At 39.8% G+C, this 144,179-nt stretch overlaps 3 protein-coding genes across 5 annotated transcripts; all 3 read right to left on the bottom strand.

Annotated features, from left to right (window-relative positions):
* Positions 1-934: 934 nt before the first annotated feature.
* TAGLN3 (transgelin 3) lies at positions 935-13,595 on the bottom strand (the record flags this gene model as incomplete). Its single annotated transcript, XM_084232206.1, has 4 exons — positions 935-1,321; positions 2,754-2,856; positions 12,058-12,232; positions 13,416-13,595. The coding sequence occupies 4 exons, from the start codon at positions 13,593-13,595 to the stop codon at positions 1,180-1,182; spliced, it is 600 nt and encodes a 199-aa protein (XP_084088332.1). The 3' UTR covers positions 935-1,179.
* A 9,178-nt stretch (positions 13,596-22,773) lies between these two features.
* ABHD10 (abhydrolase domain containing 10, depalmitoylase) lies at positions 22,774-34,111 on the bottom strand (the record flags this gene model as incomplete). Its single annotated transcript, XM_084232657.1, has 5 exons — positions 33,922-34,111; positions 32,389-32,572; positions 27,918-28,029; positions 27,434-27,571; positions 22,774-23,106 (listed from the first exon to the last, which is right to left on the bottom strand). The coding sequence occupies exons 1-5, from the start codon at positions 34,061-34,063 to the stop codon at positions 22,774-22,776; spliced, it is 909 nt and encodes a 302-aa protein (XP_084088783.1). The 5' UTR covers positions 34,064-34,111.
* A 4,125-nt stretch (positions 34,112-38,236) lies between these two features.
* Positions 38,237-114,200, bottom strand: PHLDB2 (pleckstrin homology like domain family B member 2; the record flags this gene model as incomplete). Of its 3 annotated transcripts, XM_084231906.1 has the most annotated exons (18): positions 38,237-38,377; positions 39,012-39,097; positions 42,473-42,692; positions 44,322-44,468; positions 45,389-45,479; positions 51,715-51,922; positions 58,817-58,916; positions 60,075-60,215; positions 62,330-62,515; positions 63,107-63,250; positions 64,837-64,926; positions 68,155-68,265; positions 69,172-69,315; positions 75,345-75,473; positions 84,602-84,739; positions 85,753-85,896; positions 91,617-92,000; positions 112,852-114,192. In XM_084231906.1, 18 exons carry the CDS (start codon positions 114,184-114,186, stop codon positions 38,237-38,239), a joined length of 3,939 nt encoding a protein of 1,312 aa, XP_084088032.1. The 3 variants fall into 3 exon arrangements, with proteins under 3 accessions (XP_084088032.1, XP_084088033.1, XP_084088031.1); XM_084231907.1 differs by lacking the exon at positions 62,330-62,515 and having other exon boundaries at positions 112,852-114,200; XM_084231905.1 differs by lacking the exons at positions 62,330-62,515; positions 75,345-75,473 and having other exon boundaries at positions 112,852-114,186.
* Positions 114,201-144,179: the final 29,979 nt, after the last annotated feature.

Below are 144,179 nucleotides of genomic sequence, written 5' to 3'. Positions count from 1 at the left end.
TGGCCACGAGCTCACTTTCGTTGACATATCTGCTACCTTGACTGCAAATGCAAAGTGGAAAAAGCATCTCAGGCCCTAGCTTGGACAGCTCCCGATGAGTTTGGGGAACTGGACTATATTGAGGCAGATAGGAATTCCAAATTAGACTCTCATTCTCTGCTTGTCCAGGTAAACCTCTGCCCTATGAATTTTTCAACAGTCTCATCTCCAGATTGTTATGATGATGGGAATGAAGAAATGAGAGTCTAAGTGGGTGGGTGGGAGGGGGAGATGTCCAGGTGCTGGCAAATTACCAGCTTTTTTTTACCTGCCCCCCACTCCGGCTGGCTCCAGTGTTGCCTGAGATTTGGCAGGTTATTTCTTTCTGACTCTGAGACAATTGTAATGTTTTCTGTTCATTCCTTGAACCATTTATCATCCCTACCCCATTCAATAAGATCATCAATCCATTAGATACTAGCTGCACATCTATAGAGAGCATCTTAAAAATGGAGGTTCTGACCTGCTCATTTCTTTGCTCCCCTCAGGGTTCAGAATAATAAGCACAAATTAGCTACTCAAAAATTAAGGTGGGTCAAAGACCTTGTTCTTGAGCTCACAGCTTTGGGCTCTGAGTAGACAAACTCTTCCAAACCTTTCTACTACTAATCCAATTGTATTAGTACAACACATTAGTAAATAACCCAATTGCCAATGTGAACAACACAGCCTTGTAAGACCTACCTCAAAGCCAACCTATGTCTACAATACAGCTTAGGCTTAATCCCATTTACTGGCCTTATGAACAGAGTAGAAAGCAGCCCTGCCTGCCAAGTCTCTACCACAACAAAGGAACTTGACACTTGAAGACACAAGACTAATCTGTTTATTCGGTGCGATCTATACGTTGAGGAGGGAAATTTTTGGCAAATAAATAAATAAATAATCAGACAAACGGAGACTTTTAGGCCAAAGAAGGAGCTCAGGAAGAGGAAGGAAGCGGAGTCTTTGCATAGTTCTAAGGAACCGAAGGTGGCAGCAGTAGGCAACGCGGATTCTCAGCAGAAATGCAGCACTTGCAAAAACCAGGGACAGGAGGCGTTGAGAAAGAGAAGGTCAGAAGGTGACTAACTATTTCTTTATCATAGAGACTGTGGTGTGGAACATTCATCCTCTCTACTGGGGTTGGGAGGTGGCGTCTCACATGATCTGCCTGGGCATCCCATACCCGGTCATGCCCGCCTGGGAGGCACCCTTGTTGCTGCCCATCTGCAGACCTATAACGTTCTGTCCCTGGCGAAGCTGCTCCTCTGAAAATCCTCTCCGATTCTGCTGTGCTTTCCTGGGAAGAGGGAGTAAGTTAAAATATGTCATTCTGATCAGCATACTGTTAACCTTTCCCAAGAGCTGCAGATAGACAGGCTCTACTGGGGTCACCTAGTAGAAGATCAGGTCCTATCATGGACTAGGCTCCTACCCTGAGCTACAATCCTACTATGAGCTGGGCCCTACTATGATCTGTGGCTCTTCTACGAACTATTTTCTTACCCTGAGCTATGGGCCTACCATGAGATTGGTTCTATTATGGCTTAATGCCCCACTCTAAGCTGTGACCCTACTATGAGCTATGTCCCTACCCTGAGCTGTGGTCCTACCATGAGCTCTCACCCAATTCTGAGCTGTGGTCCCACCCTGAGCTGTGACTCTAACCGGAGAGATGACTCTGCCATGATACATGAACTCTTTACGCCATAGAACCCCCGAGTTTTCTAGAATTTCAACAAAGAATCAGTGGCAACTTCTCTGGGGATTTCACTCCCAGAGTTTCCTTCTCACTCTCTCCCACAGTTACCTGAAGCCCTTGTGAAAATTAAAATCAGCTCTTACAAAGCATGTCATTAATACCAATCTATCCTTCCCAGCATAGAGCCAAGGATTATGTTTCATTTTGGAGCTGAAGGGCCTGTGAGTTAAGGAAGGGAAATGTGTTATTCTAGCCCAGAAATCAGCAAACTTCAGTAAGGAACCACATAGTAAATAATCTTATGGGTCAGAGAGATCACAATAAGTCATTAATAAAACTAAAACCAGGGTTTCAAGTATCTAGGATATTTTTAGACCAGGTTCACCTAAAACGAGACAAGCTGGTACCTTTTTATAACTGTCAAGAAGAGAAGGGAATTAGGGAACTTAATCATTAATTATCTACCACAATGTTACTCTTTTCATCTCCTGCTTGAACTATTGGGTGGAATTGAAATTCCCTGGCTATTCCGGCCCTTTCCCCAAGATAAACAACAAAAGCAAATCACTTTAGGAAGAGACCCGTTACTGACATGACCATTTAATTTAATACTGAGGTCAGGCCACTTCTGAGAGGGAAAGAGAGAGCTTAATAAACACATCAGAACATTTTTCATTCATTAAGTATAAAAGTAAGCAAATTAGTAAAAAAAAGTTGGTTGATTCAGGGCTAGTTGGATCATAATAAAACCAAATTCAGACATCATGCCAGCTCTGAGAAAAGCCGCTGGGTCAGTTGAGTCCCAAGAGAAACAATGTGAGCAAAGGCAAAGCAGGCAGGATCTGTAGGTCTGGTGGGTCTGACTAGCAGTGTAAGTCTTTCCTTGTTCCCGGACTCGAGCTGTGGGGGCTAGGCATGCTTGCTCTGAGAGGTATTGTGTGTAAAATACCCTGAGGAGCTAGAAGGCTTTTCACCCTCCCTCTTGTTAAAATCACCCTCTGCTCCTGGGGGTGGGAAAGAAAATCTTTACCTGTGAAACCAGGATGGCTCTCCCCGGTAGCAGCCGTCATCCTTGGTGACAGCCACACTCCCTAGAGCCATCAGGGTCCTTTGCACTGCCGCCATGTCCTTCCCTGGAAGCCAAAGAAGAGATTAAAGCCAAGCTTGAGGCAGAGCCAAGTTGTCTGGAAGACTGGACCTCCAAGAGGAAGCTCTGATAGGAAACTGCAGAGAGCACCTTCAAGGCAGGGGGACAGCAAACACTTCTCAAAGTTGCCAAACTTCTTGGAAAGACAAAAAATCACCTGGCTAAACACTGTCTGCTGTTAGATAACACAGACACTCAGTTTCCAATCTGCTCGTCATTGCTGTATGAACAAAACTTTCTAAATACACAGCAGCTCAGATATAGGTAGTTTCCTGCCCTGAGCAGAAGACCTTGTCTAGAGGGTTCTATAAGCTGTGGTGAGGGGGCTCCTGTGGGCTGGCTGATGTGGCAGTCTTCAGAGGAATTTCCTCAATTCCTTGGAATTGAATGGAAACTGGAGAAAATCTGGTTGGATGGATTAGCTACGTCAAATTGTTAGGGGGAAAGGGATGTCCCAAAGCAAATTCCATATAGGCTTTGTGGACTCCACCCCCACCCCAGGTCAAAGCCAAAGACACTGGGAACTCCAAATCCCATCAGCACCAAAGGGAAGGTGGCTGGGACCTCGGGGTGGGTTAAGCAGCCAGGTGGATACAAAAGGCAGACACGTGGGCTTTGGGGAGCCCCCATTTTGGCTCTCCACCAGCTCGCAGCGTCCGGCCAGCTCTGAGAGTGACTTTGGGTTTCCAGGTCGTCAGATCGGGTAGGACGCATTAAAGACTTTATTTCCCTATTTTCTCCCTGAGTTGTACATTTTCCTTATTTCTTTTTCTCTTGTAAATAAACCTTTTATTAACCCTTTTGTGTGTGTCTGTAGTAGAGTATTCATAAGTCCCTTTAAAGCGCGCGGGTGAGGACCCACAGCCAGGAACCCGTTTAATATCGGGGTTGCTCTATAACAAAACCAGTAGCTTCTTTCTTATACCTGATCTGGGGTAAAAGGGTCTACAATCAACCATGTACATAAACTGAATACTCAGCTATTTGGGTTAAAGGCCTGTCAAATAAAGAAAAGCAAACCAACACAGAAAACACTCAAAATGAAACATGATAGGCCCTTTATGTAGTGCTGCTTGGAAGGAGAGAAATGGTGGCAATAAGTAAACGGCATGTATGTGAGTAGGGGATGGGTAGGGAGAGGATTTGCCCTGAGATTTAGTCCACACAAAGCACTAGTGTGGAGGGCAAAAGCTAAAGGCACAAGGTCACAAAGAAAGGCAGGACTCAGCCTAGAGGAGACTGTGAAAGTCAAGGGCAAACATTAAAAGGCCTCTTTAGACCAAGGGAATCATCTGTGGTTTCTCCAGCCTGGCTGCTGTAGCTCAGTCCCTGGGGACTACCGAATTACAGGGGAAAGCGGGTGGAAAGTGAGAATGGAGTCTAACTCTAATAACCCATTTAGGCCCACAGAGGATGTCCATTTATTCAAAGAGGAGAGACAGCAGACTCTCTTCCCTCATCGCTCTTCTGCACCACCTCCCATATTAACCACAGAGCCATTTCATGTATCCTGCGGGAATGTGGGGTTGGTGGATGGATTGCAGGATGAAATGTTCTCAATGCAGAGGTGCCCCCCAGATTTGATTCAAGGAACAGCTGAGGTGCTGAAGAATGGAGATGGGACAGTGGAGGGCACAAGGAATACTGAGAATTAAGAGAAAGGAAACACAGAGGTGGTTGTTAGAATGTTTTTTCTGATGAAAAATATTTCTGTAATTGTCAATGAATAATATGATCCATTTTTTCCCCAATAGAACTGAAGTGATGATATTCTGAAGGATCACTCTGGAAAGAGATTTGGGAGAGTTTATACTTAAGCAGGGAGCCATTAAAAAGAACCTAGAGACACAATGAAGTAGGAAGGCTGAGGAAGGTGAGGGTCTATCACTCTTCTCTGTACAAAGAGCAGACAGGAAATCTGTTTCTCTTATCTAGTGGTATCTGGTTGAAAGAGTGGGTCTGGTATTTTCAGGATCTGGTGAACTGTGGAGCCTGACACCCAGCAACTCAGCTATAGATACTACCCTGAGCCATGAGTACTGAAGCAAGCACACCCTCCTTTCACAATGACTTTGCCACATGAACCCAGAAAGAGGGGACTACGTTGGGTAACATAACTGTCAATTCCACCCCACCCTCATCCCAGGAGAGTAGACTAGGAAGCAAATGCATAATGGGGGCAGAGGAAGCTGGGGAAGGGGGCATTATTTGGAGAAGTTTTCCTTACTAAAGGTCCCAAGGCCAGAGATAAGTTATATTGCCTACATACTTTTATTATTCATGACATCAACCCCATGGAATTGATGTTATTCCTCTCAATGTGTGAATAAGGAAACTTATTCTGGGAGGATAACTAATGTATCCAGAGTCACCCAAAATGTAAACCAAGGCCCAAATTTAGCTCAGGTGCCTCAAGCAAAGCCTACCAGCAAAGACCATGAGGCACACTGCCATGTTCTACGTCTCCCTCCTCCCACATTGTAGGCTGGCTGGGCAGGCACGTTCCTCAGTGATCAGGGATGATACAAAGATGTGGCCGTGATGCATCAGTATCAGGCCAGATAGATATTCAGGGAATCAAAGTGGGGCACAGTTCTTGGGCCCCACTGGGTCAAGGGCACCAATCCCAAATGGCCAAGTGCCACTGGGTAGAAGGGGGCCATTTATAGAGGCTGATTCCTGTCCATTGAATTTAATATTGAGGTCCTGAAACTGAGGGTAAAAAATATTTATTAAATGTCTAAAGGCACAGTACAGGAAGAACTGTGAGGTATGCTAGGTATAAAAGCAACAAAAGCTAAACTGCGTGAGTTACCACCAAATGTAACATTGGCCTGCCTGAGAGCAGAGCTTCTTGGACTAGTTATGGGATTAAATTAAGAAGAAATATTTTAAAATATGAATTTTGAGGTCATTCCCTTGATAAATTGATTCAGCAGGCCTGAGATGGGGCTGGGAATTTGTTTTTCATAAGGATTCCAGGTGATTCATACCACCAGGAAAGTTTTCACCCAGTAATCCCACACTTGAGTGATCATGAGAATTACCTAAGAATCTAAAAAGTCAGATTCTGGGACCATCTGCCGAGATGATTCTAATGCAGCCAGTTGGATAGGCAAGCACTGCTTTGATACTTTGATTTTTTAAGAATCACACTATCTGACATGTGTTAAGTCCTAAATACATCTTCGTAAGTAATGCCACCTTCTTCAGAGATAGCTTCCACAATGTCAAACAGTAAAGGGCTTGGACCCAAGGTGGGGGCCAGGTGAGAGCCTGGGGGCTGGGAATCACTTGGCTCCCTGAAAGCTAGCCCTCAGCACCTAGGCAAAACAGCTTGAAAACTGCTGCTCAAGGCTATTCCAAAGAAGAAAAAAATGTCTTAAAAGAATCACCAGCAATGCCTAGAGAGCAGAAATCAGACTAAGTCGAGGTAATGATGCAAGGAGACCACCAGGCCAACGTGTAGATGAATGAAGAGGAGCCAAATTTACACCAACAACCATCCAGAATTTCATTCGGGAGATCTGGTCTCTTCTAACCCCCGTCAGGGGAGGAGGTAATACTACCCTTGTGGTTATAGAAAGAGGTGGTAAGGTAGTAGCTTTCCTTGCTTTCCTGGAAAAACGTTTCAGAGGGTCTCAGAGATCAATTGCCATTTCTACTTGTGATTAAGGCTTCCCTCTTTGCTGCATTATCACAACATAAGGTGTCTGCAAATGCAGTCTCACACCCACACTACTTGGCAATCATGTCTGCGGAGTGAAGCCTGCGCTCCTGCATGTGGGGACCCACCACACCAACCAGGGGGTTCTTCTGTGGGCTAACACCATAAAGATACTCAAGCAGGATTTTGTTCTCCTAAAATTTTCATTACTCTTATGATACCTTTTACAGATCTTTGGAAATAGAAAAATAATGAGAAAGGTAAAGAGAAAGAAAAGGGTCAGAGAGAAGTCACTGGGTGTGTGAAGTTAGACTGGACACTCTCATTCCAATACTAAAGCTATGACTACAGTCAAACTCTGCTTCAGTGCTGCTTCCATTTTATATCAGTTTTACCTCATCCTTGTGACTCTTGGAATACTGGCTCTTTTCATCTTTCTGAGACTTACAGAAAGACAACCAGTGAATGAAGAAACCATTTCCTGTTTTCCTGTGTAATAACTTAGGCATCCCCCTGCTCCCCTCCCCATAAGCCCAGCTCTCCAAAGTAGAAAAAATACTGGCAGAGTCAAGGGAGAAATATCAGCAGAAAAGGTGGGAATCTCTCTGTGGGATTTATGAGTATTTTGTGGCTTGTTTCTCTGGAGCAACTCTGTAGCTGTGGTTCTCAAAGTGGGGTTCCCAGTCCAGTAGAATCAGCATCACCTGTGCAGCTGGAGGAATGCAAATTCCTAGGCCCTACCCCAGACTTTCTACTTCAGAAACTTGGGGGCTGATGTCCAGCAACGTGTGTTTTAACAAGACTTCTGGGTGATTCTCAGGTATACTGGAGTCTGAGAACCACTGCTGACAGAAACAGTTGCCAGCAGCATGTGGTATAAATGTGGTAAAGGCTGTTCTGACAGAAACGCAGGCTTCAAACAGCAGGCATTTGTGATGACTCACATCACCGCAGGTACCTCACAATATCCCAAAATATCCTTCAAACTGGGTGAACTATCTCTTTTGCTCCTGCTGTTGAGGAACGACACATACAGTGATACCTCCCCAGAGAATATATTTGGTACTTCTAGGCACTCCACACCTCCCTGACTCCCACTCATCAAGCAGAGGGAGTGGGGGGCACAACAAACCAATTGTCCTGGATCCTCATCAGTAGGATTACTGAGAAGAATAATCAGAGTTGGTAGATCCAGAATGTCCTGCCTGACATTCTAGAATTTTACACTGGCTGTTTGGTTATGGAAAGGAACCAGAAATGTCAGTTGCTGGTGGACTTATAATTGGGGAAAGCAGCTCACACTTGTTCAGTGTCTATTAGCCAGGCACTGTGCTAGACATTTACACACTGGGTTGTTGTAAGAACTCTCCAAGGGAGATGCTGGACCTATTTATCTTGAAGGGAATTGGGGCTCTGAGTTGCTAAGCAGCCGCACTGAGGTCACACAACTAGGATACAGTGACCTTACTCCAAAACTTCTTGCTCTTTTGACTCCACCAAATTCTTTTGGGTCTGGAATTAACAGAGCAATATATTATGGGGAAAGGTATCAAGAGGGTAACGACCCAGAGATGGAAGAAGACAATAAAGTGCCTGGAAAAGCTGGTTCTTCTCTACCGGTCGATCACCGATGAGGTGAAGGCACCGCTGATGACAGAGAGGGCAAAGGTCAACCTTACCAGCACCTGTGTCAAGCCATTAATGAAGTGAAGTCCCTTTGTTCCAAAGCAAAAAATATACCTTCCCAGACTTGCCTCTTCCCCCACCCTCATTTTCTATTAGTCTCAAAAAGCACAGAGTGACGACAGTGGTAATTTCTACACTGCCAGCATTTACTCTACTCTGCCATGACCGGCAATATGCTGAGTACGTCTAATGCACCATCTCACTTATTCCTTGTGTCAAACCTGTGGAATAGACACTATTTTCCCCATTTTACAGCTGTGAAAAACCAAAGCTGAGAAAAGCTAACTTGTAAGTGGTGGAAAAGGGATTTGAACTGGGTAGTCTAACTTCTAACTCAGAAATCTGAACTCTTATCACTTTCCAGGAATAGCTTTCTGGTCCTTCTGACCAGCACTCTTGTTGGCTCTCAAACATTCTCTCTCTTACACACACACACACACACACACACACACACACACACACACACACACACTCACCCCTTCCTTTCTCTCCTCCCTCCAGTACACTCTGCTCTGAGTCACAGCTGAGATACCCCACCCCTGTCCTTTCCAGAAATCCACAGAAAATCCCAAAGGAAGCTGCCAAACATTCACCTTCTCTTCTCTCAACTCCCCAGTCCCCTTCCACTGCTCCAAGCTGCCCTCTCCTCTTCCCCATCAGTGAAAAGAACAGGTCACCCTCAGCTTCCTCCCAGTTCCATGGCTGCGTTTTCTGGGCTATATAATCCTGGGTGATGCAACCTAACTCGCAAACTCCAAAACTCTTGCTCTTTTGACTCCACCAAATTCTTTTGGGTCTGTAATTAACAGAGCAATGTATTATGCACAAGAGGTTCCATTTTAAAACGCTGACTCTTTTATTCTTGTTGCCTCTGAGTCCATTCCACATAAACCACCTCACATCTAAAAGGGGTTTCAGGATAGTGGGAACATCTGGGGCCACTGCCTTTCTAAATTACAAAGTCTTAATGAGAAGGCACTTGACAAGTGTGACTCCTGCAGCTTTACCTGTCTATGACATAAACACAACATGGAGTCGCCAGGTCAGCTGTACCAGGCAAAGCTCTCCGTGGAAGATGTCAAGGAGGGGAGATGACAGATGGAGAGCTACTGAGACTAAAATCCTGCACAAGAGGAAGAGAAGCACCCAGGCTGGGAGGGCTGGACAGCAGCCACAGCCACAAGCATCGGGAATGAATGTGAATACACAGAAATGTGAGGAAAGCACCACCACCACGGTCAGGTATAGAATAGTTGGGAGAAAACGGGACTAAGCTAAACAAAAGGCTAGCCCAATAGCTGTGTACACAAACATGACACCTTCACATGCACACAGATATGCCCGACCCTGCCTTGTGGCATGGCTTTGATTAGAACGCATACATCCCCAGAGCTCATGAATGACAACCAGCTCTTGCAACACGGCCTTGGGCTGGGCATGGTCGATCTGTCCACACTGTCATACTGTGGGTCTCACCACTGGCCTCACACAAGACCAGCTCTGCCCCTGGCCCTTTCTCTGCTCATAGCAACTCACTTTCCCACCTCTTGCTCCATGGCATGGTAACAAGTATTGGCCTGAGCATCAGACAGTATTTCTGGGGGATATCAAGAATCCCCTCCAATGTTTACGTGAATCTCCCTAAACCTCAGTTTTGACCAATTTCTCCACCAAGGCAGCTACCAGGCCCTGGGGCTTCTAGAGGCATTTTGCAAACTCCCAAGCCTCTGCTTTCCTATTGCCAGCTACATTCCCTATTGCAAGCCTGCACTGTTCCCATGAAGTGGGTCTCCTTCGTCATTTCCTGTGAAGCTCCATCCTTCTGCCCTAGGGATAACGTCCCTCAGTGCCTGTGTTGTTCTATTTCTCTAGGAGCATTATCCTACCCTGGAGCCCAGCTGTCGTCTACCTCTCTCAGGTTATTGCAGTCATTCTTCTCTTCTCTTCCCTAAGAAGCATCTAACACACAGGGCTGGGGAAGGTGTTTATCAGAGAGCATCGCTCACTCCCTGCTCTCCCGCTACTGTCCTTACCTCCTCAGTGTAAGGTTCATCTGCGTGGTTTTTGGGAAAAAAATGAAAAGCAAGTGAAAGCATCATCAGCAAAGTAGAACCAGGAAAGCACAACTGGGACACCCTCTTCTCACAGATCTTTCAGTTTCTTCCTTCTACACATTTTCTGTCCCTGGGGAGCCTCACTAGAGCCCATTGTATAGACAAGGCCCTTAGTACAGGAGCTTTAGGTTTCTCTCCTCAGTCACTGTTATGACTCAACAGCACACTCCTGGTGTCACTAAGAGAAACTAAGCTTCTTGGTCAAAGTCTGACAAGGCAGACTCGTGAAGGGCCTATTCTCTGGCATCAGAGAGACTAGGTTTAGTTACAAGTCTGTTTATTAGTAGGCGTGTGATGTGCACAAGCTATCAGGGGCAAGCTTCGGCTTCAGCTTCATCATTCATGAAATGGAGAAACTAATAACACCTACCTCATAGAATTGTTAAGAGAAATAACTGGCATTAGGCTGTAAAACACTTGTACTGTGCCCAGCATATAGGATATTATTAATAAGGTACAGCTGTCTTTATTAGTTTTATTAGCCACCTTTATTAGGATATCACCCTTGTTTTGATGCTCTACACCTCAACTGAGATATTACATGGAGATCTGAAGACTAGGATCCATGAAGGCCAAAGGCCTGGACTCTAACTTTGAATATGTGAATTTCCAAGTCATGGCAAAACACAAGAAAAACGTCTGCATTTTAAGATTTTAACAAATCATCTATGGAAGAGAAAAGAAATGCCAGCTCTCTGCCTGACATAGGAGGAGTATGAAGAATAAAGAGGTAATTGTTTCTAAGTTTTATAGAAGGTCCTCTGCTAGGAGTCTGTTTTAGCCATCATCTGAAAAGCGCTTAAAATATCACTATCTCAGATCATAGGAAAGTTACCCCATGGTCACTGTCGGCAGAGCCATCTGGGTCACGCCCTTGCTGTCCTATCAGTTGGCTGCTGACGACAGCCAGAGGCTGTGAGCATGAGCAGAGCCAGCCCGGCAGCCGCTTGGCTGGTCTCTCTCTACCTCCTGTGCCTCCGGCAGGCCTGGTGTGGAGCAGCTGCATGAGCAGGCCTGCACCTGCAGGCATAGGGGGACACTACGCACAGGGACTCTAGGTCCCACGTTCTCTGGAAGTGTCTCCATTCATGTCATTTCCCCCTAAAGTGGTCTTAAATATGTCCAAGAATGTGATTTGATTTTATGCCTCTAAGATATCTTAACCAAGTCAATTCACAAACATGAAAGCCAGCAATCCTATGCACGCTCTGAACAGAACACATCATCTGGAAGGTATAGTCAACAAGCTCTCAGATAATCATTTAATAAAAGGTTGGAGAGCTATTTATTTCTCAGGGTGAATGACAACATCGAACCAGGCGGCTTTGTCTATAAGCTTGCAGCTGATGAGTCAGCGCAGCGCCCACTGCTCCCAGTAGCTGTCATTTGTTTGGAGAGAGAGTAGTAGGAGGGGGAGCAGGAATGGAAGGCATCCATATAACCATCAGCTTCCTCTCCAGGAGAAGCTTCTGTTTACTGGTTAGTTTGCTTAAGACCCTGCTGTGCCCTGGGATGTGTGTTCCCTTGAAAGAGGGTAACCCTTTTAATAGAACATCACAAAGGGGAAGGTTAACTATGTCTTCCCTATGACAGCTGATACCCTCCCCCCTGATACCCACCCCTCACGCACACACACCCAGACCCAGGGAAGAAGACTAAGCAGGTTTCACAAAGAGATGGGCAAAGGAGAGGGGGAGGGGAGGCGTGTGGGGCTGTTTACCTTCCCACAGATCCACTGTCTGAAAAATGTCAGTTGTCCTGACACCGTAAATCTCTGCTGCTTTTAGGAACTGGGAGATTTGCTCCATCTGCTTAAAAGCCATCTTTGACTCTGAGATCTTGGGAATGGGCTCTTGTCCTGGTGGGTATAGACTGTTTATCAGCTTACAAAGGACCTGAAGGGGGCAAAGGCAAAAAAGAAGTCAACGTTTCCCTTTGTATATACCAGTCACTTAATGCAAAGTAAATCCTTCCTCTCTCACCCCCAGATACTCCCTCTGGTGCACCTGAGGGGCACAGCTCACAGGTTTGGACACAGGTAAACACTGCCCCATGATGGCATGGGCTCAGGGCCCAGGTTTCCACACCAAACCCCAAAGACCCAAAAGACCCCATTCCTCTTTGCAGAGTTGCTAGCGACTGCAGTAAATCCAGTGTCTGGGATTCCCTTCCTTTCTGTCCCTCTCTGCTCTTCTTGTCTTTTTTCTGGGTGAGGGAAAGAATGTTGACAGAAAGGGAATGATGGGTGGTGATGAGGCCATGATTCCAGACTTTCCATGGAGGAGCGAATTAGTAGCTTCAGGAGAGGTCAAATGTTAAGACTCTAATATTCTCTCAAAAGGCAGATCAGAATCAGGTTTCAACAACTGGTCCCCTATGTGCTAATGATGTATCAAAGAACTGACTGGGTAGCTTCCTCCCAGATACATATAACCCAAATCCTGGGGGAGCCCAACAGAAGGGTGGAATAGCAGTTACATAACAGTAAATCACAGCCTGCAGGGAAAAGATGGGCTTGTTAGAATCAGCAGAGCCCTCACCCTCCAAAGCCAGGGAGCATCCCTGTTTTTAACTGTTACCAGGTAAGGATTCCCTTCAGCTTCCTAAAAACCCACCCATTCAGCACAGACATTGAGCACCCCCAAGGAGCATGGCTGCCAAGAAGGTTGGGCAGGTGGTTAAACCCCCCCCCCCAATTCCTTTGTTTTACTATGTTACCACCCCATTCTCCAGAGGAAGGAATGGCGCCAGAAGATCTGAAACACCTAAAGGCTGGACACATCTCAATGAAATACTTATCTCTATTCTCAGTGGGAAAAGCAAAAGAGATTAGAATTTGCCAACTCAGAGGGAAGCTGCCAGGTCCAGGATGGTGGGGAATCCCCTAAGCTAGCTAGGGTATTGTTCAGGGAGCCCTGAGCTTCCCACCCTGAAGATATCGGGCATTCCCTCTCCCTTCCCATGAGATTAAGGGCTTGGCGGCGGCAGCTCCTCCTGCAGCCTCACTTTAAAAGAGAAGACTCTAGAGGGTTCCCTGCCTGACGCCCCAACACCAGGATCGCTGCCAGCCGGCCTTACCGTCCCGTCCATTAACCATTTCTGAAAATGGGCCCTGCCGGGGGGCGGGTGCTCTATGTCCTCTGCGCACTGCAGGATGATCCAGTCCACCAGCTTGTTCTCCAGGTCCGCGTCGTACTTCTGCTCGATCTTCTCCTGCACCTCTCGGCTTAAGCCGTAGCTCGGGCCCCGGTTAGCCATCTCTGCAAGAGAAGAGCGGACACGCGCCGCGCGGCATCCACACAATAGCAGCAGCAGCCCCCGCGCCCCGCGACCGCGGCTGGGATGAGGCTGGGCGGCCTGGCCCAGCAGCGGCAAAGCGGGCAGAAAGCCGGGCGTGGTTTAAATCAAGGAGCCAATGAAGCCCATGGGTTTCACCTACAAACGGCAAAGGAAAGCGTAGCCACGCGCCAGTGACTCCAGAATAAAGTCCCTGCCCGCGGGGGGGTGGGGTGGGGCGCCGGAACGCCCCTCTCGGTCCCGCCTATCGATGAAACGAGGTGATGCCCAGGGACTCACAGCCACGGCCGAACTCCCAGGCAGCGAGGGGGGGCTGGGTGGTGGTCGCTTCTTGAGCACTTGGCCACGGCTGGTACCCCGAGATGGGAGCGAGCAGGTAATTAACAGGCTGGGAGGAAGACCGCCTCAACGTCCAGCAGCTGCTGCTGCATCGCGGCCGGGAGACTGGTACACTGATTTGATTTTCTCCTCGCTGAGGAGGGTCAAACCAGGGCCGTTGCTAAGGGCCGTCCAAAAAGGCTGCCTTCTCCTGTGTCACTCAAGCCTGCCCCCCTCCCTCCCTGTCTCCCTCCTTCTGGCCGAAAGCTTCTTTCTAGGCTGCACAATTCTTTCTCCTCTGGGGAGACAGCTGATTGTCTACGGAGCTCGGAGCCCGCATCCAGCTGCCAGGAGAGGGGTGGGGGTGGGGCCTGTGGGAGGGTCCGCTCTGTCAGCTGTCCATCTGTCAGGGGCTGCCAAACAGTTTCCCCATGCCCCGAGGTAACAGTTGTCAGGCAGCACTGGAGGGGAGGGACTGAGCGCTATAACCACTAATTTATTCAGTTGCCAGCCAGAAACATCCAGAAACATCCATTCTGGTGGATAATTGTGGTGCCTCAGTTTGACTAATTCAAGGAATTTAGCTTTTTAATGCTATTTTTCATCGAAAGAACTAAAGAGCAAGTTTTATAAATTAAACAGAGACCAATGTACTAAGAACTCTTAGAGTGAACGATTTTGATGTAAATGTTTCATCTGCTTATATTAATTAAGGACCATGAAGGCATAGCTGACATATTATCAGTGGTAACTGAGTATTTGGTAGTAAGCAAACAAGACCTCAGGAGAAGTCGCTAGATCTAAGTTGTACTGACATTTTTACAACTGCTAAAGAGCTTGGCATTTTGTTTTCTAGACTATGAGACACTTGGGGGTAAAGAGTGAATCTTGGCATTATGTAAATCGCTGGATACTTTTCATGAGACAGGCACCCCCCAAATTTTCTCGTTGGTTCACTCAACAAATATTTTTGGAGTGCTTACCTTTGACAAGTACTGTACGGGGAAAGAATAAAGTATAATTCTTACCTTTAGAACAGATTGACTAATTAGCTTAGGCACATTAGAGAAAGCAATTCTAGTACATGTGATGGTGATCTTTGTCCCTGTGGGAAATTGATTAGGAGCTTTGCAGGAAGTGACTCCCTCAAATAATACTTGTGTGGAGAAAAATCTCTTGCCAGCTGGAGCCTGAGCTAGTGTAAATGCAATTACTTCATAGATATGTGGGTGGTTTGCTTGAGAAAAGACTTAGTGGTCAGTAGCTGAAGGCCTGGGGAGAGAATTCTGAAAAACAAAGGAGTATGAGAAAGTCAGGAGCTGTTATGAGAGCAGCAGGTTTAGAAAAAGGAGCAAAATGGGCCAACAAACGCAGGTCTTGATACTCACGGGATCTTCAGTGTTCTAAAGAAGAAGTTCTAAATACAAAACAGAACTGTCCTCAGAGAATTGGAACTTAGGAGACTAGTTCGGAGCAAAGAAACTGTTCAGCGGAAATTTGGAAGGCACTGAGTTGCATCTTGGGTGGCAGCAATATAGTCAATTCCAACCTGGGATTAAGGGAACAGAGGCCCAAACAGCAAGCATGTTATTTTCTTCATGGTTGGATTTGCTCTGAGGAAGATGGTGGTTTGTTATATAAAACTGGAAGCAATTCTTAAAAATGTACATTTGCCTTTCCCTCCTGCCCTTCCCTCCTATCTCTTCCTTTTTTCCCCAGAGTGTGTTGTAAATCTTTGTACTCAAAGATTGATTTCCTCTCATTGTAACAAGTATCTGGGGTGCCTTAAGTGAATAACTGAACTCACAGTTTTGGAGAGGATTCAGTGTCAAAAAGGGGGAGGTCACAGCAAGACACAGATCAGAAGTGTCCAGAAATCCATAAGAAGTTTTAGAGACAAAATACTTTATCTCCTGGGGACCAACAATGGAAATCAGCTTAACCCTACATTTACTGAGTACCTATAAGATTATAGTGAATTTTTCAATACCTCTTTTATAAAGGTCTGTGTATCTGAAATTCAAAAATGAATGAGATATAGCAATATGGTCTAGTAGCAAAGTTAAACTTGTAAACAATAAATGTCAGCCAGTGGTGGTGATAAAAATATGTGATAAGAACAAGGGCCTCAGATACAATTATATCTAGAAGAAGGAGGTGAGGGGGTTAGGAGAAAGTTTATAAAAGAAATAAATTTAAGTCTTGAGAGATGAGTATATGTTTGTCAGGTGAAAGGGGTGAGGTGTTTGCCAGGTAGATGGGGAGAGGCAGGAGGGCTTCTGGAATATTGCTGGCAAAAGCAGCTTATTTAAGAAGGCTATAAATTCAGGCAGCCTTCGTGTTATAAAGCAATATGCTTGCAAGTAACATAGTTAAATTTTCCATAATTTTGAGAGCCAGTTGTTAAACTCAGCCATTATAAGCAATTGCTGAAGTAAGTTTACACTTAAATTATATTACAAAGCTTAAATACTCAAAATGGATTGCTTCCTGATTTATTCTGCTACATTTTACCATTCCCAATGTTTTTGAGGATATTTGTGTTTATTGTGTCTATTTTGTGTAAATACCACATAGCAGGATGCTACCAGTCATTTCTCCCCAGCTTACATTCAGTGAGGTCACAGCCATAACTTGAAACCATCTATAATGGGAAAAATTATGCCGGGAGCGATAGCATACACTACTGAGGTGTTTTCTTTTTTTTTTTTTAATCTTTCAAAAGGTAGGTGTTATATATTTACCAGCTTTGCCACTGGACTTATATGCAAGAGTTTGAGAGTTTTCTTTTTTCTTTTCTTTTCTTTTCTTTTTTTTTTTTGTGGGACCCGCTCCGGGGAACTAACTGGCGCTGCAGAGGTTGCCGGCAGCCGCACAGCCCAGCGCTCAACTGCTGCGCCACCAGGGGAGGCCCAAGTTTGAGAGTTTTCACAGTGAAAGAGAACCATCAGACTGATTTGGGTGAAGGCAAAGGGGGTGGGCCAAATGACTCAAATTTGGCTTGTATCACAGGGGTGGTAGTGGCCATTTATTGCAAGAGGGCTTGTAGATGAGAGGGATACATAAAGTGGGAAAGGTAATAAAGTTTGGATTTTCTGCACTTGGGAGGCTTATGGTCTGTCCTATTTCATTCGGAAGTTTGTTTTACGGGTTTGGAGCTCATCTGGGATGGAGAAATACACTTGAATCATCTGTATGCATGTGGTAGTTAAAACCAGGAACTTGGGACGCTTCCTTGGCACTGCCTGTGGAGGTGAGTGCCATCTTTTACTAGGCATCTTGGCCAGACCCTCATAATGCCCAGGACATCAGAAAGGGCCAAGAAGTTCGTCCAGCATCAGTCAGACCAATAAGTCAAAATTCATTGTAACTGGTAGAAATCCAGAGCATTGACAACAGGGTGTGCGGAAATTCAAGGGCTAGATCTCCATGCCCAACTTTGCATCTGAAAGAAACAAGGAAACAAAACATGTGCTGCCCAGTGACTTCTGGAAGTTCCTGGTCCATTGTGTCAAGGACCAGGAAGTGCTGCCGATGTGCCACACATCTCACTGTGCTGAGACTATTGCTGGGTCTGCGCAAAGCCTCCATAGAATGAGCAGCACAGGCAATCATCAGAATCACCCATCTCAACATCAGGGTGCACAGCAAAGAAAAGGACTAGATGGTTCACATTGTATTGTATTCATAAAGCCAAAAAAAGAACAAAAACAAAAACAGGCACACAGGTGAGGTTGCTCAGTGTGAGTGAGTAAGCAGTGTGAGAAGAAAGCCAGGGTCAGAACAAGAGGAAATTAACATCCTAAGGTGAGTGAGAGGGGAGGAGCTGATGGGTGTGGTCAGAGATTCAAGGAGGGCAGCATTAACAATGTGCAAACAAAACTCCTGACCTCAGGGGTCTTTTGAGAGAGGGTTCTCAAAGTAAACTTGTATTTCAAAATATTAAGTTTTATCAAAAAAGGAGAGAACATAATACTGTTCACGAAAAAGCACTGAGTACCCAGCAACAAACTTCTTGGAAACAGAGATGAAGATAACTAAGGAAGGCTTCACTGAGAAGCTGATGTTTGAATATTTTTTTTTTAAAGATTTATTTATTTTTGCATACAAGAACTGGGGTACAGGCCAGAGGTGAGGGGTGCAAGGATTCACCAGAGACAGAGTGGGGAACAGAACAGGCAGACAGACTGAAATACACTGCTGAGGGGAGCAGCGGGCGGCAGGAGAGGTTTGCACACCATGTAGGACCCTGCCTGCAAGACAAGAGAGGCCTGCTGTGCCATGTGGGTATCTCCCTGGCCAGGGATCTAATGTGTGCTGCAGTGGCTACGCATAGCTTTATAGTGCTGTGCTTATTAACCCCTTGCAACACCAGGGAGGACCTGCTTGAGCTTTTTTAATAGAAGTTTATGTCAGCAAAAATCTGGAAGTCAACAAAAGGGAGAGCCCACATGAGAAAGGATCATTTCCTCAAAAGATAGATTTGGTTTAAAAAAAGTTAGCTACATGTTTCCAGGTATGTTCTCTAAATATACCAAAGCATCCCCTTGTTTCAAGTAATGCATACCACATGTCTGTTTCAAGCTGAAAAACTTGCTTTAGATCTGTATTTAAAGGGAATCTTGAAAGAGTTCTTGGTAGGTTGTTTTTGTCTTTGTGCAGTTACAAATTTAATGAAAACTTGACATACTCCCTTTGGGCACTGCCCTGGGAATGGTTATGTGGCATGTCATTTTCTCCTTGCTCTATCTCCCTCCCTGCTTTATAGAACTCAGCATCCCCCCAAGCTCTTTTCCTCCTCTCCACACAGACCTCTCTATTGGCTACTCAGAGAACAGCATACTGTTTAGATTTGTCTGGAAATGCCTTCAAGCTTAATAGATGCAGCAAAAGCAAATATATTGTGTGGCCTCTCTCAGCCTCTCTCACTGGTATTTGCCTTCTCCTTTTCCACTGCATGTGCTGAGCTTGTTTAGAGAGGTCATGCAGCCTTTAAAATAATGCAGGGCTTTCAGGGGCTGCTGGCTCTCCAAATATTTCCCATGTCACTGAATACATGGCATGGAGTGACTTTAGGGGGAAAAAAAGATCTTTGGGGCAAAATAGGAAAAAAAAACAACAATGTACTAGAATACACTAAACATTTTAAAAAATATTTTGGAATTTGTAATGTTAATTACTTCAAAGCTAAATTAAATTTTAAAACACCGTGTTCTACCTTTAGATAGTGAAGTTTTCTCCCCCTCACCTTTTTCTAACTATTGAACATTTAAAGGATACCATACAACTAACATTTCACTATGGTTTGCTGAGCTCTAGAAGGTCCAATCCAGTTCAGCTTGCAAAGCCCTACTCATCCCTTGCCTCCGCTTACCTTTCTTGGCCCCCACAGATCATGTCCACCAGTGTCTCCCTGGACTATGCTCTGTACACAATACAAATAAAAAGTGAAAAGCTAGTGGCTTCTAAGTGTCATAGTTCTGGGTGTGTTTTGCTTATTTAATCCTTACCCCTTGTCTAAGTTTATATCATTTAAGAGTTTAACTGTTCAAACTCACAATAAATAGTGATACAGGGTTTAAACCCAAGCTCTGGTCTCTATCCTTAATCACTATGCTATACTGCCTCTACATAGATATTATGAATATCTAAGCATGTTATTTTTATTATATTTAATCCTAGAAAACTCTGATGGGCAGGGGACCCTTTCCTTTTCATCTTTCTTTTCTTTTCTTTTTTTAAAGATTTATTTATTTATACAAGCACTGGGTACAGTCAGAAGCGCGGGAGGGTGAGAGAATTCACCAGAGCCAGAGCGGGGAGCAGAACAGGCAGAAGGACCGAAGTAAACTGCTGAGGGGAGCAGCGGGCGGCAGGAGAGGTTTGCACACCATGTAGGACCCTCCTCCGGTGGCCGGGGAGCAGCCGGGGATGGAACCGGCGCTGAGAGGCTGCGGGCAGCTTCGCAACCCAGCGCTCAACTGCTGAGCCACCGGGGAGGCCCTCCTTTTCAGCTTTCTGATCCTCATGCCCAACATTGTCTGGACAGAGTGGGGTCTACTGCCTCATACCAACCAACACTAGCACTGGGCACCATATGCACACAAAATGATTTGTATATTTTTAATCTGTAAATGACTTCTGTCCAGTATAGATGATAACTCAGATTGTAGTTTAATTGCCCTGTAGGACATTAACCTGTTTTGTGTCAAGGGTCCTCAAGACTACCCCAGATTCAATGATTTGTTAGGACTCACAGGACCCATCGTTGCACTGCTACTCAGCTATAATTTACTACAATGAAGGGCTATAGAGCAAATCAGCAAAGAAAAAGCAGCATGTGTGGTGAACATCAGAAAAGTGCAAACTTCCAAGAATTCTCCCTGAGTAGAGTCACACAGGATGAGCTTAACTCCCCCAGCAACAAGTTGTAACAGCACATGGGAGAGACTGCCCACCAGAGAAACTTGAGACTCAGGACTGAGATTTACTGGGAACTGGTAAGTTAGGATGTCTCTGCTTAACACCCATGAAAATTCCAGACTCCCAGAAGGAGAGCAGGTGCTCAGCACAAACCACACTGTTTGTTCAGAGCAAGTCACTCTGATCAGTTGTGGGAGCGATGGAACTCTCCTAAGATCCAAGTTTCTGGCTACCATCCAAGGCTAACCTTGTAAGCAGGTCTCTGTGAGGATAAACAATCATTCCTGCTATGCGAGCTCTTTCAGGCTCTAGAATTTTATCCTAACATTCTCTCTTCAATACCTATAATGTTTCTTGAATTGTCATTTGAACCAGGCTTACGATCTGCTGCTTCCTTCATTAGTTAAATAAATCTTTGACATAAGCTCCTTATACATACATACACACATGCACACACACATATATACATACATATAGTCATGTTGTCAAATTAATACAAATTTTACTTTGACACACATAATCTAAGCAGGCCATATAAAGTCTAGTCAAAACTTAAAAGCCAATAAAACACCAACTCAGTAATATCAAGGCTGACTACTGCATAAGTGCACTTAAGTTGTAATTTTTCTAAATTTGCATTTCATTTTTCTTACTAACACTACATTTCAGATACTCATTTAATTTAGAGGGCAATCAGCTTTTGTACTTAAGATACATATTAAAAAAGTAATGTTTCTCAACCCAAATGCCCAAAAATAGATGACTGGATCAAGATGTGGTACATATACACCATGGAATATTACTCAGCATTCAAAAGAGATAAACACATGCAATTTGCAGCAACATGGATAGCACTGGAAGGGATCACGCTCAGCGAAATAAGCCAGAAAGAAAAAGAAAAATACCGGATGGTCTCACTCATAGCAGGAATCTAGAAAACTTAAATAAGGGACCAGGAAAATGAATAACTATAAGAAAGTGAAAATCAAAATCAACAAAAAACTATGAACCAGAGACACTCTATGGGGGATGGGGGACGGGGAGGGGAGGGATTGGGGTCAAAATAAGGGTGTTGCAATTGTATGGGGAATATAAAAATAAAATTTATTTTAAAAAAAGATAGTTTCTGTAGGTAGGCAATAATATATAAAAATAAATTTCCTCTGGAGGCCTCCCCTGGTGGCACAGGGGGTTGAGTGCAGCGCTGTGGAGCTGTCTGCAGCCTCTGCAGCACTGGTTTGATCCCAGCCTGACAGCGAGGGTCCCACATGGCACGGCGGACCTCTCCTGTCTGGCCCGCTGCTTCCCTCAGCAGTGTATTTCGTCAGTCAACTTGTTCTGTTCACCACTCTGTCTCTGGTAAATCCTCTCACCCTCCCGCAGATCGGGCCTGTACCCCAGTTCTTGTATAAAAAAATAAATCTTTAAAAAAAAATTTTCCTCTTTAGAATATCAAAGTGCTACATTATCAAACGCCCCATTGAAATATATGACTATAAGACAAAATTTAGAAATGCCCTAAATCCTTTATATCACTGTAAAGTTTTTTTTTTTTAAAGATTTTTTTTTTTTTAATTTATTTATACAAGCACTGGGTACAGTCAGAAGCGGGGAGGGTGAGAGAATTCACCAGAGCCAGAGCGGGGAGCAGAGCAGGCAGAAGGACCGAAGTACACTGCTGAGGGGAGCAGCGAGTGGCAGGAGAGGTCTGCACGCCATGTGGGACCCTCCTCTGGGGAGTAGCTGGGGATAGAACCCTCACTGCAGAGGCTGCGGGCAGCTTCGCAACCCAGCAATCAACCGCTGCGCCACCAGGGAGGCCCTATCACTGTAAAGTTTTAAGCCTTTAAAAGATAACCTTAATTTCAAGCTCAAATAGAACATGAAGAATATAATATATAAAGAAATAGCCTTATTTTTAACTCTATTATGTTTCAGACTTTTCACTAATTACTTTAGATTTCAATAAGCATTTTTCTTTACTTTGTGAACTGCATTTTAATAAGAAGTTATTTTACAAATCTCCATATACACTGATACCAAACAAAGCTTTATTAGCAATTCTAAGTAGAAGAGAATACTGTTATGAACTGGAACAGTTAACATAAGCATTCTAACGTAAACATCTCTTAAATAAAAAGTAGGAAACATTTAGATTAAAAAAAAAAAAAATCAAGGATTGAAGGGAGGAGGAAATTCTCCAAACAGCAGCTGGCATTTTCTTTACCATTTGTATCACTGTGAAAATACATCATTAAATAAATACTCATGTGATATTTACAAATCAGAGCTAAGAGGAAAAAGCTTTCTAAGTATTAGGGTCTTTCATCTGTTATCCCTCTTCCAATTACCTGCCTCTATTAGTCTTCATACCAACTAAGCATGTAATTCTACTTTACTACAGTTTAAAGCTATCAATTAAGTCATCAATTGTGCAAAGAAGAAGATGAATGTCGCCTTTTTCCTTCATTCGATGATCACCGTGTTTTCTAAGGATGACATCTACATCTCTGCTCATTACTTGGTTAGCAACTTGCATGGATGTATGCCAAGGTATGATGTCATCCTTCATGCCATGGAGCAATCTTATAGGGCAGTTCACAGGAATAGGGCTATGCAACAAGCAGTGGTGTTCAGCCTCTTTAATGAAACTGTATGGAATCTGGTAATCTTCTTCACTGTATTTTGTTGGAACGGTCCACGTACCTTTCATTTCTATGTCCTTTTTCATCTATTGGGGAAAAAGTGGGAAAATAAAAGGATGCAACATTAAACATGCACCATTCTTAATCTATCAAAAGTAGTACTTGAGGAAGAGGAAAGGAAATAACAAATATGTAACAATAACGGACAATTAAATATTATGTGCAAAGTGATGACTGGTATTTTAAACACAGTATTTCATTAAGACCCTGGCAAAAATTCTGTTGTTTTATTTTCACAAAAGAGGATATTAGAGTTTAGAGAAGTTAAACAGATTGTTCAAAAGTAGTAACTGTTGTGGTTAGGAGTCCAATTTTCTCAACTTTTCTAATTCTATCGTATAACATCTTAAAAATCGGGTGTCATTCACCCCAATCAAAAGGAAAAATGAAAGGGGGGGTGCAATAATTCTTTCAAACATCCAGGTATTTGCCACATTATATAAAATCAAATTTTATGAATAAAAATTATTTAGAATTTAGTATAATAAAACTAAAAACACCTACATAAGAAATAAGTAAAATGGGGATGGGGTAGAGAAAGAAAAATCAAACAGAGACCTGAAAATGAAAAACAAGACATTGGTTATTCTGGAACAATCATCTATGTGCAATTTTAGGCTAAATGTACAAAAACGCATAGTTTTTGCATTCTGGAGTCCTATGGAATGAGAAAAAATATTGTTCGCCGTTTTGGATGACAAGTCTTCCAAATACTTCCTGAACATTGAGGAAGGATATAATTTCTAATTTATTCTTTTAAAATGCAGCACTGGATGTCCTCTGTATACTTAAAGAGTTTCTATTTTCTATTACAGATGGTATTAAACAATTTTTCTAATAAAGTAACATATACTCAACATAGAAAACATGGAAAATATAAAAAGTACAAAAAGAAATAAATCACCTATAATCCTACCTTATGGCCATAACAACCATCAGTATTCTGGTGTATCTCCTTCCAGTATTTTTCTGTACGTGTTTGGTTTACATATACAATCACACACATATGTATATAAAAATAATATACATACACAGTTTTCTAAGCTATTTATTTAATACATATATTTCATATATTCTGGGTTTAAAAAAATCCCATAAAAAGTTTTAAAGGCTGAATAATAGTCCAATAAAAGCAATATAAGATAACTGACTATTCCTATTCTTCTGGCTACTTTCATAGAGCTCTTTAAACTTAAATATTTAGTTGCATATAATACATTCTTTGGAAAAAATATCAGAATTTGAACTAAATAAATCAACATGCTAGTAAGGGGAAGAACATGTTTGAAAAAGGTGATAATTTGGAGTAAAAAAAGAATGCAAACTAAACTAAGCCAGTAAGTATACAATTTTAGGGCTCTTGCAACCATATACCACGAACGGCATTTCTTGACTAGAAAAAATTTGTGGATATCCTATCAAAATTAAAGAAAAATATAAGGAAAGAAAGGCAATGTAAACATATTTGAAAATTTTTGTATTTAAATTTTCAATAAATATACTGATTTTTCCATGTTTAAAGTGCTGTTATTGCAAATATAAAATATGAAAAGAAAAAAATTTAAATTATACAGATGTGTGATATAATCTATGTTTTTAGGCACTTTAAAATATTTAAAAAATTTTCAATTCCAGAAAGATTTATTGATTTAACAAATAGACCGTATATTTGAAAGCTATACCTGTAAATATGTCTTCAAATGATTTGAAATTAGTAAGATTCTAAAATAACTATAAAATATGACCATATTATTATAGCGGTCTCTGCATTAAAACATGTGAACCAAATATTTAAAGCAAAAATGATATTCAGTTATCCTCAAATTATAAGGATTATTACCAAATATATTATTTAAGTAATTACATCTTAGTTTCATGGTTATAAGATGAAGCTAGGCTACTTACTGAGATAGAGAGAATAATTGAGTTTTTAAGCCTTGCCCCCAAATTAGCTGTTATTTGCCATTGCATATAAGTGTCCATTTGAAAAACAAACTTGACTTTACTATTTTATGTCCCAAACCCTCAAAAACAAAAAGTTCAGAAATAATAAAAACAGCATTAACCAAAGAAAATACACAATATATGTAAGTTCTATATGAAGAGAAAAATTGTATTAAGACAATGTGGTTGAGAAACTTGGATTCTAGCAGCTGTGCATCCTGCCTGATGCCCTCTGGTGTCCAAAACATGCAATGATTAGAGTCAGATAAGAGGTGGGTCAAGTGCCTAGACAATGAGAAATGCTGGGTCTTAATATTCCCTCGGGTAAAGAAGAGAAAGACCACTTCTGCTCCCCTGACATTTTTAGAGCTAGATGTTTGTGTGGGAAAGACAGTGGTCTGAGAGTCGCTGCTCTTTCCTTACACATGCTTTTAATTTGACAAGGGCTCAAGGAACTTCTGTTAACAATCATTTCTAGACCAATTTAGGATTAGCAAAGATATGCGATGATTTTAGGCTACACATCTTCTTTGTTAGTTAAGAGGTATCTACCAGTCTTACACACTTAAAAAAAAAAAAAAAAGGAGAGAGATCTTGTCCTTTACCAACAACTAAGAAAAACTGTTTTGACTCCTTTCCAATCTGTCATGTTCCTGAAAACATTTCCTACCAAAAGAGTTGACAATTATTATGGAGCTAGATGATGGAGTAATGAGTCCAAAGTTTAGATGCAGAAATATGCAACTAACGGTAGGAAAATTTAGCAGATGAGGACACCGAGAAACCATGTATGAGAAATAACCAAGGAAAAGAAAATGAAACAAATAAAAAACAAATAGCTGATAACTGCAACTGAGACCAGCTATGTAATTTTAGCTCTGAGAAAATCTTAAGAGGAATGACTATGCAGACAATGTCATTACTTACAGTGTTGGGAAGAACAATGTGAACTAAGAATAAACTTAGATGATATACTGCACTGGTATCAACGCAGAACTTAAGGTAAAACTCAGTAATATTGTACTACTCAACACATATGCTTTTTTCCCTTCATTTTATTTATTTTCCTCCTCTTTATTCTGCTCTTCCACATTTTGAAATGGGGGGCAGGTAAGAATTGGTGTATGTTGAAACAGTTAGCTGGGCCATAACTCCCAGTTTCCAATTCAGATGCTCTTGGGTGAAGCTCAACAACATGCATTTTTAACAAGTTCTCAGGCAATGCTAACGCTGAGGCTTTGCGAATACTTGTTCTGAACCACTCCTCTAGACTTCTTTTCTTTCTTTAATATTCTGTGCCTAAGGTATGTCAGGATTTTTGTCCCATGAGTGATACCTAGATTCCTAGGAAAAAAGACAGTCAAGTAGAACTCAACTGATTGGTGGTGGTGGTGGGGGGGAACCCACGCAAAAATAGCTACTATCCATTATTTTTTTTCAGAGAACTGAAGTGCTTAAACACACGTCCAATAATGAAGTATAATGAACTAATTACATTCCAATTTATTTCAGAAACCTCTTGTGTAAACATCATTTGCTAAAGAACACGCCAGTGACTAAAAGAAATTTTTTTTTAAAGGTGTAATTAGGAGTAAAAAAGAATGCCAACTAAATCTTCAAGCAAGGAATGGTAACTCATCTCCTGTGTGCTAATTCTGATTCACTGGAGTGTGTGCTTGCAGAGCTCTGCAGAGAGAGAATTTGAAGCTGCTTTCAGGCTAAAAAAAGTTTCATAATTGATCAACCAAGTCTAACATAGTCATAAGAATAGGTACTATTTCTCATACGCTACAAAATAAGAAGCATAAAAGATGATGATGCTGCTTCAAATAAATAAATGTGATTAACAATGAAAATTCTGCTTAAAAAAAGAAAAATAAGGGCCTCCCCGGTGGCGCAGCGGTTGAGCGCTGGGTTGCGAAGCTGCCCGCAGTCCACAGCGCCGGTTCGATCCCCGGCTGCTCCCCGGCCACAGGAGGAGGGTCCCACATGGTGCACAGACCTCTCTTGCTGCCCGCTGCTCCCCTCAGCAGTGTGCTTCGGTCCTGCCTGCTCTGCTCCCCGCTCTGGCTCTGGTGGATTCTCTCACCCTCCCGCGCTTCTGACTGTACTCAGTGCTTGTATAAATAAATAAAAATAAATCTTTAAAAAAAAAAAAAAAAGAAAATGTGATTTCATAATGTGGCTCAAATATTTGACAAAGTGATTTAGTACAGGGACTGTGAAGAAAAGGAACCTTGAATGAGAGACCAGATAGTTAAAGAAGGCAGAGATTGTATATCAAAAGGCAAGTAAGACAAAAGAAGGAACAGCATCATGAATCAAAGGTTAAATGACACATGAACAGGGAAAGAAAGAGGGAGGAAGGAGGGAGGGAGGATATATACACTGAGACTGCCTAAGACTTACCTCCACAGGAAGCTGTTGGAACTGTGTCACCAGGCCATCTGCAGCTGTAGCTACACCAATAAGAGCAACCACCTTTTCTGGTCTTGCAATTGCAGCATGAAGCATAAGCCATCCACCAAGGCTAGACCCAACTAGTATCTAAAAATAAAAATCATATAGTTTAAAGATGATTTTTCTTGTCTCTAAGGAGAGTAATTTAATAGACTACATGTACTTTTTCCCCTTTTATATCCACTGGCTACCAGACTTTTAATATTAATGATATTAAAGTGATTTTTATCATTTCAATGATAAAAATAAAATTTGTAAAATAAAAAGTAAAGTGCTACTTACATTTTGAGAATGTGAAATGAGAACAAGTTAAAATCAAACATCAAAATTGATTGTTAAACATTTAAAATCCTCAATAAATTTTCATATCTAAAGAAACAGCTCAAATATCGTGTGGTTAATTAGTATCGCCATATTTAACAAAAATGGTCACCTGTGGTCCTACAGCTATGTCATCAATTACAGAAAGAACATCTTTTCTCCATTTTCCCACTGTGCTTTCTTGTAGGTTACCATCTGAACTTCCAACTCCAGAGTAATCAAACCTGGAAAAAGGGAAATGTCTATATTTATATTTGTTTCTGTGATTTTAAAGGAAGACAGCACTTTCATCATCATTTTAATGCCCAAAATACACTAAAATAAAACACTTAAGTTAGTATTTATTTCAGCAAAGCATACTGAACTAGCCTTAAAATAGCCCCAGGATGTGTGCTCACTTATCACCTCTCCATTGCTCCCAGAGTGGAGCAAGTGACTATCCACTCTCACCTGGATGAACACAGTCTCCTAGTAAGTCTCCCTGTTCCACTTTTCACCATGGTAGTCTATTCTTTATGCAGTGTTCAGTTCAGCGATTCTTTTAAAACAAAAACCATGTCCTGCACAAACCCACCAAAGGGTTTCTATTTTTAAATAGACATTTTTAAAATAAAAATCCACATTTTAAAATAAATCATACTCTGACTTCTAGGTCTCTGATTTTGTTTCTTACTTTACTTCCTTCCTTCCCTATATCCTCACTTTCCTTCTTGAAGTTCATGAAATACACCACCCATATTCCCATCTCAGGAGTTTCACATCAACTTTTCCCTATATAGGAAATATTTTACCTCCATGTACCCACTTAGCTTGTTCCCCTCACTTTATTCAGGCCTTTGGCTCAAATGTACATCCCCCTGAGATGGCTTCCCTGATTAAAATTACACTTCATCTTTATTTCCTTATCCTGGTTTATTGTCTTCCTAGCAAATATTGCTACTTGATATTATATATTTGATTACTTGTCTGTGGTCTGGTCATCTCGGATCTTTTATCATTTCACCAGAGGAAACTGCGGCTTTAGCCAACGAATGAAAGTGCTGTTTCTGAAATAGGGTTTATGTTTTTTGCCTGTTTTAAGCCTCAGACTATTTCCTTTACCTGGAATACCTGGTCTCATCTTCTTTACTATTAACCTCTCTTAGAGCTTAGTTGAAACATGTGGGCGTGCTAGACTTAAGTGGCCTGTTTGGCCACCATTTTTGTTACCTGCAGTTCTGCATTCTTACACAAGGTCAGAACTGCCCAGTCAATCAGTTACAGGAGCCCAACCCTACAAGGTACCTTTCAAATCAATGAAGAGCAGAAAGCTTGATCACCCTGGGAAGGGTCTGCATCATGAAGTATGACCCGGAACACCTGGGTGGGGGTGGGGGTGGGGGGTTGTTGACTGATGTATAACAAGGGGCCCAGAAGCTGATTAGCGGAATGCCTCATTGATAAGATTGGAACCAAGGCCAGGGGTCTGGGGTATGGTTTTGATTACAACACTTGGTCATCAAGCAGATAAGAATTATCTGGTCAGCAGACTCATGTTTCTCTGAAGCCCTAGATGACATAAACATTTTCAGTTTTACCCAACTTTTTTCTCTTTGTCCTCCTACCCCATGTAACTGATGCTGTATGATTATTCTATCAATAAAAAGGCCAGGATCTTGCTCATTCGGCAGCATCCTGCATTGGGTAGCCTGCTCCATGGCTTCCGTTTATCAGTGTGGTGTTGCTGAGACAACAGACATGAAGTTTTTTTTTTTTTTTTTTTTTTTGGTGGATAGGTAAATAAAAAAATTCTCTCAAGTGAATTCATTTTTATCAGTCACAAGCAATTTATTATACCCTGTGCTATAAGATAGTTTATCTGTGTGTATATGATTCCTGTGAGAGTGTAAGATCCTGGAAGGGAAATGCTGTTATCTTCTCTGTCTCTGCATTCTTCATGGTGGCTAACAAGCGAACCTCACACACTATTATAATACATACCAAATTAAGAGAAGTAGAAAGCAAAAATCAAAGCATTCATGTTTTTCTGATTCTTAAAATCTGATGAAAATAAACCCTAGTGTTTTCAGTGTATATGAAAGAATACATGTGACATATAGCATGCAACTATTTTCTTAGAGATAAGAGACTGATATGTGAGGGAAGAAAAGTGAAATTTCAATTTTCTTTTTTAAGTATTAAGTGCACTGAGTTTGAATCCTTAGAAAACAGGGTAATAAGACAAATGCTGTAGTCTAAATCACAGAGGAAACAGATGACAGACCAGGGAAAGAGAAGGAAAGAGACCAGCTAATACTTCCTCCCTGCTCTCCCCTGAGTGGGCAGACACCTCTACTTGCTGCCTTTTTTATAGTTGCCGTCCAGATATATGGTAGTCATGCAAAATCCATGGAGAACCCTTTCATTTAGGAAAATACAAACATTTAATAATATGAATAGGTTACAAGTGAAAAATATGTCATTCTTGTTGAACACTAACCACGCAAGACACAAAGATAATTCAGATACAACCACCAGTTGAGAACTTTTAGACACAGAGTCACTATCCTAGAATTCTCAATACACTCAACAGTCCCAACTCGAGAATTTAAAATTCTATTGGAAATGGGAGAATACCAGCCCTAAAAACACAAATCATATTCCTAAATTCTAACTTTACCTTATTTTAGGCATGGTCACAGGACTTTAGAAACCATTTTCACACAGCTGTTTGGACCTTTTCTTATATAATGGACAAAACTGATCATTTCCTCACTCAAGATCTAAACTTTATAACCAAAATCGTAATGAAAGTAAAGAAACAGAATATAAACAGATGATAAAATCTCTTATAACGAAGTAAAGGCAATCAATAGTGACTAGATTGCAATGACAAGAGCAAATAAAAAGGAACCTTATTAAATTTAAAATTTGTAGTAAAGGCCTAGACATTTTACATATTAACATAGTACCACTAAATAGTCCAAGCACATTATGATTTAATGAGTATTTAACATACCTTTAAAAAGAAAATGTATTTCATATGCATCCAAAATGCAAAAAACGCACATCTTCTAGGGAGTTAGGAACTGATTTTAGCTTTCATAGCCTCCATTTAAATTCAGGAACTGGTAAAATGGTGATTTCTCTATTCAAATTCTTTTGGGGGACAAAAAGGAAGAATGATGACTATATTTCTATTATATTTTACTTAGGGCAGTCCCTCTAGCTGGATTGTTCTTCCTTTTTACCCAGACTTTTTCACTGTCCCTTTATAAAGTCTTCTTCGTATTTTTTTTTTTTTTAATTGTGGTAACATTAGCTCACAACATTGTATGGTTTAAAGGTATAGATTTACTTTCTCTCCTCACACAATTAAGTATACTACCACTCTTTTGACACAGTCACATTCTGCTGAGTCCTTCTGCTTAACATATCATGTTTTTTGTCTTGTGTTTCCCCACCCGTATTAAAAGATCCTTAGTAGAGTGACTACAAAGCCTAATTGCAAAAATTACTTTAGTCTTCACAATTAATTAAGTCAAAACAGTTTTTAAGAATTCTAACATGAAAGTGAATTCAGTTAACTTGGTAAAAGGGAAATAACCTTCAATCCATATAACTGACATAATTTCAGCTAAGTTAACAAACGTATGGTACATATATGCCTGAATGAAAATGGTTTTTTAATATCCCTTTTAATGCCGAAAATAAGACAGAATTAGAGTCAGGAATGTAAAACATAAGTTTTAGGGCTGGTATTCTCTCAATTATTCCTAACAGAATTTCAAATTTGGGATTTGGGACTTTGCGGGTATTGAGACTGCTAGGACAGTGTTGTTGTGTCTAAAAGTCCTCAAATACAGGGCTGTATCAAAATTATCTTTAAAGTCTAAAAGTTTTATGATAGTTATATTTTTTAGAAATTTTAAGTGAAATTACTCTTCTAGAAATCTAGATAGATTTTTAGGCGTTAGTGTTAGAAAAGAATTCACAAACCGTCTTTGGTTTAACCTCCTTTTTATTGATGAAAAAGAATAGGTCCAGTGTTTAATAAATGACCTATCTTATCGCAGTCACTGCTATGATTGATTCCACGTTTCTCGAATTCTGGGTCAGGGTTCTTCTACTAAACTATACTATCTCTTCTGGCAAATTAGGTATAAAATAAATAATGTTAAATGTACAAATATAAAAATGTCATTTTACCAAAATAAGTTTAAGAAATATTGTGAAATGAAGTTTCAGTTAACACATATTCTTATTTATACTTATACATATTCAGATTTCAGAAATGAGCGGAAAGAGAAAATTCAGTGGAAAGGTGAACTGCACAATATTAATTTTACAATGTTTAAAAAATACATATTATTTTAAAGTACATATTTTGAAAATAAGATATAAACAGTGGTCAAATAATTGCCTAAGTCCCCAAAGGGTGCATTACAAGAATCCTAAATTAATTTAAGACAAAAGTTACAGACCATTAAAATAAATTAATGAATAAAGGTGCTGGCATTTGCTTCAACTGATTAGAGCATAAGTAATTTGCCATTGCCTTGCTAAATGGCAGCAATATTTTCTTGGAAATGTATTGTTCCTACCTTATATAGGCGTGACCTAGAGATCTACAGAAGTCCTCAATAGCCAATGCTTTTGTACCATTCATATTAGAAAGATAGCCAGGGATGAAGATAATTCCTGGACTTTTGCCTTTTAGCCTCTTATAAGCCAGGCTTGGAAGGTCTGGTCGACTAAGGAAAGAGAGTGATGTCTTTTGTCTGCAAGCTAAACAAAACATACAAAACATAAACTATATTTTGCAAGTACAGTTTTTTGAAAACCACATATATTTTCAATAGTAACTTCTTTAACTCACTAAATTGAAGTCAAATACTATTTCTATCTAATAGGAAAAACAAAAACAGGTAAGTATAAAGCCACAAGCCTTTATATTTTAAAATCATGTCAAATTCAGCAGGGTCTAATCTTGATTCTTCCAAATTAGACATGAGGAGTAAATTTCAAGGAAAGGGAAGATGGGGAGTTATCAAAAATGTTTTCTTGTTGCTATATCTATCCTAACGGTCGTCTAGTCAACACGACCGATACCATGGGTCAACACTCAGACTTACCTACTCTAACTTCAGTGCTCTCTAGTGAGACTTTGTCTTTTAATTTTTTTAATATTTGAGGAGTTTTCACATCCTCTACTTTTGGGTCTGGGAGACAGAAACAAGTTTGTTCTGCCAGAGCTGCTCATATATGGCATGTCTTTTGGTTGTGCATAATTACATTCGAATTAAACTGATTACATGCTTAAAATTCAAAACTCAACATAAAGCGTATTTGTACGACATTCATCACCATCCCAACAGCATGGCAAGGGTGTGAACACAACAAAACTAAAAGATCTGAATTCAGAAAAACAGACCATACATATATTTGGCATTTGCGTCAACTGATTAGTGCAGAAGTAATTTTCCATTGCCTTGCTAAATGGCAGTAATCTTTTCTCTGAAATGTGTGTATATATATGTGTGTGTTTATATACAAATGTACACACACACACTAAATAAACTATCCAGGTGCTCTGATTTCTGGTCCAAACGCTAGTTTCCTTTGCAGAGTAGTGATTATGGTTTCACTGTAATAGAAAATCGAGAAGACAAAACTAGAAATTATGCTTGATGACTTTCAATACTTTTACAAAGAAAGTGTTCATACTGTAAATGCTCTCAAGAGAAAGCAAATCTAAGTACCTTAACAGAGTCACGGTCTGCAAAGCGTTTTAGAGTCGCATGGAAAGAAAAAACAACTAGTAATCAAACTCTTTAAATGCACATCTTAAATTTTCCTAGTGTTTGTCCTTCATGTAGGGGAGACAAGCAGAGGACAGGATCCTTCAACTGCAGAGGTACAACGCCAGCAAGGGCTCGGGGTGCCCAGGGTACCCGGAGGCCGCGGCAGAGTTCTCCCAGCCTTCACCAAAAGAGCCGAGGGCGCCTGCAACTGCGGGACTGAAAATGGGTGAAGGGAAGTTTTGAATGGGGCGCCAAAAAACGTACTGGACAGGGAAAGACGGAACGCAGAAAGTTCGAAAGAGCGCGTCCTTCTCCCGCCTTTCGGACACTGACCTGGGAGCCACCGTGGCGCCCGATCTGGTTTCAATTCAAGTAATGCGCTGAGGCCGCGCTGGAAGCCGAAGGACACGGCCGCCCGGCCCCACCCTCGACAAGGCATCCAAGTTGCCGCAGACGCCAGGCCCACACCCGCCATCTTCCCAGCTGCCCTAGCGCCGCGCTGGGACCTACGGAGACGCCCAGCATCCGAGACTGCGCATGCGCTGCCAGCAGGCCGGTGGGACTTGCTAACAGCTTCTTAAACCGTTTGGACACCAGAGGGCGCGCGTGCGCGGAGCTTCCGGCTCTTGATTTATCGCTTATTGGGCAGTTGATTTTTGTCATGTTTTGGAATGTTTTGTGTGGCCTTCTTCAAGATACTTACTCAGTGGGCTCATGGCTCTCCCAGTGCTGGAAGCCAGAGGGGAGTTGTATCCAACGCTCCTACATAGGAAACCATCTTCATCATCCCGAGGATATTAAGAAGCGAAAGCATAAAATTCTAGGCTTCTTGTTTTTCACGTGGTTCTTACCCCCTGACAATTTTATTTTTATTTATTTTCTAAGATTGATTTTATTTTTTTATGCATAAAAAGCTGGGGTGTAGGCCGGAGGTGGAGATGTTGGGGGAGGTGAGAGGATTCAACACCTGGGGAGCAGAACAGGCAGATCTACTAAAATACACTGCTGAGGGGAGCAGAAGGCAGACAGGAGAGGTCTGCTGTGCCATGTGGGGCAGTTCCTTGGCCCAGGGGTCAAACTGTGCTGCAGTGGCTGTGGATAGCTTCATAGTGCTGAGACTTAACCCCTTGCACCACCAGGGAGGCCCCCCTGACAATTTTAATTTGTGCTGTAAATACTTTTAAGATCTGACCTTAATCTGGTTTGCATAAATACTTGGAGTGGAACCCAGCATTTGCAGCTCCCACTCCCTTTTTTAATGCGTTTTGTTCTAGCTCTTTGTATGCACGACTCTTGAATTCTTCCAACCACTATGTCATGCTATATGCAAAAATATTTAATTTCAATAGATAAAAATCTCAAGGGAAGAATAAATCTGAGTTTAAATACATTTTAGGGGAATATTTTATAGTCTGAGAATAGAACAGACATTCTTAAGCAAGATGTGAAGCCCCCAAATCATGAAAAGCAAAATGACTACAAATTATAACTTTTTGAAATGGCAAAAGCCACCCTGAGTGAAATGAGTCTAGAAAAAAAATGATTTTACACAATAGATAAAGCATCAATGCTTCTATTTAGCCTGCTCCTAGAAATAAGAAAAATAAGTAATTCTGTAAGATTGGCCAATGGCTGTAAAAAGGTGGTTCACAATGTAAATGATATTCGACCTCACTAGTTGAAAAACATGAATTAAAATAACATGCTATTTCTTCTCACCCATCAAATTGGCAAAAATGATAAAAAGCAACTATTGGCAAAGATGCTGGGAAACTGGTACTCGTGTGATTGGTGAAATGCTGAAATATATTGTTAAGTAATCTGGCCAAATCTATTAGAATTACATTCCCTGCAACATTTTCAATGGCCTTTGATTAACTGGCCCCATTTTATCACTCATCTATAGAAAATATTAAATAATAGTTCAAAAGGATTAATATTGTCTACTGCACCGATTTTAGAGACAAACAAGAAAAAAAGGATTTCTGGATTCTAGCACTGACTCTTAAAAGTAACACTGGGGTCTCAAACAGCAAGTAAACTCTTATCTAGTATTTTTTTTCTACTTAACAGTTAACTCTTGCTAGTATAACCAAGTAAAACCACTTCACTAACTTGATGATAAATTTTGGAAGTGATTGGTTCTAGAGTAAAGATGAAGTTTGAATACGTGAATCCAGCCATCTTTGGAGTCTTGAGAGCCAGTGTTATTGGAACATGCTGAAAAATTAAATGGGAGCAGATAGCCAAGGATAACTGCTTGACTTCAGGGCACATTCCAAAAGATGCTGAATCTGGCCACTTCTCTACTAGGCCTGTTGTAGACTCCAAAGGGACAAAATTGCCGATATTGCCACCTGCCTGTTCCTTCTCCATGCTTTATAATAGCAATAAACATTTTTTTCCTCTGCGTTGGGTAATTGCACATAGTCTCAAACACTTCTGTCCCTGTTCTCTCCCTTTATTTCTGCAGGCATTGCATTTTAACTGCAGCAAAATGAAAACGTATGATGACCTCGCAGTAGGAAAAGCACTTGACAAAAATCAGGGAGTTTCAGGGACCATTTTCTATCCACCCTTATCAGTCTAACAAACCAGGAAAAATTGTGTCCAGTATAAAGTGAAGATGTTTACCAACAATGATGGGCTTGTAGCAAATTTGTTTCCACTCCACTCAACTAATCATCAGTCAGTGTCCCTTTTATTTACAGGGGTGAAAAGACATATTGTTGAGAACAGTTTTTTTCTTTGAAATATACTGCCTTAGTTCAGGAAGCACCAAGAAAAGTCCTGGGTGTGTGCAAAATACAGTAAGATGTATCAAGTTTCTCTCATTTTGTAAACAAACTAAAAATTATAATTTTAGCACATGAGAACGTTTATGTAGATTCTACAATTGACCTTTGCTCTTTAATTCATTTCTCTACCAATAGGTAACTTCCTAATGAAGAGACGAGTTTATTTTCAAAAGTGAATTCTAGTCAATATTTTAATCCAAACTCGACATATTTTAATACATATATTTAAAAGTTTACTACATCATGCAAGATATAAAGCTGATTAGAATACCTTTACAATTCTATGAAAAAAGTACAGTAGAGAAAATTATATCTTTACATTAATCAACAAAATTTTAACAATGGCATCTCATTCTCTTAGATCACTATAGGGTTTAGTGGTGATCTCCACAAAAACATATTATAAAATGTCTTCTGTTGTGATTTTGTCCTTCATTATTCAAGTAAAATTGTGTGTCATCCAGTAGCAAAATCTTATTATTGGCAACATGAATGCATGTATACAAACCACACTGCAAAAATTTGTTTTTTAAAAAAAATTGTACCCAGTCAGGCCTGACAAAGATTTTATAGATACTTCTAATCTAATCATTTCACCTTGTACTAGTAAGTAACATCATTATTTTCTACTCCTGTTCATTTGCCAAGTTTTAGGAAAGAACATACTTACAAACACACACATGACAAGGCAGAATAAATGAAAGCCATAATAATAGAGACTTGCCTGAAGTCATTTCATTTTCATTCAACAAAAATTAATTTAACTCTAAAAACAGAGGCTAATGGTAAAGAACTACATAATAAAGTAGTACATTAGAGAGAAGATTAAGTTGAACTTCATTTTCCTTATAATAGAACTACACCACTTCTGTAAATAAGCATTTTATTTGGTCTGTTCTTTGGTGAAAACAGAGCTCTTATTTCATAGTTATACCAGATGAGTCTGTGCTCCACAAAAAAAGAGAAATCAGACAATCTAAAAAAAAAATAATCAGCTACAGGTTGTCTTCATTCTTAGCACCGGGAATGGAGAACTCTGCTATAAGCAATCTTCAGCAACTAACACTAGCCTCTGTATTTTAAATTGCCCAGTTTGACAGATTGCTGTCTTAAGACTGCTTCTTTCTAAAACATAGCTTTTTATTTTTCCTACTTTTGCAAAAAGTGGTTTTCTGTATACTCAGAGTAGCTTATACTATTGGTGACTCTTCAAAATCAACTTCCTGGGCACTTGATGGCATCAAAATACCATTGTAAAAAATGTAGAGTAATACTAACTGAAGTTCACCTCTTAAAATTACTACTATTAAACAGAAGTCATGTCAAGTCTTTGGTTTTGGTGTAGTACTTAAAAATCACGGCAAACTAAATTATGTTCCCCTCCAAACCCTTATTTACTTATATTTATATAATAACCATCAGCAAAATGTTCCTTTTTTTAAAAGTTAGTTGATTACCAATAATGTCAATGCCAATGATTTGTGTGCTAAAATAACTTCATATTTCCAAGTACATACAGACATTTGATAAACTGTTTATTTCACCAAAATCAGTAATTGATAAAAAAGTTTACAAGAAATAGTCCTATAAGTGATGCTATATATCAAAATAGTGTTTTCTCATAGGTGTTTCAATTAGTCTGCTATTTATGATCAAACTTTGAATTAAAACACCATCTTTGTCTTTTACAAATGACTTCACATGGATATAACCTTCATCTGAAAGGAGTTCTAAGTACATAGTTAAAGGGATGGGTCTGTTGGGTCTATTCATCTGGGATTGAATATGGCTTTATTCTTGGAAAGGATTTTATTGCAGTCTGCCCTGAAGTTGACTATCGCACCAGTTCACTACAACAAGAAGTGAGTGTAACCTTCTGCCCCCGTAACTATAACATCCATCCAGATCCGCATGGCTTCTGGCGATGGTGCCACCATGTAGTAGATTCTATCATGTGTCTTGACGCTGAAGGTAAGTGATGGATTAGGACTCTAAAAATCAAAAGAGGAAACGAGCATAAAACAAACTTCTTGGAACTGTAACATTAATAACATATATATGAAGACTACTTCTTCTTTAAAAGTTCCAATTTATGAAAATCTGTGTAGGCATTGCTTTTGCTCTATTATAACATGGGCCCCCACCCCCAACAGCTTTCTCAGGATTGACCATCTTTCTAGCTTCTCTGCACAAAAAAGCACCTCACATAGGACTCAACAATCATCTTATTAGTGCTACTTTATAAAGCTCTAGTAGGGAATCGAACTAATAGTGGGTGCTCCATAAATAGCAGCTGTTAACCTTAGCCTTGCTAAGTTCCATCTAGACCCTTCTCATAGATGGGTAGAAGTTCACTCATAGAAGCCTAGCACAGCTGCTTGGCAGGATCTCCTGAGTCAGTATGTCCAGAGTATTTCCTCACCTCACCTCACCTCATCTTCACTGTGACACTTTTTTTTTTGCAAAAAGATGACTGTCCCAATCACTTTTATGTGTACTTTTCCAGCACTATTCTGATCACATGTATCCATTAAGTCAGAACAACAAATCACAATTGCTGAGGATTTTAAAAACATCTTTTCCTCCAACTCAACAAATTGTAGAACTCTGAAAACCAATGTTTACCTTATTAGCATTCTTGAGGTGATCATAATATACTTCTTCAATGGCTTGAAAGTATATTACTCCTTTTAATTTAGCTTCATGCTTGTCTGCAATAATAGGTAAGTGTTAAGTATTTTATCACTTGACAGACAGACAAATTATAATTTTACTGTAGTTATTAAAATATTTATATATTATCTAAGATTAATTTAGATAATCTAGGTTGTGCATCAGCCAGGTTCTGTATTAATTAAAGGGGAAAAAAGAATGGAATTATCAGCCCAAACTTTAGAGCAACTTTGCCCAAGGCTCTTCAGCAAATCCACAGTCAAAAGATAACCCAGAACTACCATCGAGTTAGCCTACAAAGTATAAACACTGTTGACAGTGACGCAAATTACTTCCCTATATTCTCTAAGGCTGTCATTACGATAGAAACATTAACATGTAGATGTGTTGTAATGAAATTTGTATTGTATCTGCATTTGTATTTTATTTGTATTTTATCTGATTTATATAATTTAAAATAATAGTCCACTAATATTTCTTTCTTATCAAATTCCTTGCCTAGCACGTTCTTCTCCCTGTTCCCAGTGGCTATATGTCAGTGATATCCCTCCAATGCAGCATTTTCCAAACTGTTTTCAAACCACCAAACAAGACATAAGACAAAACAACCCACCTAACAAACAGCACTGCTCAGTGATGTAATAAAGTACCTGAGCTATCCCATAATTTAAACTCTGTATAGATCATGGTGCATGTGAGCATATAAAAGAATTTTAAAAGCAGGAATGAGGATGCAAAGACACTCTATCATATCCTGTTGGTGGAAGAGCAAATAAGAAAGCACCTCTTAGTAGGCAATTTTAAAACAAACACAGAAGTGCAAAAATCCTCTCAGCAATTACACTTCTAAAACTTCATTACATAAGTTCCACTTGTGCAAGAACAAAAGGATTTATGTTTGTTATAGCACAAGGGGCAAAAGAGCTGTTAAACTTTAAGAAGGATGCAATCACAGATCACAATGGACTCTACACAGCTTCTGCAGGCAGAGCTGCCTGTGCTATTTAGAGAAAAATCTTGAAACGCCATTATATATGAAAAATTCATGAATATAGTGAATAATTTGGTTCTAACTATATTAAAGAAAAATACACACACACACACAAACACAGAAACAAAAATGAATAGAGAAAATCTTAGAGGGCATTTCAGGCTTAACAGTAGGAGAAGGTCAGACCTTCTGTTTTGGGAAAGAGACTTGCTTTCAACATGAAGACCTTTGTTGCAGTTTCAATTTCTTTTTTAAAACAATGCATGTGCCTTTTTCCAATAACAACAATAAAAAACTAGTTTGAAAAATAACAGCCCTGAGAAGCTAGGCAGAACATAAATCTGTTTAATTGCATTTAACCTAGTGTTTCCCTAACTTATTTCACTTATTTCTTCTTTGGCAAGAAATATTTTAACTAATACCATGTCCAGCAGGTTTCCACCAGTTTCTGTAAAACAGGTCAGTGTATCTCTCAAACACTTACTGCAAAGATTGGATCCTATAATAATTCATGGGGATAAAGTAATACTTTGTTTTCTGAAAAGTAGATATAAAAATAAAATCTGGAGACAAAAGTAAAATCTTGGGCCTCCCTGGTGGTGCAAGGGGTTAAGACACAACCTACGAAGATGTTCACAGCCTCTGCAGCATGAGTTCAATCCCTGGCCAGGGAGCAACCCACATGGCATGGCAGACCTCTCCTGATTCACCCACTGCTCCTCTCAGCAGTGTACTTTGGTCAATCTGCCTGTTTTGTTCCCCACTCTGTCTCTGGTGAATCCTCTCACCCCCCACACCTCTGGCCTGTGCCCCAGCTCTTGTATGCATAACTAAATAAATCCTTTAAAAAAAAAGTAAAATCTTGTCAATGTTTCAAGCCAACAGTAAACTGGGGAATGAAAGTATTGGTCAGGCACTGCATACATGAGGATGGCGCCTGAAGAAGGAGGCCTCACAGCACGTTGTGAGCTAGTTAAGAGAATCAATAATGCTATTGTATAGTGAAAAGATGCTATTCATTTGGTCAGCGGCATTACCCCATTAATTTACAGACACATTTTTCTGTCTCATGTTACTTCAGAGACTCTCGTAAGACTGACTATGTAGTTAATATGCAGAAGGCCAAGCACAGAGGCTAGGGTCCTGAACAAAACCAAGAGCTAAGCCTGCAGTTTCCAGCACCCCACTCACAGTCCCTGCACACAGACAAGGCCATTTGCCTCACTGACAAGCTGAAGCGTCGTGATCCTGGTTTATTTTTGGAAAATTCTCTATGAGGCTGTGTGTGGAGACTAGCACACAGCAAAATTTTGTTTATGCCTTCTTAAGACACTAAACCGGCACCTCTTATTAAATAGGTACCTTTTCTACTGTACTAACTGAAGAGAGAACATCTCTGGCTGCTTATAAAACCCAAGGCCAGAAGGCCCTAGAGAGACAAATAGGAAACTGGCTCCAGGACACAAGCTCCTGAGGCTACTAACAAACCATACCCAAAGAGATCCTAACTGAAAGCTATGTACCCCCTCATCCTCATGCCATCTTTGGGACTCCATAGCTAGTGCTTCTTATGCAACCTCACCTCCCTTCATAAACATATTCTGACCTCACACAATAGGTCAAAGGACTGAACTGTTATTTTTTAATTTATTATGCTGCTATACTTTACTATGGCTGAAAATGCTCCAAATGTGACAGTCACCCCAAAACAGAGACCCTCTAGAGCCTCTGGTGTGACACTAGTCATCTACTACAGCTGAAAAGAGAGCAGAGTTTAGCTGTGCTGATAATGGACGTGTTCATTGTGATCGGAGAGTAGGTGGAGGTTTTAAATTCTACACCAGTGGATGCCTTCATTTTTGGAATATTTGGTAACATAGATTTCTCCTAATCCATCATTTAAAGGATCCAAAAATATTTGTCACTTGATAAATACTCATTTATTCCCTAGTTCACTGATGGGTTTTACTCTGTGCTTAACAGACTGTTCTAGTTTATAAAGTGTGTAGTTAGTGTCTGCCATCCAAGGCTGCCTGATTGTGTGTGACTTAAACAGGGCATAAGCCCCAAAATAAATAAATCCAAGCCATTTTTTTTTTTTGGCTTTGTGCCTTAGGATTTATAAGACAATATTTTGACCCTCCTCCCACATTTCATTTAATACTTATTTGATTTCAGTTTATTTCAGAACTAGAACATACTAATTCACATTTTTAAAGTAACCTATCAATTTCATTATGTTTAGAGAGGAAATTCCTATCATGCAGACTATATACTTTGAATATAAAACAATGTATATCTACAAAGTTCGTTTGCAGTTAGTTCTATAATGACCAGTCTACTCATTTACGTCATTGCCTTTGCTCTCTAGGGAAGGTTCCTGATTTGAATATACCACTTGGATTTTTTTTTAATCACCCACCTGCATAGTAAGAGAATGTTCGCTTATTCCGATCAAAAACAAACCAACGTTTCTTCCAAGTTTTAATTTTTCCACCCATTTTGATGAGGAATCCGCGGCAGGTCTTCTCTGTGATTGATACGTGGTAACAGGTATCAATATTGTGGCCGGCGGTCTCCACGTGGCCCCGCAAATCAAAGTCTTCCTTCCGGACCGGCAGGTAGCGCGTAAGGGGGCGGGCCTGGAAGGGGAAACATCTCACCCAGAGTCCACAGCTTTCCCTCATATCACACATGTTTAGAAGCGGAGATGAACTGATAAGCCTAAACTCTAAAATGCCCATGTGGTTGTGAGAACTTAAGATAAACGTTAGCATCGGGAGCCTTTGAGGTGGCTAGTGTTTTAAGAAGGCTGCCACAATATGGGGAGAAAAAAATGAATAAACTCAGCGGATAGATTGCATTGCTTGAAATGAGCAGATGCAAAAAATGGAGAGGATTCCTCCACTATCAATTTTCTGATAACGCTTCCTGTCACAACTTAACAGCCTTTCCCCTTCAGTCATCCGAGCATGACAAGATGGACTGATTAGTAAACACAGCTTCCACATACAGACCCCTCTCCCCAAGTTGTGCCTGTCAGCTTACACACACTCTCTGATGGAAGTGGAAGGTGGAGATGCATATTTTGAAGAGCGGAACTAAAATAAGTCAAGAAGTGGAATCAAAGCTGGAACTAATGAGCTGTCCAGCACTCAGAGCAGAGGGAGGCAGTGGAGACCTGTCCTCTACTTCACCTTGGTGGGAGTGGCCGTTCATCTAATCTGGGAGCACATGCCACCATGGGTACCATTCTAAAATGGGGTTTTATTTTAGTCTATTAAATAGTCCCACTCCTTTGCTCTGGGGAAAATGATGTAAACATATTGAGGGAAAATGTACAACTGACATTAAAATAGAATTGTGCTTTGAGGTTGGGGACCAGATACCAAATAGACACACTTTTGCTGTGGATCAGAATTTGACAGGTGTTTGGTACAGTGAATTAGATGAACGAGTTCCACTTTCCTTTTTGCTTTCAGTAGTTCGCCATCAATCCTATGGTACTTTGTGGACATATCACAGACTTACTGATATCTCAATGCACACTAAGTCTTAAAGACAGTGTTTGTTATGTTATTAAGATGCCAGCAAATAGAACGAATAAGGGAAAAAGTACCTTTTACCATTCTGTCGAGTCAATCATGGCAAAATGTATTTGAACTTTTATAATTATATGGTACTTAAAATTTTATTTTAATTCCTCAGAAAATGTTACACAAGAAGCACTGGTGACAAGAACAGAGATTCAAATTCTACAATGACCAAGATAGGAAGCTAAACAAAATGGGTAGTTTTTCTTGAGTTCACTAATTTTGTGCACATGTTTGATATAGCAAAGGTCAACAGGGGATAATACTACAGCTGGAGGAAATAAGCCCCCAACACTAACCGCACCACCAAGGCAGTGGGAGGATAAAAAATAGAACCTGTTCCCTTCTCCAACCAAAGGTTTTAGTTTGGGTTCTATTTGTTTTTATTATCAAGCAGCTGCACTTTTCAAAGCCGCTCAAAAATTATTCTCCTTTTAAATATACTCCAAAACTGGAGAAAAGAAAAAGTGCGCTTCCACTAAATTTTTCCATACAACATGAGAAAAATGTTATTTGCTTACTCGGTTCCACAGAATTTTAAATATACACACATATTTGCCCATTAGCACACATCTCTCTTAGGCATTACTGTCAGGTTCAAGGTGCGGTGGAAGGCAGCCTCTCCAGACTGACCACCAGGGGGCACCCTACTCACATCCATGCAAATTGACCACCAACCTGTGCCCTTTGTTTCTCCCTTATTTTTACTTCTTTTTCAATTAATTTCTGCCTCTGGCTAGTTTCTTCCTGCAATTGTTTTTCCAGGAGTTCTCGGCGTCGTTTTTCTTCTTCGAGAGCTCGTTTTTTGGCTTCCATTTCCCGTTCCTAAATATCGTCATGGGGAACAAATTGCATTTTAAAACATATTGGATATACTTGAATAATTTCAACAATATCAAAATTCTTATTAAACAATTCTTGGTTTTATAATCTAGCTCTTTACAATGTATAACATAAACTAAAACAACCCATAAATGCCTTTCTCATTGCTTTCAAAATCATCCTATACAGAAATGCAACCATTAAATTTAATTAACAATTGAATATGGGCCTTAAGTGAAAATCCAGCTTGTGACTATAGTCATTTTATAATGATGGTCTCAACCTCCTATTTTTAATAAAAAGCCTCCTAAACTGTCTGTAGTCATGTGATTTCCTCCTCCCTTTGACTGTTGCCTGCTAACTGAAGGCCATCCGGGCTTCCGATCCGTGCTGTTGCTGTGCAGCTTCCCAGCTGAAGGTCGCAGAGGAAGCACGTGGGGAAGTCAGAAGAGGAAAGGAGGTGCCCTTAGGGCAGGATGCAAAGGCATTTTGGGGGATTCCTAAGGAAGTTCATATTCTGGCTTGGAATACAGTCACAACATGCGATTTTCAATATCACAATGGTGCAATTAATGCAAGGAGGGAGGCAAGGGAGGGAGAAGGCTGCAGACATGACATTTCTCTTGTTCCTGCCAGGAACACAAAGTGGCCATGGGGGGGCAGGGGGAGGGATATAGTACAAAGCATTTATTTCAGTTTATGGTAACATTGCACATTTTAAATTAGAGGAAATTGTAGTGAAGCAAAGAGCCTTAGAAATCATCTAACAACCTTACTGTTCAGATAAGAAAACCAGGCTGAGAAAGTTTGAGTGACTGCTTTAAGATCACACTGCTTAATGAGGTCTGTGGATCATTTCCTGAAGCCAAGTGCAGAGCATCTTCAACCATCACTGACCACTGGGGTAAAGATATCAAGCCTACCCTGGATTCAAGCAGCCGTGTCTTCTCTGCATGAGCCTGCTTCAAAAGTCTCTCCATTTCTTCTATTCTTGAAATATTTGAAGTGCTGGCACTGAATGAAATACAAAAGTCTCTCAAGAATATTGCTACAGGTCTCTCTCTCTCTCTCTCTCTCTCTCTCTCACACACACACACACACACACATGTTCAAAGGAAATACACAAGTGAAAGGATGTTACTTAGGAAATTCATTGGCCTGAAGAAGCAGGTCAATTCAACTCTGAAATTTTTGGAGTATTCTGCTTGACTGTATTTTGCTTCTTAAACTGAGGTTAAGCTGGTTGGTGTCCACTGCCAAAATAAAGTGTTTGACTCATAAACAAGTATACCAAAATGAACCTTAGAAAATATCCTCTCAAACTGCTTTCTCTGCAGTCTAAATGTTAGACCCATGGCTAGCTTAATAATTCAGAGGTGCCAGACCAACAAGACTATAACCACAGGTTATACAAAGAACACTTAAACTTTGCAGCCATCTTATTTGGTATGGGAATTATGTGTCACAAGTTGTTTATTGCTTGTACTTTTATACATGTGGTCATTTTATATCTTAAATAATGACACCACTGAGAAATGTCTTTTCTTATAGGTGTAAAGAATGGCAGTGTTGAGTTATGTTAGTGATATCCATTGAGCATAACCAATGCAAACAATAAAAAATTCAGTGGCTATATGGATGGAGCAGGAAGGCATTAAGCAAAAAAGGATGGAGCTGGAAGCTAAGCAAAATATGTCAGAAGAAAAAAGATAAATTGTTTTATATGGAATATAGAAAAACTGAACAAGGATCAGGAAAAAGACAAAACTTGCTAGCTGACCATAGATCTGAGACATCCAGCAGGTGAGAGGGAGGGAGAGAGGTCAAAACAGACGTGGGAAGAACCATGATGATGGTTCTCGGGTGCTTTGGTGGTAGGAAAACTACGGGGACAACACCTGAGGAAAGAAATCAAATACTGTTGAAAAATCAACAATGATATAAGAAAATTAATAAATAAATTTGAAAAAAATCAGTGGTGCCAGTGGCTTGGAGTGATAACAAAGAGAGTTGAATAGACAGACCACTGAGGCTTTTTAGGGCAGTGACAATATTCTCTGTGATAAATCATGATGGGTACACTTCACTGTACATTTGTCCAAATGCACAGAATGTACAACATCAAGAGTGGCCATCATAGACTTTGGATGACAATAATGTGTCAATGGAGCGTCACTAATCCTAACGATGTAATCCTCTGGTGGTAGGTGTTGACAATATGGAAGGTTGTGTATCTGTGGTGTCAAGGGCTACGCGGAAAGCTCTACTCCCCTCAATTTTGTTGTGAACTTCAAACTACTGCTAAAAAATTGTCTCTAAAAAATCAGTACTACCAGCCCCACTGCAAAATATATCCATGGAGGAGGAACATCTGTAGGAGTGGGGGATCTGTACAAGTTTACCAATTAGATATTACTTTGAAGGGTCCCCTTCGGCCAAATTTTAGTCAGGTTTTTCTTCATGACAAAAGCAAGAAAACAGCAATTTCTTCTCATTATTTTCATGAGTTGTTAGGGAAGATAAAAAAAATAAATTTTGTTTTCTTCAGACAGCAGGAATTAAAGTAAAACATCTTTAGTTTTTGTGTAGAAGCTATTTCTTCCCATTTATCTGACCTCAATGATAGAAAGAAGACAAACTTCATGAGCTCAACTGAGAAAGCCTAAGACAAACAAGCTGTCTATAGAACAGCACACAATTTGTGTTTATACGTCATGGTGCCCTGTAGACAGCGGATGTGTATATGTCTCCATTTAATTTGGAAATAATTTGAGTTTCACTGAGTCTCGGATCTTAAAAACGCACAAATTAAAAAAAGAAAACTCATCAGTAATCTATGTGTCTCCATGTGTCCCTTAGTCCTTTCTGTGATAGCTACGACAGCCCCATTTTTCATTACATTTTGTCTGAACATTGTTAGTTACAGGACCATCACAGTTTGGACAGGATGGTCAGAATCTTGATGTTTATATTAAGATCGAAATTTCTCTTTCTACAGTTTCCATCCATAGGCCTAATTAGGTCCCTGAAAAACACACACAACTTATTCAGATGAACTGGTTGGAAATAACCTGGTTAGAAACAAATATTTTCAGTTCAGCTTTCAAATATTTGTAATTTTGGCATAACTTAGGGACAAGCTTTCAAACATTTACCTACCTTTAAATATTGCTAAACACACTTTAGAACTTTTCAAGGTGGTTTTTGGTTATTTAAGAATATTTCTATTTAGGGCCTCCCCTGGTGGTGAAGCAGTTGAGCGCTGGGTTGCGAAGCTGCCCACAGCCTCTGCAGCGCCGGTTCGATCCCTGGCCCCCGGTGAGGGTCCCACATGTCGCACAGACCTCTCCTGCCGCCTGCTGCTTCCCTCAGCAGTGTACTTCATCAATCTGCCTGCTCTGCTCTCCCCTCTGGCTCTGGTGAATTGTCTCACCCTCCCGCATCTGACTGTACCCAGTGCTTGCATAAATAAATAAATCTTTAAAAAAAAAAGAATATTTCTACTTAATATTCTGCCCATTATATTCAATCTGCTTATTTGTAATATTTCCACAAACGCTACCTTCTCTGGGTCATTCTGTAATTTTAGCAAAATAGGTATTTTATGCAGATATTATCAATTGCTGTTTTCTAAGACCAAGACCTGTTTCTTAAGTTGTATGTTTGCTTACAGTGTATGATGATGCTGAAAAAGCAAAAGCATCATCTGATGCAAGTAACATTCTGGTAGACACAAAAATGGTGTCTAAACAAAAGTGAAAGGAAAACGTACCCACAACTCTGAGTAATTCTATAAATCTACGAATGTTTTTTTGTGACATAATAAACCACAAGACTAAATTTTTATGACTAGATTTTCAGCATAAGCTTATCACTTTAATATATATACAATTTCAGGTTATTTTATATACATCCTTTTTGAAAATCTTAGGAAAAGAAAAATTTTTAGTCCTTTATTTCTCACCTATCTTCAAAAAGTTTCCAATTAAAGATGTGTTGTCAAAACACAAATTCCAAACTTAGTTCCTTACTACCCATTTCCCTGATGTTTATCAGATTATTTTCCAGCACAGCAATGGGTGCAAACTTATCACCACTGGCATGAATTCTTTCAAGGTAGATGGTAGCACAGCAGAGAAACACCTGTTTTTTTCTCTCTCCCTTTTTAGTGCTCCTCTTAGGGGCATCTTCTACTTGGCTTCAAATTTTTGACATTCAGAGGATCTGATAGCACAATGAAATAAGTACTATCAGTAACTCTGGCCTTGGAGGTTGGCTCTCCATGATCTATAGCAGCGCTGTGTGCAGGCAATTTGAAAAATGATGGTGGTCATGCCTAACTCCTTCCAGGAATGACCACCCTGTAACAACGCTGTGTTCTTAATGCTTTCTCTTTTTCTACTTTAGGAAAACATTCTAGGAGTAAGTGAGTGGGTGAGAAAATAAAAACAAATGAAGGTTTTGCCATCCACTGTGCTGAAGTCCCCAGACTGAACTTGTACCATCTGTAAACAGAATAGAAGCAGTTCTGTTTAGGTACTTTCCTATCCTCACTGCAGCACTGCTCTCTCTGAAGGTTAATTATGAAAGATGGATATATGGAATGCTAATTTGAAGGGGAAGTTGGGGGCTGGGGAGTGGAAAATGGAGAAAGAAAAACACCAAGATAGGAAAATACACAAAGTATATTTATTTTTAAAAGCTGGCTTAAGTAGGAAGGAAAATAAAAGCTCAAGCTAACAGGAGTTCTCTGAGGAATAGAAGTATAAAATTCTCATACTTGAGAAGAGGGGAGAGAAGCCTATTGATATTTCAAAATATCAATACAAGGAGCCAAAGAAACCTAGGACGTTTCTGAGACTACTACAATGGGAAAATTAATTGCATTTTATAGTCTTTTATAATTTTATCATAATTGATGACTATATGTTCCCCTTTCTCAATTTGGTCCACATCTAACTGGCCCATTTACTGCGCCAGGTGTTTTGTCTTGGAGGGGAGGGTACCCTCTGGCTTGTCTGACACCCTCTCAGGGCAGCTGGCGCTACCAGACCCCCCACCACACACACACACACACACACACACACACACACACACACACACAGCGCGAGATGCTTTGATGATGAACTGCTGTACACACTCCCTCAATGGAGTCATATAAAATTAAAGAGGAAAACTGATAGTGAGATACAACCTCTTCTACTACTGAATAAATGACATACTAAGCTCTAACATGAAATAATAATTATCTTTATTCTTTAATCTTAAGTAATTTTCTCCTTGCCTCGGGTCATTCCCATGTGACAAGCAGCAGTACAGTGCACACGGCTGCTCTAGTGGTTTTCCCCAGGAACTGCTTTCCTTCTCTGATCTCTGATAACATCTCAACCATTAAAGGCAGAATTAAAACACACTGTAGTCTACTTACCACATATCCTTTTCTCCTTCCTTTGTATATCTTGCCTATAATGTCTGGTTATATTTTGGTCTCTCATATTTATTTATTTATGAAACACAAAACCAAAGCTAAGGATATCTTTCTGACATGACTTTCCTTCTCTGTATCACTCATTGGGGAGGTGGGATGAGAGGAGGAGCAAATTATTCAAATCTTTGTGAGGAAAGAAATTATATTTCCATGATGGTTATTTTCCACCAAAATATTTTAAAATCCATCATCCCCTTGGATTCAAAAGCCAATCCTTCTATTTTGGAGATTAGGAAAGCAGGACAAGAGAAGTCTGTGATCTGCTTCAAGCAGCACAATCAGCTGTCAGGTTGAGCCAAAGAGTAGAGTCTTCCTCTTCCCAGACTGTGGCTTCACTGCCATAGAGGGAAGACTGTGGTGGAAAGTACCCAAGTGGACATTTCATTTGAGACACATGAGTGTTCAATTTATATTTATTGAATACTGGATATTTCTTGGGTGGAAATCATAATGGTTCTCTGCTAATTGAAACAGATAGGCCAAACAGAAAAATAGTGAAGGTGAAAATATGTCCATTTTGATATCCATAGGTATTTAGTCAGCCAACACTTACTGAATCTCTACCATATCTGAATCTCTATCAATATCCCTGCTAGGTGTAGGAACTAAATGATAGTTAGACAGTCTCCTTGATATGGAGAAATGTACCTATTAATTATTCAAGAAAAATTTTTTACCCTTCAATGTTATCAGTGATAGAAAAAAGTATCAAATACCATTAGAACACAGAAGGAGAAACCCTAAATTTCATGATTTTCCAACTTAAGTTTAAGCTTGAAGGATGAGGAACATTTCTCCAGGCTGGGATAGGAGTGGAGGGTTGAGGGAAGGTAAAAATATTTTGTAATTACAGGCGTTATTAGTAGTTCAATGAGTATAGGTTCAATGAATAATAAAATGAAAGGGAGAAATGACTGCAGATCGTGGTGTGCTGGTAAACCAGCTCTGGGGGGGGGTGGGGGGGTGGGGGGAGGGGGGACAAAAACCGTATTTATTTACATTTTATTCAATATATGCAGATTTATGTTGAGTAAATACTCTCAACTCACCATGGTTAATTTCAAACTAGCAACACGATATCACTGATCAAAGTTAGGAGATAAGTACAGTTGGCTCTTGGCAGCCAGTATGGGCCAAATCCAGCCAACTGCTGACTGCAGAACATGCTAAGAAAAGGTGGCTTCAAGGAGCCTAGACACAAATGAACAAACCACATGATTCCAAGGCTAGGACTAATGGAGTCAAAGACACAGAGATCTGAGAATTCATTTCCCTCACAATTAGAACCTCTGTGAAGTATAACAGAAGAGAATCATGGGGAGTTGGGTTAGATCTAGAAAGCTGGGCTGAGTATAACTTTATTTAAAAGGTCTCACACATCCGGGTAAAAAAAAATCCTTCAAAGTACTTACTCTATTATTGGAAATTATTTTTTAGTTAATCAAAAGCAATCCTAATGATGCCTGGAGTCAACCAACAGAGGCAAATCAATTTTGAAGCACAGTATACATGAGAACTTAAATGTAATAAAGTAAAGGAGAAGGGTGGGTTATATGACATGTGACTGGGTAAGCTGCATGGGATACAAAGGAACTACTTTCAGGGGCCACTGCAACACTCAGTTTTCTTCTGCAGTGTAGACTCTATGTCTCAGAAATTTGGGCATAAACATATACAGACTGCCTCAAATTGACACCTTTACTTTTTGAGATCAGGAGGTGCTATTCCAAACCAGAAAACTTACCGATGAATAACTCTTACCTAGAGATATTGTCAGGTGAGCAAGCAGAAATGCTGGTCTCCATGCTATCTGAGCTGTCAAGGCTCAAAGTATCAAAGGCCTGATCTTTATAGCTATGATCGGGGTAGTGGAAACTATTCAGGTAGACATTTGATTCAGATGCAGTGCGGTTGTAAAACTCAGAAGATTTCTGCCTTTGTCTTTCACTCATCTGTTGGTGATTATACCCTGAGGAAAGAGCCATAAATATGTTAGTATGCCTTGTTTTTCAGTCTTAGATCTTCCTAGACTCAAGCCAGCAGCCCAAAACATCTGCCTATGAGATGAGGGGCTGGTTATAATTTGTTTTGAAGCCACAAAGATCAAAGCAACAGCATCATGCTCAGTGCAAGCAAAAGTTTCAAAGAAGTGGTCATGTGAGTGATCTTTGTTGTCAACGGATCACTTGACACTTTCCTATTCCATTCCTACATCTCAGCACAGCTGAGAACAATACATCAGCACACGCAGAGACAGACACACACAAACACACAACCAAAACTGGCCTTGTTCCTCTAAAAATAGCCTGGTTCAAAAGAAGGCAAGTGACAAACACTAGGGTCTTAGCATAGTCACTTCTTCATTGGGAAATAAACCCAAGTACTACTCTGTTTGGTTGTAAAACAGCAGGTGGACCATTCAATTATAGGATTTGAGAAGATTATATCTCACTTGTAATATCACTAACACATTTAATATGGTTAAATCTCAAACTGTACATTGTTTTCATGCTATTTTTTTTCAGTTTCCCTTGTCAGCTAATTACTTATTTAAAACACTCACTGTCAACAATTCTTCTAATGGTTATATACCTCTTAATTACTTTATATAATATAGTTCTCTTTTTCCACCTTAGCCATCAGTTTTCAGCTAGCTGGTGATATCAACCACATGAAAATGTAGGGATTATATCAATAGGAGCAACATCTCATCAATGCGGTGTTTCCCTTGCCCTGGCACTTGGTCAGCTGGCTCATTAGGTCGCTGGCTCTACTTGGTGTTATTGCTATAGCCTGCTCTCTGGTAGCAGATTTTGGATGTCACAAATCCAAATACTCTTCCTTCCAACTCTCTGCTAAGCACATTCTTAGGAAACAGGGATCATACTTATAAACATTCCCTAATGCATTAAAGATACTTCTTCAGCTTCAGCCTGCAATCTCTCCCATTCTACCAGACCAATTACGAGTTGACAATGGAACCATTTGAATTTCACATCTTTTCTTGTGCTCTATCTGCTTCCCAGTGAGGCTTAGTTGTCAATGAAATAACCAAAAAGCTTCAGAGGGCAAAAGAAGGCAAGTCATTCCAAAGAGCTTCCTCAGCTACATATAAAACATTTCAATTTAAAAACAGAAGCTCCATCTATGGTGCTAGAACAAAGTGCTAGACACCCAGAAATTTCTACAAAATGATTCTAGTTCCAGGAGGAGTTTTCATGCCATTAGTATTTGTTTGAAGAAGTTTTAGTTCAGAGTAAGGCATTTCTGGGAAAATAGGTTTCTTAATATATCAGTTAGTTGTGATTATAAATGACAAATGCCCCTCCCCCGACATACATGTGTAAACAATACACATCACTTAGCTTAAGGAAGATGCAACAAAAGCACACAAACTATGAGACTCAAGATAGACTATCATTAATCATCATGATGAATGCATGAAGCACTTAATGAAGCCAAGGCAGTCATGACCACGGAGCTGGTGCCTTTTTTAAAGAAGAAAGGCCAAAGAACTTGTTCCCCGAATATTTACCTTTGATGCTTGAACTTTTGGAATTACTAATTGCTCCTTTTAGATTGTTTCCAATTATTCATTATGAAAAGGAAGGGGACAAAAAAACCAGAAATTATTTGAAAGGGTCATATGAATCTTTCCTTTTCCTTCAAAAGGGGCCGGTGGCCAAGAAAACTTCCACATTGGCACCAAATTACATAGAAGACATTTTTTTGTTTTATTAGGACCAACATAGCTCTACAAGGCAGTCATGTAATTGAAACCAAACAAGAACAATCTCCTTAGCAATGACTGTGCCACAATCTCCCCTAATCCTTGGTTTTTTCGTAATGAGGAAAAACTAGCCTGCAATGCTACTGACACTTATAACAAAAGCAGAAAAGAGGATGACTGTATTTTTTCTTACAGCAACAGTATACCCTGCTCCTTGGATCTTTCAGGATTTTTTTTTCCAAAAGTACCACAGAATAAGAACATGAACTTCACCTTCAGGTGAGGTAAACTAAAATGACTCCAATAGTTCTGCTGCAGGTACAATTGGAGCTGAGTTCCAAGTGCGCTGTGCTAAGGACGTGAACACACAGTCTCAGGTCACTCACTACTTGTTGAGGTTTGATCTGATGTCCGAGAGAATCTCCTGTCATTCTGGAGGTAGGAAAGGAGCTTTCATTTTTGAGGCACCTTGCAGTAAACAGCCTGCTGCTCAGGTGCATCTCTCTCCAGGTCAGGACTGTAGTTTCCCCCAGAGTCCGAGCAAGAGGGTGTCTGCCTTACAGAGTGGAGCTGCCTAATCCCCATGCACTCAGCCCCCAGCTGGCATAGCCTGCTCCTAGCAAACAAGTCCCCAAACCAAGTTAGCCTTGCTATTACAAAAGGGTCCTCTCCACGGGCACCCTGGAATTGCACCAGAGCTGGTTTGGGGATTCAGGATCTGCCCTGACCATCCAAAGGCAAAGGTGTTATTGATAGAGAAAACATGATGGGAGAGCAAGGAGCTCTTGGTATGAGGTTCAAGAAGAAGTGCTGTGTAGAGGAGAAGCCCAGAACAGGAATGAGCCTGCTCAGGGAGGGCATGTGTGTGTCCTGTTCACCACAGGATCTGTATTTATTTAGCATAAGGGTGTCACTGAATAGTCAAGGAATGAATTCATTCTCTCGAATGAATTTGATCAATTCCAACTGTGTTAATGGCCAAATAAGGAACTGGAATGCATCTGTTCTTTGGGGTGGGGAAAGTAACTGAATTGGGAAAAGGAGACATTCCCAACCCAAGACTCCTTTTTTTTTTCTCTTAAATTATGTAGAGAATAATAAGAGTAATAGTTGTGGGAACAGCAACTAAAAAGTAACAAGGGCCTTATAAATGTTTTAACTCTATTCTTTCCAGACAAAAGCAGCTATTAGGAGAGGGAGTTTCTAAGGTTTATGAAGTAACACCTGGTAATATCTGAGGCTCATCAGTCAGCATAGCACATACAAGAAGCCGGACCCACTCACCTCTCTTCACTGTCTGAGGAGTCAATATAGCGGATCTGCAAAGTCTATTTTTTTTTTTTTAATTTTTTAATGCCGCTCTTTATGAGCGCTGGGTAACTGGACCTTAACTATCCTTTGTGAGTTAACAACTATGGGATTTGTAATCTTGCCAATATTTTCCAACTGGGTGTTATATACTTTAAATAGTTATCTGTATCTTAATATAGAAAATGAGATGACTTAAAATTATAACTTGTGTTAAAGAGTATAAAATTAATCAGTATTTCTGATAATGCAGTGTCTTATAGCTCACCTGTGGAGAAATTCATTCTTCCTAACCAGAATCCACAGTCAGAAGATGAAGTGCAGGATAAGTCAGGAATGAAGGAGAGTGATAGAAAAAGGGAAAAAGATACAAGATCAAAAAGGATGACAAGGGGACAGGAAAACTATACAACATGCAATCAATGATCATGTTAGCAACAAAGCCAGATAACCAGGAAAGATGGTCACATTTTTATATTAAATCTTAGTTCACAGAGAATGCAAGATGTTATATAAAAAAAGCCAAAAACAATAAGCTGGTGATACATGCATATTGTTAGTTAAAAAAGATTTGTTACAAAAGGAAAAAGACTTTAACACATTCTTTAACCAGAAAATGGGGAAACTAAAAATAAGACTGTATCTGTAGGACAATTCTTTTTTTTTAAGCCAGACTGTAACAAATAGCTTTCAAGAGCTCTGGTTTGTACAATGTCAATTACTTGAAGCACACTACATCAAACTTTCCAATAAGTCCATGCACTAACCTACTTCTGGACCACCTAACCACAGTAATAAGCATCTTATTTATTCAAGACAATTATTGAAACTGTTCTTCACTCTCCACTAAGCCTTATAAAAGAGGCTTAAAGGGAATGAATAAGTAGGAGCCTCCTAAAGTTTTTCTATCGTCACAGAGTGTGCTTATGCAGACCCAGCCTTCATGGAGGAGAAAAATCATGTTTGCACTTAGCTGATATGCATCACAATGCTCACACTTTTATCTATATCCCAAGTCTTAACAAAACACTGCTTCCATAGCACTCATGTTTCCTGTTAGGTCTGACCTTGTAATAAAAAACTGAAACAAAGGCCATGCAGCTGCCTGTGAATGAACAGCAGCTGTACCCACATTGTGTCTCTAGCAAATGTGCAACATTCTTCCCTAATGATCATTAGACTAAAAGTCCACCATTGTACAGTTTTAAAACTAATCATTTCTTAAATATGACTTGACAATGACTTTTCACTGTTTGTTGGAAACAAAAACACCACACGGGGAGGTTGTCATACCTTTCCTGGACTTTCCTGCATTTAACAGAAGACACAAGACAAAGATTTCATTCATTCTAAAGCTTACAAAGGAATAGTTCACAAGTTGTACAAAAGTCAATAACCATTAAACTTTAAGATTTGAGTTCCTAGACTCTCTGTTTTAAATGCTGCTCCCAAAGATCCTTGTTTATGTGATTCACATTGTCAGTTCCATTAAAATAGTGCTGATCGAAGAAGGCCTCTACTTACACTGTCATCCTTGACGTATCCATTATGAATGAGCAGCAAAAAAATAGTTCATTTAAAGTTAATTATGTAAGTCAAGAAAAATGGTAAGACCTATTAAGCTTGAGTTAATGAAAATGTGCCAGGTCTAATTTTTTCTAAATGATGGAATTTCACTTGCATTTGCTAGTTTATAATGAAACCAACAAGTGCTAGAATTCTAAATGAAATCATGATTCATACTTCCTGGTCTGTGGGCCACCCGGATGGGTCCAGTAGGAAATCCTGCTAATTGTAAATCTGCTGTGTCTGTAAGAACCTAGGTCTCCAGCCCTCCTCTTCTGGGGTGGGGGGAAACCAAGGAAGCAGGTTGGCCTCCTAAGAAACATCATATCCCTTTGGGTCAACACACACACAATGATTCTGTTTCTTCAGAAGCTGTCTCAACAGCACCACATGAAACTTTTATTTAAAAGGAATGAACCCCACTTTAAAGCTGTGGCAGGGAGAGACAAAAGCTGCAGGCTTCCAGGGTGTACAAAGGATCTACTAAAAACAAGGAACTTGAAGAACAAAGGCACAAAGAGAGGCCAAAGAAAATGGAGTCTGCAGAGGGCATGTCCCTGGCAGAATTGGTTCAATTTTATTCTATGGATCTAGCACAGGGATTCCCATTATTTGAGGGGAAAGCAGAGGTCAGAAAACTAGAAAGCATCTCCTAAGTTTGAGCACATTCTCACATGAACTCTTAACAGAGTACAAAAACTATAGTGTTGTGGTCAATATAAATTTTGATGTCTTCAGCCAGTGGGGTAAATACATTTAAAAGATAGCTATAAATATTGCAGAAAAATATTTCAACAGAAGATTGACTCATAACTGAACAGTGATAAGGGACAAAATATAATCTCATTTATATTTATTATTATAAGTGATATTTTTAGTTTACTAAGAAATTAGGGTAAGGAAAATAGTCAGTGAAATGTATTTGACTTGAATGTTAATACTGTACATCTCTCATACATTAAAAACCACTCATGAATACTATAGCCTCTATTAATTTAGTCAATTCTAGAAATGTGTTGAAAACTTCCTTCAAATTAAATACGTATGTATAATTGTGTATGCATATTATATGTAGACACCATAATTTACACACATACACACACACACATATACACATGCACGCTTTCTTTTCTTTTCTTTTCTTTTCTTTTCTTTTTGCTAGGAAATGATTGCCAGAGAGGTCAGCAGTCAGAATTGAATCCAATCAGCCTAGAGGGAAGGGTTTCAATGCCACTAGTGCATGAATGCTTCAGAGGCCACCCCATTATATCCCCATTTACATCTGGGTGCACCTCCATCACTGCATTTGGCACCTTTTATTGCTATCATCTGTTATGCTATGCATCCTTCTTCTTCACTAGACCAGAAGCATTTCAAGTGCAAGGGTCATGCTGTATACGTACATTCTTAATACCCAGTACCACCTGCCCTCAAAAGTTAGGGCCAGTGTAAGCTGTTGACCTGAACTCTTGTGTTAACACAATAAATCTAATCCTCTTGATGAGCCATCCACCTCTGGAACTGTATCTCACAAAGACTATTTATTTGAGAGCCCCATTATAAATGCAGTAAATCAATACAAATAATTAAAACAAGCTAAGGGTTAAAGTTCACTTGAAACCCAACAATTCAACACAATAAAACCTCAAAGGTATCAGGTAGTCAAAGGTACCTCAAAAGGTATCAGGGAATTCTATCCGGGGTCACTAGTGCTTTATTTATTTATTTAGTTTTTATTAATTTTTTTTCTTACTCACTAGTATCTCATTTATTGTGTCAGCTCAGTGACTTTAATACATGACTTTAGTGGTTCAGCCACAAATTAGGTGCCTTAGTACTTAGTAAGGACTAGTGAAGTAGGACTTAGCAAGTAAGTCCAAGGACTTACTTAGTAGGACTTAGTAAAGTGCCCTGGCAATCTCGCTGGATCTGAGAAATCTTTTCTTTTTAGCAATCAAATGGAAGGTTAGGAATGTTCTAGGAGTTTTTCTGACTTGAGCGTTCTATTGAATTGACGAAGCACATGGATTATGTATGTTTAAAATATACCAGCCATATGTATAGATAGGGAAAATGACCCTAGTACGACACACACACACACACACACACACACACAGAGCTCCGCAGAGGAGACACATTAAGAGTAAAATTGAGGACTCTGGTTGATTCCATCTAACAATCCCCATCCCTGCTCTCACTCCCTCTCCCTGAGAAATCTAATGCTTAATAGAAACAACATTTGATTCAAAAGGTACATACCTCTGAGCATTCGCCGAGATTCTGAGTCTTTGGTCATGGTTGCCAGCGAGGGAGGGAGCACGCTGCCACAGCTGTTGCTCTGTCCCAGGGGCAGGTGAGCCTGTGGGAACCAGGAAGAAATACATGGGGCAAACTGCAGGCCAAGTGGCCTGCCAAATCTCAGGACATGGCTGCACCCATTTCCAGAGTTCCTATCTAAGAGCAGAGGGTAGGGAAGGGAGGTTGTTGCATCCCATTTGGTGAAGCTAAAGGATAAAAGTCAGTCACCCCAACTTACTCCATGGCAACCTCAACATCCCAGAAACTCTTCCAGTTGCGGTAATCCAAACTTAAATACAGATGAAAACACCTTCAAGAACAAGTGAAAGCTCTTCATGCATAAGGAATTGGCAGATTTGGGGACAAGAGCACAGGCGCATCATGCACAAGAACACACAAGATCTACACTTGTCATAGTGCATCACCCTCCATCTACCCCATCAACCTACCCATCTACTCCATCAATCTAGTAGCCTGAAAAGTGAAGAAACCTATTAACTACCCCAGTGGTTTTAAGACTTTTTGTTTAAATAGCAAGATCCTTTCTGTAAAATCTGCTAGAAATACCAGTTTATGAAATAGACTAAAAACAAAATTACTCTGATTGAGGGTAAGAGAAAGGCCCCAAAGTATGGCTCATTCAAAACCTCCTTGCCTACCCCCTCTTCTCATTGTGACCCCTTGGGAAGGTCTGCAGAGCATGAGTGATGCATCTGAGCATGTGGATTCACATTCCAGCTTCACTCTGACCAGCTGTGTGCACTTGGTCAGTCATGTAGTTTCTACATACCTCACTTTATCCATCCATACAGTGGAGATAATAATTAAAATCTCCATTGTATAGTGCTGTGGGGTTTTAAAATAAGACAATCCACAAATAAGATTTAGCCTCATGTGAAGCTCAGAGAAATTACTCAAGAAACATGTGTTGTTATTATGTCTGGAATTCTGACCTTATTTTCTCCAATTTCCTGGTCTGGGATACAGCCAGGGGAGTCCATCACATAAGTAGATGCCACTTATGTGTGGCGGCAGGAAATACCACAGGTCAGGTTCCTCAGTCCCAAAGTGTACATTCAAAATATTCTTGAATTGGCTAGCATGTGCCCGCCAATCTAATGGCTCATTGCTTAGACTTTTCTTTAAGGAATTTGCATCAGTCAAACAAGGACAAGCAGACTCACTGAATGTGAAGCCCGTGGGTCTCCACATGGCCTACCTTTGGGGTGGCGCTTCTCCCCATGGTAGCACTGCTGAAATGTGGGGATATGGAAGATGTGGTTTTCTTTCGAGGCAAAGTGTCACTCAGATAGAGGCCTTCTTTATGCTGTTTTTTCCTTTCTTCCAGACTTCTAAAGTGCTTTAAATGCAAATGTAAAGCAAAACAGCAAAACTTGACTAGCTGAAACAGGTCACTGAAGAAATTCAGAAGTACGCATTTACCGAGAAGTTTGTCATTTTAACACAGGATATATATCTTTAAATGATTTAACTTATACTTTTGCTCGCTGATAGTCTTGGGCTAGCATTTGACAAGATTTGTAGTCACTGGAAGAATTTATTGCTGAACCTAGAAAAATTGATTTAATTCCACCTTTCACTCTCATAGTTAGTGCCTGCTGCCTTGGGGGTCTAAGGAGAACTTACAAAGTATTATGATGGTCGCCATGTGGATGGCAAGGCAGTCAGTGGACAGAGCAAGCAGGCAGTGTCTCCCCTGTCTGTCTGCACAGTTCTGTGTGGTGGCACAGATCCCAGTGTGAGGAGAACAAGAAAAGGGAGAAGGAAAAAGATGAAGAGAAAAAGCGAGTAAGGAAGGGAAGTTGATTTAAAGTTGGAATATATTTTAATCACATAAACACATTTCGAATCCACAGAAAGTTCATACAAGGCATCCTTCCATGGTGCTCTTCTATTACAAAGAAAGAGCTTAACCAAGGAGCCACTATAGTAATCCCTTACAGTCAAAAATCCTGTTGACCTTTTTTTTCCAGATTCCTAAGGCAGAATTTTTGCCACTGTGAAATTTATCCAAATTTCACTTGGGTTCCCTCAAAAATGTCTTAATAAAATTATTCCCTAATTAAAGGGATTTTATTTGATGACTTTTAATGTAAACTCAGGCTTTTGATATGCAAAAAATTAATGCAAAATTGAATTTGTGTTTATTATCAATCTTCAAATATGCCCATCCTGAAAAATATCTGCATTTTAGCTTTATGGTTATCTTTTTATATTAGCTAGTATTGACTAACCTAGAAGTAGCGAGGAGATATAGTCTTTTAACAGGGGACCTTCCAGAAATGCAAGGGCTGCACATAGCAGACCAGAGTTTTCCTAACTTGGCAACCTCATGGCTATGACTCCTTAGGGTTTTCTGGGGCCAAATTCACACAGGAATTGATTACAGTTAAAAGGTGTCTCAAAATAGACTTTTAAAAAATACCTAAGCTAAATATGCACTGAGTGTACTAAAAGGAGGACATTAGTTATTTAAAAATCTAGTCCAACAAAACTGTTGTTCAATGAACCAAATGCACTTCTTGTGGATGAGCTATTTACCCACACCGAGCCTCAGTTCTCTAAATATCACCATGGAGAGAATTCTCATCTCAAAGGATTATTAGAAGGATAAAATGAGATATTTGTTAAATGTTTGGCAACTTTTGACACAGAGCAAGGGAACACTATCTATTATGGTTTCAGTGATGTGTAAAACTTACTTTGCATTTACAAAGCAACTTTTTTTTTTTTTTTTTTTTTTTTTTAAAATTTGATTTCTTTTTTTTTTTTTTTTTATAGAGGCATGCTTTATTTATTTGTTTGTTTGCTGGTTTGTTTGTTTGTTTTGTTTATACATGCACTGGGTACAGTCAGAAGCGCGGGAGGGTGAGAGAATTCACCAGAGCCAGAGCGGGAAGCAGAGCAGGCAGAAGGACCGAAGTACACTGCTGAGGGGAGCAGCGGGCGGCAGGAGAGGTCTGCGCGCCATGTGGGACCCTCCTCCAGTGGCCGGGGAGCAGCCGGGGATCGAACCGGTGCCGCAGAGGCCGCGGGCAGCTTCGCAACCCAGCGCTCAACCGCTGCGCCACCGGGGAGGCCCTACAAAGCAACTTTTATACCATGTATTTTATGGGAGTTATTGTTATTTTGAAAAAAGAGCAGATAATTCACAGTATTTTGGCTGGCTGGGAACTGTGGCGTGAGGATGTGAAATAAACTCAAACATATCAAAAGCCCAGGGAGAACTATCAAGATCTTAAAAACTTTATAATAAACCCAACACCCTTAAGGACATATAAAATGTCCTTTAAAAGCAAACCCCCCTTCTTCCCTCCCCGCTGCCCATGTTCAAATAAACCCTCAAAGGAGTATGTATGCACTTTGTATTTAAAAAAAAAACACCTTTGGAAAAGTTGAAGACAATACTCCACATAAATAACTGCCCTTGGCTCTAAACCAGTTCCTAATTACCTGTTGCTCTTGCTGCTGCTGCCTTCTGTGTTTCTTAGCTGGTAGAGGAGGAGGCGTGTCATTTAAAAGGAAGGGATGGACAGATGGAGTCAGGACTTCAGGCCAAGGGGCTGATGGAGTTTGAGTGACAGGATGAGGAGAAAAGGTAGAAGGAAGAATAAATCCAGAACAGAGAGGTGATCTCTGCTTTAGAGGAGAAAGAAAGTATATATGTGGCCACATGAAAAGAGAGCATAAGACAAAGAAATGAAATAAATAATCTGATTATTTTGTTTTCTTCTATTTTAAGAAGTCACAAATGATGGCAGTATCTTTCAATTGGACTCAAAAAATCTCAACAGCATGCAACTTGGACGAGCGAAGGTATTTTAATTTACTGTTATGAGCCCCTACCTAAATGTTTTTAAAAGGCATAATACAATTTTTAAAAAATCCGTAAGGCAAAAAATAATAGAAAACACAATCAAATTGGAAAGGTGACTCCAACTAATAATTTTAGAAAGGTTTCGGCCTCTATGAAAATGAGATGGGGTTAAAGCTAAGGTAAGAGGTTATTTTTTGGAACAAACTACCCCGAGTACTCTCTCTGGACCATGTACTTCATGGGTAATATAATTAGTAGACAGTACCTCCAAATTGCTTTGATTTTCAAACTCAGCATCACTCTGGTCAACCACCAACCCTCTGTCACAACACGTGCCTTCATTTTCAGTTAACCATGGGTTAATCTCCAACATGAGGAAAGCAGTGAATGAATGAAATGTCATGCCAACACACCTCTTTATTTTGTGGCTGGCTCATCAGCACAGCTGTGGCAGGCCCAGTGGCAACAGCGTCAGCATCAGCAGGGAACTGAGTGGAAGGGGATAGATTCGTGGAATTGCCACATGGCTCATTAATTTCATTTACACTGATATAGCCCTAAAAGGAGGAATTCAGAAATTAAACATGAAGAAAGCAAAAGCAGAGGCATGCGAGAGTATTAATGCTCCCAGTACAATGGAGTTAGCTTAGAGTGGTTCAGCCAGATATGTGTGGTATTATCGAATGTCTCAGTAAGGAAATCATCAGCAATCAAAATGGATTTATGGTGCTTAATCTTGAAAAAGGACATTCTAAACATGAAACATTAAAAATAATTTTTCTCTGGTGAAATCAAGATGATTATATCATAAGTAACCCAACACTTTCCATTTCAAACTATCCAGAGGCATCAGCATTCCTCTGTTGACTGGAAGAGGTTGTCACTCCATAACATTTAAAATAAACACACACATACAAATCCAAGCTGTAAAATTGACAATGCAATCATTCCTCCCTAACTCAGAGCCTTTCCACAAATCTTTATTTTTACATTTTCCACTCTTCTGTTTCCTGACAAATTAGAGTGAGTAACAGTGGCTGAGGTTATTGGTTTTTGCACTGACATTTATAAAGCTGCAATTTACTTGTAATGGAATCTGGCTCTTAAGCATCTCAACTGAATGAAAAGAAAAAGAACATGGGTCCTTAAGAGCTTAATGGGTACACACACACACACACTCACACTCACACAGCCTTCAAAATATATCCCATTCCAGCTACTTCCCTCTGTCTCAGCCACTATTCTTATCCAAGCCACCAGCACCTTAAGATGACTCAGAAACCTGGCCCCTGCCCACCTGGCTGACATTATCTTATTCTAGTACATTCCATTCATAACCATCCTCTGTTCACTTAACCTGCCTGTTAGGCGTTCTAAACAATGGAGAAAAACCATGAAATTGAACGATCTAATAAAGCTCTTATAGAACTATTTCACAAAGTGCTTCCAAGGTACATATTAGTTACACCTATTATCATGATGAGCATTTTATTTGACATACATACACACATGAAATGCTTTCTGCTGTCTTTTTAAAAGGAGTTTATAGAGAGTTTTTTGTTATTATATAATTTTAAAGCTTTTTCTTTAGCTTTTTTTAGAAAAAATATAACTATTTTCTTTCCTAGTTAGGGTGATGGGATCTGGGAAAAGATGGTTATTTATGATAAATATGTGCATAGTTCAGTGTAACCATGAGTTTCCAATTTAGGAAGAAAAATAGCAGAATCAAATAATACTGGGGAAAAAGCAACAAGAAAGAAAATGCATGATTCTCTCAAATATTCAGAGACATTTTCATATTTTATAAGATTAAGGAGAAAAAAAGGTAGAAGTGAGAAATGAGATTATAGAAAGAAGAGAATTTAAGATTAATCTTTCTGAATCTTAAAGTTTTTGAAGCTCTAAATGCCACTGACAAGTGTACACACACACACACACACACACACTGCAGTAGCTACAAAAATAATCCCTGAAATCCTAAATCCTCCAAACATAAATGAAAGGCAGGAAACCATCAAAGCTTTGAGTGCTTGCATAAGTCATCTGAGTTAATTTTTTTCCTATTCAGCTAATCACATAAAACTGAGGTACAGCTCCTGATTCTTAAGGTGGTATATGGATAAATAAAATCATAGCTTACCTCTTTTAGAGTATTGGGGTTGACAGGAAACCCTTTCCCTCCAGAGAGACTGGAGTATTTCTTTTCCAAATTACAAAGATTCTCCTTTTCCTGAAGGAACACAAAGTCTATTAAGCTTAGTTAACCTTGGATTTCCATGCTGACCATTGATATTGAGTATTTTTTAAGTGACTTATTGAATCTTCCTATATGCTTGTTATTTATATAGAGATCATTTGCCTGTTTTTTAAAAAATACATTTATTAGGTGTTTATTATTATTGAGTTATAGGAGCTTCTTATACACTAGAATCAAGTCCTTTGTCATTTATTTTTTAAGAATTTTTGGTTTACCCCAAAGCCATGAAGGTGCACTGGTATTACTATGTTTTCTTCTAGAAAACATAGCATTTGATTTTTACATCCATGTCTAAGATCTGTTTTGTATTAACCTGTATGTATGGTGTGAGGACAGATAATGATGAGGTTCTCAGTTTTCTGCATTGCCAGTTTATATAGCACATTTATTAAGAAAGACATTCCTTTCTCTACTGATTAGTCTTGGAAAGTTTCTTAAAAATCAACAGATGGGGGCCTCCCCGGTGACACAGCGGTTGAGCGCTGGGTTGCGAAGCTGCCCACAGCCTCTGCAGCGCTGGTTTGATCCCCGGCTGCCGGGCGAGGGTCCCACATGGCGCGCAGACCTCTCCTGCCTCCCGCTGCTCCCCTCAGCAGTGTATTTCGTCAGTCTGCCTGTTCTGCTCCCCACTCTGGTGCTGGTGAATTCTCTCATCCTCCCGCGCTTCTGACTATACTCAGTGCTTGTATAAATAAATAAACAAACAAACAAACAAACAAATAAATAAATAAATCTAAAAAAAATGTTAAAAAAAAATCAACAGATGGTACGTGTGGACCTATTTCTGGACTCTGTTCAGTTCCATTGATCTATATGTCTTTTATATGCTAGGATCACCCCCATTTTAAGTGTCCTAGCTTTCTAGTAAACTTTGAAACCATACAACACAAACCCTCCAACTTTGTTCTTACTGTTCAAACTTGTTTTAGCTCTTCTGTTCTCTTCATATTTTCATATACAGTCAATTTTCATTATTTGCAGTAGTTATGTTACCATGAATACTGAAGTAATGAATACTGTTCCTAAAGGAAATATACAGCTGGGTTCCTGTGAGATTCTGGTCACAACAGTTTCATCAACTGACTAATACATAATTTTGCTTTATATGTGTTTCTGTTTAAAGCTATCTTTGGTAACATCTTATTATATTTTATATCTGATTCATTAACACTGAACTCACAGCCAACAGCATTACAATTCACATCTGAATGAAGCTTATATAATGCTTGGCTTTCTCCAAAAAGCACACCACAGCCTTCCTGCCCTTAGCAATAGTGGACAATACATTAGCACTATGCTTGGAGACCATTTTAAACAACAGAATCATTAACGAAAAGCACAAAATATGAAAATATGGGACTGAATGGTCCACAAAATATGGGACTGAATGGTCCACTTGTTTATAGCATGAGAGCTGAAACAAGAAGGCAGAGCATTGCCTTGTCCAGCCTGAGCTGGAAAGGAGCATGTCAAGCAAATGAACAATGAACATTTTGACAGCTCTGGGCACATTCATGAATGACTGCATGACTATTGATCTGGGGGTTACCAATAAAGTATAGTGAGTAGGCAAATTCACAAATAAATAATGAAGATCAACTGTAAATTTTACTATCAATTTGTCAATTCTTGAAAAAAGTCTTGTAATTTTTTTTTAAAGGAAGTCTTTTTTTTTTTAAAGATTTATTTTTATTTATTTATACAAGCACTGGGTACAGTCAGAAGCGCGGGAGGGTGAGAGAGTTCACCAGAGCCAGAGCGGGGAGCAGAACAGGCAGAAGGACTGAAGTACACTGCTGAGGGGAGCAGCGGGCGGCAGGAGAGGTCTGCACGCCATGTGGGACCCTCGCCCGGTGGCTGGGGAGCAGTCGGGGATTGAACCAGCGCTGCAGAAGCTGCGGGCAGCTTCGCAACCCAGAGCTCAACCGCTGTGCCACCGGGGAGGCCCAGTCTTGTAATTTTTATTGGTAATGCAATGTATCTATAGACAAAACTGGGGAAATTAATATCTTCATGCTTTTTGACCAAAATTTTTACAGTGGGATATTTTATTTATTTGTAATGAGGAAATGGTATTTCTGTGATTATGCTTACCCATGTACAAAAATCTAATAGAGTTTTTTCCTTTTGGGGCTACAATTTCAGAAGTTTCTACATATTACACTATCTAATTAAAGCTGTGCCTTTGAATATTGTGGGCAAAGTGTAACATAGTGGTGGCAAGGCTAATGACACCAGAGTTCATCTGCAGAGTGGTGGATAGAGATGGAAAATACAACCATCTGGAGATTTCTAGGTGCTGAAGAAGGAGGAGGAAGAGAGCTATCAGATCTGTGTGGGCTCCAGAGGCACCATGAGTTGACTCTTAATACTACATAAAAAACTAATTTCTTCTCTCCTCAACCTAAAAATGTTCATATAGGAATACTGCAGATATATTTCCTCTCAATTAGGGGGGGGATCATGGTATAGTCTCAAGCTTGAATGCATCATTTTAGATTTGAACCCCTTTTTTGGGTCCACTTCGTATTTTCATGATCCCAAGTGAATATTCCTAGATAGTAAATTGCATGCAAGCTTCCGTCCTGAGACTACTCCTATCAACTTCAACTTTTGATGCTTTATTGCTGAAATTAGAACCAGAACTATATCAAAAAATTAGGTTACAGGTTGAGTAAAGGAATGCCCCATATATACAGCCAACTTAGGTGCTGGGCAGATGAGGACATAGTTCCCTTTGGTGAGGATAACCTTTTCTCTCATGTGACCTGTCTACCTAGACAATTAAGCCAAACTAAATCCAATGTGGCATTTGTCAGGAAAACCAACATACAGAAAACTGGAGCCCAAAACACCAGAGCAGCTGAGCCAAAATATTTGACAGCAGTAAAAAGAGCCAAATGTATTTTACTTATTTGATGAAAAACATAATTTTTAAAAAAATAAAGTCAGAAAGCCCTCAGAGTTGTCATAGTTTGGATTTTTACACGATGGAAGAAACATCCTTGTTTATTTTCTGAATTACAGTAATTATTCACAGAGTATCAAGAGTTTATTTATATGCAGGATTAAATAAAAATGTATATAAAGTGTGTTTTAAAATTATAATTCACTATTAAAAGACACTTGCACTGAAAAAGCAACTTTTTCCAAGTTGGAACCTGTGTTTTATGTTACCAGTGCTGAAAAGAAAATACTTACTCTTTGCAACATCATTATTAAATTATTCTTTTCTTTCACAAAATGATCTTGTTCTCTTTGTGCCTGCTGGACAATGTGATTGGCTTGTTTTTTCAAAGCAGAAATTTTTTCCTGGAGGGAAAGAAAGGTGGTCATAGAAAGATGTACTTAGATATTCAAAGTTTGACAATCTGCTCTGGAAAAGGGAAGAAAGATGTTTACAAATAGAAGGCAGTTTCTTTGACCTGCTACCCTTTGGGCTTTTCTTAATCTAAGGCCAATACAGTTCAAGTGATTTTAAATCTATTTGAAGAACCCAGAAGTCAACAGGAAATCTTGTTTTAGACAATAACTGAATTCTTGACTTCATCTTGGGAGACGCCTCATGGAAAAAACAATGGAATTTCTTATTTTAATGGAGAGCTTAAGAGTTCACCATCTCCATTTCCCTTCCCTCAACTTTGTTGGTTTAGTACAGAGCACGGGGTATGATTCTAAATTCTGGAATAAGCACCGAGTTCTGGGCTGCACATTTGGATGCTAGGGGTTGGGTGGAGTCAATAACTTACATGGCACTTCATGGGACTGCTTCTAATGCTAATAAGCTGCCAGGCATCAATAGTTTTGACAAGTATTGAGAAAGAGAAACAATATTCTGTTTCCAGAGAAAATTCCAAATTATAATTTGTTCATAGAATTATTCCGAATCTAGTTATGATTGCAAAAGTAAGTAATTTAAAACAAGCACTTAAATTTCTGATTTTCTGTCTTGTTTTTCATATAAAAGAAAAAAATGAATATTATAAATAAATTCATCTGCAGTATTGTCTCAGTTTATCTAGTTCAGATCTCCATTTAGTAATATAGATGGCAGCTTTCATAATCTGCTAAATGTGATTTTGTGATTAAATGTCATCATTGTATATTTATCTCATTCAGATATAAGGACAGGCACTCACAGAGCTATATTAATGATATTACTGTCACATAGTAAGAGGTATATTTTGATGTTACATTGAATGACACCTAGCAAAGCACCTTTCTAGTGTCGATGTTCTGTTGATATTCAGCCACTTCACGCAGGAGGTTCTCCTTTTCCTCTTCTAGCCGGCTCTCATGCTCAAGTTGCTGGAATTCCAGATCTTCAAAGTGTTTTTTCTCAACATCCAGCAAGTCCGCATCCTTGAGAAAAGGGAATGAAAACAAGACATGCCAGAAGGGTTGCTGAAGAACAATACTGAAAGCCTAGAATCTAAAATATGTTTCCCATTGAAAACATAACCAGGGATATTAACTGATAATCCATTCTTTTGGAGCTAACCCCCAGACTAATGACTGTTAATAACAGAATCGAAAGGGATGGGGGACCAGGGCAGACAGGATGTTGAGTGTTTACTTCACCATCAGTTCTAGACTGTTCTGTGGCTATAGCAATTCTTGCTTTAAATCTACTATGTGGCTTTAAAAGGGATTGTGAAACATAAAAAGAATTCAGCAAACAACCTAAACATTACCTATAGACCATGGGTGTGTCAGTATCTTGAGAAAATATTTCTATTTTCCATAAATTTCCAAATGAAATGAGAATTTAGTATACAGATTAAAGATTCAAAAATTGCTGACTATTAAAAAGAAGATTCAAAAATTGACACACATAACAAATCAGAAGTCTTCTCTAAGACAAATACAGGCTCCCTAGGTGGCACACACCACAATTCACTGGATGTGAAGAGAAAAATACTAGAACTTTTAAAATGTTTTTTCTTTTCTTTTTCTCAATGTTCTCTAATGCACAGAGTTAGCATATGCTCAATGTACATAATTTAAAATGAATACATATTTGAAGCATGTGTACTGTGTGTATATTATAATCTGAAATTGAGCTTCTGTGCATCCCTTGAAATTGTTGACAAACCCCTTATTCCTAGAATAAGTGAAAGCACAGTGTTCATCAGGCACAAAGAGTTACTCAAAAGGTTAAACACCACTGCTCTGGGAACAATCTTGAAGACATTAAGAACGGTTGGCAATCATAAAAATCCCATTGTCTAGCATAGGCATTTGCAACATCTGCGGTGCCTGACAACAGGACTGACTGTATAAGTGCAGACATGGGTATGTGATATATAAATTATTCTTCTATCAACTTTAAACTACTCTTCCCTTATTTTTTGGAGTCTTTCACTGAACTATAAGTGTGGTATGTATAATGATTTTAAATACATAAATAATTTATAAATCATCTATGGCCCAAAGGAAAAGACAGCTGGGTTCTAAGGCTTGCAGCTCTACATAGGTAAGAGTCAGGCATGTTTTATTTAATCCAAACATCAAAAGGAGTTTTTAATAAAAAATAGATGGTAAAAGATCTATATCAGTATTTAATACCATAACCCCAACTCTTGTTTTTATGTAAGTGATGAATCTTTTTGCCTTTTAATTATTTCTACCTTGTGGAATAAATTTTATTCTAGGGATGACTCAGAAGGCTATTAACTACCATGCAATTACAACCAACACTATAGCAACGAGACTATTATGTCAACACAGTGATTCTCAGAACTCAAGAGCGAGCAAAACAATTTCAAAAACATATTCAGCATTACTTAACACTTCTTATTTTTTTTAAGGTTTATTTTTTATTTATACAATAGCTGGGGTACAGGCCAGAGGCGTGGGAGGGTGAGAGGCTTCACCAGAGACAGAGTAGGGAGCAGAACAGGCAGATGGACTGACGGCACTGTTGAGGGGAGCAGCAGGCCCGACAGGAGAGGTCTGGGGCGCCATGTAGGAATCTCCCTGGCGGGCTGGGAATCGAACCTGTGCTGCAGAAGCTGTGGACAGCTTCCCAGCACTGTGCTCAACTCGCTGCACCACCGGGGAGGCCCACTTCTTACATTTTAATTGGTCAAATGGAAAGTGGTCTTGGTCTTGGGTTCAATTCATTGATGACCATTTCAACTTAATCATGCTCTTAACTTCTAAATAAATTAATGAATTCAGAGCATATCTATTTACTATTGAAGGATTTAAGAAACAACAGTGTTGGGCCTTCCCTGGTGGCACAGGCGGTTGAACACAGCGCTGTGAAGCTGTCTGCATCCTTGGCAGCGCCGGTTCGATCCCAGCCGCCCAGCAAGGGTCCCACATGGCATGACAGACCTCTCCTGTCATGCCCGCTGCTCTGCTCAGCAGTGTATTTCAGTCAGTCTGCCTGTTCTGTTCCCCGCTCTGTCTCTGCTGAATCCTCTCCCCTCCTGTGAATCTGGCCTGTACCCTGGTTCTTGTATAGATAAATAAATCTTAAAAAAAAAAAAAGAAATAGCACAGTGTTATGTCTTCAACAAAATATTCACAACAAAATATCAACTGGTGTATTTACTCAGAAGCATATATACTAAAATTTTTGAGGTATTTCAACAAAGTTTGATTTGTGACTGAAGATTACTAAAATAAAAAATTTAATAAGCCTTTTAAAAATAATTTTATAAATTATAAATAATCTTCATTCAAAGTGTATATAGGCTTATAATACATAGACTATGGTAGTCAGTCACTTTAATCCACATCTGGTTAATGTGCAACATGTGTTATTTTAACTACATGAAAGTCACAGAGTCACTAATTTATTTGTAGCAAATATTTAAGCCACTGCATTAAAATAACAACAGACTAGGTAGAAAAGTTGAAAATTAAAACTAAGATCAACATTCAGATTCCTCTGGTTAATCATTTCATCAACTTATCTAAATCACTACAATCAGCATACATAAACTTAACACTGTGGGAAAAATAACAACTTGGAGGGGGCAAAACTGTCAAAAGATTTTGGATGAGAGTAAAAATTCAGGTGATGGAATTTGGGGTCAAGAATAGTTTAGTTAGTCACAGAGTAATATATCCAAGGATCTCGAAATCAAGGCATAACTTGGTTGAAATTTTTAACTAAACTTCACTCCATAAAAGAACTTTACACATCTGACTGGCAAGCTCAAATGTTAGGTGTAAAGGAAATGAAAATAAAATAGCTGCACTAAAGAAAACTCGATACAAGTACATTTTCCTTTTCAATAATTTGTTTTGAGAAAGTATATAGCAGAAGTTTAGATGGAGATCTTTATGTTTTCTTTCCTTAGTAGAGGAACAGAAAGAAAAAAAAAACAGAAGTGGATGGTCAGGAGAGTTTAGAATAATAATCTCATGACAGTTCAAAGTCAACACTAAAAGCGAATTTTACTGGAATTCTGAGATTGTTAACATTTCTCCATCAGTCAAACCTTTAACAGTTTATTTTTGGAATCTGGAAAAAGACAATGGAAATCATCTTATACAGGCCCCTTGTTTTATATGTGAGGACACTTAAGTCCATAGAGGTTGGATGGCTTGTTCAAGATTAAATGATTAAATTGATTGCAGCACCAGTGAGAAAAAAAGGGTCTCTATTCAGAGCGCAATGAATAGAATTTTTAAAAAAGAAACCAAAATCAACCATTCAGCTGAATAAATATCAAAAGCATAAGATAACAGCCCTGGCCAGGTGTCTGTTCCATTTAATAGTGAAACCAATCCAGGCAAATTAAAGACTCCTTTAACTTCAGCTTCTTTGCCACACTACTCATATCCCAGGAAACAATCTGCTTGGTGAACCCATGATCACGAGATGCAGCCACAGGCCATGAAATCAATATCTAAAGAAAACTGCATTCTGACTCTAAGGCAATGACTGTGCCGTGGGAAGCCCAGGCAGAATCCACAGTGTTGTATGTCCAAAACTATGCTGCCATTTCAGTTTAAGTATTTGAGAAAAGGTATAGTGTAAGAAAATGATTTTCTTCCTGTTTTTTATTTTGTATTTGTACAACTTGCCACCCGATGAAGTCACTGGTAATAAAATCAACATCAATGAATCTAGTTTAAATGCCTTGGGGAAAGTTTGGTAATGAAGTGTATTCTGAACTGTTTGAAGTCTGAAGGGAAATGAGTTGTGATAACACAGGAAATTCCTACTATGAATGGACTTCTCATGAAATGAGTGAGCGTTTTTACTTATTAAGCCAAGGGATTGGCCAGAATTACTCTGGTTGTCATCCCTGGAAAATGGAATTAGTAGGCCTTTTACTATCAGGTGAACAGAAGCTACCACAAGTCAGTTAAATCTCCTAAGGAAAAGGGTTTTATGATAAGAATTCTACACTCCCCTTTGGAGGGGAAAAGAAAGGAGTCTTTGTCTTCAGTTAGTGCAATATGCTGTCTGCATCCTTTCCTTTTATCTTTTGTAGTCAAAATCCTTAGAACACATACAAATTTATGAGTTATCCTACAGAACCTAGATTAAGAAAACTATATCCACCTGAGTTCTGATAATTAATAGAATCTACCAATTTCCATTTGAAACCATGCTCAAAAAGAATTCAAACAATAACTGCATAACATGATGAAAGAAAAAACAAAGTTCATAACTCGATTGCTGGCTCTAAATAAAGTAGCACCATGACCACAACAACTATGTAAAACCTTTACCAATAAGGAGAGTTGGAAACAATAAATGAATAAAAAAATTGTTTCCCAATCTCTTTGAGAGCTGGCATAAACACATAAAAATCACAAACTAAAATAATTTTATAATAAATAACCACTCTTTCCATTATCATTTTTATCACATTATTTTCAGAGATATATGACCCTCAGGGACAGAAAGTTTTATCTTTTTACAGTAAATTCAGCTACACACACTAAAATAACTAAAGGGGGTGAACAACACTGAATCATTTTTTTAATCCAACATTGTGAATAATAACACATATTAGGATTATTAGACTGCAGTTTACTTGTCTATATTGGATATTCTTTTTTTTTTAATATTTATTTATTTATTTTATACAAGAACTGGGGTACAGGCCAAATGTGCGGGAGGGTGAGAGGATTCACCAGAGACAGAGAGGGGAACAGAACAGGCAGACTGATGAAATACACTGCTGAGCGGAGCAGCGGGCGAGACAGGAAAGGTCTGCAGTGCCATGTGGGACCCTTGCCGGCTGGCGGGGATCGAACAGGCGCTGCAGAGGCTGCGGACAGCTTCACAGTGCAGTGCTCAACCGCCTGAGCCACCAAGGGAGGCCCTACATTGGATATTCTTAAGACGCTCTCCACCTCTGCAATATGTTCAAGTTATAACTGATTTTTTTCATTATCTAGTACTTAGAAGTATCAAGTATGGTTTTTAGTAAGGACATCTTAAATATTTTCCAAAGTGTGATATCTTAAAGTTGTTTTTTTCCCAACTCATTCATTCCCAAGAAGGTTTGGGGGTTGTAACATGAATGAAACTAGTCTTCTTTTTCACTTGATTCTATGGAATCATAAATCACCAGTCACGTAGAATAAACCACTATGAAGTGAAGCCCATCATGTCCAGGACTGCTAATGACACTCTCCCTACGGTCACAGTTTCTTCAGGCTACTGTTTATTTAGAAGAAAAAAAATCCAGTTATTAAGAAGCTATGAAATATTATGTCAGCTTGCCAGTGTTTATGAAATTATCCACCCAGGAAGCTTTGTTGTCAGAAAATGACTCAGGTGGTGGTGCTCAGCACTGCCAACATTAAGGATTGGAGAATAACCGGATCAAGTTCATCAAGAAGGTCAACACTGCACTAGGTTGTTAAAAATGAAGAAACTTGTAGGAAAGGATGTTACAGGCATTAATAATACCCTCATCTTAGCTCTTGGTATTTGATGAATATGATCAAGTTAATAAGTTTAATGTCACTCAGAAACAAAATTAAAAAGAAAAGTATAACAAAGAATATGAAAATTTGGGGACAATACAAAAAAAAGAGTATAAAATTAAGCTAAAAAATATTCAAGGACTAATCACAATGGGACAGAGATTGCAGGGAAAGATGTTGGCTAACTTAAATGCTACAGCTAGTGCTGGTTATGTGTCAGCTCTCTTTTGTTACAAAGAATGACTTCAGAAAAATTTTTGCATTGTAAGTTAGGTGAAGAATTCCAAGGATTAAAAACAAACAAACTGGTTAGCCTAGAATAAGATACACTGTCACATTCATACTTCTATTTTAAAAGTATCTAATGACCAGAACATATGCAAATGTATGCTTTGTGAAGTGGGAAGTCATAAGTAAGTAAATTATATTCAAAAAGCAGAAAAAAACAAAAAACAACTGGCGCGTTCCTGGTTGCTACTGACCCTCTTCAGTTGTTCTTGTAACTGTTCCCTCATGGACTCAGGACAATTGTCCAGCTGGGTCTTCTGCTCGGAGTAAAGCTCCTGAAGCCTCTCTAGTTTTTCCCTTTCAGCATCAAGCTTTACCTTCTCCTGAAGTTCAGAAATCAGAAAATAGAATAGAAATTACCTTCACAGCCCAGCAGGCGTTAGCGAACATTTCCCAAGGATAACACAAACAAGCAAACATACAAACTCTACATATCCCAAGACTGTAGAAACATATCTTGTTAGTGGCTAAGATAAAGGGCATAAGGGGGACGAAAAGGGAACCCCATTAATGCATTCTCAACACACAGTCTACTTCATTGGACATTGGCAATGACCCCCATCCTTCCTTCCTTCCCTCCTTGCTGCCACCATGTTATAAAAGCAGGGGGAGCAACTGTAATACTGGTAATTGGTCAACAAAGAAGAAAAGAAATCCAACACAACTCATAGGACAGTTTTGCAAAGAGTCACTTGGCAGAGAAACAGACAAAAGAAAGGGAAGGTTGACCTCGAGTGCTGGCATAGAACCAATTCTCTCAAGGCAATTGTTAAGCAAGCTTTGGGAAATTATTCAAGTTTGGTTTTCAGGTCAGAGGCACATTAGGTGCAATAGCTCATACTATTAATTATTTGCAACAATTCTATTTGTCAAACATCAGCACTTAAGCAATTAGAAAATCTGACTCCAAGGGGAAAAAAATCTAATGCAGGGAGTAAGAGAGCAAGTCACAACATAAGATAGACAAAGCAGCAAGCAGAAGATAGATTAGGCAGCTCAGATCCACCAAAATGTGACATTTTCTGTGGAGATAAAGACTTCCCTACAGTGACAGACATGCAAAAAATTGAAAAACAGATTGTGAAAAAAGGAGAGAATATCCAAGTGTCAGCGATAGGACCATCAGAGAATAGGAAAAAGGGGAGAAGATAATACTAAGTACTTCTCAAATCACACACCCCGAAGTGATCCTGGATATTCTCCAGGGTACAATAGAAAAATACTGTCCTACAGTAATGGCACAGCCTCACAGTGCTACCTCTTCAATCGAGAAACAAAACCTTAATTTGCTTTAAGCCAACCTTGCCAACTAGTGTTTCCTTTATGATGTTCTGAATCCCTGAAGTGGAAGTTAGCCCTATTTCTTTCCTCGTATGATAACATCCATCTAAACAAAAGCAGTTTGTGAAGCACTGTCGTGATTTGACCCTCAGTAAGCAAATGACCACATTTTTCCCTATGCGAATTGGCACGAAATAACACTGGTCACTAAGCATATCATAGAAGGATTTTTATTGTAAGGATAAAGTTCTGAAATAGTTCTATGAATGTATACTTATAATTTCTTCATCCGGTTGACCATGATTTCCTATACAAACATATATTTAAATCTTTATGAAAGATGCTATGATTTAAATCTAAAACTATAGAACATCTGTTTAAAAATTAAAAAAAAATAAAATTATGATTTTGAAATGATATATGTTAAAATGATATATATTAAAAATGATGTTAAAATGATATGTTAGAAAAACTATAGAATATCAATACTGCTATCAGCTCACTTGAGACTCCATTTTTAACATAAATTTAAAAATGTTAAGGACATTTTAGAAATGTTTATTTAGATTTAAAATGCATTTTTTCTCAAAATGATTAAATCTGGAAGCCATAAAACTGAAAAGCCTACCTCATATGTCAATCTACAGTGATTCTACAATTAAAACTTGAGCAAATCTTCAGTCTTCAGTGGCAACCTGCCTGTACACAAACACCTATGATGCTGGGCTAGAGAAAGCAATGGCATCATTTGCAGAAAAAAAGGATCCTCAAGTGTTAATCCATAGTAAAACTAAATACATGAACCAGTTAGTGAGTCTTTAGTACAGTACTAAAACTTATCTTTTACAAGAAAATGTGTTGTTTCTCTGTGTGCAGATCAAAGACTGCCCTATTTACACAGCAAAAGAATCTTATCCAGTAAGAGTTCTATTCCTAGAGACTAAATCACCAGTAGAGCAGCAATCCTTGCTCCAAACAGAAAGCTAAACAATAAATCTCTTCACTCCAATTAAGTATCATTGTGCAAAGTTCCAGAATTTAAATTTATATTGATGAAAAATACATTCAATATTTGATTATATAGAAAGACACAGACCTAAAATGCCACTTTTAAATAAAAATAAATTAGTCCTCTCATAATTCTCAATTTTTGTCATTGTTAATAATAAGCCCAAACAAGCAGTAAAAAATACCTTATGTTTACATAATGCCTTCCTTCTGAGGTGTTCAAAACATTTTGCAATTCCATATAGGCGGGCGACTACAAGAATTATGCAAGCAGGCACCATCAGAACTTTCTGCAGCTTCTCTGGCTTATCAGTAAGGCTGTGACCACTACCTGAGTCTCAGAGCAGAAAGTCGGGTGGGGGGGGTGAGGGGGCAAAGCTAGAGCAAAGGAAGTAAAGGGGAAGGATGGAAGATGTACTAGTAGCAGGTGGGGCCGGCCATAAATCACAGGGGACACAAGAGGTGACAGCTCTCCTGCAAAAGCTAGAGTAGAATGACCTTGGGCCAGAATGAAATATTCTTCTACTTATTGCCCAGGAAGTTTTCAAAGGAAAGTTAGCTCTAGGCAAGGAGTTAATTAGAACTAATGCATCACCTTCCACAATGAAGGTAAAATAGACAAATTAAATGGCATTTCAGGAAATCCTACATTTTTACAAGTAAAATGTTAAAACTGGATGCTGAAACAACCTAAGAGCCCAAAAACAGATGAGTGGATCAAGAAGATGTGGTATATATACACAATGGAACACTACTCAGTGATTAAAAAAGATAAACTTGTGCCATTTGTGGCAACATGGATGGAGCTGGAAGAGATTATGCTAAGCAAAGTAAGTCACAAGGATAAAGATAAATTCTAGATGGTGACACTTACGTATGGAATATAGAGAAACCAAACAAAGTTCAAGACAAACTTTGAAACCAACACTTGAAAGCTGACCACAGTACTAAGACAACCAGAGGTGGTGGGGAGTGGTTATAAATTTATCTGAAATTACTTGAGTTTTTGTATACAAGAGTTGTTAATAACCTGAATGATTTTACTCATCCAAAGCTTGTCACTGGACCACTTATTTTGTTAGATCTATGCTTAGATGACAATAACATATGTTTTCTCTCAATTGGTATTCTTAAGTGACTGGAATCTATCTTGCTGGCTCTATTTGAATTCCAATACTACAGAGAAAACTCTTGAATATTAATGAAAAAATATTTTATCATATTTAAGTATGAGATACTTGGTAAACAGATGGCTCAAAGTTACTCTGAAAAGATGCTTACTTTATTAGCTTGTATGTCTGCCAAATAAAACAGGAGAACCTGTTAAATTTGAATTTCAAATGAGCAATAAATGATCTTTTAATACAAGTGCATCATAAACAGTACAAGGGGCATAAGCATACCAAAAAAAGTATTCTGTTTATCTCAAATTCAAATTTATCTGAGCATTCTATATCTATCTATATACATATATACATATACATAGATTTTTTATATATATGCATATATATAGCAACCTATTAGCTTTATCAGATTTTTTAAAAAATTAGGATCCATTTTTGTAACTTCTGAACTCTTTTTTTAAAGATTTATTTTTATTTTACTTATACATACAAGAATTGGGGTGTAGGCCAGAGGTGCGGTGGATGAGAAGATTCACCAGAGACAGAGTGGGGAACAGAACAGGCAGATCTACTGAAACACACCGCTGAGGGGAGCAGTGACAGGAAAGGTATGCTATGCCATGTGGGTTAACTCCTTGGTAGGGGATCGAACTCAAGCCACAGTGGCTGGTGATAGCTTGTTACCACTGAGACTTGAACCTCTGCACCACCAGGGAGGCCCACTTCTGAACTCTTTAGCATAGAACCCAATAAATATGTGGTACTTGTGTGTTTTATGGAACACTGGGTCAAGTTCAGCATTTATGCAATAAAGTGTTAAATTCATAGACCCTAAGCCATCATTTTGAAGGGTTCTTCCACCAAAGTCTTCTCTACACCTCGTGAGAATCCCTTTCCTTCCAGGTTCCTAAAACTTGGGGAGTAGTTTGAGAGGCAGACACGCTCAGAGGTCCATAGACTAAGCAAATGTTTTAGGCCCCAAATTGCTTACCAGAAATTCTGAAGGCCATATGTTCCAGATTTCAAAAAATTTTGAATTTGATAGAGGCAGAACAGCTCATATAATACATATTACATGGTATTTCTAGTGAGGCAGGAGCAGGACCCTGTAATCAGCCACATTGCTATTTCTGCAGCTACTTGTGAATTTCATACCAATTGTGTCTACTAGTCAAAGTTAGTTTTTGCAACTAAGTTTTGGTGCCAATCCTCCAAAAGACATTTTTCCCTCCACAAAAGTTTTCAGACTTGGAACTTCGGAGGAAAGGTTATAAACCGGGGTCAACAAATGGTAATTTCTGAGAACCATTCTCTAAAGAGGCAGCCTTATATTTTTTAATTAGGATTTTTCCCCCTTTGGCTTTGGCATTTTAATTATAAAACTGATAAGTGTTTAGTGTTGAAAAAATTGGAAAACCAGAATATAAAGGATTCATATCATCAAACAATCATCAAAAAACTCTAATCTGAAATCCTGTTGATTTAATCCTCAAATTCCATTTTGTATCTCTACTTCCTCTAACCAGAGAACTAACTTTGAAATGTAAGAAAGAGGCAGGGGAAGGGCTGGGTCCCTTCAGAACAGAGACTGTGACTTGGCAAACACTTGGGCCTCCAGTGGCATTAACACTTTGCTGAAGAATTCTGAGCCAGGCTTGCTATCTGTCCTGGCTCTGAAGGAAGGATGGGGAGGAAGTAACAGGTACTTTGGCAAGATAGTAGCGGGGGATAAAACAGAACCACTTAAGATATAATGGCATATGCTTAATGTAGAAAAACAGCCAAATAGTTTAAGTTTTTAATCAGAATCATGTCATGGCATAGAGTAATGTAAGCTTCTATTCAAAGCTTTTAGCCTACTTGGTTATAAAAGTGTGTCAAGTCAGGATGGCAACAGACAAATTATTTGTGTGAGCACGGATCCTTAAATAAAATAATAGTTTGAGCTGTATGATCACCATCTCAACAATGAAAGCATCTTCAACAAGATGAGCAAGAGGAACCTTTTCTTAGCCGTTTTTCACTTAATTTCAGTACAACTACTTTTGACTTTTGCTTGGTAAGAAGCAGAGATGACACACAGATACTTCAAAAGTAAAGGAAATTATTTAAAGTTTTGAATACTTGATGTAGTCAGAAATACACAAAGACTGAAAGTAGACCTACATAAACACAAGCATACAACCATACCTTCTTAGCAGTTCTGCCTTGGACAGCGGGAGTAGCAGGAAAGCAAGCCAGCTCCAACCAGACTTTGGCCCAAATGTCCCAGATCTCACCCAACACATCCATAAAAATAATGCAGAAGTTATAAACAATCTTTTCTCATGTCCCTCACCCCAAGAAGACCTGTTGGGCCCCTGTGGGTTAATGTTTGAACTAGACACTCAGATTTATTTAGGGCTTGTCCATGTTCATAGTGACTATGTGCGATGTAGCCACTGTCTGACAGCACGAAAGATAGGTGGCATTTACTCAGGACGCATGGAAACAGGTTTATGATGCTCTTGACAGTGGTACCTATGGGGGCAGGGAAAGGTCAGTCCAGGAAGCCACTGCAAAATGTTCACCAAACACATAACTAAGTATATTGCATATATTTTAGGTTGTTGTACAATTAGGTCTATGGAGTATATTTTATATGATAATATATAATGAATAGCAAGCAATCATCTGCAATATATATTAATTTACACAAAATTCATAATAGTTCCCAAATCAGGTGAAAGAAATAGCACTAAAGAGCCAGACCAAGGAAATGATGTCAGTAATTTCATGCCACAATTTGAGCCTCAGGTCTTATTAAAAGTTCTTCCTATGACTCCAGGCCTTGTCTCCCAAAATCTAGGCTTACAGGATGTGTATTCACATCTGAATTGGGTTTGCCCAACAAGGATATCTTTTTAGGTTTTGGCTTTCTCATTCCATAGTTAATATCTGACAGCAGCAACAGGTGTGTGGAAAAGGAAACGAGATCCAAAGGGGCAAAGGTCACTTCCTCCTTCTGTCTTACACTCTGGCTCGACTGGCAGCGTGATTACAAGCCCACTAGCAGGTTGTCCCAGCTGTCCTGAAACTTGGCAGCACGGAGTTCTTGGGCAGGTGTCTGGCTCAGCATGTCTGTGAAAGCCCAGCCTGGACCTGCCTAGTAGTAGGAGGTCCAAGGACAACATTCCCAAAGCATACTGGGCAGTGTTCTGGCAGCTACTCTAAGATGGATAAAGAGTGGACAACAGTGCCTTCCTCTATTTCACAGGCTAGAGAGGGAAGTAAATATCTAATAAGTCCAAAACAAATGCAGATTTAAAAACATGATAGTGAAAAGAACAACAGGGAAAACATAATCTGAATTAGAAGGCCTGGAAGAGTTTTTCTGAAAAACTAGCACTGGACATAAGCCCTGATAGATATAACCAACAAGGCTCAGCTATGGGGAAGGGGTTTCCAGGAAGGGGAGATATCTGCAGGGGAGCCCTCAGAGAGGGATGGATCTTTAAAGGTCATATACCTAGGATCATAAAGGTCACGGATAAAGGTCACCATGCGAGTGGAGTAGAATGATGAGGGTGACACACAGGCAGGTGACAGACCACAGAGAGGAATTTAGATTTATTAAAAGTCCATGGAACTCCAACCAGAGCAATATGATCTAATATATTTATTTAAAAATATCACTCTGGCTGTTGTGAAGAGAATAGACTGAAGGGAAGTAAATGGAAACGATGCTAAAGAAGAGATTTTGATGATTTAGAAGAGAATGCTGTTAGTGGAGATACAGAAACGTGAAGTGAGAAATATTTTCGTAATTAATTGGACCTGGGAATGATGCAGAAAGAAGTGTCAAGACAACTTCCAAGTTTCTATTTGGACAGACAGGTAGAGAAAGTGCCATTTTCTGGACTGGGAAAGCTGAAGATCAATAGGGTGGAAGAGGAGAAATGTATGCCAGGCAAGAGAAAGGATAAAATCGACAGTTCGGCTACAGAATACTCAGTTAGAAATATCTGTGATGTATCTGAGTGGAAATGTCAGACAGGTTTCAGAATATGAGCCAGAAGTTCAGAAAAAGGCTTTAGGCTAATGAATGACACATTTGATAAGTTACTGGAAACCATGGCTGTAAAAGTATGTGAGGATACAAGAGAAAAGAGTTCAGTGCAAAAGCAAACACTCCGGCAAGTGGTTAGACAGAGGCAGAAGGACAAGCAATAAGAACTGGGATGGAACAGTGAGAGAGAGAAGTATAAGAGAAGAGAAACTGGAAGACTGGCACACAGAGGCAAGGTGGGCAGTGCCTAGAAGGGCCGGCCCCGCCTCGAGAGCGGCTGAGGAGTCTCATCACAAGAGGACTGAAAAGCCCCCGGCAGGCTGGGCAGCACCTAGATTTTCAGGAGCAAGTCTGAGGGAGCACTGGGGGGTTGAGCCAACTAGAGGCAAGGAATAGTAAATTGGGAGCTGGAGCTAAGGAGATGGCTAAAAAATGCAAAAGTTTGGTTATTATAATTTAAAAATAATAATATTGGCATGTTGACAGGTTCAGTAAAGAGGGAGAAATTGGGGGATGGATTACAGGAGAACCAAAGAAATTGAGACAGTGGGATGGAATGACACCCAGAGCACATCCAAAGGGACTGTCTTTGAGGGGAAGAGAATCTTCCTCAATTGTGAAAAGATAGGACGCTTCTGATTTCTCAATGAACCAGGGTGCTAAGACCATCTCAGACACAGCAGGGAGAGAGTGGACCAGAGAACTGAACAGTGAAGATATGAAATAGCCAAGTCAAAATATGGCAGAATTTTACTGGAGAAACATGGTAAGGTTGCCAAGCAGTACCGAGTCTATTTGAGTTTGGCTGTCAGCAGTATGTAGTAACATCATCTAGTAGTCTACTTCTACTTCCCTCATCCTCCTCTGGAATCCCTCACCTAAAGCCTGATTCTGCCATTTTTCACACTCTGCTGACAGACAATAATCCCACCTTCCAAAGCAGCTAATCCCCTAACAGCTGCATGAGCTGGGTCTACGCTTCAAGCCCCCACTGCCCATTCTCCAATGCATAGCCCCTGTCAAGCCAGCAAAACAATAATAGGAAGGATGAAAATGGCCTCTTCTCTACATATTACCATTAACTTACTCAAACTGAAATTTTTTTTTCACTGCTTAAGGGAGAGAAATGGTAAGTAAAGAAGAATGTATTACAAGTTTATTTGCTTTTTCTTCCCCATGCTGGAATTTCATTTTTTTTTTATTCGAGGCCTAGTTCAGCTGTAACTAAGAATATGAGAGAATAAGCACAATATCTCCCCAAGAAAATAAACAAACAAACAAAAAGCCAATTACCATCCTGAATTCTAAAAGCTGCAAACAAGTTTTCATATTTTCCCTAGAAGCTATGCACTAGCATAAAGGTTGGGGACTGAATTGCATATGCATTTTTTCCAAGAAAATTGTCAACTATATTTTACAGACTATTTCATTGGGCAGTGTGTGAAGATCCCTGAAAAAGTGGATGTATTTTTCAAAGAGCAGTGCACTTGCATTGAACACAATTGCAAGGCAAGACAGCGAAGATGAATGGTCCCCATTCATCTTATTAATAAACAGAAAAATGAAAGGAAATAAGGCAGCCTCTGCAAGGCACCACTGGTAAAGGCATTCAGTATTCTAAAATAATTCTTAAAAAACAAAACAAAACGGTAGAATCAGAAAAAGAGACTAATGGAAAAAAGCAATTCACTCATCTCAAGTGGATTAACTACCATGAATATCAGCTGGAGAAATTATACAGGCTTTTCTCTGTCAGCTACAGCCACTGGGCCTGACAGTTCTTTAGTCTGTGACAACTTACCTCATCTAAACACTCTTCTTTAGTACCAATGTATCCAGGAACATGGCACACATATCCAAAACTATGGTTAAGACATTTTTCTAAAAAAAAATTCCACTCCTTTATTTTCAATTTCATACATTTAAATTCCCTCAAATGGGACCACTCTGTTGCCCATAAAAACCGCATTCAAGTGAAATTTTCTTTTACCTTGGTCTTTTCACCAACGATGGTCTTTTCCAGTTTTGTTATTTTCCATTTTAGCTGATCCAAACTCTCCTTCTCTCTCATAAGTTCAGTTGTTTCAGATTTCTGTTCTCCATCCAAAAGAGCATATTCCATATCCGACTAAGGAAACAAAGCAAAGCTCAGAGATACTTCACTTTCAGGGAAATTCTCAACTGCCCACTTTTACGGTGTGTTTTTAATGGCTATAAATTTCAAAAAGAACATTCCATAGAATCCATATGTGACTCCTATATGAGAACTGGAAAGCTTAGAAGAGTCTTTAAGAATTTGGTCATCTTATTATTTGAATGTTATATTATAACCCCTTTCTGCTCACTTCTCAAGGTGAGGTGCCTATTAGCATAGAGTTGGGCTCAACTCTATGAACCATCCTGGGAGCAGCTAGGTCTTTCTTTGTTTATACTGAGAGCATGAAAGGTGAAAATTATACTCAGCCCAGCCTGCAAGCACCGAATTCCCAGCAATGCCAGGAGGAAGGGCTTCTAGGATCTGCATGGAAGATGACAGGTGAGTAGTCCCTTTCCACTTATTGGGCTGTCTGCACTATCTGTGAGTATAAACACCAGATCCATCCAATGCAGAATTATTTGCTCCTTCTCACTCAATGGAGAGAAAGTAAAATAAAAATTGCTACTTTCATGAAAAATTTAGTTGTTACATAATTTGTGCGGTGTCCTTCCTGCTTGCAAATCTCTAGAAAGCTAGGTCTATGTTTGATTCATATGTAAATCCCCCAATAGTCCCAATGTATTACTCAACTCATAGTAAACGTGCTCAGAAAATGTTGTATTTGAATTCAAATTCCCAAATACATGGTACCTTAGCTAACATGAATTATATAGCACGTCAAAAAGTAGAGACTAACTAAAAGGAAATCAGTTTTATATCAAGTACATTAAAAATGGCTTCATTTTTACCTCATCTGATGTCTAAAAACAAATTCAGAAGAAAAAAAATGTAAGAAAAGTGGCTTTGGCTTTACCCTACACACAGTACCCACTGAGCAAATATTTGCTCAGGTTCATGTCTAGGGACTCTGTTTCCAAGGCCTGTGCCCTAAGAATACGTTCAGCAAAAAAGGAGAATGTAGAGAGAGCACTCGTGGTTTATACCTCTCTGGAAGATTCATCCATCTGGTCATTTATGTCTTTGATTTTTTGTTCAAGTTCCTTGAGGTTGTTCAGAATTGCTATCCGGGTCTCTTCCATTGCAGCCAACTCCCGAGTCCTTTGTTCTTCACTTACACTCTCTGGGGTCTGCAATGAATCAACACAGGAAAGAGCTAGTCACACTTCCACAGCACAATTTCACAATCCATAAACAAGCCAAAGCTCCAATGTCTTACAGTGTCCATGTCTATTTGGTTTCTAAAAGCACTCTTGTGATTGTTCAGTTGGAACTTTTCATTTTCCCAAAGATCCCCGGCAGTTAGGTTTCTAGTTAGCTCATCAAATCAAGTTAGCTTTATAAATTTATAAATTCATTACTTTTTAAAGTTGAAATTACTAAGGGGTTATACAGCTGAATAAGTTGTGCTCTGTAGACACTGTAGAGGCATCTCTAAGTTACAGAGAACGTTTGGCTAGGCAGCGAACCACTGACAGAACCTACATGAGACCGTTGACATCTTGCTCAGGGGTCTCTGGGGTATACTGCTCCCTTCAATACAAGTGCCAAATTCTCTCCCATCTCCAAGTAAGTACATCTTCTACAACAACCTTTTGAACCTCTAACCATACTCTTGGGTTATCTGCAAATGGGCATTCATGGTTATTTATTTCCTTTCCAACATAAGGTGGAAAAACAAGGACACATGGCACCTGACCACATCTCATCAAATTGTTTCACAAATTGAACACCAGGACAGTATAGGCTTTATTAATTGTTAAGACTACACACTTACTATTAAGTTAATTCAAGTGTTATTCTTTATGTTAGTGCCTACTTACTGTTATTGTCCTGCAGTACCTTTTTCTCAACATAATGTTCAAGACACTGACTGGGCCAATAGGCTTTTAGGATATGAAATAGGACACTGCCATAATTCATAAAATTATTACTTGAAAACACAGTTCTTTAGCAAGAAATGAGAAATTAAGAAACAAAATGAGTGAGAAAGAGCATATTTTAGTAAACTTCTGAACATATTTCCGAAAAAAGCCCAGAGAAGGAGTATTTTAGATCATACACACAATCAAAATGTGACCATCTATTATTTTAAGAAGACAATCTAGTGAACTGAAAATAAGCTTTTCTTATAAGAATTTCAGATTATTGTGTGGACTGGTAGAGACCAGTCTTTTTCTAAGTCAAAGGGTGCTCGTATGGGTATGTTACTTAATTTTTATTTCTTGTTGAAAAAGAAGCAACGTCTTAGGATCAGTAAGTCAATAATTATATAATTTCACAATTGGAAATTGAAAATAGCAGCCCAACTAAGTAAATTATTGATGATTACTGTGCAATCCTGAAAAGATTATTCAAATTAACCAAAGAAACCATTAAAGTTTCATGAATCCCACCAAGTTCATTAAATTTTTTAACAATCCTGAAAATAAGTTTAACAAGATAGGCATAGTGTCAGATACTTTTTTTGTATTCTTTATTCTTTACACTACTTTGCTGCTACTTAAGGAAATAAAAGATTCAGAATTTACCTACTCAGTTTAATTAGACAAAGGAGTGCAGGCTTTCCAAGCTTTGACATTTAAATTTTTAATGGTCAACTTAAATTCAGCATCTGATTAACTAGTAAAACAACTTCTAATAGTTAAGTGACTGATTGAGGCATGAGGAGCACCTGTGACAGGGAATGGCATTCCAAAATCACTGACCAGTAATCCCAGCAGGAAAGCCTCCAGCATCCTGTTGGGTCAACACTTCATATTAGGTTTCAACTTCCAACATGGTTTAAAAAATCTCACTGGTGGAAGCAAAGCATTAAGAGAAAATATAAACCGAACAATCTGCAAAACTATAAACTCTGTAAGCAAATAGGAAAGACAGGTAATAGTGGCATAAGTATCTCTATAAATCCAAGTTTCTAGAAATCTTACCACAATAGGCATATTTAATAACAGACAACTTGAAAAGCTGTTTATAGCAATAAATGCTATCTAGGAATTTTTTTTTCTGATTAAGTTAGTTATACAAAGTGAAATCTTCAAAAGCCATCTAAAGCTCTGAATGGTTTGTGACAGAGTGGGGTAAAAATACTGTAATCTCATTCATATCCAAAGAAAGAAAATAAATAGAAAGTCAAGGGTATAGTAGGCATTAAACAGCTTTAGTTTTATGGTAACAAAAACAGAAAATTATAATCTTTCTGGGATTTTTTTTATGTAGTAATGGATAGGGTTGCACTGAGAGTGAGGTTTAAATAAACACATTACTCATGTATATGCATCCCCAAATATGCCATTTTTAAGGTAACTTGGCACACATGGAAAAAGAGGAGACAGAGCATGGATAAGACACTTGGCATTTGTCTTTTTAAATATATATATATGTATATATATATATATATATTTAAAAGTGCAGTAGTGAGAAGAGGCTAAAGAGTAGAACAAGGAGTTGGATCTATAACTGACATGAACAAACAATTAAGATAACTCACTATCTTAGGACTAACCTGCATCTGCCTTCTTATTTGCAGATCTCTCCTTAGAAACCTCTTGCAACCAGAGAAAGTTGTAAGTATAAGAACTTTCCACTAATGACAGAAGAACTACTCAAAATGAGAAGAATGAAAACTTTTTCATAACAAAGAAAAAATGGTTCCTTCTTATTTTCATTTTTTGGGTAACTATATGTAATGAATGCTAACTGAACTTGTGGTAATTATTTCCCAATATATGTGAGTCAATTTATTATGCTATATACATTAGATTGTTTGTTCTTTGCCAATTATATCCCTAACAAAACATCAAGCAAAAAAGGAGTAAGTTACTCCCAGCTTTCACTTCAGGTGAAAATCTATTTCCCAGGTTATCTGCAGTTTAAGTTTTAGGTCAAGGCAGTTCCAGAATGATTAATCTCAGTCTTCCTAAGTCTCATGAAAATCTACTTTTAGTTAAATCAGCATAGTATTTTTCATATTTAATTTTTTCCCATTAGGTCAATTAATAACAAACACTGTGCTCTGAAATAAACAATTCAGTGAGCAGATTACTCCAAGGAAAAGAACATCCAAAACAAATGGTCAGGATGTGGTTTGTGTTTTTTTTTAAAGATTCTTCTGTCCCCTATCTAGAGGTAATGTTTTGTCTTCAAAAATGCATAAATGAAAACCTCTTTCCCTGGACCCATCCCCCCAGGTGCACTCTTGTCCAAGGTGCGGGTGGTGACTGGAGGCGCCCTTGATGAGTTCTGTCTACAGCCACAGTCTTCCACCTCTTGCAACAATGGACGCTGCTCCCAGTTTCAGACCCTCCTATTCCATTAAGCGTATTTTAGCAATGAGAAACATCTGTTCTTTTCACAACAACAGTTCTCTTGTCACAGGTCTCTTCAGGAGGATGCCTGTCTCCCAAAAGTTAATCCATGGAGACAGGTTAGTACACAGCACATTATTTTAACAAAAATATGGCAGACCTCCATGAAGAAAGAACTATGAAAAGATTTAAGATGAAAAGGAGGTCAAGGATATCTAAGGAAACCCAATGGTTGGTAACAAATATATATATATATATATATATTTAAGACTAGTCAAGCGCATAGTGAAAGAGGATAGAGGAGAACAAGGAGTTGGATCTAAAACTGACATGAACAATTAAGATAACTCAGTACTTTCAGACTAGCCTGCATCTGCCTTCTTATTTGCTAAGACTTTGTCTGAACAACTTTTGATTCTTTCCCTTAAGATTCTAGTTATTAACAGTTGTCACTTTCTGGCAATAGAAACAGGTGTCTTACGCAGAATTCCTCTCCCTTGTGACACTGTAAGGTAAACATGGTCATCAGGAGAAAGAAGGGATTGAACAGTCCAGCATCTTGACATCAGAACCCAATAAGGGAGATAAAGACATCTAATCAGGAACATTCCGTGACAAAATGTCTTGATAGGTCAAGTAGGGAATCAAAAATAAAAACCAACATGGACTTTCCTGCATAGCGCTCCAGGTGATAAACTACCTTCAGAATTGAGCATTGTGATAATGTCTTTCTTTAAAGAATCAGAACTTGTTCTTCTCTTATAACAAAAAAATTAACTTAATTTTTTTAATTATTATTTTTGGGCCTTTGGCCATGGTTGCCAAGAATCTCAGTGCTGAACTGAATGGTCAGAGTTACTTAAATTAATTAATCCTATTTATCCTTAAATAAAAATATTCTTGTGGCTATGGCACCTGGTTTTTCTTCTACTTACTATTCTTGGAGTTTTCACTTTATTCTAAATAAAATTTATGTCTTCTATTTAAGCTCTTTCAAATCCTTCCTAGGAAAAGAGAATATTTTTTTGAATTTCATAGAAAAAATTCTTAACCTGTGTGAATAAAGTAACACCAAAAGAAATCCTCGAAGAAATCCTCAAATTTGGAAGACATTTAAATTCAGTATGCAGGGCCTCCACGGTGGTGCAGCGGTTGAGCGCTGGGTTGTGAAGCTGCCTGCAACCTCTGCAGCGCAGGTTCAATCCCCGGCTGCTCCCGGCCACTGGAGGAGGGTCCCACATGGTGCACAGACCTCTCCTGCCGCCCGCTACTCCCCTCAACAGTGTACTTCGGTAATTCTGCCTACTCTGCTCCCCGCTCTGGCTCTGGTGAATTCTCTCACCCTCCCATGCTTCTGACTGTACCCAGTGCTTGTATAAATAAATAAATAAATAAATCTTTAAAAAAATAAATAAATAAATTCAGTATGCAATAGGAAGACTAAGTAATAATTAAGATTACATATAGATCGTAAGCTCATATTGACTGAAAAAAGTCATAAGGTCAAAGGAAAGACCACTGAAATCACTGGTGATTTTATCCCACACATCCTCCCCCAAACACTTGGCAAGTGAGGACTTTCCATGGTTTCTGATGGATGCATTTAAAGATCCAGATAAAAATATTAATTTCTTTACCACAAATATCTCTTACAACTCAATAAAGACAAGATGAATAAAAAAATTTAAAAATGCTGAACATGAGTAAGTGAGTTAGAATTACAAATAATGCCTAAAAATATGAGCCCAATTTTAGGCATAGTTTAAACACAAGCAAATTAAAATACTTATCAACTTACCATTGAACATTTTTTATAATCTGGAGCCTTAGTAAGATTATGACAAAGAAGATGCCTCAGAAATTATTAGTGGAAAATGCCATCAGGAAATACAGTCTTTTGAAAGTGTAGCTTGGAAATACTGATTAAAATGAATAATATGTAAACTCTTTGACCAAGCAATTTCACTTTTAGTCAGAGACCCTATAGGTACATTACCACAATTGTGCAAATATGCCCAAGAATATTTGCAGCATACAGATTATATTAGGAAAAACTGGAAACAAACAGTATTTTCAAACAATAGAATACTCGCCAGCCATTGAAAAGAATGAGGTAGAGCTGTGTATACTAATATGCAAAGATGCTCAGACATTTAGTGAGGAAAAAATGTACAGAACTCTAAATGAGTGTATATGTGTGTCTACACCCGCAGTATGTGGCCATTTATGCACAGAAAACATCAGGAAGGCACTGAGACACTTCATGTCTCAGTTTATGTCTCAGTGTACAACTGGGAGGGGGCAAGGAGAAGAGAAACTTCCTTCTTTCTATTTTTGTGTGTCACTATGCTTCTTACAGTTCAAATTTGTTGTTTTATCATAAACACCTTATTTGCTGTACCTTATTTAGCTAATTACCTCTTAAATTATAGCTTTACTGAAAACATTTTGGAAAGGAAGCATACTACAGTCTCTAATCTCTAGACCAAATGCACATGCATTGTTCTAGATCCTACATCCTGATCTTGTGCTCTTATCTTTACCTTTGGTAGAATACTTAGGTAAGTGGACTCGCTGGAGGCTTTCAGAAAGGCAGAGGAAGGTGGTGGGGGAGTTCTGGTGAGGTCCCTGAATAGTTCATCGTTTCTGATGCTCCTGGGGGAAAGGAAGCCGGCACTGGTCTGACCCAGGCTCCCAAATGCTGACATGTCCAAATCGTGGAGAGAGCTCTCCCGGTGGCACCTGTATCTGACATCAGGGCTCACCAGGGCTTCTTCAAACACAGACTCCTCATCAGAGAGTTGCAGCTTCTCAAGCTTCTTGTTGATTTTCTGCACATCTGCCACAGTGGTGCCAGTGGACAGGCGACTGTCAGGCCTTGTGTATTCAGCACAGAGACTGAGGATGGTCTCCAGACGCTGTCTCTCCTAGAGAACAGAAGGAGGGAAAGGTTAGGGAGTTTGTGAGAAGGGAGATAACTCCAGATGAAAACACTGAAAAGGCTGGAATCACTGGTGATTTCATCCTACACATCCTCCCCTAGACACATGGCAAGTGAGGACTTTCCACAGTTTCTGATGGATGCATTTAAGGATCTAGATAAAACCCTGGTTAACAATGCTTGATGCTCTTGCAAACTCAATTCTGATTGTTTTTTTATTTGTATATTCCAGTGCTGATTCTAGTGCAAAGCTGCCCGCAGAAAGCTTTTTTTTTATTTATTTATTGATTCTCCAAACACTTCCATTAAAAAAAAAAATCTTCATTCCCCGTCCCACTCTCCACCTATCTACTTTCAGCATAAACTAGTCATTTCATTACTATAAACAATATTTGCACTAAAAATTCTCTTACTTCCTAGAGAAATACCATTCTACTATCATAAACACAAAAGAATCTTTTAACTTAAAAGGTAATTGGGTTTTCAATTTTTTTCTTTAAATGCTTCAGATTTTCAAGATTTTCATCTTTTTTATGTCTTCTTCTATGTAAAACTTCTCCCACCAATTTCTCACATAAGTAATTAAAATTATTAGAGAAAATGTTGCATGAAAAATAATGTTTCAAATACTATCCAGATAGAAAACATTAATGTAGCTCAGAGTTTAAGATCATTAAACCTTAGTTTCATCTAGCTGGAAACAAAAATGATAGTTAATTAAAAAGACAACATATTGGCATTATCATCTATAATAGTACTACAGACATCAAGATCCGCATACAAAAGATGCATTTATGATTTTTGACTCTAAATAAATTTAATATATTCTCGTGAACAACGTGATATAGTTTCCAAAATTCTTATTATAAGCTTAGACAGCACTGTTTGGGGTGGGGAACCTCAATATCTTCAGTTCCCACATTAATTTTAATGCCCAAGTGAAAAAGAAAAACAAAAGAAAAAAAATTCGTGATTACATCTACCACACTGAGAATTCAAAAAACTCCCATTGAAAAACACTTCCCAAACTGATGATCAGAAACAAAATAGAAAAAAATTAAGTAGCACTGGGCTGCTGTTTTCAATTTCTAATTGCAGTTCATTTGTAAAGACAAAATTCTGAAGCTAGTTAACTCCTTATTAGTTGAAGGAGTATCAAACAAAAATGTCAAATAGGAACATAATCCCCTGGTTTCCATTAAATACATTAAACAACTAGATAGAAGTCCCTTAGTTACATGTGACTTTAATCTGTCCTCTAAAGTACTATCCCACTCTCCAAAAATGCAACAGCTTAATGAAAAGGATAATTAAACTGGTCTCTATAAGTCCCCACCTCCCTCTCACTGCCTGAATTTCTGGCCTCCAGCTGCAGCTCAGTCCTCATGGCCTCTCTCCACAACTGGCATGCATAGCTGCACCACCTCATCCCAAGTGCCTCTGCATCCTGTCCATCTAGAAGGCTGGGTGCTTATTTATCTCAGCAGCTGCCATCAGCTGCCAAGCCCTACCCACCTCAGCTTTATGGGTAGGGAGGTGGGGATGGGGCGGGGCACAGTAATCATGGCCTTCTTTTAAGCTTCTCCAACAATCTAGCAAAGTTGACCTGAGAATATGCAAAAACAACCTTCAAGAACATATGTGAGGAGGAGTATAGGAAGATGTCAGTTTGTACCCCTTCTTAACAGCAACTGCATTAGAGGCTAATTGCTAAGGAAAAATTGTCTGATATTTAGGTGAATTTAGTTGAAGCATCTGAACTCTTTCTTTAGTGATGTTTGTAGCTCAGAGTACGTACATATTGAAGCTTGACATTAATTACACTGGTGATTATCTAAAAATTGTCAATTTCCATTTACCAGGGCTCTAATGAACAGCGTACTCTTCAAAAGCAGGCAAGTTGCCTCTGTCTAGCCTGGAATACATAGCAAAATTCCTCCCACATCTCCTTCCTAAAATAGTTTCTTTTGCTGCCAGTGCTATTGCTTAATTCCAGAGGGAATAAATGATCCCAGTCTTCAGATGAATGCTATTTCAGACAGTGACAGGCAGTATTCAAAGGCTTGTGCACAGGAAGTTTGGTCTACTGGTATGTGCTTCTCGCTATTCTTATCGCCCCATTCACAGCCAATCTGTCCAGGCTTGAATCACACACATGGAGCGCCACTGCCCGCAAGTCTGAAAGAAATCCAACCATACCGAGGCACACTGGCCCCATAAAAGCTGCACCAAAGAAAAATAAACTGTGATGAGAAGTGCGTCAGAAGAAAGTCTGCAAGGCATTTCAGACAGCACTACAAGAAGCCTTTTAAGGAAAATCCTGAACAGAGTCTACCCTCACAAAATAATTCTCCTTCGAGCCCTTTCCACTCGCATCTTGTTGCAGACTCCAGTCTCGTTCTCCATTCATCATACATAGCCTCCACCTGTGTGGCCTAAAGCCAGGGCTCTCAGGGACCAGCACACTTCTGAGAATCAGACTGGGTGCTGTGAATAATTAAGTGAATATCAAGCGCAAACAGGAGAGGTCATTTGAGATGTAGGACTTCAGACCTAAGACTTACTTTTCTTTTTCTTTTTAATGTTTATTTATTTATTTATTTAGCTATTTCTTTTTTTTTTTTTTTACGACTTATTTATTTATTTATATAAGCACTGGGTACAGTCAGAAGCGTGGGAGGGCGAGAGAATTCACCAGAGCCAGAGTGGGGAACAGAGCAGGCAGACTGACTAAGTACACTGCTGAGGGGAGCAGCGGGTGGCAGGAGAAGTCTGCGCGCCATGTGGGACCCTCTCTCGGGGATCAAACTGGTGCTGTAGAGGCTGCGGGCAGCTTCGCAGCCCAGTGCTCAACCGCTACGCCACCGGGGAGGCCCAGGTTTATTTATTTTTATACAAGAACTGGGGTATAAGCCAGAGGTGCAGGAGGGTGAGAGGATTCACCAGAGACAGAGCGGGGAGCAGCACTGGCAGACGGATAGAAATACACTGCTGAGGGGGGCAGTGGGTGAGACAGGAGAGGTCTGCCGTGCCATGTGGGTATCTCCCGGGCCAGTGGGGATTGACCCCACACCACAAAGGCTGAGGACAGCTTCACAGCGCTGCACTCAACCCGCTGTGCCGGGGGGGAGGCCCTCACTTTTCTTTGCCCTGACAAACTGCTAAGCTGGGAGACTATGCTCTTTGAAAGCCTCCAGTTCCTACCCTCCTCTCCTAACCAGCAATCCATTGTGCATTCTCTTGAAAAGACATCAGTATGGCCCTGAATATACATATGCCCCAACACATTGGTGTTCAGGGTTTAGAAAAGGTCACTTTGAATCAGAAAAGGTCACTTTGAATCAAATGATCTTAAATACTTTTTTTTTTCTCTCTTACTTCCATCTCAGTACTCCACATATATCAAAGAAAGTTTTGAAGGAGACATGAGATCTTAAAAATATACATGAAGAAAATGGTGTGCAATTTTCCCCCTTAGCAGTTAAAAAAGTTGTTGGGGCTAAGTATGTTACTTGACCTCAGAGAGTTCTTTCTTTTTCAGAGGAATGTGTCTGCTGTTGCCCCACTGCAGTTCTCAGTCCTCAGTCAGGGACCTTATCCATTTCCAAACCCATGAAGAGTCCCTGTAATCAACCACAAGACTGTAAATGTAATGCAGAACTAAATTGTTCAGAAAACTACAAAGCAGAATTTCCAGTATTCAATGAATAAATTCTGAACAAATTAAGTTATATGTTGAAATCCTTCTGTTAGAATGAAATATCTTAGGTCATTTATTACAGAAAACAAAGGGTAAATCTTTAATAGTTTAGTTTATTTTCTTAAGACTACCTGGAAGGATGACATTACTTCTCCTGTAACCTTTCAAAAGCTCCATAATCTTAAGTTCAACAAATATCGATTAAGTTATTCTTGGCCCTGTAATGTGCTGGGGATACAAAGATGAAAAAAGACGTCATACCTACCATCAAATTTTTCACAGGGCACACAAGTGGGAATAAATTAAGGAAATAATGATAGCAGAGATTTAAGGAAAACCTACAGATTCACTTCTAGGGAAGCAACACACAAAAATGACATTAAACAGATTTGAGTTGTCTTCGAGGAAAAATATGAGTTTGTCTGACAGACAATGAAGCAGGCAGATCAAGTCTGTAAAGGATCCATACAAGCAAAGGCACAGAGTTGTAGATTCTCATGTGTTCAGGCATCAGCAATTACTGTGTGCTAGAGAGCTCGGGGCCTTAGGAGGAAGAGGGATGAGGCACATGTACAGAAATAAGAATAACAAATTTCTTCCTCTTTATATTAGTACTCAAGCGATCCCAACAACCCTAAATGAACCATTGGAATAAATTCTTAGGATCCACCACTGAGAGTCAGAGATCCTAACCTAAAGGTAGATGGCAGAATGAGAAAAGGTTAAAGCTCACAGCAACAAAGCAGAATTTCCAGAATGCAAGGAACAAATTTTCATGTCTCAGGTAGGACAGAGGAAAAACAAAATCAATGGCTAAATGTCTTTCCTGTGGGTCTGTCTGTTTTTAGAGATAAATCCCCTGGGATGGTAACTGGCTGTATTATGACCAGTTCTCCTCTTTCTGGACACCGGGTAAGTATATACTCCTTTCCCCCAAACTAGATCTGGCTATCAAACTTGCTTCGGCCAATGCAATGCAAGAAGCAATGTGTGTCACTTCTGCCTGAACAGCTAGCATGTGATTCATTACACACCCACTTCTGCCTTGCATGGACACTCCAGATGGCGCTGGGTCCATCAGCCTGAGCCCTGAGTAAGGGAATGTGGAGCAGAGGCCTCGTTCAATCCATGATGGCCATGGAGTAAAAGGAGAAATATACTTATGCCTTTTAAAGTCACTGAGATAAAGCTTTTTTTCCCTTCTCCATCCCAGGGCCCCACAGAAGCCATTATCTGGTATGCCTCACTTAATTTCAGGCAGGTAAGTGGCTCAAAACTTGGAGTTGAGAGACTCAAGGGTCCTACTAAAGAAAGCTTTGCTACTTACAGTATTAAAGAATTTGATCTTGCCTAAAGAGAGGGCTGGTCTTTATTGCTGGTTTTTGTAAAGCAATCTATGCCACACCTAATAGGAGTGCTTTTGTTTAGGATAACGTTGGCCATCCCTGATAATCCATCCCTATAAGCTAGGGAGCTAGCTACTCTAGAAATATCAACTGTTTGACTGAGTGTAGGGGCTTCTGGATTATGGTGTATCAATCAACCTGAAAACTGAGATTAACCACATGGCTATTCAATCAATCATGCCTATGTGATGAAGTTCCAATGAACACTCTGGGCACCAAGGCTAAGCTAAGATTCTCTAGTTGGCAGTATTGCGAGGGTATTGCCACACACTAATACTGGACTCCACATGGAAAGAATTGTGAAACTTCACATTTGGCACCTCCTGATTCACCCTACAACTTGTCCTTTGGCTGATCTTTAACTGTAGCCTTTAACGGTAATAAATGAAATCATGACTACAATAACTTTCAAGGGCTTTGTACGTCACTCTGACACATGACTAAAGCTGAGAATGGCTTAGGGAATGCCCTAAACTTAAACAGAATAGACCTATGCCTTGGTGTCAGAAATAATGGTGGTCTTGTGTAGAGACAGTGACCTTTAACCAAATATTGCCTTATGTGTTTTTGGTAGTTGTTTGTTTTTATTTTTTTCAGGTTAGGACAGATGATATAAGAAATTGTAGGAGTTTTTATTGCTTGGTTTTACAAAGTATCTTCATGGAGGGCAGTTTAATATCTAGCTACAAATATTTTATTTTATAGTCTGGTTGGGAAGTCTACTTTCAGGCTTATGGCCAGGAAAGTACTTCTTTCTGCCACCCTTACCTTAATTACCATGTGCATGTGTGCCCAACAGGAAAGGGGCATGCTGACAAAGAGCAATGGCTCTGTGGGGCTGTATCTGTTTATAGACAACTACAATTTTTCTGGAGTCTTACCAGTTAATCAACAAACACTTGTTATATGCAGATAACTATTAAGATTTTGAAACACTTATATTGTGTTTACACCCAATATTCTTGCTCTATAACATATATTCTCACTCTATAATAATGGATAGTCATTTACTGAGGGAGAAAAAGACATGAAAAAAATAACTAGGACATTTACCTATTTCTCAAATACACTTACTGTGTTCAAATAAACAAAAATGCTCCCTAAGAAGATCAAGGTCATCCTACTTAAACTTCCCTAAATTTCCCTTTTCTATCTTTCATTCTTTAATTCACCATAGTGACTAAGAGCATGAACCCTGGAGAGGGAGGCTTGAGTCTATATTCTGGTTTCATAGCTGTTTAGGTTGCCCGGAGCAAGTCAATTAGCTGCTCTGAGTCTTAGTTTCCTCACATATAAAACAAGGGATTATGGAATGTCTAACTTAAAGGGTAGTTGTGAGCATTTAAAAATATAGATAGGTGTAGACCTATCTATCATCCATCCATCCATCCATCCATCCATCCATCCATCCATCCATCCATCCATCCATCCATCCGGCTGTGCTGTCACCTAGAATATTGTCTGGGACATAGTAAACACAATATAAGTATTAGCTCAGTTATCTGAGCAGAGTCCCTCAGTCTTGTGGCCCTTTACCCACACCAATGCACCTATATTCCCTCCTCACTATGGCTTTGTTCTCTCAATTACCTCTTCTCCTACTCTTCTTTCCTCTCTATTGACTTCTTCCCCTCTGTATGAAAATGTACTCAAATTCCTCCCTTATCCCCCCAAATAAATTATCTTTATCAAGTTACCCAGAGGATTGTTTTTCTACTTCCCTACTTGCCTTATACCACATCAACCCCTCATTTCCAATTTTAAAAGATATTGTCAATGTTCAGCCCTCCCTTTCCCATCACTCCCAGCCCTTTGCAATCTGAGGCAGTGTGCCTTGACATTGTACAGATTTGACACCCAGTAAGAGAAGGGGTATCTCCCATTCCCCAGGAAAATTAGGAGTAAAGTGACAAGAAATAGGAGAAGCACTCTGAAATAAAGCTATCAGTACTCTTCACAAAGGAAGTCTGGTGCCTTTCTCTGTGGTCATATATTTTAATGATTTCTGGCATAAATGAACTTATCTCTTCCAGAGAATCACTGGACATTCAGAGCAGAATCTTTGTCTAAATTGGATTAAGTGGAAAAACACATATTTGGAGTTGAAGTTCTAGTAATCATCACATCTATAACAGAAATTTTTATCAAGTTCAACATTTTAAGTCTTTATTTCCTGCCCTATCAATGAGAGATCATTAAACACCTACCCTAGATTCTTAAATTCAATAAGGGAGTGTGTGAGAAAGTTCTGTATACTTTATCCTATAAACTCTAAACTTGGTGTCACATAGCAGGGGCTCACAGTGATTGTTAGTCATCATTGGGGATGTTACCATCAAACATTTGAAGATAAATAGATAAATGTCTTGTGGGTCCTGGGGAAACATCGCCAACACTGGTTAACAAGCAAACCTAAAACCCAAACCCAGTTGTTTCCAGGAAAGGAAATACAGGAAAAACATGTTGTACAATAATGGGTCTCTGAAAAAATGTACAAATCTATGAGATGCTTTTGCCAGTGTGGAAGTAGAAAAAATTCCTTTAGTGCCTGTACTCCCACCCCATGGTAGACCACATGCCTGAGCCTGGGATGAAAGAGCCCTGTCTGTCCAGTCACCATAGTAACTCAGGCAGGCAGGAATCTTTTCAGTGTCTATGTCATTTGGTCCCTCTATCTGCATCAACAGAGAGCAACACATATTCCTTGCAGCACAATAAGCCCAGCAGATGAGCTTCTAGAAAGAACCTCCAAAAAAATCCATTCTCCTATCCATAGCATGGACTTTATCCTTGACATAAAATCCACATCTCTATTTCACCTTGTCCCTGGCTCCACCTGAAATAGAGCTCAGCAGCATTCCTGCCCTATGAGTGCGCATATCAAATACTTGAGAAGCTTATCATATCCTGCCTTTGCTATTACTTTGAAATTCTGTTATTTTAATCTCATTTCACATAACAATTCCTCACTTCCAACTGCTTTTCAAAAAATTACTATTACTCACCAGTATGTCAACTTCTCCCGTAAACCCACTTGCTCTACTATTTCTAACTGTGTCCATATTTTAGGAGCTTGTACTTTAAAAACATACATAAATATAAAATAAGCATATACTATATTTAACTATTAACACATTTAATAAATGTGCTTAATATATTTAATAAATTGACAACACATAACATATTTAACATACATGTTGGGGCAATGTTTATGGTTACTTCCAATACTCACATATGTCCCAAAACACTATCACTTGATTTAATTAACATAGTTACTTTTTAACCCAAGAATGTTTTTTCAGCTCCCCTTTTCCACTTCTGGTTTTACTTGCATTATTTTGGCAAATACAAGTTAATCTCTAACCACAATGACCTTGTCTCTTCTGTGCTAGACCTTTCCCTGATGCCTTTCTGCATCATTCCTGGCTGACAAAAGTTATGAAAATTTTACTTTTATAAAATATTAGAGGTGATGTGAACTGTTCTTAAAATATTAAGATATCCTTTGAAAGAAAATATCTCTTATAAATGACTTGTTCATTATTTCCTCAACTTAGGTAACTCATGGGCAGATAAAATGCACTTTTTTCAATAGACTTAAAAACACTGGTCAGAAAAAAAGGAAATTCATGTGATCAGTATAAAACTAATTTCCACAGTGTCTGAAAAAAATACACCAGATATTTTCCTCTCACAGGAACAAAGTTTCAGAGGAATATCTGCAAAGTGCCTGGGTCCCATCTATTAAAAAAATGCTGTAGCGGGCCTCCCTGGTGGTGCAGCAGTTTGAGCACAGTGCTGTGAAGCTGCCCGCAGCGTCTGCAGCATGGGTTTGATTCCCGGCAGGCCAGGGAGCTACCCACATGGCGTGACAGACCTCTCCTGCCTCTCCCACTGCTCCCCTCAGCAGTGCTTTCGGCCCTTCTGCCTGTTCTGCTCCCTGCTCTGTCTCTGGTGAATCCTCGATCCCTCCTGCACCTCTGGCCTGTACCCCAGCTCTTGTATAAATAAATAAATCTTTAAAAAAAAATAAAGAAATGCTGTTGCTCCAGACTATTAAAGAAAATATGACAAAGTCCAATAATGCTGCCATTTGTTCACACTGTCACTTGGCTCAACTAAATTCCAGAGGAACTTTTTTGTTTCCCTTGAAAAGCTATAATCTACAGAACATAACCCATTGAAATACTTTCAGAATTTTATTTTACTTTGTTGAATTAAAACCAGTACATGAGATACCAAAACCAAATCTTCACACTGATAAAAATCTATCCTAAAAAATAAGGAACGAATTTTTTTTATATAGTAAGAAGTTAATAGAATGCAAAAGTAGAAAATCTAACATGTACAAAAGGAAGGTGGGCTATCCACAGAGGTACTATAATACAACTTTTTATGAGAGATATGTCTCATGAAAATACTGTTAAAATTTTAGTAGCACACTACAATTTTATACATAAATGCAAAATGAACAATGACATGGGTTCTTTCTGTATTTGAGATGTTAAGAAAGGAACGAGATTGTCTTTCCTCCCTGAACAATTTAAAATTGCAATCTCTGTTGAATAAGTTTTAGGTTTTAGTCTTTGTGATCAGATGGAAAATACTTTCAATGTCTGGCTCTGTTATCCTATAATCAAAATGAGAAAATAATAAATGAGAAAATTGTTCCTTTTCATTCTACTTAGCATTTTCCTAAAACTGTCTTTTCTCAAAATCAAAATTACAGTCCCAGAGCTGGCAGAAGGTCACAGCAGCGATAAGTGGGAAACATCAATTTTTCAAAACCAAAATTCTTCAACAAAGCAATACTCCCCAGAATGACTTTGCCCTAGCAGTCTATCAGATGTCACCAGGGAAAGTTTTTGGTTGTGTTGAACTTTAAAAAACAAATCTCCCTGACTTCTGCTGCTGGGAAGATGGAATGGAGCTACTTTTCCCACTTCCTCCCACTAAGAACAGCTATGAAACCTGGACATTTGTGTACAAGACAAAATCAAGATTCGGAAGGGTGGAGAGCTGGCAACAGATTAGCCTGGATGCTAGAGACACAAGAAAAAGACAGAAGTGAGTCTCCTTGCATTTTCTTTGGCCTGTACATCCTGGACACGGAGCTGAAAAACAGCTATCAACATGGTACAACCTGGCTGATTTCCAAAGAATTACATCATGTAAAGAAAGCCATAGCCAAGAAATTACACACAAGGTGATTATATTTATGAAACGGTCTTGAAATGACAAAATTTTAGAAATGGGAATAGACAGTGGTTGCTGGGGGTTATGGAGAAGGTAGGAGGCAAACGGGAGTGGCTGTAAAAGGGCACTGTGGGGAGTGCCTCCCCTGGTGGTGCAGAGGTTGAGCCCTGGGCTGCGAAGCTGCCCGCAGCCTCTGCAGCACTGGTTAGACCAGCCAGGGTCCCACATGGTGCGCAGACCTCTCCTGCTGTGCCCGCTGCTCCCCTCAGCAGTGTATTTCATCAGTCTGCCAGTTCTGTTCCCCACTCTGGCTCTGGTGAATTCTCTCACCCTCCCGGCGCTTCTGACTGTACCCAGTGCTTGTATTAAAAAAAAAAAAAAGGGCACTGTGGGGAAAGCATGTGGCGTCAGAGCTGTTAGTGTCTTGACTCACTCAAGGTCAACACGCTGGTCCTGATGTATGATAGTTTGCAAGATGTTACCACTGGAGGAAAGTGAGTAAAGGGTACGTAGATACTCTCTGAAATATTTCTTAAATTGCATGTGACTCTACAGTGATTTCAAAATAGAGACTACTTTTTTAAAAGTGTCTTTTTATAGGTCTTAGCCTGCACATTGAGATGGTTAAATCAACATTCTCCACTGAAAAAGTGGTGAATCATTTTCTATTGTAATAACCTGTTTTAGCCTTTTTTAAAAAAATCAAGCTCAAACTTTAAAATATTCTTCATAGCAAACATTCCTATAAATTTTTCTAGAACTGGGGAGAACCAAAATTATAACAATTAGCCAATACAGTCACTAAATCTATTATTGGATGTGAAATTTTTTAAAAGTAGATTAAAAGCTTTTAAGTTAGATATACTAAGAAATTTGACAAGCTTTTCCCATGAAGAATCAGTAGTCTTCCCACATCACTCCACCCTCATGTCCATGTTATTATTGATATATTTTCTACTCTTGCTAACTTGTACATATTTCTATGAATTTTAGTATGAGTTTTTTTTCTTGTTTAATGAGTCTTCATGCATTGATTTATCATTTTAAAAAAAGAATAAGGCTTTTCCCATAACTGATATGGAGTTGCAAAGGCTTCCTTTTAGTCTAAGTTAACATCTATATTTCAGAATTAGCCCAAGAATGCTAAACCAAGCTAAGATTCACAGCACACAATCCCTCAGCTCTGAGCAGGGATTTTTAAATGTGTGGCACCATCAAGAGGCAATAGCTTGTACTGCCAGTGCAGTGAGACCCTGGGGTTCCCTGGGGTTTCCTCTCAAGCAGAGATGTACCAGCTTTCAACAGCAACTGTCATAATGACCCTGACCTAGAACAGTATTATGTCCTCAATGTGGAGTAACTAGATTATTGCTAAATGCTATTTTGTCCCTCCCCATGCCCTTCCTATCCAGCACTCCAAATGAAGAAAGGAAAAAGGAAAAAAATATGTGTTCACTTTTACTTTTCAGATAACGCAGACAGCTAACAATGATTAATTCCTTCAATCTTTACTGAACATCTTCATAAATGGCATCAACTCGCTATTTAGAAGCTACAGATCATATTTTATTCTCCAATGACCTAAGGAGCTCTGACCATAGATAGCAGTCTCGTTTCTATTACCCACTGGCTACATACATTTTCTCTCATTTTATTAGAAATGAAAGAAATTGCCTTGGAGAATAACTCATTTGGGCAGTGGGTGGTATCATTAATCTAATCCTGTGTTGTCCAATATATTATAATTCATTCTGCTTTTTTATAGTTTTTCTTAACATAAAAAATTTGAAATTACAAATGTGGTTCACATTTATGGCTTGCATTGTTTTTCTATCTAGACTGTATAAATCACCCAGCAAGGCATAAAAGTGAACACCTGCAAAGTGACTACTGTTTTACATATTGGAGCTAAGAAAAGCAGGACTCCACAAAACAAATCAGTTTAAGGCTATGCTAAACCCAAAGATTAAATCGACTGCCGCAACAGTGGACATTCTGACTCAAAATATAGGAAAGTCATCATTTTAAATATCCCTTTAAAAAGCCCGAGCTGCCACATCTGTTTGGTTTGTAAAGCAATCTCTCAACCTCACTGGCAGTTTGACTGGCTTACATTCCACTAGCGCAAACTTTTTTTCTAAGTAACACTAGAGCCAGGATGTAGCAAGAGGAAGGGCTGAATCAGGAAGGTGATGCCTTTCAAGTCATATTGAAGGACAAAACAGTTTTCAATACTTAAGCTTTCTTCACATATAAAACAAAATGCTTAATACAATAGTAGGCAACAAGAAGTACTCTCTTTACACTGTCCATTCCGCTCTCAACCAAGAAATGCTGCCAAGCTTACAACACAGCTCAGCATAATCCCCAAAAGGTCTTTTGGGGTCAGGAGTCCATAGGAAGTGGAGGCATCAAGAAGCACGTGGAGAAGTAAAACATATCTACAGATAGGGTAACAATATTATTTCCAAGCTGGTTACTCTCTGGTCTTTAAATAGTATTTGTGTCCCACCTTAAGGAGATTATTAAGCAGATTAGTGAGCATATACACTTATTTGACAACATCAATATTCTAATTCCTTAAATATGCTCTAATACATTTCTGTTTTAATTTTAGGAGCATTCTGGGCCCTGAGCCTGGGATTCTGTATGACCTTGGAGCACACCAATTCTTACAAAAAATATTATAAAATTTTCGGGCCTCCCTGGTGGCACAGGGGTTAAAGACACAGTGCTATCAAGCAATCGCCAGTCTCTGCAGCATGAGTTTGATCCCCTGCCAGGGAGCTACCAACATGGTGCAGCTCCCCTCTGCAGTGTTTTCAGTCAACCTGCCTGTTCCGCTCTCCTCTCTGTCTCTGGTGAATCCTCTCACCCTCACACCTCTGGCCTACACTCCCAGTTCTTGTATGCATAAATAAATAAATCTTTTTTAAAAAATTACAAAATTTTCAAAATGAAGAAAAATAACTCATTTTTACCTTTTTGTTTTTAACTTAAAATTAAAAGGGAATTTCCTCATTTCTGGAAGTAAAAAGGAATTTATGCTGAGATACTTGCATTCTTTTGTACAGACACTGTTACCTAAGCTACATACTTGAGTTTAAATTTGAAATATTTGAGAACTAGGGGTACAGTCACATCAGAATAAGGAAAAGTCAGGTTGAATGTCATGAATGGTTATAAAAAACACTCATTCTTTTGAAAAAATAAGCATGCAATGCTTCCCATTCTCCAGACATTCTAGTCAATAGTTCCATTCTATTCTTGCCTAATTTGTACATATTTCTAAGAATTTTATTATGAGCTTTATTTCTTGTTCAGATGGATGTACAGTGGAGAGTAAAATAGCCATGGTCCCAGCCTCTTGCTACTTAACATTCTTTAGTCATAAACTGCTTTCAGAGAAGCTATTATAACAAAACACCTTCCAAACAGAAGAGAATTGCTAACCCAGACATTTCACCTTTTCAAATAATAACTGCCATGGAAATATTAACATGTGCCTTGAAAGGAAGCCAACCTTATCTTCAGGGTGGTAGAGTATGTGAAAAATTAGGAAACTTGATTCAGCAGTGCCTCGTGAGAGCTGGTAACGCATTACAACATGTTTGAGAAATGAATATCAAGTGTGGTCCTACATAGTTTTACATGGCGACAATGCTGTTTATCAAGGCACCACAAATGACTGTCACCAGCCAGAAAGAAAATACTGGACAGCTACAATGCAATTGTGGGAAGCCACTGGTTTTCCACAATAGCACGCAGATGCTTTTGGCAATCATACTAAATTAATACTCTCTCACAGCAGTAGGGTTTGTTCAAGTTTTTTATTTGCCTCTTTTCTTTCAAAAATGACTTTAACTGCCCTGGAGCATAAGACGCACTGCTAGATGGTAATCGCTGTATAACTGGGGGCAGGTGGGGAGAGAGACACAGGAATCAAATGATATGAATACCAGAATATCCTGTTTACTTTATGATAATTTTTCTAGCTTCTAGGATATTTAGTTTGCCAAAGGAGCAGCACCCCAGGCCTACAGAGGTACCTTATTCATTGAAGTCCCTTTCTCAGAAAATAGCTCAGAACTAGATTGTAACAACCACTGACTGACTACCCCAAAAAGATGTCACGAAGTCTAGAAACAGAAGTGCCCACACTTCACCACGCAGGACCTTCTCAAGACCTCACTTGCACCTAGTGACTCTTAGTTTGGAATATTTTTAAACAAGCCTCAATATCTGGTTTCTAAAAGAAAAGAAAAAAGAAAAAAGGACTGGCACATTGACAAAAGCATGATTTGGCAACTGAGAGCAAGAAAGAAGGGGAAAAAGTTATAAACTACACATCTCAAATAGCTCAGCAGTCTATTTAATGGAGACTCAAAATGGATTATGATACCTTATTATTAGGTCCTTGGAGCTGATAATTATGGTTCAGTATTTGGTACTCAACATAATTACCTTGAATTTTCAAATAAAGAGTGAACAACTTAAAAACTCCAGATGAAACAATGGCATAATGATCACAGTTAAAACACTACTGAAATTTTGCTTAAGTGAATCAGTCTAGTCCTGCCTGGGGTCCTTATTAATAATAAATCTTTGGCATCTATTTATTCTTTTTTGTATAAAGATTACGCGTGCTGTTTGAAAATCATGCTTTGAAAATTTAGAGTTCCCAGTGAGCTATCCAAATGGACTCAACCCTGCAGAGTCAATTACATTGCATTGCTCACCAAGTCCAGCCCATGGGCTACAAGCCCAGCTTTTCTTGGCTCCTGGAGTAATTCCCAAAGGGCAGAACTTTACCTTCCCTGACTTGCTATTCTCTGCAGTTTTTGTTTTCCTCACTCTGTGCTTTAGTTTTTGTTTCTGATTCTTCATGGCCAGTGTAGCTGGCCTTTGACTTGTGCACACCCAGTCGTTAACCCCATGGGGGCAACAAAGCCTGGGATTGTGGTCTTAGATCTCACAGCCAGGTGATCTGCCAGACAGAATGGAATCTAGCAAAAGCAAAAGTGAGAGATCACCGAGCATCTGTCTGTTGTTACTGCTGTGTTTAATTTGATGCTGTTAATTTCTTTGCTGTTTTTCTATCCGTGGGCTCAAACAGGACCAGAGTATGTGCTAAGTAGAAAAACAACCAGTTTTTTGAGACCTGGAACTGTGAGATTTGGGGTTATAGTGTTTTATTTAGACCTGCAGCTTCAGTTATAGAACTTATGCCATATAAGTTCTTTTTTTGTGTCTCTGTACTTGAAAAAAAAAATCTCTGTGTAAAAGTGAAATATTTTCCTACCTCCTGGGGATAATGATAAATTAAAAGAGCTCAGTTCTGGTAAGCCAAAAAGACTGGTTTATAGACACTAATAACCATTTAAATAAATTAAATATCTTTAATATTCCAGGAAAATAACATGAAATTCAAATTATTTAAATGTGCTCTCCTTTTAAGGAAAAGGCTTTTCTCATCAAAACAGCTGACTTCAAAGCATTTTGCTTCAGAAAATAAGTTTAAACGATCAAAGTGAATCTTTACACAAATCAGACTGATTTAATTATCAGGCTTATAAAGTTATATGTCTTTGCCTTGTTTTATGAGTGTGCAGTATAATACAAATGTAATTTCATTTAAAAAATAAGCTTTGATTTGCTTTTCATAGAGATTAGTTTATAAGAACTTCTTAAATGTCATATTAGCTTACTAAAAAGATAAGCTAAGATTACTTCTAAAGAATGTCTAAGATTAGGAAACATATAAAATTTTTGCTCCCCCAAACTGAACTATAATTGTGACAAACCTTTTAATATCAACAATAACTATGTTCTGTCATGTGTCAGCTTAAACAAAATTTCCAATGTCTTTAAGTACTTTTGTCTTAAAGTGTGTGGAAAATGTGAGAGAAGACTGGAAGAACAAAAGTTAAAGACTTGGAGGAGGCTTGTGGAGCAGAGAGACATGCAAAGAAGCTGCTGCACTCACTTCTGGGCCTTGGTCTTGCACCAGGGACTTAGGAGATTCTGAAGGAGACACTTGGAAGAGATATAGGTGAGAGACCTGTGGGGAGGGTGGCAGTGGCAGCCTTTATCTTGACTTGCACTTTGCTTTTGCATTTTTCCTTTCTGACTTGCCTGGCCCCTTCTGTCCCTTTCCTATGATTGCTCACCAAAAGGTATCTTAGACTTGTGGCAAGTTTTGGGGCCTTAGTAGCCCTGCTTTGAGCAACCCTGTTTGGCTGGATATTTACCCACAAGGGGATGGATAACTTTGGGTGTCTCATTGGGAAACTACATACTTTCACTCCTCTTCTTTCTATGCACCCTAATTTTAATAATCCCTTTTCTACTGAAGGTCTTAAAAGGTTGAAATTTTAAAAATTGTGGGTTTGCCAAAGGGAGCTTTTTGGGACTTACTTTATATTTGCAAAAATAAATATATAAAGAGGTACCAAAATTTGTTAAAGTTTGGGCAAAGTTTGTATAATTTTAATGGGTTTATACATGAAATATTTTTGAAAATGCATAGCATAGTAAGAAATTTATTAATGTAAACTAAATTCAGTGTATGCTTACAAAAAGTAGTAAAAGGTTATTTATGCTCAGAAAGCAGATATTCAGTACAAGAGTAACTTTTTTGCTTTATAATGACAGGGATAAATCCTTGCATATTTACAATGACTAAAAAGAGTTCCTCATTTCTGAATGAATTGAAGTTTATTTTTTTTTATAAAATAACATACTCTGGCTTTTCATGTTGAGTAACAGGAAACACTCATTGTTTTCAAGCATCTATGGTGCTTTATTATTTAAATGGAAAAATCTACTTTGATTAGTTTTGATTTTGCCTCCCCAAGATCAGATTCTAAACTGCAAAAAATAACTTCTTTCTACGATATCTTTTATATCTGAACAATTTCAAATTTTCCCCAGAGGAGCCCATTCAAACACACAGATTTGTTCCTTAACCACACAAAAGGAAGAATGTTAGAAATAATTGGGTATGTTTGCAATGCCCCTTACATAAAGATAGCACACTATCAAGAATTGCACAGGAAGAAATTCAGCTTTTCAACCAAGCTAATTCTGTACAGGTAAAATATGAATGAAGTTGAGAGACTGCACACTTGACAGAATGATCCTGAATACAAAACAATATTCTCACTCTCTACAATACATTCTTATCCACAGGGGAAACACTGATTAAGTAAGACCAATGCCTATGCTCTGATTGAGGATTTTTAACTCTCCTTGAAAATACTGTTTGTTAAATTAACCATTAATTAGCTACAGCCACCTACCTTTATTTTTATCAGTTTCTCTGCTTTCTTCTCATGTTTACCTAAATACTGCTTAAGTTAAAACTAGAATGTGCCTTCAACAAGGCAGTCTGGGAGCCTTGTGGACAGAACTTCACCAGGCACTCTTTCCTCTTGATATTTCATAGATCATCAACTCCTGAGAAGATACTAGGGCGATGAGTGAGATAATTAATACTAGGCAGCTAAATCAGATTTTGAGGATTCCTTTGAGTCCAGAAAAAGGTGATTTCATGAGATCAAGTTAATGTCCCAAGATGCAGAGGAATAAGAATTATGTAAATCTAAGTGGACAATACCAGAAATGATTTATAAATGTGAGTATGTGTTTGACAAATTATTGTTAAATATTTTAATTTATTTTCTTATGGGGGAAACTTTAGCATTCATCTTGATCTATTTTTTTTAAAGATTTATTATTTATTTATTTATTTATTTACACTAGCACTGGGTACAGTCAGAAGTGTGGGAGGGTGAGAGAATTCACCAGAGCCAGAGCGGGGAGCAGAGCAGGCAGAAGGAAGGAAGCACACTGCTGAGGGGAGCAGTGGGCGGCAGGAGAAGTCTGCGCGCCATGTGGGACCCACCTCTGGTGGCCGGGGAGCAGCCGGGGATCGAACCGGCACTGCAGAGGTTGCCGGCAGCTTCGCAACCCAGCACTCAACCACTGTGCCACCAGGGAGGCCCCATCTTGATCTATTTTTAATGTTTGATTTTGTTACTCTGATTTTGTTAACTAAACGAACTTTCTTTTAATAGTAGCTTGTTCTCCTTAGTAGCTTGTTCTCCTTAGCCCTAGAATTCAGGAAGAAATATTTTTTCCTGTTCACTTTTCTTTTTAATGACAATATTATACATAGGCTCAATAAGGATCTGTCCTCCCTTTTCCTGGAATGTTAATCAGAAAAACTATGCAACTGAGGTCAAAATGAGAGTGTCATATTTAAAAATAAGTTTCATTTCACCAGATGGGACAAAGCCCATTATTAAGGAGAAAGAGTTATAATTTTTATATCTGGGGCCTCCCCTGGTGGCACAGTGGTTGAGCGCTGGGCTGCAAAGCTGCCCGCAGCCTCTGCAGTGCCGGTTCGATCCCCGGCCGCCGGCGAGGGTCCCACATGGCGTGACAGACCTCTCCTGCCACGCCCGCTGCTCCCCTCAGCATTGTATTTCGTCAGTCTACCTGTTCTGTTCCCTGCTCTGGCTCTGGTGAATTCTCTCACCCTCCCGCGCTTCTGACTGTACCCAGTGCTTGTATGAATAAATGAATCTTTAAAAAAATTTTTTTTTATATATCTGAAGCCAATGTCCACAAAACTCTTCCCAAAAGTTAAACACAGTACTAACCTAAAAGGCAGTAAGGAAGGTCACTTCCTGGATTGTCAGGAGTCTTAGAGAATATGGGGAAACTAAAGGAAAAAGAAATTCATCAACACTGACCAGGGCTAAAGATGAATCCTGATGAAGACAAATTTCTTGTGTATGGAACAAAAGAATAAATAAGGGCATTTAAGGAAGATCTCTGGAGTAAGAAAAGCCATTGAAATGTTCTCAGTTTCCTTAATAAATCATCAGATAGAAATTTATTCTCTGGCTTTAATTTTTTTACTTTATTTTAGCCCAGATCAGGACTAGGGGATGGTGAACCAGGAGGCCGAGTAGCTTGTGAATTGAGCTTGTATCCCCTAGCTCTCATACCCAGAGGCACTTTCATCTCCCTCAGCCTTAGCTTCCTCCTCTGTAAAACTGGCTCAATAGTCCAAGCTTTGTCTCCTGCCTTTATAATAAATAACATCTTGTGTTCGCTGCAGGTCCCCATGTGCTGGGCACTGTTTCAGCATAGCGTGTTCTTACTACAGCAGTCTTCTCTCTTGTTAGCACTACTATTTCAGAGGGGAAGAAACTCCAAAGAGGTTGGTTGTTTGCCTAAAGTTGCACAGCTGGACAGCAAAGCTGGCCAGACAGTCCTGGGCAGACTGGCTCTAGAATATGCTGGAAGCTTATTACTTGCCAAATACTAAAGAAGAGGAGGGAAGGAAAGGTGCTTTTTAAAAATTCTCTGGCTTTATTAATAATATTTGTTCAGCACAGTATAGTGCTGGATTTGTTTTCCAAATACAGAAAGGCTTTCATATGCTCATTAAAATTTCTTTTGAATTTATGTCAATGAATCAAGCCCAAGTACAGTGTCCTTTTGTGAACATTAAAAAAAATCTTTGGAAACCTATGGAATGCTACTTCAATACAAATTTTTTTCAGATCTTTGTATATTATTTTTGATAACAAAAGGACCTATCTTACTGGAGCCCCATCTTACAGAACCACCTACGGAATGCCAGTTTCTCTAGGGATACACACAATTGTTTTCATTCACTATTGTTGATTAGGATATTCGGAAACTGTTAAGTATAGACATTAACTTAACAAAACCACTAAGTGATGCAAATAGTTATTTCCCCAAAATTTCAAACAAATTCTGTCCTTTATATAATAGTTGCAAATATTTATATAATAGATGCAAACCACTAAGTCATGCAAATAGTTATTTCCCCAAATTTTCAAACAAATTCTGTCCTTTATATAATAGATGCAAATATTTCTGTCCTTTATATAATAGATGCATTATAAACTAAAGGTTATCATTTCATTAGTCCCACAAGGCATTAACTAGTTTTGCATGTGATTTAGAATTTTATTCCAGGATACTTTCTTTCAGTAACTAAAATACTCTCGATAGTCTTACTTAAAATCAGCTTTACCATCCTGAATGGTACCCTCATTAAGGAGATAATTCACCATTAATCATTAATGAATAAAAATAATCTTTGCCTAATCCTGATGAATCGTAGTTTCACGGATTATTTCTATCACACCATGCACAAGCAAATTTGATGATACAAATAACACAAATCTGTATTTCCTCAAAGTCTGAAAAGAAAAGTCTGTAAGACTTAGAAGAAACAATAAATTCACAACTACCTTTGTTAGAATTTATACTTGTGAGAACTCTTCAGAGAAACTTAACATTAGGCACGTAGAGGCCTTCGAATTAACCATGTGTGACTAATAGTGATCTGGAAAGAAGGAGAGCAGGAGAACTTCTACAAAGGGACAGTAGTAGCCAATGACATGGAAATCTGACATGCACACATATCCTTGAAGTTTGCTACCAAGAAGCTGTTCAATGAAACTGAGGGCAAGTGAGGTGAAGATTACCAATCGTTCCATCTCCTGCTCCCTGAGTCTCTCTTCCCTCTGACGGCGGTGATAATCCATCAGGTCGTCCTGTCCTGAAATGGAGCTGATGCTGCTTTTCCGTTCCCGAAGAATAGGCTGCGGGGTTCCCGAGGCCTGCCTGAGGCTCTCCAAATCTGCATCATCCAACTCGACAGATCCACAAGAGAAGTTTCTCCTGGTGCCAAATACTCTGTCTGATTCTCCAGAAGGAAACTGAGGAACTGGACTAGTCCCAGAGTAGGAAGCCCTGTCAAGGTCATCAGAGGCACAGGAGGAGGTGGAGGCCAGGAGCATCTTTCGAGCCACTCGGGGACTTGCAGGGACGCTGAGTGTGGAACTCACATAAGGATTTCCCTCAGACACAGAGGTTTTGTAGGGTAAAGCCCCTGAGCTGAAAGAAGAAAAGTTCAGGTAATTGTCATTGTCTATAATGCTATGAGGTAGATCCTTTTCTCCCAGTTTCATCCGCTTGGAATTGCCCAGAGAGTTTCTCGGGGGCAAACTGAGAGGTGTCAGCTGGTTCTCATTGGCCCGGTACAGCCTGGGGAGGGATCGGCTATAGGCACCCATGTGACTCAGGCTGCTGCCTGAGTACTTCCTAGTTCTTAAGCTGACGTTTTCAGACGCTGGCTCCCTGTGTCTTGCCAACTTGTGCTGAAGTGCCAGGTTGTCCTGGATGCTCATTTTCCTGGCTTGCTTTGGGCTGGAAGGCATGCTGGCCGCTCCAGATCTGCTGATGGGAGAGGAGCCAGTGTCACTCAGGGAACTTCCATTCCACATGGCCAGGAGCGAGCCGGACACCTTGCGGCCTTCCAGCCCTCCGAGAAAGTAGACATTGTCATGTGACTTATTCCTTGTGCTATATTTGGAATAGGGTGGCTTCTCTGAGAGTCTCAAGGACCTGTCACTGTCCCGGCCAGCATAATGATCAAAGTCCACTCTCCCGACGGAATATCCGCTGAGGGACTGTGAAGTGCCAAGCAAAGGAGCGGGAGATTTCATGGAAATATTCTTGTCAATTCCATCACAAGAGAACTGCTTGCTTCCCTGTATTTTGGCCAAGGAGGGGCTACTTCTGACACTGGTTCCCAGAGGAGAAGGGCTTCTCTTAGCAGGTACAGATTGTGAGAGGGTTAAATAAGAGCCAGAATAGTCTCCATTGGCTCTAAATCTCAGACTGGAAGAATATTTCTTCGGACTTAGACTCTCCATTATGTTTTGGGAATCGTTCTCGAGGGGATTCGTCACCAAGCTTGCCTCTAAGCTACCGTTTTGTAAATCCAGTTGTTTTTGTATGTGGCTATGCTCTGCCATAATCTTGTTGGAATCTGTAAAAGAAACAACAGAAAGTTTTACTTATCAAAAATGACTTAAAAAGGCCAACTACTTGTCAGCACAGTCTTGCAGCTTGGCCCAATGTAATTAACAGACACAAACTCTGTTATAGTAATAAACCTAGTAAAACCATACTGTAAAACGATGACAAAGACCACTGATCTGGAATCGTTTTTATACAAAAGAAAAATAATTTGAGAGGACATCAATGAGATTTGACACAACAAATCCCTAATCAAGTACAGGTGCAGGATTAGGTTGATACATAAGAAAGGTAATTCCCCTTTAGGGTTCGAGCAGGACCACCTGCTTCCTGAGTACCCTGCAAACATCCAAAGGGGTGATGCAGTGAACCTTCCTTTAGATGTCTCTGCTAAAATCATTAACTTGGCAGAAGTAAAGTCCTAAGGAAACAAAACTCTGGCAGAGAAAAAAAAGTTGGTTGGACAATGATCAATAGCATGAGTGTCAGATAATGACTCTTTAAAAGGGGGTTTTAAGAATTATCTTTTTAACAAAAAGACTTAATAAAGCTCCTGCACCCATCAGAAAAAAAGCAGGTAATAATAGACCAAAGAGTTTTTCCCATACCAGGGTGAGGGTGAAGTTTTTAAAACTTAATCCTGATGTCTCTTTCAAGTTCCCAGGAGCCCCAAATGCCCTACATTCACCCTGGATCTCAAACTCTCTCCTCTAGTGTAGCATCTTTCCTCTCTTCAGCGCCTATGCGAAACCACCACTTCTCAAGATTCTGTCCTCCATGATTCTATAAAAAATATATGCAGTCCTAAGATAGTGTAAGGACAGGAAGAACACAGTGCAGGTTTTCTGATCCAGCAGACCGGGTAAAGGAGGAGTCCTGGAACCCTCAGTGGCTTTTGCAGGCTTTTATTGGGATTCACCACGTACACGGCAGGCCTCCCAGCCCCCAGCAAGTCTTTACTATGGGCTCTCCAGCCTTCTCTCACATTCTCTCTGCTCTTCTCATGGCTCTGCTTCTCTCTCAGGTTCTCTGCTCCTGCTGGCGTCCCCGTGACGCCGCCCTTAAAAGCCTAGTCTTAGCCCAGGTGAATCCCATCTACCTATGCCCACACCCTACTCCAGGTGCCCGCCATCAGACATGCATGCGGGACCTCAGGGTTCCATCATCTATCCTGATGGTGGGAGGGCAGAAAAGCCTGATACTTTTTACCTTACCTTACTGATAGGTTTCAAAGTCTAGTTTCAACAAATTAAGAAGCTAAAGGTTCATTCTATGAACATATCTTTTAATTACAAGTTATCACTGCAAACATGAAGGTTTATTCTGATAAAGACTTTGTTTTTATCATTATCAAAGTGAAAACAACTTAAACATTCCCATTGACTCAGGTACTGTAAAGACTGTCCTCCAACTCCTCAGATACCTCAGACACTAGTTATTACATCTCTGGTCTGTATAATGTGTCACTTATGTTTAACCATCAATTTCATAATGTTTTTGTCTCTGTAACTAGGCCACACACTTAAGAAGAGGACATGTCTAGTAATTCTTGCTTATCTTCCATACCTCCTGATCCCACAAATTGAAGGTTCTCACACTGCCTCCTAAGATTTCAGGTGCCTGTCAAAAGCCCAAGTTGCCACCCACACTTCTGACCGAATGGCGATAAATCAAAGGTTGCCAAGACCTCCTCCTCAGGTTTGATTAATTTGCTAGAATGGCACAGAGAACTTAGAAAACTCATATACTCACTAGATCACTTATTTATTTCAAAGGACCTATCTCAAGAATAACCAGAAGGAAGAGATGGATAGGGCAAGCATAGGAAAGGTTAAGAGTGCCCCCTCCAAGTGTACAAATCTTCACAGGCTCATCAACCCAAACACTCTCTGATGTCCCTTCCTCTTGACTTTTTATGGAGGCTTTCATAGTCGTGACTGATTAACTCATTGGTCACTGGTGAGTGACAGTTAATCTCTGGCCCTTCTTCCCTGTCCCCTCTCCTGAGGGTGACAAGGCAGGTGAGACTGGAAGTTCCACCTCTCTAATCACAGATGCTTCTATGGAAACCAGCACACAACCTCAGGTGTTTTCTAAAACTGACCTTCATTAACCTAACAAGAGATATCTTTATCACAACACATAGGAAATTCCAGAGCTTTTGGGAGTTGTGAACCAGGAATTGTACACGAAAACCAAACTAGCATGGGAAATATATTTTGGTCAGCTTAATGAGCAAATGTATATTTCTTACAAATCACAAATTCACAGGCAAAAATGTTAAATATGCAAATTTACCTTTTCCATATGTAACACATCTATTACAGAAAACTACAAAATCAAACACAACATCTTCCTTAATATAAAGGGAATGAAGTCGTTATAAGTGTTCAGAAATTTGCTAAACATAGTTTGGACAATATTAATGTCCTTAGTTTTTTTTTTTTTTAGAAAAATGTAGTTACTAGCATATTTCATTATTCCTGCATATTATATGGAAAAAAATTAAAATCTCCAAGTAGTTGTAGGTATTTCATTCATTAAATAGATCCCAAGTGCCTATCACACATCACACAGTGAATCGGCAGCTGTCAACATTATTCACTATTATTCTTGTTTTCCTTCTTTTTTTTTTTTTTTTTTAAGATTTATTTATTATTTATACAAGCACTGGGTACAGTCAGAAGTGCGGGAGGGTGAGAGAATTCACCAGAGCCAGAGAGGGTTGCAGAGCAGGCAGAAGGACCGAAGTACACTGCTGAGGGGAGCAGCGGGCGGCAGGAGAGGTCTGCGCGCCATGTGGGACCCTCCTCTGGTGGCTGGGGAGCAGCCGGGGATCGAACCGGCGCTGCAGAGGCCGCGGGCAGCTTCGAAACCCAGCGCTCAACCGCTGCGCCACTGGGGAGGCCCTCTTGTTTTCCTTCTTTCAGAAACTATAGAGTTGCCATTCTCATCCCTGTGACATTAACTGTGGCTATGTCCCTTGCTTTGATCAGTGAAATCTGAGTGACATGGTTGTTCCAAACTGAAACATCAAGAGTTAGAGCATGATCCATTTCCACTCCCCTGCAAGACGACTAGCATGCAGCTCCTCAGGGGTGGAGTCTGTTAGCCTGCATCCCTCCAAAAGGGTAATATGAAACAAGGACGTTGCCAATCCACCAAGGTCTAAAGGCACTAAGTCTCAGGAATCCCTTCTTACCATGAAGACGTTAACCTTCATTAATTGCCCCCCATAAACCAGATTCTGGGGTTGGCACTGGGAAGGACGTAGTCAAAGACACCATTTCCTGCCTTTTAACAGCTTACAGTCCAAAGGGAAAGACTTACACATGAACAAATGATTGTGATACACTGAGATGTTTAATATAGGATTGACTGACAAATTGGCAAAAGAACATGGATGGTTGCTAACCAATAGGTGTGCTAGTCTGAGGATGTTAAAATACAAAGAAAGGACAATTAAGATAAGTCTTGCTGAAGGAAAAGGGGTCTGATGGGTATTTTTCAATGATATCAAAAAGTCACTTCCACACCTAAAATTTTATGATTTTAAAGGACATAAACAAAATCCCAAGCCATTTGAAGTCTGACTATGGGTATATCCAGTAAACCTCTTGTCTCTGACAAAACAGGTAACAAACATTGTGTAGGAAAAAGCAATCATCCTTAAGTACTAGGATGTAAGTCTCCTAGAATAAATTGTATTTTTAAATCATATATTACTCTCTTATAGAATCCTTTCCTATTCCACCATTGTGTAAGATATGCCCTAGGGGGCCTAGCCCCATGCCTACCTTAAGAGTGGTTAAAATTGCACCACAAACCTCCAACCATTTGGAATGGTATAGGCAAAGATATAAACAAAAAAACTCCATGAAGGAGATGTTAAAATACAAAAGAAGAGAATTAAAACCCTGAGTGTGGAAGATTTGGTTTGAAAATTATGTATACAAGATGGGAAGCAGCAGGAAGTTAGAAACTATGTTTCCACAGTGTGCAGAGACAGCCATCCAGAAAGCAAGCCAGAGCAGATATGATTAAGCTGCTCCCCCGCCACCGGAGGAGGGTCCCGCATGGCGCAGACCTCTCCTGCCGCCCGCTGCTCCCCTCTGCAGTGTACTTCGGTCCTTTTGCCTGCTCTGTTTCCCGATCTGGCTCTGGTGAATTCTCTCACCCTCCCGCGCTGCTGACTGTACCCAGTGCATGTATAAACAAAACAAACAAACAAACAAACAAACAAAGAAATAAAACATGCCTCTATTAAAAAAAAAAATCTTTAAAAAAAAAAAAAAGAGAAAAATCAAAGCCGTGCACTGAACTCAAACTCTGCATTTTACATATTTACTTCCATAGAACGAAGTTGAAGAGTTTAACACCTTATATCAAAATGGACTTAAAAGTTTAGTTTTTGACTGAGATGATAAAATATTATATTAGAACTTGTTTGCAGTTGCAAATGCTACTTAATCACCCAAATATTACCAGATTGTTTCATCTTTATTTGGATCAATAAAACCATAGCATTCTCAAACTACTACAGATTTCTTACCACCCTACAAAGTGGTAACACTTGGTTCCCCTCTCCTCCTCGCACGTTTTTTTTTCCTAAATCAAAAAAATATCTAATTACTGAAGCAGTTTGCTTCACTAAACAGAATGTCAAAATATTTCAAAGCAGTGTGGGCTGAAAGATCAGCTTCACAGTTGCTACAAGAGACAGCAGGAGAATTATAAATTATCTACATGGGAGGAACAGGGGTGCAACAATTCTATACCATACATAATCACAGAAAAAGGTTATAAGTGACTTGAACAGACAAACATCATAGAAACATTTTAAAAGGAGCTTCATATTTTATATTCCAATTTTCAGTTTAACTTTACTGGGTTTAAGGATGTGTAAAAGATTGTGCACCGAAAGATTTATCATCAAATACAAATAGGGTATTCACTCATTCTCCTTAAGTTTACTTGCTACAGCTAAGTGCACATGGACACGTCTCAACTTGGTATCACTTAATCCCACAAATAAATCCACCTCAAAAAGTTAAAGAATTGTCACACAGATGGCCTTTGTGACTCCAGGAGTAACAATAGTGGCCACTGATATAGCTCTCCTTCTCTACTTCCAGGATAGTCTTTACATTTCAAGTGAGATCACAATTAGAGGACAAAAAATGGGAAAAGCATAGAGAAAAGTACACCAGTAATGAACTCATCAGCCCCTCTCCCCTTTGACTGATGTTTCAATTTCTGTGACATGTTAACCATGACAAACCAGATTCCAAAAGTACTCTGTACAATTAGTAGTTTGTGAGAGAGAGGAGAGAGAGAGAAGAGAGCGCGCACACATTCATATAACTTTCATTGTAGTTATCATTGTTATATTTTATTATTAGTTATTATTGTTAATCTCTCATTGTGTCTAATTTAGAAGTTAAACTTTATGATAAAGATATACGTGTAGGGGGGAAAGCAGTATATATATATATATATATATAGGATATATATATGTGTGACAGAAGGAAACTGAGCCACAATATATATACACACACACACATGTATATATACACTTATATACACATATATGTGTATATACATGTGTGTATATATGTGTGTATATGCATACACACATGTGTGTATGTGCATATGCATGTACACATATATGTATATATGCTTATACACACACGTGTGTGTGTATGTATGTGTGTGTGTGTGTGTGTATACATATAGTTCGGTATTATCTGAGGTTTCAGGCATCCACTTGGGAGTCTTAGAACATTGGGGTGTGAGCAAGCACAGTAGAAGCAGGAGGTGGAGAACACAATGGAAAAGTTTGGGGTTAATTCCCCAGCAATGAGGGAGCACTGGTGTGAGGGGAGCACCGGATAATGAATGCATCAGACTGCAGCTGAGTTCAGAAAAGGTAAGAAGAAGAAGCAGGACTGAGGCGAGTGAAAGACAGCACCACAAGAGGTATCTCTGAAGTGACCAGCCAGGAGGAGGTGGTGGGGGTGTGAGGTCTGTGTAAGAGAAGAGGCAAAGAGACTCCGAAGTTCACACAGCCTGGCTTCTTGATCTGCACTGGTGTATTTTTTTTTTTTTTTTTTGGAGTTTCCTGTACATTTTATGTAAACAAAAAAGAAGTCTCAGTGAAATGACAAAATCAGTGCATTATGTCATTGTGGCAGCAAAACAGTCCCAAGGGCTTGAAAGGTTCACATATTACATGCACATCCACAAAAGGGCCTGCAGAAGGGGCGCAGGCATCTGGTGCCCATCTGACAGAAAAGACAACACCGGGAAGTCTAAACAGGAAAGAAGTTAATGTGTGTTGAAATGTCGGGGCTTACTTACCAATTCATAAATTCAGTACCCCCAGAGCTCTTGCTATCTTATCATCTGAAATATATTTCATCTCACTGTCAATTAAAAAACACAAGAAGTCATGAAGAGATCTCTGAAAGAAAGTCGGGATACTTTTTTCCCTGGAGAAGAAAAGGACTTGAAAAACCAACCTCGGGGATTATTTTTAAAAGTGTCTTCTGTGATTCTTTTCTCTCTGGCATACCTTTTAAAATAAAACTCTCCAGCTCTGTTAAAACCACATAACACAACACTGAAGCTAAGCCCACTCAAATTGCAAAATTACCAGCAGGGAGTTTACAGCTTATAAGGGCCAGGCTGTGGTGATCTTGGTTTCAAGATAATGAAGACACACCCAGGTAGCAAAGAAAGCAAACAAATTAAAATGAATTGTTTGCTGTGCTGTGTTGTGACAGAGGAGAGGAGCTTCAAGTCTGGCCTATGTAAATACAATCTTCCAGGTAATTTCTACCAAAGAGTTTGGATTCTAAATTATACGGGAAGGTATTTTATACAGGAATTATACAGGAAGGATTCTAAATTATATAGGATTCCTAAATTATACAGGAAGGTACTAGTTGTTTTACACGGATACTCTTAGAAGAGCAAGACAGAAAAATGGAAATCATTTCATATTGCTGGAAAAAGAGAGGGCTGTGGATTATAGAAGCAAATTCAGGGGACATAATCCACTTTCGCTCCCAATTCTAAATCTCCACATTAAACTTTCTACTTTATGATAAAGTCGGAGTCTTGCAAAGCCATGAGGGGCTGGCACTCGCAAGCACATTTTGCTGCTTGGTGTTGAACACTCTCCCAGAACATTGGTGGTCCACAGGCCGGTCTTCTTAGCACTGATGTTTACGATACGGCAATGTTATAAATAAAACATCTCCTGATGACATGTAATTGAACTCAGACCCCAGCTAAAAGCCATCCCTCAGAAGCAGTGCCATTCTTTATGAATCCAGGGGGCAGGGGAGGTGTGGAAGGGAGGTTTGTATTTCTGTGGCCACCAAGGGAAGCAGATGGGGCCTGGAGAGAACAATTTTCAAGAATGAAAGGGAAAAACTGAGAACTCTATTTCAGCCTCAAACTCCATGTTTAAGAATGGGGAACAATAGATACAAAAATCTCCTTTTTCCACTAATTCAAACATGAAAACATGATGAAGTGGCTAATTAGAAGTTTTGGGAACAACCATTTCCTTCTCTAGCAATATTCTCATTTCAGAAATCCAAAGGCAGCCTAATTTGCTCATTCTCTGTTATCCAAACACCATCCTCAGTTAAACCCTTAGTCCTCCCAACTCTGGCTTTGCAAACATACCCCCTTCTTCCACAAATATTTCCTTTCATTACAAAATCATTCTCAGCCTCCTTGATCCCTGCAAATAAGCCTCACCTCTACACACAAACCCACACCCATCAGCAAACATCATCCTCCCAGCAAATAGTCCCAGATATTCTCCTTCAAATATCCCCTCCCATGTATCTTCTGCAAGCGTCTCAAATCTTGGACCTTCCCACTGTCTCAACATCCATCTCCAGACAACTTGTCTCCCATTCACTCATCCCAGCTTCAGAAACTCTGTTCCCTTAAACTTCCTCCACACTCAAGATTTTATACCCCAGTGCAGAAAGGAAAAAAAAAAACTAATCATAGATATAGGACCCTTACTGTTTTTTGCAAATAAACTGCAGCAAATGGATTCCCTTTGTACTGTGTTTGCTGTCATTTAAAGATCTGCCTGTTTGAACAAAATCATTATTATCCAAATAAGTACATACAGGCAAGTTGATAATCCCCCAGTGGATGCTTGTAGCTCTCAAAAAAAATCCAAAAAAGCAATTCCACAGGAATAAATGTGTTTTAAAGGCAGCATAAGGGGACTGTTTTATTCTTGCTGATTAAGTCTATTGTGACAATCCTAATTGACTGTCTCACCTGCGCGCGCACACACACACACACACACACACACACACTCAGAGATGTACATTCTATGCCCACAGCACGAATGCTTTTTGTGACAGCCAGAAAAAGCTTTTCAGAACCCAGGCAATGTGAGGTCGCCTCTGAATTCCCCAGGTGTCAGGATGATGCCTGGCAGCTGGGGAGATAGGTGAGGCCTGCTGGAACGTTACACGATGTCTCCAGATGCTGATGACACTGTTTCTCTCTTGGTTTCTTTTGTTTTCACTTTTGAGTTCTTACTTTATTACATGCTTAAAACAGCTAAAAGAAGAGATAAGGGTGACCTGCCAGGAAAAATCAAAAGTACCAGATGATGGTACAGGGAGGAAAGGGAGCTGAGTGATGGGGATGAGAAGAACTGATGCAGATGGCTGAAAGGGGGACAAAAGTAAAGATTTCAAGCCCATCCTTACAACAAAGGACTCTAACCCCAGGCTACCAGCACCTTCTGTCATTTCTATCTGTATTGCAAACCAGGACTGTCAAAAGCAGGCCTCCAGATGCACTCGGGGTTCCTAAAAGTAAATACAATCAACAGCAATAGCAGTACTTCAAATGAGGAGCTTTATCTCCTATGATCAGAAGCTACTTTTAAATAAGTCAGAGGTTATTTTTAAATAAGTCTAGATTGTTTTCTATTAAAATTCTTAAGATTTTACAGGATTCTTACTGAAGATATAAAACATCAACTACAGGGATTTCGAAAAATTGTGTGCTGGTCCTCTGAACAAGACTTGTCTGTATGAAATTTAAACAGTCTTAGACTATGCAAGGAATTTGGCTGTGTGTTTCCTGTGATAACTCTTCAACTAGTGAAGAAGGCAAGGGAGGGAGAAAGAAAGCAGAAACAACTTCAAAAAACCTTTAGGTTATTCAAAGTCCCTCGCCATGAGCACATTCCTGAGCTGAACCTAAATAATCGAGACTTAACTTTTATCAACTGAACTCACATTTGTGTTTATGCCATTATTAAAGCAGCTTTAGCATTATTTGAAGAGCCAATGTTAATTATTGTTATTTACATAAATGTTATGCATTAAGTTCAACACAATGATGTAGTAGGAATGGCCTCAAATGAAAAGCACACTGCCTCCAATTACAGAAAATACATGGGACAGAGGAACATATTAAAGAACACTAAGTTGATGCCAGCACTTAAAACTCAGAATGTGGGAAAGTCTACAGGAAAATAGAGGAACCAATGTCTAACCATCAAATGGCAAGGGAAGGAAAAAAAACTAAGAGAGGAAACTGCTTTAGATTATAAGAGACTTGGAAGACATACCATGAAATGCTAGTGTAGACGTCATTTGGTTCCTGTTTTGAACGACCCAACAAAACAAAAACTTATCAGATAATCAGGGAATGTGAACACTGACTGGAAACAGAGATGCTATGGCAATTGCTAATAATTTTTTAGGCAGGATAATATAGGTATATATATATATATATATATATATATATTTTTTTTTTTTCCTAATCCCTTGGAGTTACACTTTCAATTATTTATGAATGAAATATTATTGGATTTGAAATTTACTTTTTAACAATCCCTGTTGGGGGAGAAGGTAGGTCTACAGATGAAACAAGACTAGCATATATAGAAAAACTGTTGACGCTGAGTGATGGATACATGGAATTTCAGTGTCGATTTTCTTAACTTCTGTGTACATTTAAAAATTTTCCATAAAACTATTTAAAAGGTAAAAGATGAAAACCTAAAAGTCATTCTGAAACTCAAAATGAGCAAAAATAAACAAATATATACTGGCTTAAAATTATAGCAGCTCACTGTACAAAGAAGGGTAGGATTCACAGCAGGGGCTCCTAGCTGATGACTTTTTTAAAGTATAAAATACTAATCCTCTATCATAGTGAAGTAAGCTCCTAAAAGCAGAATTTTCTAGGTAGTTGGGAAAAATTTGAAAGGAAATGCATTATCCAGATTATGAGTATCAGGCCAGTGTAGTATACTTTTACTATAACGCTAGGTGTAATAACTAAACGTCACCACTACATGTGCCCAAATAAAACCATCCCTTCAGAAACTTGAAAAGTTAGTTTTCTCAAAAACTGCCAAATTTGCCTTACATATCTTGAAGAATTTAAGCCTCAAAAAATGTTACACATACACACACACACCCCCCTAGGTGTTTGTGAGAAGAGAGAAACTGGCATATTTTATAGATTATTAAATCATGTTACTGCTTCGGGAAAAGCTTCTGGGCAGAGTTCTTTAGGTAAGAAATTATAGACCCATATTTGTGTGTTCTTCCAGAATCCTAAAATAGTTTTAGTTCAAGAAAAGGATTTCCAAAAATTTCCCCTAAAATCAAATGTTTTCAGATGCTCCTTATTCCAGATCACTGGTATAGGTCATCCCCGGGTTCAGGCTGACTCTCATCAATCGCCTTCAGACCTGGGGAAACCTTGCTCTGTTGTATGTGATCACCACAGAAGATGAAGTCAGATATAACACAAGTGGAAGACTTGAATGTGTGTGTGTGTGCACTTGTCCATCAGCTACACTCCTAAACGAGGGGAGAAAGCACCCTGCAAGCTAATTTCAAGCAAGAAAAATGTTCACTGTCGGATCACAATGGGATAAAGATGTTTTTTCATGATGCTGTAACCACTACTGTGGACTCAAATTGGCAGCTGAGAGTCTTGGGGAGCAAATTCTGATCTGATCACCATCCTGTCCTTACTCTACACTACTCATTAGAAATACACTTTCTTAAGTATCACCTTTTATCTTTCCAACATAGCATTCCCCCAAATCCAAGCATACTACATTCCCCATTTTCTTGCCCAATATTAATGAACTGGGAATAGGCAGAACATAAGAAGGCACAAGAGAGAAGGAACAAACACAAAGAGAACACATCACCCAGGGTCATATTGTTTTCCCCTTTGATTAAAAGGTTCAGTGGATGGTTTTTTTTAAATACCATGAAGTAAACAAAACAACACTGACACCATCACTTCATTACTTAATGGCTGATTATGGAGAGTTGGTGTTATAAGATACTTAACCTTTCCCTTTCCTGCTACCTACCTTTTGGCCATTTATTGCTTGAAAGTATCGGGAAAAGGATTTGAACGAGTAGAGGCCAATAAACTGACTAAATTAAATGTAATCACTGTTGTTTTCTGTATCTGGCCAAAAGACCACCTAATAAAGGAAATGGTTACATTAGGATGTTATTTTTATCGTAAGGGCCAATCTGGTATGAAGAACACTGGACAGGATGCCAGGAACATGAGTCAGGAGACCAGAACCAGTGCTGGTTCTGCCAAAATAACCAACAGAAGTGAGAGCCGGAGCAAGTCAACCTTGCTGGTCTTCACCTTATTTTAGCCAAGGTTTCCCCCTATTTAAAAAGGGGATGGTGAACTAGAAGTTCTTGCTGTTCCAACTTTCTAGGCTCTCATAGATACTGGTTAAATAACACAGGAGTGCCAGTTATACAATGCAGGAAATGGAAATGACCACAGAACAGAAACATGTTTTAGAGATAAGGTGGCAGCTACCTAATTGGGAAAAGATTTCACCGGCACTGTTGCCGGTGACATTCCAAGGGCATGGTAAATTGTTTCAACATAACAGTGGGGAAAAGGGCTGATCAGTTAACCTTGATGCAACACAGAATGGATATTTGATTTAATGTGATGTATAAACAATATTCGGCCTGGATTTCCATGGCTTGCCATTTCCTGAGTAAATCTTACACTGTGAAATTCTAATTCTGCAGTGACATAAGCAGTGTGGCAGACAGACATCACTTCTCAGTCCTCTCTGTGTATCTCTTGGCTACGAAGCACTATTCCATCTGAGTCTGAACTGATTGAAAGAATGCAGGAGCTGGCTTCCCTCCACTTTTACCTGCCCTTGTTTTTACAGTACAGTAGTCAAGACATAAGTCTAGAAAAAATCCTTTAGCAGCAGGCTTTTCTACTATTTCATATGATAATTATACAAGCATATTGCCATCTGGAGAAGTCACCCACAATGTACAAACAAAATATTCTAAGGTGATTACATAGCATCCACTGAACTTCAGATTTAGCAGCAGTCATAGACAAGGTTGACCATGCTTAAGGTAACAATATTAAATATTAGTATGTATAAACTTTTTCTTACCTTTAATTTGCAATATAAGGAAAATCAGTTCATCTACTAAATCAACCAACACACACTAATTTCTTTTTAAAACTTCTCAAAGACTTTTTCATATAATCTAGCCTGTTACTCTATATCTTATTTATGTTTCGTTGTATAGGAAGCTTCTCCAGCCCCTAGCTTTCCCACTCACTTCAATAAAGTGATCTTTATACTGGGTTTCTCTTATCAACCACTAGCTGTCACAGGTAACAATTTTGCCTTTAAAGCAGATACAGCACGAAGTTTCTTCCCCACATGTAGGAAGCATCCTTAAATATCATGAAAACAACTATGTGCAAATTAGCTTCCAGAAAATTCAAACAGAAACAAGTTCTGCCTTACTAAATGTTTATTTTAAAGGGATTTGAAACTGTGCAGCCCTTTTTCATTTTATTCACTTTCAAAACACAAGCAACACAATAATCAATACCAATAAATACTTCCAGCCAACAGTTAAAAAAACAAAAACCAAACAAACAAAAAATCAACTCACGACTTCTCTCCAATCTGGAAAAATGTCTCAAGAATAACTAGATGAAAGGTATAATGAAAAGGCTGCTACACCTAATGATTGCAGCAACGCAGGGTGCAGGCCCCTTTAAAAAATCAGCACTTTCAAATAAATCATTTCTAAATATACTACTATGCATTGGCTTGAGGTGCACCCATTTGGCTGGCAGTCCAAGATAAGAACCTACCTCAGTTCAGTTCAGAGAGCTGACCTTTCCCAAGGTCATAATAAAACCCTCCCATACTACCAGAAGCTCCATATTTGAGGATTTTTAACTTCTGTGTCAGAATCACTTGGCCCACAGAACTAGAATCCATAATCATTGGGGCTAGTGGGTGAGATGTAAACATGTGAATATGTATGTTTGTAATTCATCAGAGTATCACAACTCTGTGATAATCAAAAACTCATTGAAATCAGTCCTTTAAATAAATAAAGCCCTTCATAAATTTCCTGCTTTTAAAACTCTCCTAGGAAACTGACAATAACTTTATATCATTTCTTCCCCATTAGGTAAACAGATGGAATGGCAGTGCCAGTACAGTGTCAGGGGAAGTGTGGTAGAAACAAAGAGATGGCGCGTGCAGGTCAGGCACCATGTAGCCAAGTGAATTATAGGTGAGGATTCAGACAAGAGGATTTCTGAGGTTCTTTTTACCCCAAGAACAATTCTGTTCTACTCCCTTGAAGAAACAGTCAATCCTGAGTTTTCTTCAGATTCCTAACCCAAGTTCTATACAATCAAATTTATCTTAGCTACTCCTCAGTTTGAGTTTCCCCCACAATTGCCCCAGATGCATACTCATTTTCTTGCATGCCAGGTGTCTTTTAAACTCCATGCTCAGCAGACCTCTCATTCTCCCTTTTGTTCATGACAACCTTATCCATTCATGCACTCTACTCAACACAGAAGGCAGGGGGGATAGAAAATCTCAAATGTTCTGTTTTGTACCTGGATTCAAAAGCAACATCTGCTATGTCTATGGAACCATCTGTTGCCTACTCTGCCAAGGGAAGGATGGTACAGGCCCCAGAAGTGGAGTGTCACAGGTCACACAAAGGAATTATCTCCTTCTTGAGGCAGACACACCCAGGCATATGCTCCTGTAACCATGGCTAAGGCCACCCTTCCCCCGTCAAAGAGTTTATTTCCTCATGGAGATTTGTCCCTCTAAACTTGTACAAAGGGTGAAGTCCAGTTTTTTAAAAACTACATTTGCCTGAATAGCAGCTTCTAAATTCTCTAATACTGGATTGTACCTAGAACTTTGTCTGCCACTAACTCACTTAACTTTACAAGTCATTACATACTTCAATTTTTATATCTATTAAATGAAAAGGTTCAACTCAGTGATCTCTGAGGCTCCCTTGTGCTCAAAACACTCCAAAATTCTGTGATCATAAGCCAACTCAAAGTCATCAATGAACAGAAGTTTCTTCACTTCTATGGTATATTAAGACCCTTAATGCCAAGGGCAAAAGAATGTGCTGCAGACAAAAAGGCTTCTATGACATGGTTCCTTTGTGTTGAGAAAGAATACAGTTGGTTTCTTGAGGATCCAAATTAGATTAAGATCCCTAATCTTGTTAACATATGCCCATGAGGTAGTATTCTAGTAAAGAGTTTGGGGCTGAATAATGCTTTGTTGTGTGCCCGGTACATTGCAGAATATTACACAGTCTTCAGGGCCTCTGCCCACTATCTGCCAGACCCAGCTGGTCATTGGGACTATTCCCTAGCCCCCAGTTGGGACAACCAAAAAATACTTCCAGACCTGGGCCAATATTCCTTCGGTGGGGGTGGATGGGCGGGTGCAAAATGCCTCCCCCACTCCATTGAGAACCACTGCTGTAATGTACAAGCAGAGCTTTAAAATAAAGCACATATTCAAAAGCTGTTTTTGTTTCAAAGGGGTGACATTCATAGTCAGATTTTATAAAACACATGGATTCCACTTGGGAGCTGTATAAAACCATTCTCTATCCAAGTCATTCATAGCATACCTTCCCCAAGAAGGGCTGGGAATTAGCATACAAAGTCACAACCTCAAGGGGATTTTTAGTGTTTAAAAAGAGTCACATTTTTCACAGGAACTTTTCCAGTATACTCAAGTCAATCCTTGCTTTTATACCTCAAAATAGGGCTTAGAAAAAAATACTGAAAAAGCAGTGTTTGATTTAATCACTTCAGTTTTTCTTCTCTTTCCTGTGCAAAAATCAGTAAACAATATGTTTCAGAAAAAGTTGCCAAAGAGTTCTATGTATCCTGTGTCTGGGTTCTTTAAGACAGGAGTTAGCAAACTCTTAGCCCAATTTCCCAAGTGTCTTTTACTTCAAACAGGGATCCAAAAGATACCCTCTATATGTAAGTTGGTCTTCAACCCAAATGAACAGCAGCTTCAAGCTGCAAGAAACAGACAGAAGTCTGCAAATTGAAATGATGGCTATTCTTAACCAAACATCTCATTTTTCCATTTGTGAGAAAGGCTGAGATTTGCAAATCTCTGGGACTCCGGAGGTGAAGGTCATCTAGGGGCAAAAACTCAACTCCCCCTTTCTTTTAAAGGAAACAGCAGTTATATGCATTTGGGGGAATTAAGTACATGTAGTGATTAAATTTCCATATTAAATATAGGTAGGGCAAAAAAAAAATTCAACCAAAAACCCTTTTAGGTAACTAAAACCAGGATTTGAAAAGGGAACCATGAATAGCCACAACTGTTACTTTTCAAAGAACCTTAACTCTTTATTCAAACAAATATTTGCACAATTGAGGGCAATGGTACCAGGGATATAGCCATTCTGTTAAAATAAGTAGACAACTCTGAAGGTTTATTTATCCCAAATCCAGCTGCTCCGTTGCTAGCCTACCAAGAACCAAGAATTCAAGTGCTCTCAGGGCAAAAGTTTAACACTGAAACTGTGAACTTCATTTAGACCTTCCCCGACAGAATTCAGATAAATGTTAGACTCTCAGAGCCATTATCTCACCTAAATTAAACCAAACGAGGAAGCTTAAAGTTAAACGTCCAAACCTGAAAAATAAATACCTGCAACGTACACGTTATTATAATGAAGGTAAACAGGTCTGACAAATACTTACACTGCAAGGATTCCACATCTGTTTGCTTCTCCCCCTAGTTTCACTCCCTGCTGCCTCTGGCTGCGACTAGCTGTGCGTCTAGCACTCAGAAAGATCCTTCAGAGCTGCAGAAGGAAGACTTCTAGGGAAGCGGGCAGGGCAAGCCCAGAGAATTTCCAGCCCCGGGCAAGTCTACTTTCCAAAGTCTACTTTTCAAAGCGGGGTTCCTTCTTTACATAAGAAAGCAAGCTGGGTAGGGGCTGGAAGCAGGTTTGACTTCCCAAACTCTTTTCAAACAGGAAACCCCAACCGTGGAAGGGACAGCCTGTCAGCCTGTTAACTTCCTGACGGTGGCGAGAGTTCCCAGGTCCTCGGCACGTTAATCAGTGATGACCGCTAGGGCTGTTATGATTAATAAACGTACCAGCAAACATTTCAGCAGCGCCTCCGCAGATCCCGGTGCGGACGAAACAGGGGTTCAAGACTTTTCCTAACGCTTCTACTATCTCTAGGGGCGCAAAGACCGCCACACAAACTTTTGTGGGATCCACGGCCAAATCCAATTCTTGGGGCTCTGGATGGTTCAAACTCGCGAGCCCCACTCTTGAACAAAGTAGAATCAGAAGGGCAGAGAACCAGAGATTGGGGGGCAGGGAGGCTCTTCTGTGAATTCAGGGTCCCACACCACGCAGCAGCGGACTTGTCTTTCCTCTGTCCACCGCGACCTAGCAGCTTTATTCCGACGACCCTGAACCCTCTTTTCTTGGGTATTCCAGAGTCCTCGCAAAAGTGGTCTCTGGTCCCCCCCCCCCCCAAAGTCCCCAGCTCCCTACAATCGATCTGTGAGCTTTTCCTCTACCCCGACACTCCCTCTCCAGGTCCCTCTCAGCCAGAAGTCCACCCAGCCCTCGAGATTCAGGGCCCCCCAAAGCTGTGCTGCCCGGGCTCCTCTCACCCCAGCCCGGGCTTTTGTCCCTGCAGCCTACAAGAGAAGTAAAGCAACTCTGCGTGCCCGGCGCCCACTCACCTTCTCATCTTTCCTCCGAGCCGCCGCTCTCCACGGTCCCGCCGCCCCCAACCTCGTCCAGACCCCCCCCCCCTCCCTCCCTCCCTCCGACCCCGGGCCCCGGCCCCGCCGCAGCTCCAGCCGCAGGCGCCCGGCCACTCCGGACTCGCCGCGCGCGCTCGGCGCGCCCCTCCTCGGCCCGGGCGGCCACGGCCTCCTCGCCGCCCCCACCCTTCAGCCGCGCAGCCGGCGGCGACCAACTCGGCGGCAGGGGAGGCAGCGCTCCAGGGCAGCGGCCGGGACCCGCGGAGCCCGCACAGCCCCCGCCTCCCCACCCAACACCGCCCGCTCCTCACCTGGCGCCGCCGCGCGGCCGGGTCCCCGCAGAGCGGGAGCAAAGGCGCGCTCCGAGCGCCGCGCCGCGCCTCGCTCTACCCCTCGGGCCGCGGCGGTGGCTCCACCCAGCTCGGCCCCGTGCCCCTGGCCCACCGCGGCGGGCACCGAGGACCTGGAGCGCTGAAGGCGGTGACCCGCCCAGCTGCCCAGCAGCTTGCAGCTGGGGCTTTTCCTGCCGCTGGAGGGGCCGGGCGCTGCGCCCTATCGCCGCGCGTTTACAACCGAGGAGTAGAGACTTCTGTGGCAGGCTTTTTTTCTGAGTTAGAAGAAGGGGGGAGGTTACAAGTCCTGGGGTGATGATTTCCTCACCCGACGTTGAAGTTTGCACTGGGAAAGTCCAGGTGACTGCACCTCCTCCCGACAACCTGCCCCCGGGCAGGTACAGATGCGTCAGAAGAGAACTTTTCAAAGTTGTTGGGGAATGGCCTCAGCTAAGGGCTAAGGGCTTTAAACTAACTTACACTGGTTTCCTTCCAGACATTTCTCTGGAAAGTTTCTGTATCTTACAATTTTTATTTGTTGAGTTGCTGCAACCAGTGAAAACAACGCGGGGGTCTTCCAGCTGGAGGCTGTGAAATCGACTAGGGGCGGCCCATAGTCATTTCGGCACTTGGGGACGCCAACTTCTGCGAAGTCCCCTGCTAAGAGCTTGTGGGGTGGCAAAGCCATCAGCCCTTGAACTCACAACAGCAAGAACGATCACAAAGAAGTGCCAACTGTTTAACTTGTTGATCAACATGACTTCGGAGAAGTTGTTGTAGCAACAATTTTTTCATCTATAATAACACTGATTTGGCATGGCGGTTAATAAACTGCTGGATAATGTATCGAAATATGTGACATCACTTAAAAAATGGCTCATTAAATGCACTTGTCATTTTTGCAAGTAAAAGTCTGACGTAATTTCAAGGACTGCTTGGTGCTTTATAGGACACACACACACTTAGCCTGCACCCCGCCCCCTCCTGATTCTCTATCCCACAGCAACATACAGGGATCAATCTAGCAGTTACATGTGCTTGGAGTTCTTCTCTCACATATTATCAATTACCCCTCATTTTTTTGATCATTCCCATCAACGTGAAATTATGTTGTATTTCTCCCATCTTAAAAACAAAAATCTCACTTGACCCCACTCCCCATTCCAGCCACTTGCCTTTTTTTTCCTTTAAAAAAATTTTTTTATGCATATGTACAGCAAGAGTTCTTCAAAGATTTGTGAAGAAAAGCTGTCTCCTCATCCACGCTTCTCATCTACTCCAGTCAGGCTTTTGCTTCTACTACATCCCTACAAGTCTTCTCATGGAGGTGAAACTGCTAGATCGGGTTTCTCGGTCCTCATCTCTCTTGAACTATCAGCAACAATTAACAGTTGATGTCTTTCTCCTTCTGAAAACGATTTTATTTGTCTTCCAGGACACCCCATTTTCATGGTTTTCTTCTACTCCAAACGTCTCACTCTCCTCTGCTGCCTCCTCTCTTCTCCCTGCTTCTGAGCAGTGGAGTACCCCGAGTTCAGACTTTGGACCTCTTGTCTATCTAAACTCACTTCCATGGTGATCTCATCCTGTCTCATGGTACTAAATAGCTTTTATGTGGTGACAACTCCCCAATTTTACCACCCACCTGGGCCATTCCCCTGAACTTCAGGCTCCAGGCAGCTGTGCACTTGGATGCCTTCTGGGCTTCTTCCACTTATCATTGTCAACACTGACATACAGCAAGTCCATCCTCAGCTACCCCCTCCCAACAAAAGTCTTCCTCACATCAGGCCTAAAAACTTGGTGTCATCCTTGACTTTTGTGTCTTTCTCACATTTCAAATCCAATCCATCAGGAAAAAATAAATTCAAGCTACAGCTTCTTACCACATCCTCTGTGATTACACCCAATTTAATCTACCACCACTTCTAAACTTCCATTGTCCCTCTTTGTTCTTACTTATGCTCCCATGGGGGCTGTTCTCCACACAGTAGAGATCCCTCTTCAACAGGAAGGCGGCTCCTATCACTCCCCTGTTTCAAACTCAGCAGAGGCCCCATCTCGATTAGAACAAAAGTCAACCTTCATAGAATGACCAAGAAGGACAATGCATGATCTGTTATTCTCTGACCTCGGCTCCTGCTTCCTTCTCTTTACTTACTTAGATCCTGCCACAATGGCTTCCTCAGCATTCTAAGACAGATATGTTGCTATCTCACGGCCTTTGTGCTGGCTGTCCTGTTTGCCTGGAATTCTCCTCTGTCTGGTGTCCGCAAAACACATGCCCTCACTTCCTTTAAGACATAGCTCAAATGTCACCATGTTATTCAGGCCTATACTTACCACACTCTATTCAAAATTAAAAATGCATTATCCATACCAGAAATCTTGCTTTACTTTTTATTACTAGAACTATCACCTTCCATCATGTTATAAAATGTACTATTTTATGTTTATTGTCTGACTCTGTAGGAGAACTATGTGAACCAGTATTTCCTTTTGTATACTGGTTGCCAAGAAGCTCACTGTCAACTTTACTATTAAAGTACTATGGTAATAAAAATTGTGTCTCCTATTCCTGTTTTTTTTTTTTTTTTGCCTCTGATACATCTTGACTTCATTTATTAGATTTTGCTCTATGTTCTCAAATAAATATTCAATATAAGAAGCATAAATAACACATTAGTGCTTCAGTTAATCAAAATTCAATTGGAAATTTATCCCCGTGCACTGTTTTGGGTTTAAATTATTAAAAGATCTCTCCTCTAATTATAAGAATAATCTAAATATATTTGGAATATTGGATTAATTTCTGCATGAAAATGTTCACTATCTGCCCTGCTCTCAATTTTTAAGAGTTTGTATAGGATATAAGTCAGGAAAAGGATTGTGTGTGTGTGTGTGTGTGTGTGTGTGTTTGCTCTTTAGATTGCCCTATCTCAGTTTTTTGTATCTTGTTCACTTTTCTAATCACTGGAAGATCCAAAGTAGATTCACTTTTCCTTCATGGAAAATTTAAAACAAGGAGTTTTCTTTATAGCTTATCTGCTCATCACAGAAAAAATAAAAAAACAGTGCTCTATCTTCTGTACTCCTGCATATTGCTGGGAACTCAGTTCTCTTCTTGTTCCTTATTTTTCTTTTCATCTGACTTTTACTGTCCTTTCAGTTAGCTCATACCTTGACTTTAAATTCCTCCATAACACAATCATATAGTATAATGTAACATCATAATACAGTGGTATGGTATGATATACTACACTATAATAAAACATAGCATAACATAATATTAGATAATAAAATAAAACATTTTTGAGCCATGTTGGGTAGGGGTGTTAGAATTGCTGTGTCAAATGTATACAAACCTTGCTGCACTAAAGACTGCTGATAAGTCTCTATTGTGGGAGCCAGAATTCCGAACATGAGGAATATTAAATACAAAGGCAAGTTTACTAGCCATCTACTGTATTCACATGATGTGTCTAGGTGGGTGGAAGATGGAGATAAAATATATGTCTACACAGAAGGAGTACCACTTAGCGTAATACTGTAATGTGATAATGTAAATATAAAACACACTGTCAAAAATGATAAAATGCATTCAGTGAAAGGGATGTATCTACCAATGAATCTGTAAGAGAAGAAAACTTATGTAGATTTCATATGGAAAAAAGTGCTTCTAGGCAAAGGAGACAGCACAGACCAGGCAGGGGACAGCAAAGCAGAGCAGGTTAGGAGAAAGGTGAGTAGCACATCCTGCCTGAGCCTATGCACACAGAGGGGGTGTGAGATGTAAAAACCAGAGCACTGGAATGATTTGAGGGAAGGGGAAAAGATGTGGCTTTGACTTTTGGATTTCATGTCTGATACCATGTTAATTGTGTCATTTCCTTGCTCTAAACTTGTACTGACTCCTGCTTGTCTGATAAATACAGGAAATGGAAACTGATTAATAGGAATAGGATGAAACAGAAAGATGAGCTCCAGTCACAGAATTTAAAACTTCAATAAAGTGGGTCCACATTTTGTTTCCTAACATGGTAAGCAAAGGTATGGATCCCAAGTCAAAGGTTGCTCAATATACACTAAGGGCCCAGTTAAGCTGCTCAACCTCCCTGCCCACTCCTGATATTGCCATTCTTTTTTTCGTTGTGATGATTCCACAGTCACAAATTCTAAGATTCTCATAGAAATAAGCAGGAAACCACTACCTTTTGTCTAGTGTTGGGCTAGAAATCCAATGACTTAACATTCTGATAAACTGATTATGTCACAAGAGCCTTGGAGCTACTTACTTGACCTTTTTTAATGTTTCACATGATGGTCATAACTTCATTGTTTCTCACAGAGGGGCTGTTAAGGGAGCTAATAAAAGAGCTATTAGATAGCGCCCAGCTCTGACAAGGGATTTAGTCAGTGCTCTATAAGTTCTAAATGATTATTTGAAGCATTTATTTCTGAGATACAGACAGTGGTATTTATGGTTACTACGGTTCTTTTAGGCTTATTTGAATTTCTGATCATCTTTAAGAACGAGGAGTTTCTATAAGTTACAAATAGACTTAAAGAAGATGATTGAAATGAATTTGCTCTTTCTCAAATGGCAACAAAACTCCACTTAAAATGTCTTTCTGTTACTGAGGTAGATTTTCAAAGTGTTGGTATTATATTTATAAGATTGACTTAAGAATCTCCAAAACTTGAACATGGGTAGATAACTGGATATATTCTAGCTTTAATGTCAAAGACATAAAAGTTTATCAACCCGACAATGCACAAGGCAGGTTACTTATATTGAAAGGGACTTGTTTGTCAGGATGTTTAAACAGTGCAGTTCCTTCCCTCTCTCCCAGGTCTGCTGGTACAGTTTTCTATGACTGTCCTATTTCCTCTGGGAAAAAACAAACAAACAAGGGGCCTCCCTAGTAGTGCAAGGGTTAAAGACACAGCCCTATGATGCTATCACCAGCCACTGCAACATGAGTTCTATCCCCGGCCAGGAAGGTGACCCACATGGTGCAGCAGACCTTTTCTGTCTCACCTGCTGCTCCCCTCAGCAGTGTATTTCAGTAGATCTGCCTGTTCTGCCCCACTACTGTGTCTCTGGTGAGTCCTCTCACCATCACCCCCAACTCTGACCTACACTCCAGTTCTTGTATACATAAATAAATCTTTAAAAAAAAAATCAAAACTCCTAGACAAGCTCTTAAGGCCTTCCAATAATTGGACTACTGAGGCTCTGTGGCGCAATGGATAGTGCATTGGACTTCCAATAATTGGACTGCTGGTGGGGAGAAATCATCTAAGTACTTTCCATCCCTCTAGTCTGTGGAGCATTCATAGGTATCGTAACCAAGGCAAGACCTGGTGTGGTTGCTGTTTTCCTATGGCACAAACTTATTTTGTAGTGCAACCTACCTGGCTTCCAAAGTTGTCAAAATGATGATGCAGGTGGAAAATGCCTTACACAGGCAATTTTGAAGGATCCATAAGGATGGAAGGCAACACTACCCCTTAATGTGTAATTTTCTGGTAGTTCTCAAGAAAGGAGAGTTGAGGGGTCCATATGGGGAAAGGTGGTGACCACATACTTTGTACCTTCACAGCAATGCCCACTGTGCACAGAGCATGTCCAGATCACTGTCTCCTCCCCCATGCACACCTCTCAACCCTCTTTATTTGTTAGATTCCATAATTAAATAAAGGTCATCCCCTTTCATTCAGACAACTAATCCCTCAGTTTGGAGAATTTTTTCAGTGTCTCATTTTTTCAACCCCTACTACTAATCCCTTGCCAACCCACATCATGTTTACTTCTTAAATATCTATCAATAGTACTCTTCTCTCCATTCACTTTCATTGATCACCTAATGTTCTTAACTTACATTCCTAGAAAGGGCCAGGAGAGAAGCCCAGGGGTCAGGGTGAGAGAAAGTTTCATTAGGCCTGGAGCCAGAGGGCCGTTGGCTGTGTAGTAGGCAAGAATCACTCAAGTGAATGGAAGAACCTAAAGTGAAAGAGCTAAAAAAATCTACATTTTGGAGTCAGGAAGTATCAAATCCCAGACCCGGTGTATTTGACTGGGAGATAGGATGGGATCTAGTACAGTGGCCGAATGATTACTCAGTATTCAAAGTTTATACTTATAGCAAGTATGTGATGGATGGAATAGTAGTAGGCAGACGTTGAAATGATAAGCTTCTGACTCAAGATTCTGGTCTCAATACCACTAACTAAAAACATAATTATTTTATTGGTCTTTTTTCTCATTTCCCCACTAAAGTATAACTTTTATGAGGTCAGGAATGAGAGATTCTATAAAATACTAGGAAAATAATTACAATAATTGGTCTTGAATATTGAAAATGTAGTTTCATTACTTTAATGTTTAAGAATTCTTCAGTCCAAAATGAAAATGCATGCATTATGCAAAGATGAAAAAAGATGTAAGAATTATATAAAATAAAATATTTAAATAAAAAAAAAGAATTCTTCAGTGACTCCTCCAAGACTTTAGAGTAAAGTAAATTCATAAACTTCAGCTTAGTTTTAAACAAATGAATGATAAATTAGGTCATTTGGCTACTCCAGGTTATTTTTCCACTTAGTAACTTATCATTACTTCCTGTTCTTCCTGTAAGAAGACAAAATTTCAATCATAATAAACTAGTCGCAGTTATTCACATTTGTCATTTTTGTCCACTTCTTCCCCTATAACCAACAGTAATAAGTTCAGGAATCACACTCTCCCAGAAAGTTTTCCCTACTCTATCTCTGTTCTTTGTTAGATGCCAAGGCACTTCCTATTATTGGATTGCAAAATTTCTGCTTTATTTTTCATCTACTTAAGATATAAACTCCCTAATGTAAGAAGGCTGTGATGGTTAATTTTGCATCAACTTTAGCTAGGCTGAGGTGCTTAGCTGTTTGGTCAAATAATCTGTATGTTACATTGACGGTATTTTTTAAGACATGATTAACATTTAAGTTGTAGGATTTGTTTAAAATAAAATACCTTCCATAATGTGTATGAGCCTCATCCAATAGTTGAGACATTAAGAGTAAAGACTGATTTTCCCAAAGAAGACATTCTCTTCAAGACTGCAACATAGAAATCCTGCCTGATTCCAGCCTACTGTCCTGTGGAATTCAAATTTAAGAGGACAGTGTTAACTCTTACCTGTGGGCTTGCCCCACAGATTTCAGACTTGCCAGCTTCCACAGCTGTGTGAGATATTTCTTTAAAATTAAACACCCCCCCACCCCCATTACGCTCCAATGATTCTTCTCGGAAAACAAAACAAGAGCTTTCTATTTTTAACTCTTGTGTCAGAACTTCGCACAAAGAGTTAATGAAAAATTAAATCTACCTTAAATCAATCTCCTTTGATAGAAGAGGACTCTGCAGTGTAGAGATGATTACCAGGTCACAGGGAAATATAATGATGTTGACTGAAACCAGATTCCCAGCATATCTCTGAGAACCCTTCCCTTAGTTTCTTGATCATTTGAGGTATAATAAAAAATAATGAGGACATTTTAAATTTCATGAGTCTTTTTTTTCTATTTCAAATGCTGGGGAACATATCACAAGATTCAACCAGTACCACAAGCCTTGGGAATTGGAAATAGTTTGTTGGGAGCCTTGTGGCTCCTGAAGGAGACAGCAGGATCAACTATTCTTCTAGAGAGACTAAAAACTTCATGTCTTCCTCTATGCATCCCATTCCACCCACTGTTGTGCAAGCTTTAGTTTTGAATGACAGATGAGTCACTGGAAAAGACCTCTCCACATCAGCTCCATTGGCCTGCCAGCCATTCAGCATACAATGTAATTAAAACTTCCACATGTCTTCAGTAAGGCAAGTAAGCACACCACCAAAGCTCTATGCAGGGATTGCCAGCCTGTGGCTGTCTTTCTGGGGTTTATAGGAGTCCTAAGTTTATACTGGAAATGCCAGGTCATTCTTGTTATGTGTGGTAGAGAGTAAGTACTCAGGAGTATTTACTGGAAATCTCTGAGAATGAAGTGCACACTAAGACAGTTCTCACCAAAATGTTTACTGTCACCAACTTCATCCTCCATGGGCTCCTCTTTCTGGATATTATCGTCCTCCATCAAGATCTTCTGCTGAATTTCAAAGGCGAAATGGGGATTGCAGCCAACCTGTACTCAGCAAGAAAAAAATAAGGATGATGAATAGGAAGCTGAAAGCTGGGGTGACCTCTGAAGGCTGAAGGTCAACAAAGCTAACATTGGGGGAGCACTACACTCGAATGTGAAAAATGCAACACCCTGAGTCATCCTTCCCAACGACACAACTTAAACACCCTCAGCACTAACGATCACCAACAAAAGCACATTTTTGGATTGACTACAGATTTAAAAACAACAACAAAACAATCACAGATGCCAGTAACAAGCAATGGATAATTTGGGCCAAAACAAGAATCAGTTGTTCAGCATAGTTGTTTTCACTTGTGGTTTGTTATTATTTTCTATTTTCACCCCATGTTTATTATTTACCAGTCATCCTGTTAAGTATATTGTCTTTATTTTTTCATCTAATTTTTACAAAATCTCATATTATAGAAAAGGAAGTCAAAGTTCTTCTTCTTAAGAACTCTCCAAGGAGCTTCTGAATTTCTGGAGACATGGCTCTCATTTGCCCAGTTATCTCTGAGTCTCAGGGGCCCTGGGAAATGATGTGGTCCCACTATCACATAAAGGATCCTATTTATTGTGCACCTAGTATGCCAACTGTAGGGTAAAGAAAATATCAGGCTTTTCTGCCCTTCCGCCATCAGGATAGATGATGGATCCTTGTCCTGAATGCATGCTTGATGGCGGGCACCTGGAATAGGGTGTGGGCATAGGTAGATGGGATTCAGCTGAGCTAAGACTGTGCTTTTTTAAGGGCGGCGTCACGGAGGGACGCCAGCAGCAGCAGCAGCAGCAGCAGCAGCAGCAGCAGCAGCAGCAGCAGCAGCAGCAGCAGCAGCAGCAGCAGCAGCAGCAGCAGCAGCAGCAGCAGCAGCAGCAGCAGCAGCAGCAGCAGCAGCAGCAGCAGCAGCAGCAGCAGCAGCAGCAGCAGCAGCAGCAGCAGCAGCAGCAGCAGCAGCAGCAGCAGCAGCAGCAGCAGCAGCAGCAGCAGCAGCAGCAGCAGCAGCAGCAGCAGCAGCAGCAGCAGCAGCAGCAGCAGCAGCAGCAGCAGCAGCAGCAGCAGCAGCAGCAGCAGCAGCAGCAGCAGCAGCAGCAGCAGCAGCAGCAGCAGCAGCAGCAGCAGCAGCAGCAGCAGCAGCAGCAGCAGCAGCAGCAGCAGCAGCAGCAGCAGCAGCAGCAGCAGCAGCAGCAGCAGCAGCAGCAGCAGCAGCAGCAGCAGCAGCAGCAGCAGCAGCAGCAGCAGCAGCAGCAGCAGCAGCAGCAGCAGCAGCAGCAGCAGCAGCCAGCCTCCCAGCCCGCACCCCTGCCTGCCATATGTCTGGTGAACCCCAAATAAAAAACCTGCAAAACTACTGAGGACTCTGACTCCTCCTTTACCCGGTCTGCATGGGATCAGAAAACCTGCACTGTGGCCAGTCCAGCCTTTACAATTGGCGTAAGTCGGCAGGATCCATGCAGACGGGTACTGGAGCCCTCCGAAGACCTGGAGGGACTAAGGAGAACAGACTGTTTGCCTGTGATGACGCTGGAGGTGCCATGGCGGTATAGAAGATGGATACGTCAACGAGCTACAGGATGAGACCTGGCGTGAAGGAGATGCCTGAAAGGACCAGCCAACGACACCGGAAAGGACTAGCCAATTACCCCTGAGGCAGCAGGACGTTGCTGAAGCAGGGAGAGGCCAATGGACTTGAACTGATAGACTGATGGATTGACAATCCCGCCAGAAGGCGGAGGACCTTGCAGGTTGATATGTTTTGGGACCCTGGGGGTGGAACAGTTTTGTTTGTAAACCCCAGGAGATGGGAATCTGGGGGTTGCCAGTGGGCCTAGATGGCCAAGGGCAGCCTGTTATGCCCAGCAGCCAGGTGGAGGAGAAAAGCCAACTAAGAAGGCAAAAGCTGGTACTGATGCTAAGTTGAGAAGCCCTAAGCGGCTGTTAAGCAGCCTGGGTATGCTGAAGCCCTGTGAGTCTCGTAAAATCATCTGTGGGTGATGCCCTGCTCATTCTTGAGTGAGGGTGAGGAGCTGAGGAACCTGTCCTTGGGGGAACGGGTGGGGAACGTGGCTTGGGGTGGAGCCCAAGCCAAATGTAGAGTTTTGATCCCCGACCCATGTGATTGTGCAGTGGGTTGGCTTGAGTGCGGGGGTCTGTGAGTCGCATGGGTGGCCGTGAAGGCCTAGTGTTGGAGCGACTGCAGACAGAAACCCTGAGGGTTGGTGATTACCCCCAACAGAATAAAATTGCCAATCCCAGAGCTAGTGCATCCTGGGGGTGGATGCTGTGTGTGGCTTGTGGCCGAGACTACAGCCAGAGAAGGACAGGAAGCCTGACGGCTCCTGGTGTGATATAGTAGATGCCGTGAGTGATTCCCCTCCCTCATATGAGCAGTGCCTTCGGCAGCAGATTTGGTGGCTCATCTGCTGGTACCAATAATTGTCTTTTGCTCTAGGTTGGTGCCCTGCCTGGACTTATTTGTGTTCTGTTGTATTTTGTTATATTGTATTTTGTTATATTTGATGTATTTGCTTTTGTGGGCCATGGCTGCATTGTTTGCTTAGAAAATTGTATATGTATGTATAGACTGTATGGCAGAAAACCCTGAGGGGGTGGACTGTAGGGTAAAGAAAATATCAGGCTTTTCTGCCCTTCCGCCATCAGGATAGATGATGGATCCTTGTCCTGAATGCATGCCTGATGGCGGGCACCTGGAATAGGGTGTGGGCATAGGTAGATGGGATTCAGCTGAGCTAAGACTGTGCTTTTTTTAAGGGCGGCGTCACGGGGGGACGCCAGCAGCAGCAGCAGCAGCAACAGCAGCAGCAGCAGTAGCAGCAGCAGCAGCAGTAGCAGTATGAAGCCAAAAGAGAAGCCGAGAAGCAGCAGAACCAACTCCAGAGAGCCCAGATAGAGTGAAGACTTGCTGGGGGCTGGGAGGCCTGCCAGCCTCCCGGCCCCCCAGCCAGCACCCCTGCCTGCCATATGCCTGGTGAACCCCAAATAAAAAACCTGCAAAACTACTGAGGACTCTGACTCCTCCTTTACCCGGTCTGCATGGGATCAGAAAACCTGCACTGTGGCCAGTCCGGCCTTTACACAACTATTTATTATTTGATTTTCACAATGACTCAAATACTTAATATTATCATTTCCATTTTATAGATGAGAAGACAGAGGTGCAGCAAGAATAAGAGTTGTTAAGAGTTATTAAAAGTCACATAACCAGTACACATATAAGGTAACAACCCCCATCTCCTATTCAAATGCTGAAAATGTATTAGTTAGATGTGGTTTTAATTACTCTTGAATTATTAAGGAGGATGGGGATTTTAATGGTGGCAGAATAGGAGCCAGAAAACTAGATAGCAATTTATACCCTATTTCAGGGTAGAGATAGTAAGAAATCTATCCATAAACTATCTATAAACTAGGGCATTTGTTTAAGATAACAAGATTCATATTATGATAAATTTATGTCAATCATAAAAGTTATCAGGTCAGATCAAGACAATTTATTGGTACTGGGAGGAGAAGAGAATCTGGTGTGAATTTGGTTAATGGGGGATGATGGTGTCATAATCAATAAAGACAAAGGAAGTGGAGCAGATATGGAGTGAAGGGAAAAGGGGAATTCAACTTGGGAAATGTTGATTTGGAAAACATCCATAGAGCAACTAAATGAAGTGCAGGGTAGAAATCAAAAATGGGGATATCTGGAGGATGTGGCTCTGAAAAAGTTTTGCTTTACCTAAAAATGGGAGGTAGCAAACTAAGCAGATTTGGAGACTCAGAGAAGATAGAGAAATGGTAAAAATCTAGGAGAGATGGGGATTAACTGACGGGGCAAGGCCTAGGAGAAGATAGGATGGTGTAAATAATTCAGCTGGGAGGGTTGGCCTTGATGAAAAGAAGAATTCTCATTTTAAGAGAAGGGATGGAGAAAAAGAGACAAGAATAGATGCCTGTGTAAATTATTAGCTGTGTGGCAGGAAGAGTTGGTGTATGTTTCCATACTGAGGGCTCCTTTACTGTGAGTGGAGTACAAGGCAACTTCCATTGAAAATCTATGAAAATGGATATTATTATAGAAGACAAATGCTAGCTAGAACATAGACTTCTGCAAGTTATATTTCGAAGAAACTTGAAAAGCTTTTGTGCTGCCAATAACATCATCAAGAAAATGAAATGATAAAACCCAGAATGGAAAAAAAAAATTTGCAAATCAACTATCTGACTTGTATGTAGAATATAAAAAGAACTTTCAAAAGTTAAATTGGTCACAGGATCTAAATAGAGATATCTCCAAAGAAGCTACAAATGACAAATAATCACATGAAGAT

The sequence above is a fragment of the Talpa europaea genome, assembly GCF_964194135.1.
Source record: "Talpa europaea genome assembly, chromosome: 4".
Lineage (NCBI taxonomy): Eukaryota > Metazoa > Chordata > Mammalia > Eulipotyphla > Talpidae > Talpa > Talpa europaea.
This window is presented reverse-complemented; position numbering and strand designations above follow the sequence as displayed.